Genomic DNA, 143,446 nt, shown 5'->3' with positions numbered 1-143,446 from the left:
AAACTCTTCTTCACGTTGAAAAGGAACGCTTCGTCGCTGGCCTCAACATCTCGTGGTCGAAATTACTGTGAGCGTTGGTTCAAATTTCATGAAAAGTCCTTCACTTCGAAAAAGAATGCTTCACATTTGGTCGCACCGTTTCGCGGACCAAATCACTGTTAAGCATTGGTTCAAATTTGATGAAAAGTCTTCTTCACGTTGAAAAGAAACGCTTCGTCGCTGGCCTCAACATCTCGTGGTCGAAATTACTGTGAGCGTTGGTTCAAATTTCATGAAAAGTCCTTCACTTCGAAAAAGAACGCTTCACCTTTGGTCTCACCGTTTTGCGGACCAAATCACTGTAAGCATTGGTTCAAATTTGATGAAAAGTCTTCTTCACGTTGAAACGGAACGCTTCGTCCCCGGCCTCAATGTTTCGCGGACCAAATCACTGTAAGCGTTTGTTCAAATTTCTTGAAAAACCTCCTTCGTGTAGAAAAAGAACGCTTCATCGCTGGCCTCAACGTCTCGCGGTCGAAATTACTGTAAGGGTTGGTTCAAATTTCATAAAAAGTCCTTCACTTCGAAAAAGAACGCTTCGCCTCTGGTCTCAGCGTTTCGCGGACCAAATCTGTAATCCCTGGTTCAAATTTCATGAAAAGTCTCGTTCACGTTGAAAAGGAACGCTTCGCCGCCGGCCTCAACGTTTCGCGGTCCATATTAGTTTAGGCGCTGGTTAAAATTTCATGAAAAGTCCTTCACGTCGAAAGAAACGCTTCGCTTCCAGCCTCAACGCCTCGTGGAAAAAATCACTGTAACCGTTGGTTCAAATTTCATTGAAATACGATTCTGATGTGGCCTGTGTGCTACCACGGCCGCCGTAGTGATGTGCTTTTACGCGAGAGCGTATACAGCTTGTTTGGTCGAAAAGCCCTCGGCATAGTAGTTAGAACCCCGCGTCGGAAATAATCGAGGGCTGCGTGAAAAAAAATCGTATCATGGTAATTTATTGTTCTAGTGACTGATGACTGCTGTGTGATAGGTGATGGCGAGTTGATGAAATTGTAATAAAGAAATGAAATAAATGCGAAAAACAGGGGTTCAAAAGTAAAATCGCTGAGAATTAAAAGCAACTACTTGATGTTGCTAATTAAGGAAATTTAGAGCGAGTCATTGATAAAATATATGAAACAATTGAAAGAATGAAAAATGAGTTCAAAGGTATGCTCAGAATGGTAAGCATAAGAGAGCGTTGTTGAAATTGTAAGCCTAACCCACTATGTATTCTGCCTGCTGTCCTTTATTTCCGCTGCCCCAGCTCAGGTGCTTCAGTATCGATGGCAGATGCCGGGGCTAGCAAAAATCTTTTCCTTCCTTTTTACCATTATTTTTAATAAAACCACTACCACCACCACCTTTTCATTTCCAACCGCCGCGGTGGCTCAGTGATTAGGGCGCTCGACTACTGATCCGCTGCGTCACGGAATCGCGACGAGTGATGTGTGTGACGGATGCGGTGCAGTGGAAACACTAGAACACCTGCTCCTTCGCTGTGCCGCGTTCGCCGATGCTCGTCGCGATATGCTCGCGGCCTATAGGGCGCAATGCATACTACCAGTAGAGTGTACTATAATGTTCTAGTACACTCTACTACCAGACTCCATCAAGACGCTATTGTGGCCGCAGGGCAGTGCGCGCACTCCTGAGCGAACTTTGGTGAGCCTCTGTACATTCCTCGAACACACGGGCTTGACGTAGCGTCTGTTCTCCGTCAGGTAGTTACACGCAGTGACCGAACGCTCCGCGAGTTCTGCCTTGAACGATTAGTAACTGGACGCCGCACTCCAGTTTTAACCATCACAGTGCTGTGCGCGTGTGTGATTTAATTCCTCTAAAATGAACTAATCACGCGCACAACCTGGACACATTTCTTATTGTTCAAAAAGTTTGTACATATTACTTCTCCCCCTATCCTCTCTTCCTGTCCCCTCACCTCTTTCATTTCATTCCTCCATTCTGCCTGCTATCCTTTATTTCCGCAGCCCCAGCTCAGGTGCTTCAGTATCGATGGCAGATGCCGTGGCTAGAAAAAATCTTTCCCTTCCTTTTTACTATTATTTTTAATAAAACCACTACCACCACCACTACTGATCCGGAGTTCCCGGGTTCAAACCCGACCGCGGCGGCAGCGTTTTTATGGAGGAAAAACGCTAAGGCGCCCGTGTGCTGTGCGATGTCAGAGCCCGTTAAAGATCCCCAGGTGGTCTAAATTATACCGGAGTCCTCCACTACGGCACCTCTTCCTTTTTTCATTCACTTCCTCCTTTATCCCTTCTCTTATATTCAGCCGCCGCGGTGGCTGAGTGGTTATGGCGCTCGGCTGCCGGCCCGAAATACGCGGGTTCGATCCCGGCCGCGGTGGTCGAATTTCGATGAAGGCGAAATTATAGAGGCCCGTGTACTGTGCGATGTCAGTGCACGCTAAAGAACCCCAGGTGGTCGAAATTTCCGGGGCCCTTCACAACGGCGTCTCTCATAGCCTGAGTCGCTTTGGGACGTTAAACCCCTATAAACCCATAAAAAAACCTTCTCCTAAGGCGCGGTTCAGGTGTCCGCCGATATGTGAGACAGATACTGCGCCATTTCCTTTCCCCAAAAACCAATATCCATTTTCAGTTTTTGTTAATTTTTCATCTGCATAGAAATGCGGCTGCCGCGGCCGCGTTCGTACGCGGGTATTCCCGCTCTCTAGCTGAGCGCCCAACCATTCAGCCATCGAGCATCACACATGGAGATCTTAGAATGTGTTCAAAAAATTTTTTTTCAACCCATTCGAACATCTCCATGTTGCATGACGGCGTCTAATGCTGAGACGCCATACAGGTGGCGTTGGAGAGTGCGCGTGCTGGACCTTAGAGCACGTGCTGCTGCCTCCTGTGCCGTAATTCGTCAACACTAGACTGTCTCCGCCAATGAAAGGCTGCCCCGTGGATTGCAAAGAGAATTCGCTGTGCCAGGTTGAGGTTGGCCGCACTTCGTTAGTTTCTGGAAGAGTTCGACCTCAGTGCACATGACTTGCAAACGTGAGATCACAGGGATTTATCTACGGAACAGACGGCGTCAGTGTTAGTGTTCCTGCCGAAGAATACGTCGTTAACCAGCTTCCCGAGGTGAGTACCCGCCACTGTGGCTTTGTATTTTCGGCGTTCGGCGCATGAGTCAGGCTCCCGGAAACGAACCTCGAATGCGGCGAGCTAGCTTTCGCGATTGATCTCTAGCCAACGCTGCTTCGTGTCGCTCTCGGTCGTAAGGATCGCTAGAAGGAGCCCTGCGCCTCCAGTGCACCGTAGAAGACATGAAGCCAGAACTGGGGCAAGTCTTCGACTGAGCTTTGGAGGCGCCGGGCTCCTTCTAGCGATCCCTGCGGTGCGCAGCGCGTTCGCTTTGTCGGTGGACTCCTCAAGCGCACCACGAACGCTCACGAAAAGCTTGATAACTGTTTCAGTCGGCGTTCGTGGAGTTATTCGGGCGTGCACAAAGTGAACCCGCCATGCACCTTTTCTATGGCGAGCCTCAATTTAGAGGTGAAATCTAAGCCTCATTTGGCCGTCAGCTTTGCATGCGAAAAGTGGAGCTTTCTGGTTCGAAAATCTCGTGAGCAACGCTTTATAAGCGCATGCGATGAACAGCCTTAAGGGTACGACGCGATAGCGTACATGGTGGGTTAGGCTTACAATTTCAACAACGCTCTCTTATGCTTACCATTCTGAGCATACCTTTGAACTCATTTTTCATTCTTTCAATTGTTTCATATATTTTATCAATGACTCGCTCTAAATTTCCTTAATTAGCAACATCATGTAGTTGTTTTAATTCTCAGCGATTTTACTTTTGAACCCCTCTTTTTCGCATTTTTTTTCCTTTCTTTATTACAATTTCATCAACTCGCCATCACCTATCACGCAGCAGTCATCAGTCACTAGAACAATAAGATACCCTAATACGATTTTTTTCCACGCAGCCCTCGATTATTTCCGACACGGGGTTCTAAATACTATGCCGAGGGCATTTCGACCAAACGAGCTGCATACGCTCTCGCGTAAAAGCACATCACTACGGCGGCCGTGGTAGCGCACAGGCCACATCAGAATCGTATTTCAATGAAATTTGAACCAACGGTTACAGTGATTTTTTCCGCAAGGCGTGGAGGCGGGAAGCGAAGCGTTTCTTTCGACGTGAAGGACTTTTCATGAAATTTGAACCAGCGCCTAAACTAATATGGACCGCGAAACGTTGAGGCCGGCGGCGAAGCGTTCCTTTTCAACGTGAACGAGACTTTTCATGAAATCTGAACCAGGGATTACAGATTTGGTCCGCGAAACGCTGAGACCAGAGGCGAAGCGTTTTTTTTCGAAGTGAAGGACTTTTTATGAAATTTGAACCAACGCTCACAGTAATTTCGACCGCGAGACGTTGAGGCCAGCGACGAAGCTTTCCTTTTCCACGTGAAGGAGACTTTTCAAGAAATTTGAAACCACGGTTACAGTGATTTGGTCCCCGAGACGTTGAGGCCGGTGGCGAAGCTTTCCTATTCGACGTGAAGGGGAACCTCAGGGCGTGAGCACGTGGAGGCGATTTACCGGCGTCGTTGTGTGGCCCACACTCTGTGACGAGGCGTCCCCCAAACTGTCGCACTAGTGCTTTGCTGATAGCGTTTCAATATGCGTGAGGTCGAGCGCTGAACTGCTAGTCGGAAGTTCCGCTAGCCATTGGTCGGGCCTCGAGCCTTCAATTAGCACATGCAATGGTGCCAATGGGAGCGGGTGTCTATGGGTGTCAATGACGTGGGTGTCTAGGGCGGGCGACTATGTTATCGCTTTGTCCCATGTAATCAGCGAATAAGTGTCCCCCTTTTGGGGGCAAGATTTCTCAGCAGGAAGAACTCAGCAGCTGGAATAGAATTTTGCACAAAAGGGTTTTACAGGGAAATCCAAGTCTTCACAATAGAGTAGTCAAGGGCTTCCAACCATACTGCACTTTGCCACTGGATTAACGAAAAGAAAAGTACACGGGCATGTAAATTGGTTAGTTGTAAACGGCTTAGGATGGGGTTTGCTGCTCGCCCGTCGCTGTGGCCGAATAGTTAGCGCCCTCCGCTACTGAGCCAGAGTATCCGGTTTCGAACACTACCGCGACAGCCGCGTTTCGGCTCAGGTGAAACGCAAAAGGCTCTCGTGTGCTGTGCGATGCCAATCCATGTTAAAGATCTCCTGGTGGTCGAAATTATCCCGGAGTCTCCATCTATTACACCTCTTTTTTTCTTCTATGAAAGCTGTAACACCCCATCCGTAGGTTTTTCGCCGAGTACGCGGGTTTGACATCGAACCCACCTTGAACCACTTGGCAGCTATGACTTCACTACCCGCCGCCGCAGAAACCGAGCGCGTGTTTGTTTCTATAGGCCATCGGCGTCCATTGTGTTCGTGGGCGTCGGCAACGTTCTAGACTCCTATGATTTTGAGAAAAGGAAGGGCGTGTATCTGGCCCCTTGGGTCGGTGGACGCCTCAAACGCGCTTTGATGTACCTGGCGGTGGTGAGAGAGATGTAGGCTTCATGCATTAGCGCTGACAACTTTGTATCACACAGGCGGCACTGCACGAATAGGCCGCAGCGTTCATTGGGTGACGAAACTTTCGCGGTCAACCTTTAATTTAACTGCCACCTACCAGTGTGGCAGGGTGAACACGCTGCCTATCCAGTGTGCGGAGCGCACTCAAGGTAACAGACGCCACGCCACGTCTACTTGCCCGATACACCACAGATTTCGTTCTCTAACCAGGTTCAGCAGTACAGCCACAGCTAAGTTTCTTCTTTCGCTCCCACCTCCCTTTTTTCGTTGACAGCGCCGTTGAGGTGTCTACCAAGAAGAAAACCAGCTACTGCTCCATATGCTCTTCAAAATTCGCAAAATGTCTCTTATTTCCGTCTGTATATTTCTCTCCCACTTTCCGCCCTTCTCTCACGGCGCGGATGACGTGTCCACTGGGAAGTAAGACATTTACTGCGTCTTCCATTTTCTCAAAACCAATAATCAGGTTCGAAGGCGACCACGGCGGCCGGGTTTCGATGGAAGCGAAACTGTGCGCTGTCCATTGTCAGTGCACGTTAAAGATCCCCAGGCAGTCGAAATTATTCCGAAACCCTCCACTACGGCACCTATTTCTTCCTTCTCTTTGTCCCGACCTGCCGTGGTGGCTCAATGGTTAGCGCGCTCGGCTACATATCTGGAGTTCCCAGGTTCCAACCCGACCACGGTTGCTGCGTTTTTATGGAGGCAAAACGTTAAGGCGCCAATGTGCTGTGCGATGTCAGTGCACGTTAAAGATCCCCAGGTGGTCGAAATTATTCCGGAGCCCTCCCCTTCGGCACCTCTTTCTTCTTTTCTTTCACTCCCTACTTTATCCATTCTCTTGCGGCGCGGTTCAGGTGTCCAACGATATATCAGACAGATAGAGCGCCATTTCTTTTCCCCAAAAAACCAATTCTTATTTTTATTTGCTCAAATGTTTAGCTCGAACTGTCGGTTCTACGGCGAAAAAGCCGCTTTAGACCCATAATTTGCTACTGTAGAGCGCATCCCCCACAGCACATCCCCCACCCCCCGGTCTCATGACTGCTCCTTTATTTGACGCGTGGCTTTCAGCAAAGGCCAGCGATGCCCGAGATACTCAAGTCAAGGCCGTCGAATGGGACTATACCGCCCGAGACCTGTAGGTTCTATACGTCACCTACCTGACCAACGCTCTACTCTTTCGGCCAATGAAGCTTTTAGTCACTCACTCGTGGTTTGGAACATGCCTATGCGGAATGATTTGGTGTGCGCATAGAACTGCCGTATGGTTTTCGCCTCGTGGGGCACTGCGATGGCTGAACTGATGTGCTTAGTTGGGATTCAAGAAGGTGGATGGTAGAAGCTGTGGGCAGGCGGTAGCGCCTGCTTTAAATAGGGAATTCTGTTCAGCTTTGCAGCTTGCTAAACAACCTTAACATGCTCAGCTGCTCCTTGTTCTAGCTCTTCGACAGTCTTGCGGACGATGTTTACAATACATTCCTTACTGAATCAGTAGGCTTCATCGGAGCGAAGCACTTTTTACAGAGAAGTTTGTTATTGGTTTGGTGCAGCGATATAGCCCTGCATTTTATCTTGAACCTCCAGCGCCAGCCATATGGTCATAACTACTTCGTGAACAGGTCAGCCCAATCATGGGATTATATCTTTTATTTAAAATTTATTGCCATCTGCGAACCGTAGCAAGTACCAAAGAAAAGGACATGGTCGTCTCCACGATTATGAGAGGAAGGATAGGGAGGAGAGAGAGGGCGACAGGCGGCAGGCGGAGGAATGCGAAACCAGAAGGTGTCCACCAAGCCAGAATGCAGCGCTATATATGGCTAAACCAAAGCTAAAACTGCCTTCGCTCATTGGCGTGCTTATTGGAGCTTAGCTCTGTCTTAATTGCACGCTGGAAAGATACATGGGCAGCGCAAATTCCGGCGTGGTCATTGCGGCGTGTCTCCTCGCTGCAGGCTGCGTGTTTCTTCGAGAAGAGACGTGTTTCCTCGGCGTTGAGAACCGACCTGTCCAGAGCATCAAAGGCGAAGAAACTATACGGCGTCCGGCCGTAGCGTGGAAGCAGGTGCCACCGTTCCATCGAAAGTGGCGGCCATCACGCTTGACCCCGTAAGTTCGATTGAGCTGTTATGTGAGATAATTGAAAGCTTTGTAAAGCCATGAGAGGCTTTCTGCAGAGCACAGAATGAACGGCCTCTAGCATGGCTCCACTGTAGAGTTTGCAGCCTGGTTGCAAAACCTAGTCGAGCTATGCTAGACGCAGTTCTTGTAGTGGACTACTGTCTGCAAAATGTACAGTGTAGTAAGACTCAAACATTGAGGGCTCATCCAGGGGACCCGGACTCAGTCTCCGGGCGCTCTCTGGAGCGGAATCATAGAGCCGAACAGCTTTCGGGGAGGTGAAACGCAAAAGCGCGTCAGTGTGCTGTGCAATGTCAGCGCGCGTTAAAGATACTCAGTTAGTCGAAATTATTCCGGAGCCCTACATGGCATCATTTTCTTCCCTTCTTCTTTCACTCCATCATAGATTCCTTGGCTTACAGCGCTGTTCAGTTGTCCACCAAGGCGTGACAGATACTGCGCCATTTCCTTTAATCATATGCCGAATTTAATTATTGCAAATTTTTCTCTTCTTTCTGCTGGTGCCTAATTGAAGAAAAATGAAATGTGGCGTCATGTGGCGCGAGGTGCCCGTTTCTTGTCTAAATGTTCTTTGAAGAGAAGTTAGTCATCTCGAGGCTTGTTCTTTTAGTACGCCGGCGCGCTTTGCATTGCGAGAGTAGACTTGACTCATGTGAGCAACCCCCTCCCGTCATCAGAAACATGTGGCCGGATCGGGACACGCACATGACATCGTCGCCCCTGCTGCAGCCATGGAGTCCCGGCGCCCTCACCACCACGTAGCTTAAAGCGCTAATGAGGTGTCCACTCTCTCACTAGTGAGGTGTCCACCCACCCGGGGAGCCAGTTAGGTGTCTTTCCTTTCCTCAAAATAAATAGAGTCGGAGGCAATTAACCTGGTTTCAAGAAAAGGAAAGGCTCATAACTTCCTCAATTTGTAGACGCACGCGACCGCCTACTCACAGCGCGACTGAGTTGTCCAGTGACCCAGGGAGCCAGTTACACTTGTTTCCGCATTTACATGTAAGAAATGCGTAGGTGTCCCCATGAAAATGAAAATTGTTTTTTGGGGAAAAGAATTGCCGCAGTGTCTGTCTCACATATCGGCGGACACCTGAACCGCGCCGTAAGGTCAGGAATAAAGGAGGGACTAGAGAAGAAAGGAAGAGGTGCCGTAGTGGAGGGCTCCGAAATAAGTTCGACCACCTGGGGATCTTTAATGTGCACTGACATCGAGCAGCGCATAGGAGCCTTTGCGTTTCGCCTCCATCCAAACGCGGCCGCTGTGGTCGGGTTCGAACCTGGGTACACCGTGTCAGTACCGAGCGCCGTAAACACTGATCCACCTCGGCGGGTCCTGAGTACTACGCGTCGTGGGCTTTGAGGCGTGCCGGCCGTCCATATTAAGGGTGCGCACGTAGTGCCGCAGAGCGTTTCGCATTGCTCGGTCGCGTCTAAACGTTTCCATCCAAGAAATTGTGCCGCGTGGCCTGCTGAAAAGCCTGCAGCCAAGAGGGGCGAGACGCGCCATGCGCATTGGCCGTATGAGAGGACTCGCTGTCGAATCGAGACGCTGACCACTCTAAGTTGAGGACATCAGTTCACTAGCATTGTTACATCGCGTACCTCGCAGTACAGTAACAATTCTTCCGGGTGGGCAGCTTCAGCGTCACTAAAAATACCACGTTTCTCGGCTAAAAAATGAGAGCGGTGCAGAGGTGAATTCGAGCCATAAGTAACAGGATCTGTGCAGTGTGCCGCGTGTGTTTATTCAGTACTGGTCTGCCTGTTGTGTGGACACAAGGGACAGGTTATCTGCTGCTTGGTAGCCCTTGAACATGATGATGAGTGTTGATTTTCGTTCTGCCCATCCACTCGTTTATATATTTTAAGAAGCACGTTTATCGCCTTAAGACTGTCCCCGCACAGCGATTATTTTGAGGGAATTTTAGCGGGTCTGGTACCACAACATCTCCATGCAATATCAGTAAACTCTTTAAAAGCCGCGTGCTGTGTCGTAGATCATAATTTCTCTCTTCAGGAGAGCAAAGCCGCAGTAACAGTGCGACTCCTCAGTGCACACTTCATCGAGGGAGAAAGGATGTTGGCAGTGAAAAAGAGATGCGACTTGGAAGACGTAATGAAATGCTTCGGATTAAGTTCACTCCCCCCCCCCCCCGTGGTGGCTCGGTGATTAGTGCGCTCAGCTAAGCGCCGTTGTGAAACGCTTGCGATTAATGGTTAGCGTTCCGATTAATGGTTCTGTTAATGAATGGCGCTTCCACCAACCCTTCGAACTTAGGCCCCGCATGCAAAGTGCGCAGGACATTGACTGTGCGCTGCGCCTTCCTTGAGAGAATGTTGCAAAGGATCTGTGTTGGAAAGTTTCCAGTCGATCACAGTGCCGCAACACACACGCTCATGAGCGGAGGTCGGAGCTTATAATACCAGCTTTGAGCTTGCGTGTACCGTGCTTCTGCGCAATTTAAACAGTCGGGAGCACCAAAAGAACGCCATGAGTCGGCCTCGCGTCTTTGTAGAACGGGGTCACAGTTTGGTCGCCTTTGTGCAAATAGACTCCTAAGGAATCTAAAGTGGCGTTCGACAGCAGTTTTTTTTTTGTTCTGCTGTGCAAAGATCATAGCGTCCAAAAATCGTAGGTCTCAGGGTGATCTCCACCGCGTCTTCGTTTTCAGGTGGATTCCTTGGCTGGAAGAAACGCGTTTACACCGCGTCCAACTTGATTGCAATCGTTGCACCCAAGGCGGCACCAATACGCCAAGCCTTAGCAAGAAAGCCGTTATCACTGCAGAATCGCGGAGGCTTACCCTGTCGCCAAGCCACGAAGTGAAAGCAGGTCCGACAGCAGAATCGAAGAAGGTTGCCTGGTCGCCAAGCCGTGACATGAAAGCAGATGGGGTCAGCCGCAGGCGCACACCTCCTAAGCCGGAAGAAGCAGGCATGGCCCCTTCAACAGGTAAGTTGAATTGGGAGACTTGCATGTTTAAGGGAACTTGGGGAATTACCTCACAGGTTAGGTGCAGCAAGAATTCTCTAGTAACCGAGAGACCTCTGAGTGCTCGTTTCGCTATTGTTGAAGCAAACGTTAACCTCACAGCACAGTCAGTGTTACGTTGTCCGCAGCAGAACCAGACGGTAGGTTGGCTGCACAGGATACCGGGAAGCTCTCTCGGGAAATGAAAGATCTGGTTAAGGATAATTAACCACATCAACGTTATTAGATTGTATTCCGCAGCAACCGTGTACGCTTTTGGAAAGGTTACAAACTGGTAGGAACTATGGCAATGCTACTTGTAGACTAGTCTGTGAACATCGAAGTGGATGCTGATCGCTATTCGACCAGACTTTATCTTGAAAGACGCGGCGCCGCGGAAGCAGACTCAATGGTCACTTCCAGGTACAGTCTTATACAGCTGAAGACAGAAACGGCAAATGCTCCTCAATGGACGCCCTCTAGCCGACAGCATCGACCACCTGTAATGTCGTGGTTTTAATCTCCTTGCTCCTGCTTGCGTGGCATCTCAAGGCGGCTGGTAGCTGCAAGGAGACTAAGCAAGGGTTAACCGCATTAACCACGACATCAATACAGTGGGCTTACAGGGCCTCCTTTCATGGAGATACGTCGCTTCGTTCTTGAGTTGCGAGCTACTATGTCGCTGCTCAGGCTTGCTCGACCAACGTCTTCAGTCTTGCTGTGCACTCTCATTTCTGCCTTTTGCAAATGCTTGCACACTGCAACCTAGCCGAGCAGCGTTGTAGATTCTGACAGGGACCCTTTTAAACCATGTCTCGGTACCCAGCTGCACTGTTCCCCAGTCGACTTGCGACTGGCAACTGGGTTTTTTAGTCAGCAGTTACTATTTTTGAGATTTTAAGACGAACATTTCTGGTTATAAGTCTTCTAGGTGCCGTTAAGGATTCGGTGCTAGTTAAAACTATTCCGGGGACAACCACTACGGTGTCCTTGATGGGCCATGTGTACCGATAGAGGCGTCGTAGCGGAGCGCTCCGGATATATCTCGAAATACGACATACGACCATCTGGAGCTCTTTAATTTGCACCGACACCGCATACCGCACGGGCGTCTTTTTATTTTAAAGCGAAAGCTTCACTGGCCCCGAACTTGCGATTTTGACGTGGCCGTGCTCCAACGAGGCACATAAAGTCACAGCGCGCGCCTCACCGCGGATATTTCTCTCTCTCTCGCTCCCTAGTCAATATTGCACATGCGCCACTAATTGCACCGAGCCATAAGTGTTCCGCCGCTGTCTTTCCTCAAAATGCAACTTTCAATTTTCAGTTTTGCCTTTCTCCTTACACTCCCTCCTTTATCCCTTTCTTTAGGGCGCGGTTCAAATGTCCACCGAAATATGTGAGACGGTTACTGTCCTTCGCGCGCTCGCCGCGCCATCTGGCACGATGGCACACCGCGCGGCTCGTCGCCGCCGCTGTTTGGTATGACATCACACCGCGTTCGGGCATATTCTCACAGCCGGCCTCCTCTACGCCGTGGCGGCGACGGAGCCGAAAACCGCGGCAGCAATGGAGCGGCGCGGTGTTCTAATCTAAGCAAAAGTTCCCACGACGTCCAAGCACCTGTTGAATCGATCCCACACATGATGTTATTAGTACTGAGGGGTCCAAATAAAAGCATCTGCTCTACTTTTTTTGGACCCTAGTTAGGAAACGACCCCAACAACTGAATCATGAAAGTGGATACTCTCCTGCCATATGCCGCTATTCTGATAGGGTGTGGACAACATAATTTAGATCAGCAACATTTCACTCTCTGTATTTCAACAGCGGCACTTCTTCCATCGAACCGAAAAAATAGAACACCACTCCATGGATGCTTTCATACGACCGCACCTCTCTATAGGAAAGTGGTTAACTGGCAGGTGATACAGCACTGCATTTCAGCTAGATCTTGCGTTCTCTGGGCACTTTTGTCTCCGACAGAACATACAGGACCACAGCTGCTAGAACTGCATGGGTGGAGTACAAAACTCATTGATGGCCAGATTCTCCACCACACCATTGGCCAATGCCAGCTGGGTCCCTCACGTACTGACATTTTACCCATGAATCGGGCATCAATAGCAGCTGACAACTTAAACCATTCTCCTATTCAATGTGAACCAGAACATAACCTTTCTTTGAATTAGTTTCATTGAGTCAATTAAAATTGTCCACACTCCCAACACTGTTGGCATCACATAAAAACTTTAAAGGGACTAGAAACCCAAATATTAAGTCAGCATAGATTATTAGTAGGTCAATGTTCCAAAAAATGTCAGTCAAAATTCACCAGCGTAGAGATTTTTCTTAATGAAATAAAAAGTAGAAACAGCATACAGTTTTATTGCTACTGGTGACGATGTGGATGATAACATTGCAATGAACAAACCACTGGCTGAGCTTTGTAGATTGAAAAAAAAAAGACAAGTATACAGATTGACAAAACTAGTATTTCTCGACCGAGGTTTGCATATTAAAACGTAAAGCGTAAAGGCATAACAAACAAAGAACAACACTCCTTCAGTGTAGTCACAAGGGTTGTAGTCTTGGGCCTTATCCCTGCATGGTTAGAGAATGATTCCAATAGTTACATGTTTCTTTCCGGTAAAGCCATTACAGAACAAGTGTAGAGGTGTGCGAACACCGAATAGTACCTCTTGAATCGAATATCGAATAGTAACAAATTTACTCAAACATGTGCTGAAGTGCTTGTAATTTATAAGTTCTCATGCAAAAAAAGCCGCTGCTGCACGTGATCCAGCAACAGGTTTTCTTGCCTGGACGTGGCAATGTTGCCAGCTGTAGCAAACAGTTTTTCACTTGGAACTTGCGTTGCTGATATTGCCAGGTATTTCATGGCCATTCTGTACAGACCTTAAAAGTTCTGCTTGCCTGTTTTCCTCCAGTACGTAAAAGGGTCTTCATCCTTGCTGCAAACTGGCTCTCGAAGATGCCGCTGAAGTTCATCAATGTTGCCTGGTTCACGGTTGTCTCTCTTGCCAGATGACATTGCAAGTTTGTCAATATTGTCCCATATGCTGGCACTGCACTGCTTTTGTGCTGTAGATGTTGAGGGCTCCGCACAGTCAGTGGGTGGTGGGATTGGCGAGCTCTGCAGCTCAGTCCTTATCGTTCCAGAAGCCTTGTTTCTTGTAAAGCTTCAGTACAGAAGATGTTTTTGAATCATGGGCCGCATGCCGTTGCCATGATGTACTCTTTTTGCTCATTGTGGTTAGGAGATCTTGCCTTCACAGTTTTTTGTATTTTTTGCGAACAGTGACGTGTCTTCATCCGCTGCAGTAAAACCGTTCAGCACTATGTGCGTTCCGTATTTCTGCCCACTCATGTCTTTTGTTCTGATGCAATTGGCTCAAGGACCTTGACCAGTCCAGCCACTGTTTTCCATTCCTGTGGTGTCAGGTTTGATACCACTGTCTCCGACGTAGCGTGTTCAAGGCAAACTGCTTCTTTAAGCCGAAGGAGACGTGATAGCATGTCATGCTCGCTATTCCGCCTCGTGTCTACATTCTGGACGAGCTCCAGGAGGGGTAGCTCCATCCGCTGCTGGCAGTCCTTTAGTCTTGCTGCAGCTTGGGCACTGTGCTTGTAAGACCCTACTATTGCACGGCCTTTTTTAAGAATGGCTGGTACTCCTGCAGTTTCTTCATTGGCATACTTGTTGACCAACTGCAATGTATGGCCCGAACACTGCACTGAAAGTCCCGGAGAGCTGCGCGGAAATTTGGAGCATTGTCAGACACAACAAAAATAGCTACCTCTTCCAGTGGCAGATCCTATTCACTCGTCGTTGCTTCCAGGAGAGCTAAGATGTGGCTTGGAGTGTGACTGTCAATCACGTGCGGGCCAACAGTTTTGACAACAGTTACCAGAAGTCAACTATCGATTACAGGACGCGCACGCAATGAACAGGAAGGGCTAGTGGGACCCTGACTGCCGCACAATACTTCAGGCAATCTGCAGGTGTCGTCACTGTCGCTTGTGGATAACAAATAAAGCAGTTTCAGTTAAAACAAATGGTCATCGAACGTATTTCTGGATAAAGTGATTTAAAATTAAGTATTCAATAAATCAGAGAAAATATGGACAGTTAGCAAGAAGCACCTATGCTGTGATGGCAACCTGGCTACCAAGTGTTTCCCAGGCATATGATGGCATCGGCACTTCTTACAATGTTGCCACACTGCGTAAACCAGCAAGGATACAACCGGTAGAAAATTGAGATTATTTAAGATATCTAAAGCACAGCTTGCATTTTATGTAGGGGTGCGCGAATGCAGTCGAGCCCACTTATAACTGCTGGAGTTATAACGAACACTCGTTTATTACGAACAAAGGCAGACTTACTATCAAATTATGTATTAGGGCAATGGCGTTGCATCTGAGATACAGTGAACAAGTGTGGCTGCACAACTCAGCTACAGCGATTGAGGAGGCACTGTGAACTCGGTCCTGAAGTAGAAAACCTCAGTTTCTCTCTGGAGCAGAGAGCGACGAGCACCTCAAAGTGCGCATGACAACACCTGCCCTATTTCTAAAGAAAGAGCGCAACCCCCGGAAAGCAAAAATAAAAGAATAAATTACGGTCTGTATGGAGCGCCAACAATGCTTTTCGCAAGATGCGGCCATCGAAAACGCATGGTTTCAAAGAGGGTGATGAAAAGTGCAGTAAGCTTTGAGTTACCGTCCTTGAATGCCTGAGCATGGAAGAGAGCGACCAGCGGACACCATGTGTCTTTGCGGAGAGTAGCAAGGCTGCAGTGCTTTAAAATCTACATACTCGTGCGACGACTGGGCAATGCATGAGAGTTTAATCAATGAGTACGCCACTAAACATAAATTTGCGACTTGTTTGCCGAGTGGCTTGTAAAAAAAATTTGAGTATCCCGTTCGTTCTCGACAACCGTCGGTGCGCACCATGTGCTACCTTTTCTGACTGTGCCAACCACATTTTTCTGCCAACAAACACGACGAGCCAGACGTGCCTCTTGACATTGGCGTAATTCACATGCTCCAGGTGTTTTGTCGGAGCCCCGACTCCTGTGCATACTAAGAGCAATGATCGCAATTGACTGATAAGGTGCCGAAGTCTCAGTCCGGGTGACTCTGTTCCCCACCATGGAATAAGTTCGCATGGATAGAACTGCCTGCAGCGTGCATCAGGAGTTGTTTCCGTAAGGCAGACATTGTGATGCAAAAAATGACGGAGGACGCTGTCGAACACCCACAATATGGAGCGCATGCTTATTTTTGGCAACGCGTCTTTAATACGCAGCTAGCCCAGCCTGATGTCGCCTGGGATGAATTTGCTTTGAAACGGACTATTAGTGTGGTCATAGTTCACATTTTTCCTAAGGCCACCTCTGTATGAAATTTCCGGCCAAATACCTTGTCCCATTCCATTCTGTCCCGTTTCTTTAGCGCTGTGTTTCTTCCTAATGTTCGTTCACCAACTCGCCCTACAATACACCTTAATACTTTTTTGCAACTTTGGAATATTATGTTTAATGAATGTTATTCAGTTTTATTGTAAACATTATTACCTAGTAGTACATGTTTTTGCAGCTGATTAAAGCTTTTATATTCCTCATTAATGCCACATAGAGGTTTTTAAAGTAAAAAATTATGCGGTTTGGGTTCAAAGAAACGAAATAAAGAACACAAAACTTCCCACTGGCAATTTGTTCATGCATGATACGAGAGTAAAAATCATATACATTGTTTGTAAAAAAAGTTTGAGCAGAAAAAGGAGATAATTTTTCTAAATTTTTTACAGGCTGTTTTGCACTAGTTAGCAAAATTGAAAGGACTATCACAAGACAGGAAAATTTTTTCCAAGCGGATATTAAGAGAAATTGCTTTGGACAGTTCAGTAAAATGCTACAGATTTTGTGTGAAAAAGCAGAGAGGGTCGAGCGCAAACTCTGCTGCATTTGGCATGGAATGACCCAAATACTGGTGAAGTAGCATAGGAACCTGACACTGAGACTTTTGTTCTCTTGTCAGCTCTGCTAGGATGCTTTGAACTAGTCTATGCAACAGGTTCTATGCAACACGGGGAATGCAAACAACCATTGGCCATTTTCGTGTGGTTGAGCTGTTTTTGGTCTTTTTTTCTTAACCTTGGAATAGGCTCCCATATCTTTCTAAAGAAAAAAACGCAGCCATTGGTCGAACATTATTTTATGCGATGAAAGGCAAATAATTGGCTCTCCTTTCTTAGTTTGGAGGCCGTTTTTCGGAACAGGTTAATTCGCCCATTCTACTATATGAATACAGAGGTCATCTTGGCACCTTTGCGTGTCGCAAGTGTGGTGATTAATTAACTGAAACCCAATGATTGTCCAGTAAGACTTCTGTAGTATAATGTGGGTCCTTACTAGTATGTATTCTCTCATGTGTTGTATGAAATGTGCTTCATGTTGTCCGAGCAGTTTGGCCACAAGGCGTCTGCTACTGGAGCCACAGCACTTGATGCTGGTGGCCCTTATTCCCCTGGCGCCCTGGGAGCAGACGGGGGCCCAAGCCTGTTGTGCAGGCTCTGCAACGTGGCCGATCATCGTCTCTACAAGATTGTTAAATGGTGAAAGAGCCTGCCTCTTTTCACGGATATCCAGGTGGGGGTCTTTACTGTTTCTCATGAGCAGATTATTTTTGCAATTACTAAAATTTTCTGAGGAGCCAGCGATGGCGTAGAGGTAGAGCGGCCGCCTCGCGTGCAAGAGGACCGGGGCTCTAATTCTGGTGCCGCACAATTCTCCACCGGGTTTAAAAAAAAACGTGTGTCGATGGAATTGCATAACGAGGCCTGGGGTGCGGCCTGATCTCGGTGACCAGAACCGATAACGCACTCCCTCAACAGAACAGGACTCCGCCACCCTGGTGTAGTACTTGGCCACAACCTTCTACGAACAAACCAATTAATCCTCGGCCCTCAGTTCCCAGCGGCTGCGGAGCAACTGACCGCGGCGACGGTCAGACCTGTTACGCAGCGGAGGGTGCTAAGAATTTCTGGCTCCGGAAAGGCCACCATTGGAATCTGAACCTGGCAAAGTTTTACATTTGAACTTTATCTAGTGAGGCAAGCCTAGCAGCGTTGTTCGAGGAGCTAGAGGGAATTAAATGGGATGTGATAGGACTTAGCGAAGCTAGGAGGACAGGTGAGGCGTATACAGTACTAAAGGACGGACACATACTGTGCTATCGCGGATTAGAGGATAGATAAGAACCAGGTGCTGGATTCCTCATTAATCAAGATACAGCTGGCAGCATAGAGGAGTTCTGTAGTATTAACGAGAGGGTAGCAGCTTTTGCAATTATGCTGAATAAGAGGTACAAGCTGAAAGTGGTGCAGGCCTACGCGCCTGCATCCAGCCATGATGACCACACCGTTGAAAGTTTCTATGTGGACGTAGAATCGGCAGTGAATAAAGTAAAATTACAGTACACTGTACTGATTGCCGACTTCAATGCGAAGGTGGGCAAGAAGCAGGCTGACGACCACGCTATAGTTGACTATGGTCTAGGTTCTAGTAATATCAGGGGAGAGTTATTAGTCGAATTCGCCGATAAATATAATTTACGGATCATGAATGCTTTCTCTCGCAAACGAGAAAAGAGGAAATGGACCGGGAAGAGCCCCAGTGTTGAGGCTTAAAAAGAAATCGACTTCATACTGTGCGCTATACCTGGCATCGTTCAGGATGTGGCCGTCCTCGGAAAGATGCGCTGTAGCAACCGCAGAATGGTAAGGTCCCGAATTAGCTTATACTTGAAGAGGGAACGGAAGAAGCTAGTGATGAAAACCTTCATTAACAAGTTAGCCGTAGGAGGGAAAGTACAGGAATTTAGGAAAGCGTTGCAGAATAGATATTCGGCTTTAACTGAGGAAGGCGATCGTGATGTTCATACAATGGACGATAATCTGACAGCCATCATTACGGAGTGCGCAGTAGAATTAGGCGGTAGGACAATTCGACAGAATACCAAAAAGCTATCTCAGGTGATGAAAGATCCGATTAAGAAACACCAAAGCATAAGAGAGTCTAACCCTACCGACAGAATAGAAGGGATAGAGCTATCGAAGTTAATAAATAAGCGCAAGGAAACCGACATAAGGAAGTTTAATATGGAGAGAATCGAGCACGCTCTAAAGAACGGAGGTAGCCTAAATGCGGTGAAGAGGAAACTAGGCATAGGTAAAAACCAGATGTATGCGTTGAAATACAAGCAGGGCAATGTCATTAGCAATATGGATAAGATAGCCAACGTAGCCGAAGGGTTCTACACTAACCTGTACAGTAGCCAATGTAATCAGAGTGTTAATGAGAAAGACAGTAGTACACAGCAGTGCGTCATCCCGAAAGTAACGTAAGAGGAAGTAAAGAAAGCCTTAGGAGCAATACAAAGGGGAAAAGCAGCTGGGGAGGATCAGGTAACAGCAGATCTGTCTAAGGATGGAGGGGACATCGTGCTAGAAAAACTAGCCACCCTGTATACGCAATGCCTTATGACCTCGACTGTACCAGAAGCTTGGAAGAATGCAAACATTATCTTAATTCATAAGAAGGGAGACGCCAAGGACTTGAAAAATTACAGGCCGATCAGCTTACTAGCCGTTGCCTAGAAAGTATTTACTAAGGTAATCGCTAACAGAGTGAGGGCCACGTTAGACTTTAATCAACCAAATGATCAGGCAGGCTTTTGTAAAGGATATTCCACAGTAGATCATATTCACACTATCAGTCAGGTGATAGAGAAATGCGCAGAATATAACCAACCTCTATATATAGCCTTCATTGATTGCGAGAAAGCATTCGACTCAGTGGAAACCTCAGCAGTCATACAGGCATTGCGTAATCAAGGGGTAGAAGAGCCTTATGTCAAAATTCTGGAGGATATATATAGCAACTGCACAGCAAATATATTCCTCCATAAAGTCAGCAATAAATTCTAATAAGGAAGGGCGTCCGGCAAGGGGACACGAACTCGCCATTGCTATTCACCGCCTGTTTACAGGAGGTATTCCTAGGCATGAATTGGGAACAGTTGGGAATAAGAGTAAATGGCGATTACCTAAATAATCTGTGGTTCGCTGATGGCATTGCCTTGCTGAGTCACTCAGGAGGTGAACTGCAAATCATGATCAATGAGTTAGACAGGGAGAGCAGAACGCTGGGTCTAAAATTTAACTTCCAGAGAACCAAGGTAATGTTCAAAAGTCTAGCAAGGGAACAGCAGCCCACAATTGGCAGCGAGGGCGCCATCGCCGCGGCATTGCAAATACTTGGGAGTGCGCCGACAAAGCACACCCTCCCCCGGAAGGGACTGGGTGCCCGGGGGGGGGGGGGGGGGGGTGAGGGTAGGAATATGAAGCAGGCTGCAGCGCAGCAACAGGCGACAGGTTGCATAAACACCTGCGCTTTGTGTCGACCACATGCATACCTTTCCCCTTCTTCCCAGCGGGAAGGCTTTCTTCACATAAATTCTCGGGATGGCGCTTTTCGCCTGTTTCTCGTTTTGATGCGTAGAAAGCAGATTATGCGGTTTCTAGCGAAAGCAGCCTTTGTATTAAAGTGCACATACCATATAAACGCCATATAAGGCTCAGCTTGAATATCGTCAGGACATAGCTTGAGCGAATCACGCGTTATTCTTGTGCAAAACATATAAACCACTTAGCAAACAAGTGTTCCTCCTCATTTTAAGATGAAATTATTCCTTTTCACCCAATTTTTCTGTAAGAAGGCTGACTTGTAAAGTGCTTGTATTAACAGACTATGGATTTCTAACAGCAAAGAGAAAACTCTCACAGAAAACAGATCGCTTATAACGAAGAAAAGAGAAGAAAGCAAATACGAGTGTCTCCATCATCGGTCGATTTCGCAAGCAAAATGCAGGCGTCGATATCGAACTTCAAACTCTGATCCCGGAGGGCAGGCTCCACCGCCATTCACTTGAAACAGCGGGAACCGGTCGTTCTCGGTGTAGATGTCAAGAATTTGAAACTAATGGGGGCAAAATCTGTAATTTGGCCGCTATTTCTTTTCTTGGCCTTGTTGTCCGATATATAAACGCGAGGAGATTGAAGCCTAAATTCGTCACTTACTGTGGGACTGCCAAGCACTCAAGCCTACAACGATCTGGCACCTGAAGGTAGCGGGTCTTTCACCAAGCAACCCTGCTTCATATATTTCCAGGACGCAGAGACCATACCATCGCTCTCTACTGGACTTTATCAAATCAGCTAGCCTTTTTCATAATTTAATCATTACTAAATCGTTCATCACACCTTCGCCCATCACTGATGCCCTTAGACAATTAATCTGGCTTTAAAAATTCAGTTTTCTCAGCTGTGAATATCGGCTTTGTTGCCTGGCCTACTTTAACGTACGTAGAAAGAGCCAGAGATTCACTTTATACTGAAAACAGTAATTCAGTGGATTTGTCTTCGGTGTCCCCTTTAGAGTTTTAACGTTTACGGCAAATGTATTTAACATTTCTGAACGTTAAACTTTTATCCACCCAAAATGTCCCGTTCCCCCTTCCCCAGTGTGGATTTGCAGGCCACGGTCACCGCGCCGCAGGCCGACCTCTCAACCTCTCTCTAAGGACCACTGCCTGAAGCTGAAACAGATTTTTTCCGCAGATTACTCTTTACTGAAGAGCGTTAGAGCGCATGAAATAGATTAAGAAGATAGTTTAACGCACGCTAATACTGCCGCATAAGAATATGAGCACTGAAGAGACATTAGTCACGAACAGGACAGAGCCTACCTTTTGTAACCTAGCCAAGCAATTACATGTTTTGATATAATTTCTTCTGTATCATTATTGTGACTTATAAATCTGAAAGGAGCGCGTTGCCAGGAATTTTATGCCGGGTTCATAGCGTTGTTTCAGCCTTTGAGGAAGGGTCAGAAATAAAACCAAATCGAAACAGAACCATTAAATCCTTATGACCCATGGCTCGTGTGGGCAAAGCGACCTGCGCGCCGACGGACCGTTATTTTCCGAGCGAATAATTTAGGACGAATGATCTGAAGGCTCGTTGCACACGCCGCCATTTTCTTTAACCAACTATACGAGACTTTCTCTTTTATTTGCAGCGTTGTCTCGTTCCTAAAAGAGAGTTGCGTTTCCACTGCCTCCCGCGACTTAAGCACGTCAAGACTGGAAAACTAGCGACTGCACCTTCAACGACCGCTGCGAGAAAGCAGGTGGACGTGGTGATAACCGGACTATTACGTTCAGCCGCCACACTGAGGATTACCGGTAAGCATGGGATCAAGTTTCGGCGCAAAGCCTGCCTTTGCTCTAAGCCACTAAATCGCAGCCGATGCCATTAAAGTGAAATCCCGTTAATGCTAACGTGATTAACGGAAACTTAAGGGTTAGCGTTGTTGATAACCTCTGTATTTGAATCTTGAATAATTCGACGCCTTCGTCTGTTTCTCTCTAGCTTCGGATATTAGCCTTGAGACTGTACCACAAAAATAGAGACAATCTAATGCTGCGGGCTCCATCCCGTTGCTGCAGCTCGCTCTTAGAGGAAAATGAGATTTTAAATTTGTAGCTAGTCGAAAGTTCCTTGTAGCAGGAATTTGGCAAAGCCGGCTGGCTATAAATTATAGATGACTTTCAGAGCTGTTAGCATAACGATGATACACATTGGAATAGCCATGCGGTGGGATCCTTATACGTATCCTGGGCGCCACTGCAGCTATGTTGCACAGCAAGTGCTGCAAACAACCTCCGCCTCTAACGGTGGCGCCATTGTTTCGAGTTCCAAACAATAAGTTCGAATTTGAATTCGTTTTTTCTCTCTCATCTCGTGGCAGTCCGCTATCAGCTGCCTTGAAAGCACGCCGGTGCAGGCGCCTTGAGATCAAGAAGTATTTTGCAAATTTGTACATCGTGAATTCCGAGGTCCAAATTCGCGAGTTCTAAGCAGGGAGTTCAGCCCATAGGTGTATTTTTCTTTGTAATTCTTAGGATGCCGAGCCTTCTGTGACTTCCTGTTTGGGAGTCTTCTGAATACACGTGGTAGCCGACCTTGAAAAGATCCTTGTGTTTCCTCCAAATAGAACGCAGTAACCCCAAGGCTACGCAGCATAAGGCAGCAGGACCTGTGCAAATCCGGCCCTTACTCCACGCTGTCGGCTATGGTTACCTCGGGGTCCGGTTGGAACACCCTCCCACTGCAGAGCCCCCGGCAGCTTACATTAAACCGGAACTCTGCACTCTGGCTTCTGTCATCCATACCATATCGTATACCATACGATACCATAGCACGTCATACCGCATCATACCATACTTCTTTCCCACCTGGCATTATACACGCCCCTTCATTCTCTTTTCTACCTGTTATGAATTTTCTTCATCCTCTTCCATGACACGTGACTCATGACTTTCTCCTACGTCTGTAGACGAGTACCTTGTGGAGCTCGCACTTCTGGAAAGCCTCGCAAGTTCGGGAACATTTCGCATTGGTTCAGCTCGCGTTTAGTTTAATGCATTTCCGCTTTCTTACTTTGTGCTCGGGACAACGCAGTCTGCCTCGTGCATTCTATATGCCTGGGTGTCCTGGGCCGGAACCGTGGCCAAACGTTTTGAGGTGGCATTTATACTGGCACAAAAAGTTGGGGCCGTCGAACTGCTTGATACAGGGCAGTCACGCGTCTGATTTTTCACCCATCACCCGCGTTGGACGCAGGGCGCGTTCGGCGTGCCTCGGCGATCGACGGGCGTTGGAAAAACTACTTTACGTGATCTATTGGTAAAACTAGCTTCATTTAAGATGGCTCTATGGCCTACTGCTATGAAGAGGTGTAGGCTATGGCGTCATGGCCACTGTTATGCCGGCAACAATAAATCTTGTTAAGAATCTCTCCTTTTTCCAAAACCCATAGGGTCTAGGGACCATACCCATAACGCACAACGGTTTTCTTTGCATGTCTTATGTGCAAAAGTGAGTCCTGGTGATAACCTGCTTCCGGCGGTCTCTGTCGTAGGAGCAGTCAGATGGGGCACTGCACGGAGGCAGCGAAGCATAATGCGCCAGCGTCAGCGTCAGCATAAACTACTATTCTTTGAATGGAATTATTATTGTTTTTCTGCGGCCAAATGGTAAAGCTTCGCGTAATAAACCCGTTGACAAGTATTTGGTGCTCTTGCAAGTAATATTGAGCAAGGTGTATTCCAGGACGGAACTGGCATGAAAAGAATTTGTGACAGTACACATTCAATACACGCAGTGGAATAATCGTACGGCCAGCTGTACAGCGCAGATTCCAGTGTGATTAGTGCGATATGTCTACCTGTCACAGGTGTTGTCACATCCCAAAAGAAGAGGCTTGGCATTTTCCGCATATTCGCAGTCTTCCTCCTTATGGGCAGACAGGGCGAGGCAGCCGCAGCATCAATGCTGGAGAGCAGCTTTCCGTCCATGTTGGCCGCCCAGTCACCAAGCCGTATCCTGGAAGCAGGCAAATCACCGACGTGGCTGTCCAGTGTGGTCGACGGTCTGGGTGAGTGAGCATGGCCTCGTGTGTTTGGTCTGAGTGCAATGAGCTGCACAGTTGGCAGTTGTATGTAATGCAACTTCAGCAGAAGAAACAGGGGCTGAAAGAAGGGAACATTGAGGGTGTGCTTTTCTTATATCCTACTCGCCGCTACGGCTTATATTATATGACGTTCGCTGCAGATCTCGAGTTCATGGTTTTGTTGCCATCTCCGAAAGCCAGATGGAGACGCTTGTTCAGTAGGGCACATTGATTCAGGCACCCAAAACAGGTTTCTAAAGAAAACGCGCAGTGACCCCACGTCTTACTGGCCTGATAAAATAAAAAGCGGTAATATCACTAAAGACGTCTGGCTTCAAGGCTGTCTGGAACTTAAAATGGCCGCGGTGGTGTTCTACGAAGGTGTTCGCCGTGCAGAAGCGAAGGAAAGCAAGTATCAGCCATGGTGACTCATTCAGTCGGCCGCTGATCCCGATGATGCGGTATCAAATGCAAGCCGCGGTTCGGTGAAGGTGATGCGTATAAAACTGCCGTGCGCTCTGCGATGCCAGTGCAGGAAGAACACAAGGCAGTCGAATCTAATCCGGAGTCATCCGCTGCACCATCTATTTTTCCCTTCTTTTTTTCTATCCCTCCTCCATACCGTCCGTCACGGTGCAGTTCAGGTGTCTACCGAGTGCGATGCCGTTACTGCTTCCTTAATTTCGGCATCGCCAAATATTTGTTACTGTCGCAGTGGCCGTATTTCGATGCAGGCGAAACACAGAAGGCACCCGTTTGGTTTGCGATTTCATTGCACGTTAAAGATCCTCAGGCAGGCGAAACCTAAGCACCACAGGTATTCGGCTGAGTATTGGAAATGACTGGTTTCACTCTGGTCCTACGTTGGACTGGCCTTTGCCAATATATTTCCAATATTGGGCCGATCAGTTGTGCTGCCGGGGAATTATTCGTAAACAAAGACAGGAAGAGTTTGAACGGACACGGAAGTTCCACAGGACTGGCAGTGTTCACGACAGGAATTTGTACTAAAAGAGCAAAGTAAATGTTTCATTTGGTTTTGACTCAATAGCAATAACGCACCATGAGGCCAAAATGCTTCGGCGGTCTTATAATTCTCCAACTAGATGGAGGGCACACACCTCATCAGACGGAAGCATTCTCTTTGACTGGAGTGGAGTGACGTCAAAAATCCGGAGGTCAAGCTACATCTGGTAAAAGCATCAAAAGCCGCCAACATATAATGGCGTTTTGCGCCATCTCTTTGCTATGGCGTCGCTTGTGGCGTCATCCTTTACTTCACCACGCTTTCGCACGTCGCACATTGGTTTAAGCGAGTTAAGCCCCAGCTAATTTTTTTTCGACCTGCTATATGAGGCATCCTTGTATTCTTGCCAGGCCTGCTTGCTCGAGCAGAATCCTGCGTTTCCTTTCCTGTCACGGGAAAAGTTCACAGTGCCTGCAGGACCTCACCCAACGTCCGAAGCCCCGAGGCCGAAGCGTGGAAGCCGGTGGTGCGTGGCCAGCCTCCGGAATTATTGGATTGCGTGCCTCGGTGAGTCACGATATGCCTCGGTTCATAGTTAGCTTTAACGGTAAAGTGCCGAACTACTGCGGTAGAATCTGAATACTAATTCCCGTAATTCGAATTGGCGTTTTACACGAAGTCACATTTTGGCATTACCAGTTTTGATGGAAGAGGAAAGTGCAACTGTGGATATTTCGCGGGTCGTTATTGAGTTCACTTCCCCTTGTCGGCCAATCAGATAATGCGTCCTGTCATATAGTTGAGCATCCGCATCGTGTGCAGACGCTTCAGGTGTTCCTGTTACGTAATCGTCGGGAACCGGGTTACTGATACGAACAACTCCGTCCGTCCAAGGGCAGAAACACCTAAAACAGTCCTCACGCGATGTCAAATTTCAGTCAGATATACTGAACAGTGATGTCGCTCCCCGTGAATGAACTTAACGCTTTGTCACGCTGTGTACTACACAGTTTTGTACGAAGTGATCTTGGATTTGTTTCTGAGAGTTGGCTGCACTAAGCAGTGATTTGTTTCAGATCAATTTTGCATCAGTCATCTTCGCAAATGAGATGGATTTTGTCTTATAGGGAACGCAGCGAATGAAAACTTCGGGCCTTCTTAACCACATTCTTAAAGGAGAAGTGCATTCCAAAGTGAGAATCACGCGCACACAAGTAACGCACAAGTACTTGCTTTTGGGAGGTAAGACGCCTAAATGCGGGAAATGATTCATGTCCGTTTATACTGTCCATTTCTGGAAACGCATCATCATACTTGATTATCAAAATTTTACGAATAACCTGGGAGGGCGGGTCGAGACTGATCCTTCGTGCCACCCGCAAAGTTCTCGTGTGCGTAAAGAAATTCACGGTTCGGTTTGTTTGTTACCTGAACGAAACAATTCTAAGGATGATTACGATATTCAATGCGAAATTTGAGCGCAGCTCTGTCGGTGTTTCGATTTTGCAGTGTATTCATAGGAGAGAGAGAGAAAAAAACTTTATTTGGGTGCTTTCAAGAGCTTGGCCTCTCGAGGCCTCCGTCGTCTTCACTGCGCTGGCGACTTGAGGCCTCTTCTTAAGCAAGGTTGGGCCCCTATTCCAGAGGTCCACTAAGCCTAGCTACCTCACTTGCGTGCTGCACTGAAGCCCTTTGGGCCGTGAGCTCGCAGCTGGTGAGCCGACTCACCCATTGCTCCGCACTCGGGTTATTGTGTTGGCGGAATGTTTGGTTGCGTTTACATTCCCATGTGATGTGGTAGAGTGTGGGTGTGGCCCCGCACCAGGGGCAGGTATCTCTGTACTGCGTCGGGTAGATTTTGTTTAGGATGTATAAATTTGGGAAGGAGTTTGCTTGCAGTCTGCGCGAAAACGCTGCTTCCTCTTTCGTCAGGGCTTTATGCGGTGGGGGGTATTTAGATCTCGTCCCCCTGTGTAGGTTTAGGATGTCTGTATATCCTCTCTCACACTCGTGTGGGTGATACTCCGGTGCATGCGACTGCCCCCTGACTTAAGGATCATAGTGTTTAATTCGGCGTGCTCAGCAAACGTGAAGAATAAATCCAAACATCCGAGGATGTATCCTTGCCTTAGAAGGATGTTTCCCTTCCGGAAACATCTCTTTTATGACACAAGATACGCCTTCTACCACATGAATTTTGCACTACTATTGCGGTTTACAGCTACCTTTGCTCCATCAAAGAATTTTATATACAACGCTCTCCGACTCAACCGTAAGCTTTAACCCAACTCTCACCCTAGTCTTTCTGAGCGAGAAAATCACATCCTTCGACAGATACAACTCAACACACTTGTCACGACTGCACGACTTTACCTGTACAAATTCCGTCGCGATCCTTCATATACCAACTGTCCTGCCCCTTATGCCAACCTCGCCTACTGTTTATTCTCCTACCCGGTTTCTCTGCAATCGTATTTCTTTCGCACCCCCTTACACGCACTGTCGGGAGCTGGCTGGACTGGCTTGAAGCTGAAGGTGAACACGAACAGCGTTTTCTTGTGCAGCAGGCCATCGTCGTCTTAGGCGTCTAAGTGTTGTGCCTAAATAAAGTCTCACATTACTGCCGCTACTATCGTATACCATTTCGTCCTCCTTTACGGGTGATGTCCCTATGACATACCACTTCACCGCGTCCTCTATTACTCAGATGGCACTGAAATCTTAATGATCATTGACAGTTTCTGTTTTTTTTCAGGGACATGCCTGGAGCACTCGGCTTATGCTCGATTACCAAGGAGGCACTTGATCAGGTAAGCCTGGCTTCCCTGTTCGTCCAAGGTGCGGCTGTCCAAGAAGTTCTCGAGACACTAATCTAAAGAAAACGATCAATTTTCTGCCTGCTTAGAGACGGGGCCACGTATTTAGGTATGCAAGGTGCAGTTGACGGCGGGGCAGTGCAGACTATCTCCTTTGGTTTGCGGCAGCATGTTTAGGCTGAAAAGGAATTAATTGCATTTCCGAAACATTTTGACCCACACGTGTCCCATTCCACAAAGGTGTGTCAGCCGATGGAGAACCCGACTAGGACGTGCTGGTTGGTTGCCCCTCATTTGTGCTGGAGGCTGTGAGGCGGTTATGGCTGCTGTTCCGTGTCCAGTAGCTACGTCGATAGTCGGGGTTTCCCACGGGGGCCTACCTTGCAGTGAGTTGCGAATCCCCAGGAGGACTGTCAGGGCACTCTCCGTGGCCATGTGAGTGGGCTGCGGCCCACAATGCCCCTTGTCAGTGTATGGTAGCAGGTGTGGAGGGGTGTTTGAATGGGTACTGGCCGACGTGGTTTCAAAGGCCGACCAAAATGTCCAAAACGACTATGCCGCATGCACTCCCTTTTGGTGAAAAGAGCGCGGCACCCAGCCGCTGCGTGTTTGTTTCCGATATCGAAGTGGGGTCTTCGAGGGGGCTTCCAGCCAGACAAACGAAGTCTGGGCTGTGGAGAATATGCAACCGACTCGCATTCCATGTCAAAGAGTCAAAGAGTTTATTCAGGCAACGTGTGGTACATTTGCCTAGGGCGCAGACCAAAAGGCAAATGGATGCCTGACAAAGAGTCTGTGCCCTTCTTGCTCCCAATCGAGAGCACAAGACATTCAGCGTATAAAATAAACACTAAACGAGAAATTACAGAGTGGATTGGTTAACATTGAAACTTGAGTTACTTCATATTGAACATTTATGTACAACAGTAGGGCAAAAACTGCGAGAAACGACAGAATAAAAAAAAAAATAGTGGTCATGCCTGCAGTGACAACAGATACATAGTGATGCTATTTTTGAAAGCTTTCAATGATTGACTTTCCTGGATAATGCTTACAGCAGGATGGTGATCATTTAAAAAACTGGATTTGTACGTATTTTTTCCTTATTATAACATATGTTTTGGGTGTTGTAGGATTGTGTTTTCGTTAGATACTGATGACAAAAAGCGGTTGGGGATGTCGCGGATGAACACCATGAAAAGCTTCCTGCCTGTGTGCAAATACTTGGGACTGCGCCGAAGCTACCCCCTCCCCCCCCCCCTCACAGGGGATTCAGGCGGCAGCACGGCAACAGGGGGCAGCTTGCTGGAACAGCAGCACCTTGGTCGCACCCACTTCCATCACACCCCCCCCCCCCCTCAGCGACCGGTAAGGCTGACCATACTGTAGCCAGTTAGTTGCCTGTCAGCGATAGTTTGGTTAACCAGCTTGCTACTCAAGACAATTCACCAGCTTTGCGATGTACGCGAACATGGTAATATTACGCTGCAAAACCCGTATTTTCATCCCGGAAGGCCTATTTTCGAACATTTTTGAAAGTATTTCGTGGTCGTGTGTGTGTGCATGTTTCTCCCTTCCGCCCTGTGTTAATCTGCGCAAAGTTTTCGTGAATATGTTGCTACACCAACAGGCCCAACATTTTGCTCTACGAATCTTCCCGGAAACACGTGGCATTAATATCAACACTGGCGGAATTGAATACATTTTCAACAAGAAGGAAAACTGGAGGAGTAAAACCCTGCACATACATTGGCTACGCGAACAGAAGCATGACAATCAATTACCAAGAACCCTGTGGTGGTTTTGCATTTGTTGAAGCCCCTGTCAGCCCAACCACTCTTCTTAAGATGCGATTTAATGCCTACCAACAAGGTACATTAGTCTAAACTGCCTCAAGTATTCCACACAAAAGGCTTTAACGAAGTCAATAATATATCCCCTCAATATCGCTTTAGAATTTACGCACACAAAGCAAGAAGCGTAAGAACTAATTATTGAAAACAGGATCTTACTTATCAAGCAATAAAGTTGCGTTGCCCTCACGAGCGCTATTTTGACCTTACGCTGCCATTTAAGCCACTCGAATTACAGTATACACGTCTTAATGGCCATTGAACATTTTATACATACAACAGACACTCATATGTATTATCAGACCTCATAACTTTGTTGTCAGGTTTCTTCCATGTTAACTATTTCAAATTATTTCCACTTCGAGATTTCCGACCAGTTTTCTGACCAGTGCGTTGTCGCGATCATGTTTGTTTCAAAGCGTAAGTTGTATTAATCTACAGCCTGCACTGAGTATTGGCATGTGTCGACGTTTTATCTCTTAAGTTGAATATATTGCCGCCAGGTGTCCCCGGGCGGCGCCTTGAAATATTGAAGTTGAATATTAAGGTTGAAAAGTTTCCCCTGCTATTAATTTTCAAGGTGAGACAAGGTCTCGACAGATTCATGTCTTTTATTATTTATTTATATACAGAATACCTGCATCGCCTCCAAGGCATTATCGCATTCCATTTTTTAAAATTAAAATGAAGTGTACTGAATTGAACTACCTATTCATTTTGTGGCATTCTCATTTGACGTCCTCTCAATGCAGCCGGTCTTGGAGTAAAGATTGTCATCCCAGCCGGTCTTGGAGTAGACACTCGAGTTTCCACTTATTCCTGCGGAGAAAGCACCCACAGGTCGGTTCCGCCCCCGAAGCCGCAACGCGGAAGCAGGAGGAGCCATCGGTGCTGATTGCGCCGCAACTGAGGGCTGAGCCCTCCGGTTAGTCCCGAGTACTTGGCTCATGGTATCAATCGTCCCTGCGCCAGTAAAGCAGCAATTCATTAATTCGTATGCCAAAACCAAGTGTATTGAGGAAGCTCCCTTAACGCGAACCCCGCTCAGTTCGAATTTTAAGTCCCTTTCGAGAACGAATGACCGAGATTCGACTATAATGGAATCTTGTTAGCGTGAAATCGGTTGTTTCGAATTGGCACTTTCATTTTCTCAACACCAAGTGTACTGAGAATGCTCCCCTTAATTCAGACTCGGCGCAGTTGTAATACTCTAAAGCAAAAGCCTTTAATTGCTCATAATCGCGGTGACCGTGCGTCCGGTCAGGTGACCTCCTCGCGGTGACCGTCCGTCCGTTACATCGCCACCTAGGTCACGTTACCTAGGTCAGGTGGCGCCACAATCGCGCAAGATTCTCTTTTCCTCTACCCTGAAATGAATGCAAGCGCGTCAAATTTAAATCAGTGCAATATAATCAATATAGACCCAAAATAATCCTAGTATATAGTACCACTATAGTCCCAATATAATCTGTCCCTGCTCCCCAGGAACAACCAAGGCGGCTTCAGCGTTAGCGAGAAAGCAGGTGGCCGTGGCGTGGACACCCTCTGCCCCACCAGTGACTTCAAGGCGTCACTGTCCCCTTCTGGTCGGGTGAGCCTGCGGATAATTTTTGTGATGATGGGAAGGGTTGGGGTACTTGGCACACCATTTTATCTCTCTCCTGTACAATCTATGTCCCTGATCCCCAGGAACATCGTAGGCGGCGGAAACCTTAGCGAAAAAGCAGGTCGCCGCGGCGTGGACACCCTCTGCCCGACCGGCGGCCTAAAGGCGTCACTGTCACCTTGTGGTCGGGTGAGCCTGTGGATACTTTTTGTGTTGAATGGAGGGATTGAGGTAGTTGGCACACAATTTTATATGTCTCCTATATACTCTATGTCCCCATTCCCTAGGAAAATCCTAGGCGGCAGCAGCCTTAAGAAGAAAGCAGGTGGCCTCGGTCTGGACACCCTCTGCCCGACCGGCGGCCTAAAGGCGCCACTGTCTTCTTCTGGTCGGGTGAGCCTGTGGATACTTTTTCTTATGAAGGGAAGGGTTGGGGTAGTTGGTACCCCATTTTTTCTGTCCCCTATATAATCTATGTTCCTGTTACCCAGGAACATCCTAGGCGGCGGCAGCCTTAGCGAGATAGCAGGTGGGCACGGCGTGGGTACCCTCTGCCCGATCTCCAATAAGATTTCATGTTTGCTCAAGTAGCGCACCACGTCTCTGCCGGACTAACCTCTGTGCAGATTAGAATGCAATCCACGCTTCGGTGGCGCCATTACATGTACTATATTTCGTTCTTCCTCAGATTTTCTGAAATATGTCTAATTCAGACACCACATTGGCTCCAACAAGGTTTTTCGGAAGTCCGCCTACAACTGCAGGTAAATTACATGCGTAAATTACCGATAAACTACATGTCTGTGTGCGTGGGCGTGCATGTATACGTGGACAAGGCGTAGTTGACATCACTGGTGTAAAAACGAGGCAGCTGTGAGATAACGTGACATTGCCTTGGCCTGCAAAAAATACAACGCAGTGCAAATTCTTCGTGCCAACAGCACGCCGCAGTTGCATTTAAAGCTGAAAGTACCTAGCCTGGAACAAAGTTTCTGCTGCGTTCTGTAATCTGCTGTGTTGCTACTGACGATTCAGGAAGTGTGGTAGTTTATAGTTTAAACAAAAGTAAAGCAAAACGCAAGAGAAATGTGTGTGTAGACCACTGAGACTGCTATCTACTTGAGATTTTTGGTGGCAGTAAGCGAATAACATTCCAACTAAACATAGCCGTAACTTAGGTTGTGAGAGAAATTGACACTTGCATTCAACATCTGTAAGCTTTAAGTGTAGCTTCGATGCGGCGGTAGATGCAATATCGGCGACAATTACAAAATATTCTTCGGCGCTGTTAAGCGGCACCCCGTCAAGGCGGGAGCAAAGAAAACTGTCCGGGCAGAAATCTTCTAACGCGTGAGAATATTTGCCAAACACGTTATCCTCTCACCAAAGATATGGGGCTCAAGTCAGTGAGAAGAGTGCGTCGCATATGCTGAATGAACGCCTAGCTATAAAAGAGTAAAGAGCGCTTTTGATTTGAAGTCGAGCCGAAAAAAGGAGATATATCCGCATAAGACATGTGATTCAGGATGTTGTTACTCTTCCTTCGCGATCTTTTTTATTTACATCGGGAATTTTGTGTTTGCCGTTTGGGCTCTCCTGAACAACCATCTTTCTAACGTTTTAATGTGTACGTTTGCCACTGCAGCATTACTGCAAAGAAAATGAACTTCCTATTTTCTACTCAGGTCTTTGATTATTTACGATCAATAGGATTTTGTATATCAGGTCCAATGTGCTTTCTGTCACAGGCTTTTTCGAGTAATGATAGTGTATATAATAGACACGGATGTAAGTCCCGCGAATGCTTTTAATGGCTCAGCGGCCTATACTAAATACCAGCCGATACGAAGAGGGAGTGCTTTTCATTTCTCCAGACAAAGGTCTAGCCACGGATACATCTCACAATAAAAAAAAGCACGTAGAAGGGTTAATTAAAAATGTGCAGTGAGTATACAGTCTGGCATGTCTGACAAAATATATGAAAAACTTCATGGACCCAATACATAGAGATGCAAGGCAGACTTCTAGGGAAGCTGATGGTGCCAGCCGAAGACGGCGGAGCATATACGAAAAAAGCTGACCATTATATCTAAAAATCTTGTTTTAATGCCGATATTGCTCAATACATAGCGTTTCCAAGCAGTGCAAGATAACACTGCCCTTGTCAAGCCTGCTCGAGGTAGAAATACCGAAGTTCTATGCCCCTGTACGAAACCAAGATCGTCCCATGCATAAAAGCGTCTTTGTAAGTAGGTCTCTTGCGAGAAACGGGTGTCTCCGTTACGGCGCCAACGCTTAGGGTTGTCCATGTTCCGCCAGGAGGCACCATTTTCTTTCCTGGCTTCATGTCGGGGCAGGAAGCTCCTAAATTCCTGTCCAAACCAAGGCTTCTATGCCTGGCCAAGAAGCCGAAACTGCGGCAATTAGAAATAATATAGGCGGAGTTTTATATGGCTCTGACTGAAAATGGTACGGTTGTCAACGCCATAATCGGCTAAAAAGATAATCGAGGCATGATGAAGGAATCTGAAAATATTTAGGCTGTCATATGGATGTTTTCATTGCAGGTGTCGTCGTCGAGAAGAAATTAGCGTTTCCGCTGTAGCTATGCACAGCGAGCCAACAGCCGGAAATTCGTTCAAGCCGCAGCGTGAATGCAGGTGGGGCCGGCGAACATCTTGCCGACTAAACAAGAACCATCAGGCTGCAAATGGGAAGCAGGTGCCGGCCGCTCCTGAGAACGTCCGAGCAGGCCTCTAGGTAATTTGAGCGACGAGTTGTACGCACGACCTCTTCTAAGGTTGGGTGCACCGAGGAGACCCGGAAGGTATCAGTGTTCTGTCACGGCATGGCAAATTCTCTGACCTTTCACGTGGCAATATTCTTTGGTGATGGCCCTTGCCGTGCGAGTAATATATGAGTACATGTTTCAGTATATGCGTGGCCCCGACCGAATGCACATGACATTTCGCCGCATCATTCGTCTATCTGATATATACATGAGACTTGCATTCATTCCAGCATGCTCTGCTTCGAGAGGAAAGTCGTGCGCTTCCAATACCTCATCGGGGGAATAACACGCAGTTCCTGGACGTGAGGCTCCACCTCCAGCGACCGCAGCGAGGAAGCGGGTGGCGCTTTGGACGACGCCACACGGACGACATCGGGCGGCCGCTACGCTGGGAACCATCGGTAGGCATGGGTTCAATGGCCTTCCCGTAGCCTGTGTAGCCTCTCTACCCCACTAAAACAGAGCCGCTACCACTAGGGCAGGATCTCGTTATTCGCTTAATTCGAATTCGAGTTGATTCGAACTGCACGTTTGGTTTGCGAGTATCTCCTGTTTTGGTGCCCCTTCGTAATTCGAATACCTTTACCTTAGACTTAGACCAATACCTTTCCCTTAGGCCACCGCGGTGGCTGAGTGGTTATGGCGCTCGGCTGCTGGCCCGAAAGACGCGGGTTCAATCCCTGGCGCGGCGGTCGAATTTCGATGGAGGTGAAATTCTACGGGCCCGTGTACTGTGCGATGTCAGTGCACGTTAAAGAACCCCAGGCGGTCGAAATTTCCGGAGCCATAAACTACTTGATTTAGAGAAAACCTAGCGCAAAAACATGCAACCACAAAGACAGAACAGACGAGACACAAGCGCTATTTTTTTTAACTCACAACTGGCTTTTTATTGAAGAAGGAAGCAGTTTATATACGGTGAAGCTTCAAGGGGAGAGAAGGGTGACAAGGAGGAGAAGGTGAACAAAGGGAACATCGCTTCGCAAAAAACAGGCAGGCAGCCAAAAGGCATACAAGAAAAAGAAAACGTTACGTGATAACTGAATCTAAAAATTGATACTCTGAATCAAAGAGAGATAAAGAAGGGGTACTGATGCACCTACTGCCATATTTCTTGATGTAGAAAGCCTCCAGACTAACACGCGCCGTCTTATCTGTGCCCTTGCCAAGAATCTTCGTCTCATTCAAAATCGTCTCGCACCCGTCGCAGCTCATTACGTGTGCAACCAACTGCGGCGTCTTTCATAGCCTCAGTCGCTTTGGGACGTGAAACCCGCATAGACCAAACCAAACCGAATGATGGACATTCTAGTGTGCTCCAAAAGAGAAAAAAAAACTACAGAACGGCTGCCACTACGTAACGCGAGATTCAGCGAGAGTCTGCTTACGCGACTGCTACTACTACAATACGCCGCTAAGCCAAGTGAGTTGGTCTTTAATAGCAGTCGCTGTATAACTATTTGCAACCTGTATTTGCAAGGTTCGATCCCGTGGCTTCACGCAACTGTTATGAGCAAATGCTTTTCTATGCAGAAATATGGGAAGCGATATGTAATTCTTGCAAAAACGGAGCCCGCGAGAAACGAAGACAATTCTAACCCTGTATTTGGCGCATGAAAGCGCCGCTTAAGGTAGATTCACACGACGGACCATTGCCAGAGGAGAAATGGGACATCACGTAACAACTGGACCGCAGTCTCATATTGCGTAGCCTGAATTCAGGTTTATGGGAAATAAAACGGAACAACGAGGCACATACATGAGTACCTTTTAAAACTTGATGCGCCAAATGTACACAACCCTCTCGTTGAAACTTAAGCGTACCACTCCGCTACATCATGTATGATATGGAAATAGTAGAATCGATGAGTCAGAATTTGTTGTGTACGGAATGATAAAAATTCAGTGCGTAAAGGGGTCACTATCTCTGACTCAGCCTCCGGCTGCTTGGTACATGAAGACAGTGTATACGACAATCCCGCCTAGAATGGTGGATGATGGCGTTAAAATAAATCCCGGTGCCCGGAACTACTGTGGGCAGGTATTCTGGGGAATAGGTTATATCATTTATACCTTTCCCATGCTTGGCCAGGCATCGCTCCCTTGATGCGAGGACAGGAGTTCAGGATCATTTGTTCGAAAAGTGTAACGCCAACGCCAATGAACAGAATGAACGCGGACAGCCTATACTAATAATTATAGAAACAGGCGAGCGCTCGGTTTCTGGGCTGGCGGGTGAGTGATGTCATAGCTGTCACGTGGTCTCTCCTCGGTTCAGTCAAAGTCGCGCACACCGCGCACATGGCGAAGAAGCTGCATAGGGAAGTAGTAAAGCTTTTGCTTCAAAAATAGTAATAAGGTTGTGCAAACGTTTTATGTATTCATGTCACATGTAGACATTTTTTTAACAGCTAAGATTAGCAGTTTGCCCTTCTTATTGATCGAGTTACCCGCTTTTCCAGCTTTCTTTTTTATTGTTCTCGACTAGCCTTTGAGTAAGTACCAAATTTGTACTGCACATTTTTATCCACGTCATAAAGGCAGTGACTGCCATTCGTGCAACAGCGATCGGTACAGGTCCTAGGAAGCGTTTTTGAAATATCACTACGTTGTGCCTCGAGACAGACCAGATCTCTTAATCAGTGTCGACTTGGATAAAATAGAACAACCAGCAAAAGTGTGTCCGTCACATCAGAAGCACTAGCATGCAAATGTATGTTTGAAATGTACTGCACAAAACAAGACATCGGAAATGTTTATCGCTGTCATTTCTGGGCTTTCTTATCTGATATGTGTCAGCATTACAAACAACTCTGTTACTACGTGCAGCGCTTTAGCGCGTAGGATTCGTGATAGTCGCAAGCTGAATCTAAGGATTTGCCAAACTCTTGTGTCCCCTCCTTTTCTCTTTGCGCGGCGATAGATCATTCCACTTCTAGGATGTTCATTTCGTCGCGCAGGTAAGCGGCGCTGGCGGATTCCGGCCTAACCTCTTCAACGACGTCAAACCACTCAGAGCATCCGAGACGGAGGAGCTCCTCGTCATAAGGGAAAGCTGCTCCAGGATAACACAGCCCGGTTGGTTCGAGACTTCGGGGCTTTCGCACTGGCCAACGAGCGATAACCTCTAGGCTCGCACACTACGAACAGCCCTGGTGACCCACAAAGGAAGATACGTCTGCCAGTGGCCGTCACAGAAATGCGCGTACGGTATATAATTAGTTGTCGAGCCCTCGCATGGATGTCCACCGACATATGCGAGACAGTTATACGCCATATCCTTTCCTCAAACCTGGTTCGGGTGTCCACCTACATATGTGAGACAGTTACTGCTCCATTTCCTTCCTCAAATTTGTTGAGGCAGTGGCATACATTGTGGGGAGGAGGAGGAGGGATTTTTCACTCACGGCTGACGCTGACGACCCCGGCTTTTCTGCGACGCGACGCGAGCTGTCGCGTTAAAACTTTAATGCGTCGCTTGTCCACATATAAATAAGAAGGCGAGACATCAGCGTCTTATTTTATTCCGAACGACTTGATCTCCGCGCAGAGCTGACGCTGGAAAAAGCGGTTGGTTGCTGTACTCGGATGCAACTCAAGAATGAAGCGGCCAGTGCCCCTCAAAGGAGCCCTTCCAGCCAGTGGCGTCGATCAATCCTCCCCCTTGAATGATTCTCTACCTCTCCCTGTTAACATGTGCCCTTGAACCCGTTAGCGGGAAATCCCAGGGGGCGGCATATGAATGGAGGATAATTACGGCTTCAGAATGAGAATCTGTCTTTATTTGTTAATATTTTACATACGTGCAGTATATCAAACAGAAGGAGATCCCGAAGTTAAAGAGTGTTAATAGGATTAACCGCGACTTCAAGAAAATGGGCCGGCGCCATTGGCTGGAGGGCCTCCTTTGAAGGGCATCTGTCCCTTCGATCTTAAATTCTTGCTGGCTAATGCAATACCACAATCCCCCCCCTCCCCACCTCGCTCTCTGCTTATGATAAACGAAAACGGAGTGCCTACCATTATGAGCGCCCATCTATGTCACTGCAAATTCTTCATCGCAAAAACGTCAACGCATGCGTTTACTGCTCGCTCCGTGCGAGGTACCTGTATTTTTGGCTATGTGGGTCTTAGGTACGTTTCTAACTGATAACTGCTCATTTGTCCTTTTTCTTCAGACACATGGAAGGCGGTTCCCGCCGGCCAGCCGTAGCACGGAAGCAGGAAGGTTTTTTGCGCACTGCCACCACAGCAGCATGCTTCAGGCAGTCACTGCCTCCTATCTGTCTGGTAAGCCTGTGGTTTCTCGATAAATAGAAGCGAAGGTGTGGGGTAGTCGGTAGTTATTCGTCTGCCTCCTGTCGCGTAAGACAAAACCATAAGAATAAATTTGTTGGTGCTTCCGTGCTGTCTTGCTCGTTTGCGGCCACCCATTTCTGCAACAAGGCTTGTTAAAGAGTGTCTACTCGTCCTGTAATCTCCGTGTTACGCATTAGCAACGCTTCATATGCTCCCTGGTTTGACTGAGCTCGTGAGTCGCGACGGATTCCCATTTTTCTAATCACGAGCGAGAAGCAAGAAAAGGAGGGTCACAAGTTTCCTCATTCGCCCATACTTAGTCTCATAAGTACTTTGATTTGGGCTAGTTGGTTCATATCTTGAAAGAAGTTAGGACGGCGCTAAAACGACAAAGACAAAGAGGCACGAACACAACAGGACGGGCGCCAACTTGCAACTGAAGTTTAATGCACCAAACCCCTACATTTTATGCATCAACTGAGCCGTATCACAACAAGCTTATCACACAACAAAACGCAATTTCTTCAATAGTAAGAACATCGGAAGTAGGCGCTACTTTTACAGACCAGAGACGCCTTCTGCACTATCCACTTGATAACAGCATTATTCTTACTTTATAAGTCCCCAGATTAAATGATTGCGTAACCCACATGAAAGCAATTGATCATCCAAATGATACACACACGCTTGGGCAAGGCAACCAGCGCGCAAACTCAACAATCGTGATTTAACACAAAGAGTGAAAATGAAAGAATGACCAACAACAAACGCGGAAAATTTGGTGGACATGAAAACTTGAACCTTCGGGGAAACCTCCCAGCGTCAATGTACTATAATTATCGTCAAAAATTTAAAACCTTTGAGAAAACCTCCCAGCGTCAAAGTGCTACAATATTGGTTTCTACACAAACGTCTTTTCGGTCGATAAAACACATCGATGAAAAACAATGTATGCAGAAAACTTGCAAACGTTGAAACCTAAAGACAGCCTTCGAGAAACACCACCTCAGCGTCACTAATTGAAATGGACGGCCTACTAACGCATGCGCTTCCCGCTTTCTTAATAAAAAATGCCTCCACAACTTCTCGCTCAAATCTGTCTTTACCGCTCTTCAAAAAAGTTGTTTTGCTCAGATCCGGACTACACCCCTTGCACGTCTTGCAGTGATCTGCAAGGAAACGTCCATGATGTTGGCGCACATTTCGCAAGTGTTCACTGGCACGTTCATTAAAACATCGACCGGTTTGCCCTATGTAAACTAAACCGCAGCTTAGAGGAATCTGATATACAACTTGTGATGTGCATTTCGTGAACAGTTTTTGATGTTTAATAGGGCAAACCGGTCGTTTCTTATCCGGTTTTGACATTGTGCAAATCTTTGACAACTTTCATGGGGCCGAGAACACAACCTGCACCTGATGTTTGCTTGCGACTTTTTTTATACCATGGGACCCCTTATGCATGTACGGAATCACAGGGACCAATTTTTTTGCTTCCGGAAGTTTCTCATCACAAGGCCGCTTGAATTTCTGGATTAACATTTCAGAAACAGCCAAAATCAAATGGGGCGGGTAACCCGCTTCGTGCAACCTCTGAATTTGGGCGCCAAAGCTCATAGACATCGTGTGATGGCACGACTTTCATAAGCAGTTTACAGTGCAGTTGACAATGCGGCAATGGCTGAGCCAATGGGCATGGTGCGCGCTCCATTAATATTTTCCTCCGTGCCTGACTGCTCCGAATGGTGGCTCTATCTCTAAGGAGGAATGAGTAAATTATTCAACTCCTCTGTCTTCGTAGTAAGTGACCCCTGTTTTCTCTTAAGTTTCCTTTTTTAAGCTAAAGCTTCACTACGATAGGTAAAGCCGATTTCGCCGTGTGTTGCACCGCCTGTCACCAGCTATAAAACCGGCTGGAACAAAGCACCACCTATAATGAGTCACCGGCTACAAGAAAATACCACTGATTGCTTCACGTGACCATGACGTGTTTTTCTGCTCCATACCTCAGGCACACATAATACCCATCTGAAGTAAAAAAAAAACAAGAATACATGACTAGCTCTAGCTTGCTTCGAACGCATATTATCTCGGTCTATAGGAAGGTGCTCGCATATTATCTTTGTCTATAAGCAAGTGCTCATATGACATCCGCGACGCTATGGTAAAGCGCACATCTTGAGAGATATCTAGCTGGGCTCCGTCGATGACCCTGGTAGTCAACGTTATTGCTACTTCTCCCCCGCCTAAACGGAGAACGAACTGTGGCAAGGCCCCTTGTGGATCTGAACAAACGAAGATCGCGCCGAACCATAGTAATGTCTCTATAAGCGACGCTCTCCTGAGGGTTATGGTGGCTGTATCCCCATGCGGGCGCTTCCGTATAGGTTTGACCTTTTTCCGCCGGGAGACGACATTTTGTTTTCTGAGGACATCGAAGGCTTTAAATACGGACAGGAAGCTTCTACGTTTCTGCCGAAAACAAAGCATCTATGCCTGGCCAGGCACCCGAAAGTGCAGTATTTATTGGCGGCGTTTTATCTGCGTCTGTCTGAAAATGGTACAGTTGTCAACCCAATAATCGGCTACGCAGATTGTCGAGGCATAATAACTGAATCTGAAAACATCTAGAGCATCATATGAATATTTTCATTGCAGATGTCATCGAGAAGAAACTTGCGTTTCCGTTGTGGCCTGGAACTACCGGAAACCCGTTCAAGCCGCAGAGTGAAAGCGGGAGAAGCCAAACAGCAGGCTTCGCTGCCACGACAAGAACCCTGAGGCTGCAACTGCGAAGCAGGTGCTGCTCCCGGACAAATTCTTGCCGAGACATTAGGTAATTTGAGCAACCTGTTTTACGCACGCTCTCTTATAATATTGGGTGCACCGAGGAGATACCGTATGTTTGGGTGTTCTGTGACGGCGATGGCAGATTCTTTGACCTTTGACGTGGTAATATTTGAGGTTAAGCTTTGGTGAATAGCGCGTTACATGTGGTCAGTACTGCAAAGTGTCATGCGGACTCCAGTTCCTTGTTATGCGTCATGCAAGGCAGTGAGAGATTTTTTTGACGGCGGCCATGATTTATGAGGATCGGTAAGTAGAGAAGAAAGCACGCCATCTATGTTGATGTGAAGGAAGTGCGTCGGTAGACAGCAGCTCATAGTGGGGAACACAGAAGTAGGATACACAGGAGCAGCGGCCCTTACGCACCTCTATGCAATCTGCAGGTGCGAACTTGTTACACAATCGCCCACGTGGCGTCGGTCCGTCCGGGCACTAAGCGTTGCACAGTACTGTCTCCCACCGCTGCTCCTCCCTCGCCAATGCGACTTTTTGCACACAGCGTACTTTCCCCGTTTCGCTGTCCTCCTTGCAGACATAGCCACATCGACACACCACACCTCGTCATTGCAGCGAAACGAAATGCTAGGGGACGCGGTCCTGGCAGACTCCTTATGTACTTAGCGGAGGCTTGCGCGGTGTATTAATATTTTGTGACACTTTGTGACACTTTTGAACCCGCTTTTTCTAGTTCTTTTCATTTCTTCATTTCCTTAATTAAAAAAGATTTCCTTAACTCATCATTGCCTGTCGCACTCGAATCAATCGTCAATCACTAGAACCACAAATTATCATGATACATTTTTTTTACACAGCTCCCAATTATTTCTGACAGACGGTGCGTGTCAGAAAACCCATATGCTACCTCGCAAAAAAAGTTAAACTCCTTCCTCAGGCCGGGAAATCGAACCCAGAACTTTGAGGTCGCTAGGAGGGAACGCCAGACATTGGACAAAAATCCGCATGGTCGATTGCCGAACTAAGGTGAACCTAGTATATGTGTTGCCTTATGAGTGTTTCTAATCAGTAGGTGTGTCATTACAAAGAAGGAAAACATTTTTTAAATAAAGAAAATAAAGTCAACTACGAATGCTCCGCATTCAAAACCGGTAAATAGCCTGAAGTGCCCTCCGTAATTTATATCTTGACCCTTGCATCTTGAGGCAACATCGGCTTGCGCACAACGTGACCTCCAAGATGAGCGCCTCTTGCCGAGGAAGCAATCTCAGGGGACATGTTTCGGTCTGTGCGCGGTCCTGACTAGCGAACTTTACACTCTGGCATGAATGGTTACCTTTTGTGTTTTCCTTGAAGTTTTAGGGACCGTTATAAAATATTCAGATTAATTTGACTTTCCCACAAGGTGGTTTGGTGTTCGTGATATGGCCAATAAAGTACCTGTCTAGCTTTCCAAGCTTACAGAGGCGTAGTTTGCAGCTTCGGGCTCTGAAATTCGAGAACCGTTATTACTACTTTTCTGATGAGAAGCATCAGCCATTTATGGTTTAATTCGAATGTTTTTCAAGGTCCAACGGACTTCTAATTGGTCAAAGTTCTATTGTGTTTGGTATGCTCGTGGACTGTGCAGTTTAACTTCTGCATTCGACACTATATTTTGTTTGCAGGAACTTTCTTAAAAATCTGTCACTCCCTAGCGTTTGCTTTCCTTCCCATTCTTATTTATTTACTTTTTTTCCTCAGATTCGCTGGGAGGTAGTAGCCACACGGTAACGATCGCTCGTATTAGTCCGGCAATCGGCAACCGTGAGGAGACCCTGGACACACTGTGCTACGCCGACCGGGCTAAGGTGGCCAAGAACAAGCCGGAGGCGAACATCGATCAACCCAGGCAGAAATCGCGAAACTCCGCCAGCAGGTGAGCTCCTCTTTGCAATGCAAGTATAAGTCACAGTACAGCAATCAGGATCCGTGGTACTTTGATGGTATTGCATCGATGGCCACTCAGTACCTTTGCAATTACCATATTTGCAGGAACGTAACGAGAGTTTTTTTCCTTAGTCCGTCGGTTTGGGAACACATCTTGTGTTATATTCAAAACCAAGATACGAACATAGTGTTTTTTTTTCGGCTACTTCTATGACAGCTACAGCGAGCTTCGCCACTTGATTCGCGAACTGCTAGAAGACAGCTTAACTTGGGGTGTCTATTGGTGTGCATGGGCAAAGGCGAACGTGGCTCGGCCCGATGAAAAAGAGAAGGCACTGGAAGAGACGAGTGCCGTAGAGAGAAGAAAAAATGGGCACTGGGAGCAGACAGCATGAAGCGTGAAGCAGCGGTGGCTATGCAGCGATGGCGGCTGCTACTGCATGAGTGTCTGCATGCATCAACGTGTCGAAGGCCTTGCTGCATTCCTTGTGTCGCACGCATTACTGCGTGATATGTTGTTTGGCCAATAATATTAAGACACTTGTTGCTTTCCTATTTTTGTGTGCCGTTTCCATTTTTGCAGAGCCCTCGGCTGTTGCTGTTTTGAACAGGCTGAGGTCGAGTTATATAGTTAGGCCTGGATTTAACGAAGTTGGTCGAATCAGCAGTTTACTTTGTGACACTGAAATTTCGCTGAATATAAATTCGTATTTAGAGTGCCAACAATCCTTCAGAGCATGTTGTAAATTCCTCACGGAGAAAAAAGTCATTTGTGGTGAAAATGGTCCTTTCTTTCTGCTCTTCCTTCGCCTTCAACAACAGGTTTACCCGTCGCTCGTATGCCCGATAGGATTGCATGTGGTCATGTTGTGAGCTCGCGAGCCACCTCAGCAGGTCTTCCACGCTGAGCATTTGACAGATGACGGAGACCACTAGACTGTCTTGGGTTTCACTTTGCTGTCGTCATCCTCATGTGATTGCTCGAGAACTGCCGAATCGACACATTCCGCCGCCACCATGCCAGCTGCCCCAATCCCTCCTTTTTTTTGGCGTACTTTATTTTGGGACTTGTGCTGTAATTTATTGTAGCAGACTTACACTATAAAGCCAGTCACTATTAATTTAATTTGATTGGATTTTTTAGCGGTCACGCATGTGTATACTCTTTTATGCATGCGCGTTAAGAAAGAAAGGGCAGAGTTGAAAATTTGGGAGGTTTCTCGTAGAAAGCCTAATATTCAAGATTGAGAGTGCCTGCCTTAAATAATTCAAAATATTCACATTGCAATTACTCAGTGTACTGTGCGATGTCAGTGCTCGTTAAAGGTCCCCAGGTGGTCCAAATGATTCCGGAGCCCTCCACTATGGCACCTCTTTCTCCCTTCTTTCATTCCCTCCTCTATCCCTTTCCTTGTGGTGCACTTCGCGTGTCCACTGAGATATGTGAGACACTTGCTGCACCATTTCCTATCCTGAAAACCAATTTTAATTTTTAATTACTTCGCCTTTCCTTCCGCCCCGCGGCGACCAAGGCCTGTCAGCAGATGAAGAGGATCACCGCCGCCGTGCACAAGCTCACCGCTCGAGGCCAAGGCATCTCCCAGCAAGCCGCGCTGCGTCTATACAATGCCGCAGCTTTGGGGGCGGTGCTGTATGCGCTGCCGCTCGTCACGGTGCGCAAGCCGTGCTAGAAAAAACTCGAGCTTCAGCACCGCAAGTCCCTGCGCGTGTGCCTAGGCCTGCCCAAAAACTCGCAGTGCGCCGCAACGTTGGCCGAGGCAGGGGCGTGGCCTCTTGAGCTCCAAGCAGCGCGCAGGGCATTGAATCACATCGACCAGCTTCACCGCGCACCGGACGGCGGCTCGCTGCTGCAGCGTATGCGCTCGCACCCGCGCTCACGAATTGGCGCGGCGCTGCTCGAGTATAAGCAATTGACACAAGGCCAACCCCCCTACGCCTCCTGTGCGCCATGGCCTGCTGCCTCGGAGGTACAGCGAGAGATAGTCGGCATTGCGGGAAAGCGGAGCACACTACTCTGTGCTGTGCCGCACCTGGCCAGAGCCGTCATACACTAGGAGCTCCAGGACCATCTCCTCGTGTACACCGACGGCTCAGTGGCCCGCGACAGCTGCTCCCTTGCTGCGGCGGCCACCATCCCCGCCCTGCAACTGCACAGCCAGCAACACGCAGCCTTCCTGGGCTCCTCCACCACGGCGGAGTTGATGGGGATCCGGCTAGGGCTGGACCTGCTGCTCACCCTCGGCCCTCCGCCGCCCAGGAGTGCTCTGCTGTGCGACTCCCGCGCCGCCCTCAGCCGCCTGCAATCTAACGGCCGCGGTACCCCACTAGTGCGGGAAATTCGCTCGCGCATCGAGCGCCTGGCGCAGAGAGGTTGTGCCGTGCGTGCACAGTGGGTGCCCGGTCACTGCGGCATCGCCGGCAACAAAGAAGCTGACGACCTCGCGACCGCTGCACACCAACTACCTGCCAGCGATCTGCCCCTTGCGCTGGAGGACGTGCGTGCGGCCATCCACGACCACCTCCGAAAGCAGCACCCCGACCCACGCATCGCGGGAGGTGAGCGCATCGACAGTGTCACCGGCTGTCGCGCACTTACAAGGTCACAACGTGCAATGATCCTCCGCGCGCGCATTGGCTGCGTGTGGCCTGGGGAACGACGGGTGCGTCACGGAATCGCGACGAGTGATGTGTGTGACGGATGCGCTGCAGTGGAAACAATAGAACACCTGCTCCTTCGGTGTGCCGCGTTCGCCGATGCTCGTCGCCATATGCTCGCGGCCTATTGGGCGCAATGCATACTACCAGACTCCGTCAAGACGCTATTGTGGCCGCAGGGCAGTGCGCGCACTCGTGAGTGAACTTTGGTGAGCCGCTGTGCATTCATCGAACACACGGGCTTCACGTCCCGTCTGTTCTCCGTCAGGTAGTTACACGCAGTGACCGAACGCTCCGCGGGTTCTACCTTGAAGGATTAATAACTGGACGCCCCACTCCAGTTGTAACCATCACAGTGCTGTGCGCGTGTGTGATTTAATTCCTCTAAATGAACTAATCACGCGCACAACCTGGACACATTTCTTATTGTGTAAATAGTTTGTACATATTACTTCTCCCCCTATCCTCTCTTCCTGTCCCCTCACCTCTCTCATTTCATTTCTCCATTCTGCCTGCTATTCTTAATTTCCGCTGCCCCAGCTCAGGTGCTTCAGTATCGATGGCAGATGCCGGGGCTAGCAAGAAATCTTTTCCTTCCTTTTTACTATTATTTTTAATAAAACCACTACCACCACCACCATTTTCAATTACTACTACTCACTTTATATTCACTTCAAAGAATATTCGCACAAGCCTAATTGTAACAATCTCGCAAAGGGCTCAGCCACCTAGCAGTGTACCTAGGGGTTGGACATTTCGTTTTAAGCCGAAATAAAACGATTGGTGTGGCCTGATTTCAGTTTTTCAAATTCAGTTTCAACATAATTCTGAATTCTTGGCATCCAAGGCACAGATAGCTGCTGTTGAATGCAAGTGCACTCAGTCAAAGCTGAAATTAAGTAAGCAGGAAGCCAGGGGCAAGAAACGACGATGGTGTTGTTGAATAAGCAGCGCAGCTGTGTGACTTGAGGTACTGCTCTGCTAGTTTACACGCCTGTGGCGACCGGGAAGCAGCAACCTCTCACCGCATGCAGGCTAAGCACTATTTGTTCACTATCATCACCTGCTTAGAGCATGCAGGACAATGACACGGAACCGTGCACGGGCGTCATGAAAAGGTAAGCTCTGGCTACCACCAAAAATTAGGTGGCAGTTCAATAACTGCCATCAACAAAGAGACCACGTGATGCCCCGCTCTTGCGCTCAGCCCAGCGCGACAACCCAGTGTTAATAAGTCAACCTAGATCTTAGAAATTAATTTCAGCTTTCGTTTTTGTCTGGGCGCTATCATGTATAACTTGACTTACTCTTTTAATGAAGGCAGCAAACTCTTCTACAAGCACAGCCTGTGGTAATAACGTTTGCACGCTAATTAGTGGTAAATAAATTGTTCGTGATGACAAGAACACAGACTTCAATTGGCTTTTGACCACAGAGTATTGCCGCGTAACAATACCAGAAAAAGTCAGTATTTGATACTTGGAAATAATAATCGCCGAAGAAAACCGAAACCTCGGATCTGAAATAAAAACCGTTTAAAGTTCGCCAAATTTTCAAAATAAAAACCGAGAAGTCCAAGCCCTAAGTATACAATATTTACACGTATAAAATGGGACCAGTAATATAACGCAAGGGCGAAGTTTGACGCTGTGAAAATGATCGGCAGATGTACATTTCTTTTCTAGTTATTGTTCTCCCTCATCAGGATGGTCGCAGCTGCCTGCCATTTATTGTCAAAAACGCACCCCATTGATTTTCTATGGCAGTCTTAACTGCTCGGTGCAAGTGCAGAACAAACTTTCAAGCAGGTCAAACAGAACAAACGTCTAGACATGCCGTGAGTCACCGAAGTAGAGTGATATCAGGCAGGCAAAACAAGCAGCTGCGGCCGTGCGCCGGTCCATGCGATGACGTTACGCGTTAAAATAAAAAAATGACCCCAAATCGTAATGCGAATATTAGCAACAATATGCGTCATTGACAGTTCTCACCAATATTCGCGTTGAAGAGCGGGAACCAGGTGGTCATTTTTTTTATAATTCATATCTAATTACATGCGAATGAAAGCGCCTGTCATGAATAAAAAAGCAAAGGGCCACAGGCCCCAGTGTCGCAGTGTGCGGTTAAAATTGTATTTAACGCTTCGCGGAAGGCCCCTCGACTTAAAGGCAGCCATAACGGTCTAGCATCCACGTGTCTAGTGTCAAGAAAGAGAATGAAGGTTCTTCTCAGCGCCATCGTTGCACTGACTGTACCGCTGTTGTAAATTTCCTGCTAGAATCTCACCGACTGCCATGCTATAGCTTACAACATTTTATTTCTTCTCAATTATTACATTTTGGCTTAATAATTCTGTTCCATGCAGATCCTCTCTTCTTTAATATTATTATTATTATTATCACTACTAATTTTGAAGTCAAAACTTTCATCCCTTTTCTGTTCATGAGGAAGAATCCTACGGTGTGGCTTTCCCGCGTGCTTTTCATTTCAATTACCTGAATACAGGTGAATAGTCACGCGATTCTTGCCGATCCCTCAGTGTATGTGCCATCTTTTGATAGGCTAACAGTAACAACAACAACGACTGTACTGCAAAGCGCCTTTATAGGTGAGTCGAATAGAAAGACACTTCCTACAAAACGGTGGAATCGTGTTAACCCCTGGAAATGTCATATACACCGTAGGATTCCTCTTATGCTGGACGAAACGTGGACTATCCTGTGGCGTTTGCGAGATTCCGTTTGATTGACACAGATAGCCTATGCAGCAGAACGACAAATGTGATTGCCATGAGTGTAGGAAAGAACCTCTGTTCGAGCCCCGGTCTTCACTTACTGCTCAAATATGCGAACAATGATGAATTTCTCTGTTGAATAACGCCGAAGTGGTAAAATAATATTTCACGCGCCAAGAAAACTTAAACCGCTGAAACCGTTTGATGGATAATTTTTTTAGTAAATTCTGATGAAAGGATAGAGAAATGTTGGAAAACTCAATACTTGAGTCCTCCGTGTGGCTCAGTGGTTATGGCACTCGGCTGCTGACCCGAAAGACGCGGATTAGATACCGGCCGCGGCGGTCGAATTTCGATGGAGGCGCAATTCTAGAGGCCCATGTACTGCGCGATGTCAGTGCAGGTTAAAGATTTCCATGGGGTTGAAATTTCCTGAGCCCTTCACTACGGCGTTCCTCACAGCCTGAGTGGCTTTGGGATGTTACACCCCATAAACCAAAACCAAGTTTAGCCAATTTCATAATCCAGCTGCTGCTGTCGATTAGGACATAGATTGAAATTTTGCTCAAAATTCAACAAGGTTCAGCCAGATTTCTGTACAAGGCTGCTGATTTATATAAGGCACTCCCAGCCGAAGTCTCGAGGTCCGCCTCCCTCTCCCCCCCCCCCATTTCATTTTTCTTACGTTGCTCATTCTCCACATCTGTCTTCGTTCTTTTCCGTAGCGATGGCTCGGTGGGTATGGCTTTCTTCTGCAGAACCCACAAGCACGGGTTCAAATCCCAGCCGCGGAGGCCGCGTTTAGATGGAGGCGAAGAGCAAACGGCACCTGTGTGCTGGCGATGTTAGTGCGTTATTCCGCACACCTCCACTACGGCACCCGTTTCTCTCTCCCTTCTTTCACTCACTCCTACCTCCCTTCCATCTCGGCACGGTTCAGGTGTCTAACGAGAAGTTGGCAGTTACTGCGTCATAAACATCCATATATAGAGTTCCAGAAGAATAATCTATCCGTCTTTCTAGGTTCTACATTTCCCTTTAGTGTCCTTTTAACACGGAGTGATGCAAGAAAAAAGTACCCCGAAGCTTTAACTCGCCGGCCATTTTTAGGATCGCAGACAAGAGCGACGAAAACGCGGTCTAAGCAACTGCCTGCAGGCGTGCCAGACGAGACGCGCGCGTGTCTGAAACAAGATCTTGATATCACTTCATCGCAAGCCATCACCCCTGCGACGTCCGAGGATGAAGAAAAAGCGTATCGTCATGGGAAAAGCGGCGAGCACTGTCCGCGCATGAAAGATGCGGCAGCGAAATGCGTCGTCACGGCTTCGGGTCCACACGTGTGGAACCGCTCGAAGACCATCGGAACGAAGCACTGTTGAGCTATCTGCAAGATCTAATTGAAAGCCCTTGGGGGCTGCGTAGAAAAAGCTTGGTCACTTATCGCCGCTGTTACCCGAGCGACAGACATTACCTTAGAGAAGCTTCTACCAGCGTCGCTAGAGGGCGGGAGGAAGCAACGTGTTATAGCTAGCGTTAATATATATATATATATATATATATATATATATATATATATATATATATATATATATATATTGTACCCACTGACCGGGATACTTTATTGCGCAAATAGTCTGAATGGTCATTCCACAGTAAGTGCTGCTCGAAAATTTCTCCTAAAGTTTTATTGAATTTTTACGAAGTAGAGTTGAATTTTGAAATTTTAGTTGAAAACCTTCAGTAATGGTCATGTTTTTGGCTCTAAATACGACATATTTAGTCTTTTTAACCTTTAGTTTCAATAGGTTAGATTCCAGCCATGAAGAAAGTTCTTATAGCTATACATTTGCTTCTTTTTCTAATATAGCCATATTATTTCCTGAAAAGAACACATTAGTATCATCTGCGTAAATAAAAATATTATTAGTTTGCGGTATGTTCACTATGTCGTTAATATATAGAAGGAACACTATCGGCCCTAAAATAGAACCCTGTGGTTCACTAACTACCATTTCACCTGATGTTGATGATACTGCATTTATTTGTGTTAATTGAAAACGATTTTTCAAATAACTGGTTAGAAGCTCAAGAGCAAGACCTCTTACCCCGTACCGTTCCAGCTTTTGAAGAAGGATATCGTGTTTTACCGAGTCGAAGGCTTTCTTGAAATCGAGAAAAATTCCTATTGTTACTCGTCTTCTTTCTATAATATCAATTAGCTGTTCCTTTGTATTAAGCAAAACAGATTCTGTTGTTTCATTCTTTTGGAAACCATATTGCTCTTTCGAAGTAATTTCGTGTCGTGCCAGATAATTATACAGGCGATTATTTATTACATGTTCAGCAACCTTCGCAAAAGTAGAGTGAACAGAAATCGGTCTGTAGTTGTTGAGGTTGTTGGCGTCATCGCCCTTGTGAATTACAGCTACACGAGCCACTTTGTTCACGTTAAAGTTGTTCACGAGCAAGTTTGTTCACGTTTGACAGCAAATTTTCATCCTCACCTTGCTTAAGGCCATGAAGTTCTAGTTTTTGACCTCTACCATACTGCTCAAGCTCATTGACCTGCAATTTTAGGTTGATAATTTCATTTGCAAGATCAGTTGCTTCAAGGTCGCCAATAATTTTTTTGAGGGTCTGAATATCAGAATCCTGTTTTTTTTTTGGTGTGCCGGAATTTCATCATACTTATCAGACATCATTTGAACAGATGTTTCAGGACTCTCTATTGTTGTTCGCAAACCCGCCAAACCATCAACTTGCACTTTCATCTCGACCAAAACAGCCAACTTGACCTTGATGTCGGCCAGTACGCCAGTGTGTTCACAGCCTTCCTAGCCTCGAATCCACACGTGTACTGCGCAGATTATTTCAGCAGGCATAAGACCAAATTTAATATAAGCTGAACTGTCGCAACGTCCAGAACTAGATTTAGATGGTGACGAGGAAGCACGGCGCTTCTGCATAGGGCAAGACGTTTCGACGTCTGTTGTGTAGATGTCAGTGCGACAAGCACTGCTAGGAACAGAGATCTTAGCTGGGACTTGGGGTGCATTAGGAGGTGATGTTGAGCCTCCAGCACTAGCTGCACAAGCTGAAACAGATGCAGACGTGACTGGCAGAGCGGAGGATGTTGACGGTGACACATATTGAACAGCAACAAACTGAGCCAACGCCCCCAAAAAAGTGTTTAGCAATCGCTCCACCACCTTAGTAAGGGCTTTTTCTACTGTGGTCACAATCGAGGAAGTCAAGTTGGACTCAATGTTCCCAACAGAAGCGCGCACACGACTAGCATATGAGTCTTTTTTTCTGTAAAGAACAGAGTAAGCATCGGCTCTTGAGTACCACTTCTCTTTGATAATTTACAACAAGCTACGCTATTCACTATGTTTTGCGCAGTTGGCATCTTCAGCTGAGTGGGTGTTGCTGCAGAGGCAACAATGAGACTGCTCTGAGGTGCAGTTTTCAGCAGAATGACCTTCTCCACTTAAACGGCATTGGGTCTCTGACTTGCATGCTTTGCCGCTATGCCCGAACCGCCAGCAGTTGGTGCATTGAAGAGGGCGGCGTTCCAGAGTGTCCACACGGTATACAATCGAGAAAAGCAGGGCAGGGCAGGAAGAGCCAGCAAAAGTAATTACAGACTCAGTAGCAATAAACAAGCCATTTACCTCTCTACTACAGCGGTAGACTGAAAAAACCCCAACTTCTGAATCCTGAAATTCTTCTAGAGTTTCTTGCGCGTGAGCTGAAAATTTTGCACTGAAGCAAGTCTGCAACACAAGCGATGTCAGAGGGCTTGCACACAATGCCTCTACGGCCAACTGTACGCACTTTAGAGATCTGCAGATAGTGGTCTGTCAATGATATTAGCTCCTGTCGAATTAGTTTGGGGGTTTTCATTTTGATCGCACCCTCGCCGACTGGGACAAGAGCCACGGCAATTGCAGCAATGCCATTTTTTTGAAGGTCTCAAGCGGTAGGCTTTGGGCTGGCAAGCTGGCAAACCAAGCTGCGAACCCTCCACCTGGGGAGGTCAACGACATCTTTCAGAAAACGCACCCTCAGGTTCACATGAACTGCAGCTTAACCTAGGCTTTGTCCAAAAATACTCAACGTAGTACGGGCTCACCAATTATAAACATGCCGGAAATACCAGAAGAAGCAGTGTTGTTGTCCGCATTAGTTAACCTTCCTCAATAACTTTGGAGATTAGCATGTGTAACCCATGAATGCAGGAGAGCATTCGTATGTCGCAGCCAGGACAAATCTCACTCCCACTCCCTGCATTCAGCGGAATCGCGAACCCTCGCATCTTAGGATTCTTTCCAATGTCAAGTGGTTATGTACCTGATTTTCGCCTTTGGAAGGTGTTGGTTGTGTACCTGAATTTTGCCTTTGGAAGGTGTTCGCGCTTCTCTTGTGTCGACGGACGGGACTTGCAACCTTCAGTGTGGGCTGCATTCTTGCTGAGTTCCTTCCACACGATGTCGGTTATGGCGGTTACCAACCGAACCTATAGGCATCGCGTTATAAGAAGTTCGCTTTGGCGGAACCAAAAACGCAGAACAGCGAAAGATATGCAGGCTGTGTGGGGAGCTGCACGCCACACACCGGGGAAAACATTGTGCTGTGGATTATTTTGCAGTGCTGCCTGGAGTCGAATGCATTCCCTAGAATGTCAGAAATGACAATGGTGGTACAAGCCATGCTCCGGTTCTAGGGGCTAAGAAAACAGAGCTCCTGGCGCAGCCGTGTTATCTATAGACGGCACAGGAAAATACCTAACACGGCATTAAACCTGCGCAGACGGATCCTGTAGCCTGTTCTGAACATGCAAACCAAGGTAGTTCCCTCATAAATATATACATAGCGCCATGGCCACAATACCAAATGAAAAAGCTACCTCACCTACTTCTAAACAAAAATCGAGCGGGTGTTATAACTTAATACTTATGGACCAAAACACTTTTGACGTCCGCAACTCCGACATTTGAATGTGCCCTTATTCCCAGAATGAGCTGGACGCTTAAGAAACTGCTTTCAAAGTCATCGCCGCCGTTCAGAAACTGCTTTACGGCTTATTTACCTAAGCATCTTGCTTGCGAACGTGTCGCACCACTAACAGGCTCATCGGTTCACGAAGCCAACGCAAAGCCGAACTCTCAAGCATCTCAACTAAGGTCATATTTATTTTGCTTCAGGAACGTGAGTTGTGGACGGGTGGCGATGCGGACAACAGCCCGAAGATGCACCGAAGACTAACACTTCGAGAGCAATCGTCCACACAAGTAACTTCGCAAAGGGTGCTTGAATTGATCGGACCACAGACGATTAGCCAGGTTGACAAAGGCAGGGCTGTCAAAGGTGCATCGTCGGCGAGACGCCAGGATTCCGCAGCGAGGCTAGGTGGCGTGGCCTCTCCTGTACCCCACTTTGTGGAGACGGAAGTCTGTTCTCGAAGACTGCGGCACAACATGCGAACGAAAAGACGCACAACAGAGCATTAAGATTGCGTTGATAGAACTTTTTTAATGAGAAAACACACTAGGGGGCGTTTCTTGTTAATCTGCACCCTGAACAACCGCCACAATATAGTCACCATAAGCCAACCGCTTACGCGGTAAAAAAAAAGGATTACTCGCTGCATTTCAACTAAATTTAATAGTAAGAGTAAAATAAAGGCTGATGGGACCATATGAAAACACGTTTTCATGCGTTTTCACGCCATTGGTCGTGTGACGCGCGCATTACGGACTCATGAAACAAGAAGTACAGTCTTTGCCAAATGTAACCAGGCTGCATGGTTTGCTTCTCCCTTATAAAATTGAGCCGCCAGCTCTTTCCTAAAAACCAAATTGTATTGGTAGGTGAGAAAAAGGTTTCTCCTTACATCACAAAGATTTACAATTGCATGGGTGCGATGACTGTTCCGCTATAAAAATGTGAAGCAAACCGGGCAGACCGGTTACTTTTGGCGAAGGGTTTACCATGGTTTATGATAGCTGCTTCCTAGCTGAGGTATATTCTAAAGACAGCGTAAAAGGGCCGTTGTTTCCTTGCGCCTTTTTTTTCTTTTTCGCGCCGTCTTCAGAATCAGCCGTATACCATGAAACGAATGAGCTGCAGAAATGTCCACATTCAAGGGAGATCTTGTGGCCAAGGACTGCTCTATTTGTTCAACTGGCTTCCAGCATAACTGTGAACCGAGCAAATTCGAGGCTTTCTTAGAGAATGTCATGCCCAAGAGCCAGTTTTGTTTTTGTTTCCGGGGTGCTAAGTATCGCCGCCGCCTCAGTTGCGTCGCTAGCCGCGTGACAGTGACGCAATCCCTGCCAAACAACGCACTCTTCGACAAACTGAAGGGCCCTGGCGCTACCGTGAAGGCGAAGCTTAGGGACGAGCAAAGAAGCGGTCATTACCCAATGCAGGGATGGCAACGTCACGGTCGCTGCCACTACCTGCTTCCATGTTGCGGTCCCGTTGAAGTGCCTCTTTTTTAAGTTCCGGAGGATGGCACCAGGCGACTCCGAACCTGCAACGATAATGCGTGTACAGAGAGGTTCATAGAAGGATGGCACGGCATGCTTTAACCACGCACGTTCAAATATGAGTTACCGTACAAGCATTTCCTAACGTAGTCCGAGTTATTGACAGAGAGTACGAATCAAGCGGCGGGCAATAAATGAGTCTCATGCTACCGAAAAGATAACAACCTGAATATAGCCATGGTTAGCAATACAGTCATTTTTACCATGAACGAACACTGAACGCAACCCTCCCATGCAAATATTATTTTAGACAGTTTGTGGTCTTTCCATATTATTTTGTCAATATAGTCTATAGACTTTCTATCGACAAATCCTTTAGACTTGTCTACAAACAATATCAATGCTACAGACGGCCTACAGAGAATCTAGATTTATGCCGTAATTTGTTACTGGACTCTTGTGTGTAGACAATCTACTGGCTACCAATGGACAAAAGAAAAAAGCTGTAAAAAGGCAATAGAGCCCACAAGAAGTCTATTGAAAGTCTATATACAATTTCTGTAAGAGCCGTGGCCTTAAATTTAATGAAATTTCGGGCAGACGGAAGACGGTTAATATTCCTCATAGAAAAATCAGGCAGAAACGGAGCCAGCGGCAGAAAAGACAATAATTTAAAAATAATAATTTTGTGCCCTAACAGCGCACCTACTCCTGTAGGAACCAGATTGCGCGCCCATTCTTCTGCCTTGTGGCCCTAATTAACTCTGTGGCCCTCGATGTTCCGGGTGTGGTCCTGTCGATGGTTAACAGGTGCACGCTCTAACTTAGTTTTCGATTACACGGCGTGACATCAGCGTAGTTTACGTGGGAATTGCACAGTTCTGACCGAGCGGGGGGTGCGGGGGTTCGCTATTTCTCAAGTGACGTTTCAAGGAATATGAGACTTTAGGAGGCCGGGCAGTTGTTATTCCGTATTTCTGATGCCATGAATAAAGGCGTTATTATAATCATCATCATTGCAAAGTACAAAGTTTTCATTGTAGTACAGCCGACTTTACTGACCAGTGGGAAACCGAAGATTGACTGGAATTATGCGCGGCCTATTTTCAATACACTAGAAGTTTACGAGGTTAATTAGCGTCAGTTCGAATAAACCGGAAGTTACAATTAAGCTGGTTAGTATTTTGGAGCCTGGAATATCGAGCTTCAATTCGAACTTCTGGTTTCTTAGAGTTGACGCTTTTGTCTAGTCAATTTAGATTGCGAATTGTGGAGGATCGACGTTATAGCTGTTTGTTTCGAGTTTGTTGCGTTCCAAGAGTATGACGCTGTGTGTTCGTCTGTCGTGGGGTCTACTGTGTACTTCCAAAGGATCATAGCTGTGGCGGTGGTGGGGGCTAGTGCCTCAGCGGAAAGTGCCGCCATGCTTCCAACAGTGAACCGAGACCCATTAGGACTTACCGGTGCGCCCCACGGGAAAGTGTCGAAGCACCGTTGTTCGCACCACCTGCTTCCATATTGTGGCCACACAGTCCGAAACTGGTGTTGCGTCCCTCTAGGTGTGCCTCTTCTTTCCGGGGGAAGAAGTGGACTGAAATCAGACCAGCTGTAATTAATCAAAATTTTGATCTTGGATCGATAAATACACAGAACGGATCTGAAAACAAATAACGGAGAACAAATTCTAAAACACAAAACACCTGAGCATTTGAACAATAGTAGGAATCTCATTACAATAACTCTACGGCTCCCATCAGTAGCTGCATTTAAGGGTGCTCTGACCGAAACAATGCTTCTTTGTGTTTAATGAGTGTACTGTTTTTTTGACCGAGTGAATGTTGAGTTTATAATATCCCCTTTTCTAACGCACATCTTGGTGGTCTCATTTTTTTTTCGTTTTGTGCATTATGTGATGTGAAGTTATGTCTTTTTGTCGGGAGGTAATACACAGATACCGTCAGTGGTATGAATTGTTTTGTTTTGCTTGCTGCTTTATGTGCTTGCTTCGTTCTTATTTTTTTTTTACTGTGCGAGTAGAAATTGAATTACTTTCTTTAAGTTTTCTGTAGCGCTGTTTCTTCGCTGACAGTTTGTGTGGTGTCCCGGACTCAGTCGGGCGCGAGGAAGTATTAGTTTTTTGTTTTAGGAAAATAACAACAAATTAATAGACAAGACTTCTCCCCAAGAAAGGACGTCCGACTGGAGTGAGAGGATGCCTAGTAAAGGGTAAATAAAAAAGAATGATAATAAGTGTAACGTCCGCTCCACCCATGCCGCAGGCAAGCTGATAATGTTTCCCAAGAATGATCCATCGGCGATTGCCGGTCATCACGAAGGTCATGGTGAGCACAACAGTGAGAAAAGTCAAGGACCGAGATGATAACAAAACAAGTCTATTCTATTCTATTTTTCTATTGCGTCTCTGGCTCAATCAGCGCCGAGACCACGTTAGAGATTTCCTGTTCCCGTTGCTCTAGCTTCGCAATCTGCCATCATCCTGCAATCATAATCCTGCCATCATAATGAGGGCCATGAGAAGATAGATGATGATGATGATCAGAGTCATCATTTGGCGAATTCGGGCGCGAAGGAACATATCTGTGCTGCGCGCGTCATCTCGACTGGCCTAGGAAGCTGCGTTATCCACAGTGCGGCAAACTGGTCGTGAGAGGAACTATAGACGAACGAGGCCTCCCCTGACCCTCTCTTCCATGTCCCATGCTTATGAGGAGAGCAGCGGGGACACGAAAGGGTCGAGACTCGCGAGTTGTGTCAATCCAGGCGGAAAAGAATCGTCCTCATTGCGTTGCACGGAGATTACAGAAGACGAGCAGAAACTCATTAAAACGCCGCACCGCAAAAATTCGTCAGCGGAATTCAGCAAGACTCCGCGGAAGAGCCACCGATTCATTGTTACGGTTCGGTATTGCGCGGTAGGAGGCGTATGAATGGAGTATATACCAACTACCCGAAACCTTCGCTTCATTTTACCGATAAAGGCACGCTCAGGCTTACCAGAGCAGCTGAATATGGTGACTGCTCCAAGCATGGTCGTGTGGTGGGCGCGCGCACGCATTGGAGCGACCTGCTTCCATGCTATGGCCGGCCGGCCGCAGCCACATTTGATGTTCCTGGAGAACAAGGACAAGGATAAGCCACAAACCCACGTACTCGTACAGCAATAGCACATATCTCGCCCAAAGTGAGCAGTGAGTACATGCTTTGGCGGATTTGTAACCTGAAGAACTTTGCAGCGGAACCATTGGGCGGCCATAGTGCACCCGTTCTGTTTTTATTGGTCATCAGAAGGGATGGGATGATGGTAAGAATCGCGGCACTGCTATTAACTGTTTTTTGCAGCGTAAGCTCTGCTTGGAGATCGAGTCGATCGTTTGAAAATGAGTCCGTGATACCCTCAGCTCGAATTTTATCTGCATGTGGCCACGCGACGTACCATGCCCTATACACGGGCTTTTGACGCCATTACATAACGTGGCCTCTTTAATAGCTATCGCCGGAACTCATGTCTTCGCGTCAATGTTGCTACGCCTGGCCAAACACAGGAAAGATTGATTACTTGTCACCCAGTCTCCAGCCCAGAATCACTGCCTCTTGCAGTTTCAGACATCAGGCTGCATATTCAGGCCAAAATCCGCCGTTGGTGAGGGCGGGACTGCATCGTGCTATGTCCTCGAAGACTATGCATTCAGACACCAAGACAGACTTGCCTCCTCACGAGGCAAGGGCCAGGATAAGAATTAAGGAGGGCGCTTGGGATTACTTACGTGCTCTGAATGAGAAGCATTCTATTTTATTTTCATTTCTCTCCTTTTATTTTTTCCTTCTTTCCAACGACACACCTACTAATTATCAAACAGACCTTAAGGCAACACGCATAATATGTTCACCTTTCTTCGCCTAGAGGCTAATGGGATCTATGGCCCATCAGTTGCGTTCTCGCCTACCGCCAGAATTTCAATTTGCTGCCACTAAAATTTTAACAATCCGCAAGGCATTGCTGAGTACTTAATGGGTCTGCCGGGACATCGTCTTCCCGCATGTTGTTTTGCGGCAAATGAATAGGGGTGGCGTGTCGATGTGGCTATGTCTGCAAGAAGGATAGCGAAAGGGGAAAGTGTGAACACAACCACGAAGGCGAGTGAAGCGCAGCGAGAGGGACAGTACAGCGCACCGTTGAGTGGTCCGACCTGCCCCACGTAGACTAGGCGTTTGTGTAGCAAAATTGCACCTGCCGATTGCATAGGGGTGCGTCAGAGTCGGTGCTCCCGTCTTATCTTACTTACGTGGCCCCCACTATAAGTTGCTGTCTACCTACTCACTTCCACGACACGAACATAGATATCGCGCTTTCTCTCCTGTTTACGTACTCCGATAGGAAATGTTTACCGCGAATGAAATTCTCTCTGCCTTGGCGTGAGAATTGGCGGGCGCTTGACTCATGGAAGCACTGGCCACACGTAATGCGCTATTCACCAAAGCTTGGCCTAAAAAAGGACCGCGTGAAAGGTCGAAGAACACCCATGCTTACCGAAGAGTTCCGGCATAAAGCCCCTTGCTCAAATTGTTAATGGGCTTTAGTCGGGCGTCGTCGGGAGCGCCATCTGCTTCGAAGTTGCACCCTCAGGGTTTCTGAAGAGACGACGGAGCCTGCTCGTGCGACCCCTCGATGTGCGGGGCACAGCGGAAACGGCAATTTCTTCTCGACGAAACCTGCAATGTAAAGATAGATATGAGAGTCAGAATGTTTTCTGATCCTTTATTATGCCTTGATTATCTGCTTAGCGGATTATGGCGTCAACAACTATACCATTTTAAGACAGACACAAATAAAACGCCGCCTATATTGTTTCTAAATACTGCACTTTCGGCTGCCTGGCCAGGCATAGAAGTGTTGTTCTCGCCAGAAATTTAGAAGCTTCCTATCCACACATGAAGCCTATAATGTCGTCGTGAAAAAAAAGGGAGGACGCTTAAGCTTAGTCTTTAAGAATGAGACGCGACAGCGTATTGCAGCGTTGCCAAGGAGTGCACGGTACACCATCGCCCGTTCGGCGCGACGCATGGCCCGTCGGACGATTTAAGGAAAGGATGCCTGTCTCACATATCTCGGTGGACACCCGACTCGGACCGTAAGGGAAGGAAAATTCAATGAAAAATTAATGTGGATTAGCTCAGCTAATCCAGGGCATACAGAGCGAAAGATATCGGCGTTCATTGCGTTCATTGGCATTGGCGTTGACAATGTTCTAGACGGCGATAGCTTTGAGCAAAGGAAGGGCGCATAACTGGCTCCCTGGATATGTAGACGCCTCATTCGTGCTTTGATTCGTGATGAGAGAAAGATGTGGAATGAATGAATTAGCGTTGAGTGAGAAAAGGCGGCGGAGTCGGCGGCCGTCGGTGGCGGCCACCTGCGCCGTGCGTGACGTCACTCGTGCTCCTACATAAGCCGGCTCGCGTGAAGAGCGGTGTTGACTAACGTAGTGAAGCTTTTCGCTTCAAAATGGTTTTAAGGATAGGAGATGACGCCTGTCTCACAATTCTCTCTGGACAACCGTACCGCGCCGCGCCGTAAGGGAAAGAAAACCTATCCCCTTACGGCGCGGTTCAGGTGTCCACCGAGATTCGCCATTTTTCGCTCACGGCCAACGCCGCCGACACCGGCATTTCTGCGACATGAGTTCCATTACGCTGTCGCGTTAAAATGTCGCCTCCCGACGGAAAAAGAACAACCCTAAACGGCAGCGCCCGCACGGGGACACACCCACCGCAGCCCTCACGAGAGGGTCGCTTATAAAGGCATTACCATGGCTGGGGGCGTTCTTCGATTGTTCAGAACAACAAAGGGCCTTGACACAGTTCGTTCTCCTTTTGGGGAGGGGGAGAAGTAGCAATAACGTTGATTGCTAGTGACACCGAAGGATCCCAGGTACGTATCTCTCAAAACGTGCACTTTACAGCAGCGTCGGGGAAGTTATATGAGCACCCGCCTATATAGACAGAGATAGTACGTGTTCTATGCAAGCTGGAGCTAGCCCTGTATTCTTGTTTGTTTTATAGATGAAGATAACGTGTCCCTGTGCCATGGCGCAGAGAAACACGTCATGATCACGTGAAGCAATCAATGGTGTTTCATTACAGCCGGTAAGTCATTACAGCCGGTGCTTGGTTACAGCCGGTTTTATAGCAGGCGAGAGGCGGAGCGGTAGCAGAGGGAGCATGAACTCCGCATGAACGACCCCTGGAACTCTTGGTAGGTGAAGCCATGCACACACACACACACAGATACGCAGAGTCCGACGCCACAGTTTTCGCCGTCATGGTTCTTCTAATGCTGTCGCAGTAGAAAGAAAACTTAAGAGATACGAAGGGCCACTTAATGCGAAAACAAGAGCTGCTGAACAGTTTTATCTTTCCTCCCCAGAGATGGAGCCACCATCCGGAAAATTGAGGCACGGAGGAACATATTTATGAAGCGCGCGCCATTCCCATTGGCTCAGGTTGCTGCGTTATCTATAGTGTGCTGCAAACTGCTGATGAGATTAAGTATGAACAAACGGGGCTTCCTCTCACCCTCTTTTTGCACCGGGCTTCTGTGGAGGAATGCGGGGATCTGTCGCAACTCATGAGCTTGGTCAAACCAGGGAGCATATGAAGCGTCCTCAGTGCGTTGCACGAAAATACAGGACGAGTAGAAACTCTTTAACATGCCATGTTGCAGAAATGGGTGACCGCAAACGAGCAAGACAGTAATAGAAGTACCACGAATTCGTTCTTATGGTTTTAGTTTTATGCTACAGGAGGCAGATGAATGAAGTACCAATTACCCCACACCTTCGCTTCTATTTATCGAGAAACCACAGGCTTACCAGACAGATAGGAGGCGGTGACTGCCTGAATCATGCTGGTGTGGTGGCAGTGCGCAAAGGACCTTTTTTGCTTCCGTGCTACGGCCGGCCGGCGGGAACCGCCTTCCATGTGTCTGAAGAAAATGACAAGTGAGCAGTTAGCAGTTGCAAACGTACCTACGACCTGCATAACAAAAACATATATGTCCCTCGCCGGGAGCGAGCAGTAAACACTTGCGTTGAGGATTTTGCGCCTGAAGCAGAAAGCGGGGCGAGGCGGGAGGGGGGGGGGGGGGGGCGAACATTCTGGTAATGCAAGATCGAAGGGGCAGATGCCTTTCAAATATGGCCCTCCAGCCAATGGTGTCGGCTAATTTTCATGAAGTCGCGGTTAATCCGATTAAGCCGTAATTATCCGCCATTCATCTGCCGCCCCCTGGGATTCCCCGCTAACGGATTCAAGGGCACATGTCAAGAGGAAGAGGTAGAGAATCATTCAAGGGGAGGATCAACCGACGTCATTGGCTAGAGGGGCTCCTTTGAGGGGCATTGGCCGCTTCATTCTTGAGTTGCATCCGGGTATAGCTACCAACCGTTTTTACAGCGTCAGCTCTGCGCGGAGATCAAGACGTTCGCAAGAAAATAAGACTATGATGACTCGCCTTCTTATATGTATGTGGACAAGCGACGCACTAAGTTTTAACGCGACAAGGTGAAGGAGCTCATGTCGCAGAAAAGCCGGGGTCATCGGCGTCGGCCGTGAGCGAAAAATCCCCTTCCTCCCCGTGTGCGGAACACCGACACCTCGACTCCCACGGCCTCAGAGGGCACGGCACGCGCCTGAAGGACAGCATGGCTGAAAAGCTTCTGCTCGTTTTGCAGGTCGTATCGTGGTTTTCGGATGCAGTGATCGCGTTGTATCCGTAGGCCACTGTATTGTATGTACATATTTATTTTTGTATCTGGCTGCTTATTTTTGTATGAAATTGTTATGTGTAACATCCCTCCCTGTAATGACCCTCAACTGAGGGTGGACAGTATTCCTAAATAAATTAATAAAAACTCCCTCCTCCTCACAATGCACGCCGCTTCCCCAACAAAACTGAAAAAGGAAATGGCGCAGTAACTGTCTCACATATATAGGTGGACACCAGAACCAGTTTTGAAAAAAGGAAATGGCGTCGTAACTCTCTCGCATATATCGGTGGACACCCTTGCGAGGGCTAATTATACCGTCTGGCGGCACTTGTGTGACGGTCAGCTAGGCCACTAGCTGACGTACCTGAGTACCTTTCTTTGTCGGTTGCCTTGGCTGTTCGTAGCGTGCGAGTCTAGTGGACATCGCTGGTCGTCCAGCGCGAAAGCCCCGAAGTCTCGAACAGACCGGGCTGAGTTACCCTGGAGCAGCTTTCCCTTATAACGAGGAGCTCCTCCGTCTCGGATGCGCTGAATTGCTTCACGTCGTTGAAGAGGTTGGGCCGGACTCTACCAGCGCCGCTCACCTGCGAGACGACGAAATGAACATCCTACAAGTGGAATGATCTTTCGCCGCGCAAAGAGAAAAGGAGGGGACACAAGAGTTTGGCAAATCCTTATATTCAGCTTGCAACTATCACGAATCCCACGCGGGATTGTTGTATACACTTTCCTCATGTACCAAGCAGTCGGAGATAGCGACCCCTTTATACAGTGAATTTTTTATCATTCCGTAATCAAAGAATTCTGACTCAATAAATCTACTACTGGCGTATCATACATGATGTGGCGGAGTGGTATGCTTAAGCGTTAACGAGACGGTTGTATACAATTGGCGCATTAAGTTTAAGAGGCGGGCATGTACGCGCTGCGTTGTTTCATTTTATTTCTCATAAATGTGCATTCACGCTACGCACTATGAGACCAGTTGTCACGTGATGTCCCATTTATCCTCTGGCAATGGTCCGTCGTGTAAATCTACCTTAAGCGGTGCTGCCATGTGTGAAAAAATCGTATAATTATAATTTGTTGTTCTAGTGATTGACGATTGATTGGTGTGCGAAATGCAATGATGAGTTAATAAAATGTTTGTAATGAACGAAATGAAGAAAGGAAAAGATCTAGAAAAATGGGGTTCAAATGTGTGAAGATGTTAAGAAATAAAAAGCCAATGCTTGATTATGCTACTTACGAAAATTGAGAGTGTGTAATTGATCAACTGATTAATTGAAACAACTTAAAAAGGCTGAAGCGTTGCATAAGGAAGAGATGACGCAGGAAACCGCGTCATCTATCCACTCAACTCATAAGCGCAGCATAGGAGTCCTGAAGAGGGCAAATACGGGCTGGTTGGTACATGTTTTACGAATTGGAAAAACAGCGCAATCAAAGACGAGACACAAGAGAAGCACAAAACACCAGCGCTGTGTTTTTTGCTTCTCTTGTGTCTCGTCTTTGATTGCGCTGTTTTTCCAATTCGTAAAACATAGGAGTCCTCCGCCGCTTTTTCTTACACTGTGAAGGGGATGAATTTTTCTGCATCAAAGAAAGCCTGGCCGAGGACGTGGTAGATGGCACTCGGATTTGGCATTGGCGCTGGAAAAATGCTGGCACTGGTGCAACTTGAGCTCGGAGGCAACCACCCTGCCGCCGCAGCGAAAGCTGCGCATGATGATAAAACCCTGCTGCTATTCCAATTCGCTTTTCCCGCAGTCATGGCGCAAGACTTGTGGGTGCTGAATCCTAACGGGTGCAGTACTCTCTGTGATGTGATTCGGAGCCTCAATACAGACCCAGTATGTCTGAGTGACCCCACTTGCGACTTTCGCATGCCACAAAGTTAACATAGGTGTGACCGTAATCGCCTGCACAAAATACACTTGGACTTTTCTTTCGCACAAAGAATTTTTTTTCATAAACTACGCGGACCCAGCGAACATCTTGAACACTTGGTTTGCCACCGCCTGAATTTTAATACGCACCGCAACCCTCCGCTAAGTACTTAAGGAGTCTTCCAGGACCGCGTTCCGTAGCATTTCAAAGCCGCATTGGAGAGGGAGGAGCAGCGGTGGGAGGCAGTACGGCGCAACGCTTAGTGCAGGACGGACCGACGCGCGCTGGGCGTTTGTGTGGCAAATTCGCACCTGTAGATTACATAGGGCTGCGTAAGGGCCGGTGATCCTGTGTATCTTACTTCTGTGTTCCCCACTATGAGCCGCTGTCTACCTACCCACTTCCTTCACATCAACATAGATGGTGCGCTTTATTCTATACTTGCGTGCCCTCATAGGTCATGGCAGCCGTGACTAAAATTCTCACTGGCTTACGCGACGCAAAACAAGGGATTGGCGGGCGCACGAAACTTGAATACTGGCCGCACGCATCGCGGTATTCATCAAAGCTTCGCCTGAAATATTAGCACGTGAAAGGTCGAAAAATTTGCCATCGCCGTCACAGAACAATCAGACCTACCGGGTCTCCTAGGTGCACACTATCTTAGAAGAGGCCATACGTAAATCCCGTTGCTCAAATTACCTAGAGGCCTAATCGAACGTCGTCAGGAGCGAAACCTGCTTACCAGTTGCAGCCTGCGGGCTCCTGCTCATGCAGCGAAGCCTACAGGGCAGCTCCACCTGCTTTCACTCTGCGGGTTGAAGGGGTTCGTTCCCATGCTGTCCGGGCCACAGCGGAAACGAAAGTTTCTTATCGATGAAATCTGCAATGAAAACAGTCATATGAGTTTCGAGACATTTTAAGATTCGTTTATTATGCCTCGATGATGTGCTTAGGCGATTATGGCATTGACAACTGTATCATTTTCAGACAGGCCTAAATAAAACGCCGCCTATAAATGCAGCAGTTCCGGTTTTATGGCCTGGCATAGAAGCTTTGTTTTCGGCCGAAACTTAGAAGCTTCATGCTCTGACCGGAAAACCTACGATGTCTTCATGAAACGAAATGCCGTCTCCAGGCGGAAAAAAGACAACCCTAAACGGAAGCGCCCGCACCGGGACACACCTGCCGCAACTCTGACTAGAGCGTCGCTTTTAAAGGCATTGACACTAAGCGAGTGGCTTGCTGCCCGTTCGTTCGGCGCGGAAGCTGTGCTGGCGTTCGTGGCATCGGGTTTGTCGAGAACGATGTGCCGACGAACTACGACTGCAACTTGAGTCCCGCGCGTTTCGGCAAGGCGCCTGGCAGCGCTTCTACGCGGTTTGCTGCTCCGCGCGTCCGTTTCACCGTACGTAGCAGAGCGATTTGTCTAATGGTCAAGGCGCCGCGCCGAACAGGTGATTGCGTTCCGTAGACTCTGGCAGTGCTGCAACAGGCTGTCGCGTTCCACTCATAAAGGAGAAGCTTAAGCGTCCTGCATTTTTTTACAGGTGACTTTGATGCCGCTACATAACATAGCTTTTGCCGAAGTCCTGTCCTCGCACCAATGGTGCGTCGCCTTGCCAAGCACGGGAAACACATTCTCCGGAATACTTGCGCACCGTAGTTTCAGGCACCAGGCGGCATTTTAACGCCATCGTCAAATGTTTTAGACGGCGTTGATGTGTACACTGTCCTCATGCACCAAGCAGCCGGAGGCTGAGTCTGACATAGCGACCCGTTTTTTTAGGCAGTGAATTTTTTAGCATTCCTTACACAATGAATTTTGACTCATCGAGTCTACTGCCGTACCATACCTGATGTAGCGGAGTGGTAGGATTAAGCTTAAACGAGGCGGTTTTATACAATTTGTGCATCAAGTTTAAGATGCGGGCATATATGTGATGCGTTGTTCTATTTCACATAAATGTGCATTTACACTACGCACTATGAGACTATGGTCCAGGTGTGACGTAATGTCCAATTTCTCCTCTGCTAATGGTCCACCTTGTGAATCTAACTTAAGCGGCGCTTGCATGCGCCAAAGAGAGGGTTAGAATTTTCTTCGTTCCTCATGGGCTTCGTTTTTGGAAGAACTACATCTTCCTTCACATATTCCTGCCAAGAGTAGAAGCTGGGGCGAGTAGGTAACGGCGATCAACGGTATGTGAGTGTAGCGCAAATCGGGACAAGGGACGAAGAAAAACAAACACAACACAGTCCATAACTTCCGACTGAGAGAAACCTAGGTAAGACGAACGTGATCCGTGCGTTGACGCGCCTGGGAACAATAATGAAAATCAAGTGAACTAGGAACTACGGACATGCACGAAGCAGTGATTCTTTAAGAAGGTCAGCTCTTTTTTGGACAGGGAGATAGACGGCTTGCTTACACATGTATCTTCCAAGGCAGCGATACGAGCTGCTTTATTAATTTCACGAGTTAAATGGTCCCGGTGTCTGGCAATGATCGAGCACTTATCCGAAAATGGCACACAAACACGCTCCTTATAGAGCAAAACCAGATTACTGCCAGTAAACGTTCTCAATTCGTTTTTTGTTTACGAAGTCTCTCATTCAAGCATACACCAGACTGACCAACATACCGCTTACCACGAGAGAGTGGGATGTCAAACAAAGCATTCAGTAGATTTAAACGAATTTTTCCTGTGATTAATGGTGCACTGCAGCTTAAGGGGTCGTTTATCAGCGGAAAGGGTTTTTTTGGACAGCGCAGTTGGTTTTCCGGGAGCGGAAAAAAATCCACGCGAACATTAGCTTTTGTTCCAATATTGTTGATATTGTGGCAGAGGCATTTAATGTAGGGAATGACGGCAATTTCGCCGTTCTTTCTTTCTGAAGGCACGGACGGTAGTTGGTTTTCCTGGCGCTTCTTCTTCAGTATGCCTTCAGCGACAGAAACACAAATATCAGATGGGTAGCCTGCTTCGTGCAACCTTGCGAGTTGTTCATGAATGCTCTGCCTGATGAGGGGGGAAAATGACTTTTCCAGAGCATTCTTCAAGCACAAGTCAATTATGCTTCTTTTTGCGAGTTTAGAATTGGAATGTGTCGGGGACTAGAGGTTTGCTAGCGCGAGTTGAATAGCTCCAACACACGTGCTTGTCCAGGAATTTAAACCGGATATCAAGGAAGCGGATCTCGCAGTCAGTTGGTATTTATTCAGTCAATAGCAGCGGTTACGTAAGTAACCTTATTAGCTAAAATACCGGATGCAACCTGCTCCAAGCGCGATGGCGTACACGCAATCCAAAAAAGGAAATCGTCAACGGAACGAAAGATCCTGACAACATGTGGGCTGGCAAGTCTCTCGTGGAGGCTCCTGTCAAGATGTGTCAGAAACAGCTCACTAAGTACAGGGGCCAGACAAGACCAAATGCATATTCCTTGTTTTTGAATGTGTGCAGCGCTTTTCCAGATTATGAAAGTAGAGCGGAGATAAAAGTTTAACAATTATGAAACAACTTCCGACGTACAAAATTGATTCATTCTGAAATAAAACAGTGGCGAAACGATGGATGTAATCTTAGACTATGGTAAGCAGGCTATGGTGGCGCAAGGAGGCGCCTATGTTTCTGTTAGTGGGAAGTTATCGCCTGTGTTGTGTGTGTGTGTTTCTTTTTCTCTCGTCCCGTTTTTCGCTACACTTACATGCCGTGGTTATGCATAGAATTGCATTTGCTCATAACAGCTGCGTGCAACAACGGGATTGAACCAACGATATCAGATTGGAAATGCTGTGTTACAGCGATCGCTATTAAAGGCCCGTTCACTTGACATAGCGGCGTACAGTTGTAGTAGTCGCGTAAGCAGACTGTGGCTGAATCTCACGTTACATAGTGGTAACGTGTCTGTATTTTTTATCTTTCGGAGCATACTAAAATATACATCATTCGAAGTCTAAGGTAAAGGACTTGGAATAACGAAGAGCTCCAAAATAGGGGATACTGACAAAACCAAACCTGCAGCTCGAATCAACTGGAACTCGGATTAATAGAATTAACGGGATTGCACCCTACTGCTAGCGGCTCTGTTTTAGTGGGATAGAGAGGTTACGCAGGGCCACGTGCAGGTCGTTGAAGCCATGCCTACCAGTAATACCCGATGCAGCGGCCGCCTGGAAGATGTGTGGCGTCGTCCAAAGCGCCACCTGCTTTCTCGCTGTGGTCGCTGGAGGTTTCAGCCTCTTCCAGCCTCTGCGTGTTCTTCAGGCGTAAGGTACTGGAGACGCCAGATGTCCTTGCAGACTGTGAACCATGCAGGAATGAAAGGAAGTCTCATATAGCAGATAGATGAATGATGCTGCGAAATGTAAAGTTCGCTTGTCAGGAGCGCGCACAGACCGAAATATGTCCCCTGAGATTGCTTTCTCGGCAAGAGGCGCTCATCTCAGAGTCACGTTGTGCGCAAGGCGGTGTTGCCTCAAGAGGCACAGGCAAAGATAGAAATTACGGAGAGCACATCAGACCATTTACGTTGTTGAAAGCGAAACATTCGTTGTTAACTTTATTTCTCTTTTTACAAAATGTTTTCCTTTTTTCTAATGACACACCTACTCATTAGCAAAACACTCGTAAGGTAACACATATACTAGATTAATCTTCGTTTGCCAATTAGCAATGCGAATTTTTTTGCTATTGGTGGCGTTCCCTCTTGGGAACCTTAAATTTCTGGGTTCAATTCCGCGCCCTTTGAAAAAATTTAATTTTTTCTTTGCCAAGTAGCATGGGTTTGCCGAGACGCGGTCCGTGTCGAAAATAATCGGGGACTGTGTAAAAACTCGTGTCATGATAATTTGTTGTTCGATTGATTGCAATGACGAGTTAATGAAATCCTTTTAATGAATTAGGGAAATGAAGAAAGGAAAAAAAATTGTAAAAAGAGGGTGCAAAAGTGTAAAAATGCTCAGGATGAAACGCCAATGCTTGATGATGGCAATTAAGAAAAGTGAGAGCGTGTAACTGAGCCATTCATTAATTGAAAGTGATAAACCTAAAGAGTCGCATAAGCATCAGATGATGCACCAAGAGGCGTACGATAGCACGTCAACTCATATGCGCAGCAGAAGAGCCCTCCACAGACACTGCAAAGGGGATGAATTTTTCTGCAGCGGAGAATGCTTGGCCGAGCACGTGATATGTGGCGCTAGGATTTGGGATTAGTACTGGCAATATGCTCATGGTGGTGTAACGTGGCTTCGCAGGGCACGACCACTCTGACGCCGCTGTGAAAGCGGCGCATGGTGATAAAACCGTGATGCTACCCATTCCTTTTCCTCGTAGTGATGGCGCTAGACTCATGGCTGCTGAATTCTAACGGGAGCAACGCTTTCTGTGGTTTGACCCGCAGCGTCAACACAGAGCCAGTACTTCGTACTGATTGCGCTTGGAAGTTTCGCATGCTATAAAGTTTACAAAGGCGTGACCGTAATCGCCTGCACCTGATTCATTTCGACGTTTCTTATACAAAAAACTTTCTTTACTAAATTCGTGGATCCAGCAGCCCTCTGTGCCCCAGATCTCGAAGACTTGGTCTGGCACCGCCAGAATTTTAGTTCCCACCGCAAGCCATTGCTAAGTGCTTAAGGAGTCTGCCAGGACCGCAGCCCCTAGCATTTCGTTTCGCTGCAATGGCGAGGTGGGAAAGTGTGCAGTGTGCACAAAGACGAAGTGGCGAATGAGGAGCAACGGTGGGAGGCAGTATGACACAAAGCTTAGTGCCCGAATGGTCCGACGCCACCTGGCCGTTTGTGTAGCAAATTCGCACCTGCAGATTGCATAGGGGTGCGTAAGGGCCGCTGCTCCTGTGTATCTTACTTCTGTGTTCCCCACTATGAGCTGCTGTCTACCGACCCACTTCCTTCACATCAACATAGATGGCGCGCTTTCTTCTCGACTTACGGGCCTTGATACCTCATGGCAGCTGTGACTAAAATTCTCACTGCTTTGCACGACGCAAAACAAGGGATTGGCGGGCGCACGAAACTTGAATACTGGCCGCACGCATCGCGGTATTCATCAAAGCTTCGCCTGAAATATTACCACGTCAAAGGTCGACGAATTTGCCATCGCCGTCACAGAACAATCAGACCTACCGGGTCTCCTCGGTGCACACTATCATAGAAGAGGCCATACGTAAATCCCGTTGCTCAAATTACCTAGAGGCCTAATCGAACGTCGTCAGGAGCGAAACCTGCTTACCAGTTGCAGCCTGCGGGTCCCTGCTCACGCAGCGAAGCCTGCTAGTTGGCTGCACCTGCTTTCACGCTGCGGCTTCAATGAATCTCCGGCCATTCCCGTGCTGTGCATGGCCACACCGGAAGCGCAACTTTCTTCTCAATGACATCTGCAATGAAAACATTCATATGAGACCTTGGACAATTTAAGATTCTTTGATTATGCCTCGATGATCTGCTTAGCCGATTATGGCGTTAACAACTGTACCATTTTCAGACAGACCCAAATGAAACGCCGCCGACGTTACTTCTAAATGCTGCAGTTTCGGTTTTCTGGCTTGGCATTGAAGCTTTGTTTTTGGCCGAATTATAGAAGCTTCCAGTCCATACTGTACGCTTACGATGTCCTCGTGAAACAAAATGTCGTCTCGAGGCGGAAAAAGGTCAACCCTAAACGAAAGTGCCCGCAGGGGGACACACCTACCGCAACTCTCAACGAGTGCGTCGCTTTTAAAGGCATTGCCATGGTTGGGGGCAATCTTCGCATGTGCAGATCTACAACAGGGCTCATCAGAGTTGGTTTCTGGTTTTGTCGTTGGAGAACTAGCAATAACGTTGACTGCAAGGGCCACCGACGGTGCTCACGTACGTATCGCTCATAAAAGTTGACTTTACCGCCGCGTCGGGGAAGTCATATGAGCCCCTGCCTATAGACAAAGAGATAATACGGGTTCGGAGCAAGCTGTAAGTCGCCCTGTATTCTTGTTTTTTTACTTCAGATGGAAAAAACGTGTCCCTGTGCCATGGATATTACGTACCATGGCGAGAGAAACCCGTCAGGATCACGTGAAGGAATCAGTTGGATTTCAGTATAGCTGGCGAGTCATTACAGCCGGTGCTTGGTTCTAACCGGTCATAAAGCAGGTGACGGGCGGAGCAGCACACGGCGAATTCGGCTTTACCTTGCGTAGTGAGGATTTCGCTGAATAAAGGAAACTTAAAAGGAAACAGGGGCCACTTACTGCGAAGACAGAGCAGCTGACTAGTTTACTCATTCCCTCCCAGAGATGGAGCCACTATCCAGAGAATTCAGGCGCGGATGAACATATGGAGCGCGCACCATCCCCATTGGCTCAGCCATTGCCGCATTATCAACAGTGCTGCAAACTGCTTATGAGATGAAGTATAGACGAACAAGGCCGACTCTCACCATCCTTTTCTTGTTCCTCGCATCTGAAGAGAAAAGTGGCGATCCGTCGCGACTCACGAGCTCGGTCAAGCCAGGGAGCATATGAAGCGTCCTCAGTGCGTTGCACGGAGATTACAGGACGAGTAGAAACTCTTTAACATGCCATGTTGCAGAAATGTCTGCCCGTAAACGAGCAAGACAGCATTGAAGCGCCACCAGTTCGTTCTTATGGTTTCGTCTCACGCGACAGGAGGCAGATTAATGATGTACGAACTACCCCAAACCTTCGCTTTGTTTAGCCTAGAAAGGCACACACCGGCTTACCAGACAGGAGGCGGCGATGACTCCAAGGATGCTGGGAAGGGTGGTCCGCGCACCGACTGCTGCCGCCGGCCGCAACCGCCTTCCATGCGTGAAAGAACAAGTACAAGTGACAGCTACCAGCTACAAAGGCGCCTACGACCCGCATAGCAAAAACATATATGTATCTCGCCGAAAGTAAGCGCTGAACACATGCGTTGCGAATTTCTGCCCTGGAAGAATTTTTTAAGCGGCACGATTGGGCAGCCATAATGATTGCGGTTGTGTTGAAGTTGGACATAAGGAGAAAGCAAGGGTATGGGGGGGGGTATCCTGTAATGCTTTTATTGCTGTAGTAATGTAAGACTTCAGATCGGTAAGGCAGATACCCCTAAAGAGAGACCGTCCAGAGAACGGCGTCGGCCAATTTTCACAAAGCCGCGGTTAATCCGAATAAGCTGTAATTATCCGCCTTTCTTCTGCCACCCTATGGGATTTCACGTTGACGGGTCCAAGGGCACATGTCAAGAGGGAGAGGTGGAGAATCATTAAAGGGTGAGGATTGGTCGACGTCATTGGCTGGAGGAGCTCCTTTGAAGGGCATTGGCCGCTTCATTCTTGAGTTGCATCCGGGTATAGCTACCAACCGTTTTTACAGCGTCACCTCTGAGTGGAGATCAAGTCGTTCGCAAGAAAATAAATCGCCGATAACTCGCGTTCGTATTTATATGTGGACAAGCGACAACCTGTACATTAAAAATGACCTTGATGCCGCTACATAACATAGCTATTGCCGAAGTCCTGTCCTCGCAGCAAAGGTGCGACGCCTGGCCAAGCACGGGAAAGCTTTAAAGGGTATAACCCAATCCCCAGAATACTTGCGTACCGTAGTTTCAGGCTCCAGGCTGCATTTTAGCGCCATCATCAGCCGTTTTAGGCGCGATTGATGTATGCACTGTCTTCATGTACCAAGCAGCCGGAGGCAGGGTCAGACATAGCGACCCCTTTATGCAGTGAATTCTTTAGCATTCCTTACACAATGAATTTTGACTAATCGAATCTACTATTGCCGTATCATACATAATGTAGCGGAAGTGGTAGGATTAAGTTTAAACCAGGTGGTTTTCTACAGTGTGTGTAGGAAGTTTATGAGGCATGCATATATGTGCGGTGTTCTTCTGTTTTATTGCCCATAAATGTGCGTTCACACTACGCACTATTGGACTGTGTCCCAGGCGTAAGGTAATGCCTCTCTTCCACTCTGCCAATGGTCCACAGTGTGAGTCCACCTTGAGCGCCGCTCTCATGCGCCAAACACAGGGTTAGAAGTTTCTTCGGTTCTCACAGGCTGCACATTCCAAGAATTGCATTTCTACATAGAAATACATTTGCTCGCAAGAGCTGCGTTCAGCAACGGGATCGAACCCAAGACATCAGACTGGAAATGGGGTTTTACAGTGATCGCTATTAAAGGTCCGTTCATTCGGCTTAGCAGCGTATAGTAGTAGTAGTTTAGTAGTTGAGTATCAGGCTGCCGCTGAATCTCGCGTTACGTAGTGGTAACCTTTCTGTATGTTTTTTTCTTTAGAAGCATACTAGAATGTCGATCATTCGAAGTGCAAGCTAAAAGTTTAGCTTAGATTTTGAATTATGAACAGCTCAAAAACAGGGAATACAGACAAAACCAATCCTGCAGTTCGGATAAATTCGAATTCGAATTAAGCGAATTGACGACATTCCGCCCTAGTGGTAGCGGCTCTGTTTTAGTGGGGTTGAGAGGCTTCACAGGCTACGGGAAGACTATTGAACCCATGCCTACCGATGGTTCCCAGCTCAGCGGCCACCCGATGCCGTCCGTGTGACGTCGTCCAAAGCGCCACCCGCTTCCTCGCTGCGGTCGCTGGAGGTGGAGCCTCACGTCCTGGCACTGCGTGTTATTCCCATGATCAGTTATTGGAAGCGCAGGACTTCTTTGGGAAGCAGACCATGCTGGAATGAATGCAAGTCTCATATATATATAGAGCAGATAGACGAATGATGCTGTGAAATGTCATGTGCGTTCGGTAGGGGCCACGCATATACCGAAACATGTACTCAGATATTACTCGCACTGCAAGGGCCATCACCAAATAATATTGCCACGTGAAAGGTCGGAGAATTTGCCATCCTGTGAAGAACACTGAGACCTGCCGGGTCACCTCGGTGCACCCAAGCTTAGAAGAGGTCGTGCGTACAACCCGTCGCGCAATTTACCTTGAGGCCTGCTCGGACGTTCTCACGAGCGGCCGGCACCTGCTTCCCATTTGCAGCCGGGTGGTTCTTGTTGAGGCGACAAGCTGCTCGTCGGCCCCACCTGCATTCACGCTGCGGCTTGAACGAATGTCCGGCTGTTGGCTCGCTGTGCATAGCCACAGAGGAAACCCAAATTTCTTTTCGACGACTCCTGCAATGAAAACATTCATATTACAGCCGATTATAACATTGACAACTCTACCATTTTAGAGCAAAATAAAACACGGCCAATATTATTTCTAAATGCCGTAGTTACGGCTGCCTGACCGCTGGCATAGAAGCCTTGGTTTGGCCAGAAATTAGGATCTTCCTGCCCGGACATGAAGCCACGAAGGAAAATGGTGCCATGATGTTATGAAAAAAATAGCGCCTTTCGGCGGAACATGGACAGCGCTAAGCGTGGGCGCCGTAGCGGAGACACCCGCAATCCTCTCAAGAGGCCCGCTTACAAAGACGTTATCATGCATGGGACGATCTCCGTTTAGTTCAGATGCACAGAAGTTCGGAAGCCCTACCTCGATCAGGCTTGGCAAGGGCAGTGTTCCCCTGCACTGTCTGGAAACGACATGCGTTGAGCAACATCGTCATTAGCAACAAGTTTTTTAAATATAATGGTCAGCTTTGTCCGAATACGCTCCGCGTGCGTTTGGTCGCCTTTTGACGCAACATCGGCAAGTACCCATCCTGACACCCCTCCACACCTGTCACCATACCCTGACAACGGGCATCGTGGGCAGCAGCCCGCTCACATGGCCGCGGAGAGTGCTCTCACAGTCCTCCTAGGGATTCGCAACCCCCTACAGGGTAGGCTCCGCGGGAAACCCCGACTATCGACGTAGCTACTGGACACGAAACAGCAGCCATAACCGCCTCACAGTCTCCAGCACAAATAGGGGACAACCAGCACGTGTCAGTCGGATTCACCCTCAGCCGACACACCGTTGTGGAATGGGACACGTGTGGGACAAAATGTTTCGTAAAAACAATTAATTCCTTTAAAGCCTAAACATGCAGCCACAAACCGAAGGGGGTGGCCTTCACTGCCTCCCCCATCAACATCACAGTGCATCCCTAAATGCTTGGCCCTGTCTCTAGGCAGCCAGAAAAATTATCGTTTTTCTTTAGTGTCTCGAAAACATCTGTGGAAAACAGCACGTTGGACTAAGAAGAAAACCAGGCTTACCTGACTAAGTGCCTCCTTGGTGCTCATAAGCCGAGTGCTCCAGGCATGTCCCTGCCCAAATCCACCCTGACAAAGGAAAAAGAGCATGTGAATGATCTTCAAGATGTCACTGCCATCTGAGTAACCATAAACGTGGTTAAGTGGTAAGTCATAGCGACATCACCCATAAAGGAGGACGAAGTAGTATACTACAGTAGTAGTAGTAATGCGAGACTTTATTGAGGTAAAACCCTTGGACGCCTAAGGCCCGTTTCATATGTATACTGCCAAATTTGTCTAAGCGACGCGGCGAATTCGGTGCCGCCACTGACGCTGCAATGTGATCTCCGCTGAGTCATTTCATATGCAACGCAGAACCTGCGACTTCGTTCGGTTGTGACAACCGGGTTGCTAATGTCTGCTTGCCCAACCTGTGAATATACGCGGCAGTAATGCTACACGGAATGTGTTTTATCAAAGTAAACAGTTCTAAATTATTCGAGAAGTACATGACGGCCAAAGCCAAGCCTAGCCAAAGCTGGCAAAAGCCAAGCCTGACGGGGAGCCAAGCAGTGGATGCATTGTATTGGTCAGTCGCAGAGCGAACATACCGACGCTGCGAATGAATTCCAACCGGACGGAAATCGTTCGCAGGCCGTCTGCGGCAAGGCCGGTGGCCCTCTCCAGCCGCCGCAGATGGAATGAATTCGAAATGTCGGAAAGTGAAATTCGCAGCATCTGAAACGGGCCTAAGGCAGCGATGGCGTACTGCACAAGAAGGCGGTGTTCGTGATCATCTACAGCTTCAAGCTAGTCCAGCCAGGTCCCGATAGTACACGGGAGGGGGTACGAAAGAATTCCTATTGCAGAGAAACCGGGCAGGAGAATAAACAGTAAGAGAGGTTGGCATAAGGGGCAGGGCAGTTGGGAGATAAAACATCGTGACGGAATTTGTACAGGTAAAGTCGTGCAGGCGTGACAAGTGTGTTGAGCTGTATCTGTCGAAGGACGTGAGCCTCGCGCTCAGAAAGGGTAGGGTGAGGGTCGGGTAGAGTTTACGGTCGAGGCGGAGAGCGTTGTAATACTCTTCGATGGTGGCACGAAGAAACAGTCTCTACCAGCCCTCCGAAGGCCTTATTTGTAAAATTTGGATAAATGAAGTATGAAGATGCGTTTTAAGAAATGGGTAGTGTAAACTGATATGAATCATTCCTCGCATTTCGGCGTCTTACCTCCCAAAAGCAAGTACTTGTGCGTTACTTGTGTGCGCGTGATTGTCACTCTGGAATTTATAACTTCACCTTTAAGAATTTGATTAGGCAGACCCCAAGTTTTAGTTCCCTACGAAACACAAAATACCAGCTCATTTCCGAGATGACGGGTGGAAAATTTAATAATAATAATAATAATACTAATAATAATAATAATCAGCCTTACTACACCCACTGCAGGGCAAAGGTCGCTCTCATGTCTTTCCAATTAACCCTCTCCTTTGCCAACTGCATCCATCCTTTGCCTGCAAACTTCTTAATCACATCTGCCCATCTAACCTTCTGCGCCACCCCTGCTACGCTTACTTTCTCTTGGAATCCACTCCATCACCCAGAAGGACCAGCGGTTATCTTGCCTTCGCATTACATGCCCTGCCCAAGCCCGTATCTTCTTGATTTCGACTAGGATGTCAATAATCCGCGTTTCTTCCTCATCCGCTCTGCTCGCTTCCGGTCTCGTAACGTTGCTTACCCCTATCAATTTTCTTTCCATGGCTCGCTGCGTTGTCCTCAACTTAAGCTGAACTCACTTCGTTAGCCTCTACGTTTCTGACCCGTAGGTGACTACCGGTAGGATACAGCTGTTGTACACTTTTATCATGAGGGAAATTGGTGAACTGCCACTCATGATCTGAAAGAACCTGCCATATGCGCTCCACCCCATTCTTATCCTTCTAGTTATTTCACTCTCATGATCCAGATCAGCTGTCATTACCTGCCCTGAGTAGACGTATTCCTTCACAACTTCCAGGCTCTCGCTGTCAATTGTGAACTGCTGTTCCCTTGCTAGATTGTTGAACATTACCTTGGTTTTCTGCATGTTGATTTTTAGACCCAGCGTTTTGCTCTGCCTGTCTTACTCATTGATCATGATTTGCAGTTCACCTCCTGAGTGACTCAGCAAGGCAATGTCATCAGGGAATCACAGATTATTTAGGTATTCTCAATTTACTCTTATTCCCAACTGTTCCCAATTCATGCCTCGGAATACCTCCTGTAAATAGGCGGTGAATAGCATTGACGAGATCGTGTCTCCTTGACTGACGCCCTTCCTTATTTATATTTTATTGCTGATTTTATAGACTTTATTTTGACATACGGCTCTTCTACCCCTGATTAACCAATGCCTCTGTGACTGCTGATGTTTCCACTGAGTCGAATGCTTTCTCATAATCAATGAAGGCTATATATAGAGGTTGTTTATATTCTGCACATTTCTCTATCCCCTGAATGATAGTGTGAATATGATCTATTGTGGAATATCCTTTACGAAAGCCTGCCTGATCATTTGGTTGATTAAATTATAAGGTTGCCTTGACTGTATTAGCGATTACCTTAGTAAATACCTTGTAGGCCACGGATAGTCAGCTGATCGGTCTGTAATTTTTCAAGTAGTTAGCGTCCCATTTCTTATGAACTAAGATAATGTTTGCGTTCTTCCAAGCTTCTGGTATAGTCGAGGTCATAAGGCATTGCGTATACAGGGTGGCTAGTTTTTCTGACACGATCTCCTCTCCGCTCAAGAGAACTGCTGTTACCTTATCCTCCCCAGCTGCTTTTCCCTTTCCATTGCTCCGAAGGCTTTCTTTACTTCATCTTTCGTTACTGGCGGGATGACGCATTGCTGTGCACTACTGTCTTTCTCATTAAAACTGATTACATTGGCTACTGTAAAGGTTTATGTAGAACTCTTCGGCTACGTTAATTATCTTATCCATATTGCTAATGACATTGCCCTGCTTGTCTCTTAACGCATACATCTGGTTTTTACCTATGCCTAGTTTCCTCTTCACCGCTTTTAGGCTACCTCCGTTCTTTAGAGCGTGCTCGATTCTCTCCATATTAAACTTCCTTATGTCGGCTACCTTGCGCTTATTTATTAACTTCGATAGCTCTATCCCTTCTATTCTGTCGGTAGGGTTAGACTCTCTCACGCTTTGGCGTTTCTTAATCAGATCTTTCGTCACCTGAGATAGCTTTTCGGTATCTCGATGAAGTTTCCTACCGCCTAATTCTACTGCGCACTCCGTAATGATGGCTGTTGGATTATCGTTCATTGTATGAACATCACGATCGTCTTCCTCAGTTAAAGCCGAATATCTGTTTTGCACCGCTTTCCTAAATTCCTGTAATTTCCCTCTTACAGCTAACTTGTTAATGAACTTTTTCATCACTAGCTTCTTCCGTTCCCTCTTCATGTCTAAGCTAATTTGAGACCTTGCCATTCTGCGGTTGCTACAGTGCATCTTTCCGAGGACGGCCACATCCTGAACGATGCCAGGTATAACGCATAGTATGAAGTTGATTTCATTTTTAGTCTCACCACTGGCGCTCTTCCAGGTCCACTTCCTGTTTTTTCGTTTGGGGAAGAAGGTATACTTCATGATCCGTGAGTTATTTTTATCTGCGAATTCGACTAAACTCTCCCCTGCTATTTCCTAACCTATCCCACAGTCACCTACAGCGTGGTCGTCAGTCTGCTTCTTGCCCACCTTCGCATTGAAGTCGCCTATCAGTACAGTGTACTGTGATTTTGCTTTATTCATTGCCGATTCCATGTCCTCATAGAAACTTTCAACGGTCTGGTCATCATGGCTGGATGTAGGCGCGTAGGCCTGCACCACTTTCAGCTTGTACGTCTTATTCAACCTAATTACAATAGCTGCTACCCTCTCGTTAATACTACAGAGCTCATCTGCGCTGCCAGCTATATCTTGATTAATGAGAAATTCAACACCTAGTTCTCGTCTATCCTCTAACCTATGGTAGCACAGAATGTGGCCGTCCTTTAATTAGTCCTATATACGCCTTACCTGTCTTCCTAACTTCGCTAAGCCCTATCACATCCCATTTAATTCCAGTTAGCTGCTCGAACAGCACTGCTAGGCTAGCCTCACTAGATAAAGTTCTAGTGTTAAACTATGACAGGTTCAGATTCCAATAGCGGCCTGTCCGGAGCCAGAAATTCTTAGCACCCTGCGCTGCGTCACACGTCTGACCGCCGCCGTGGTCAGTTGCTCCGCAGCCGCTGGGGACTGAGGACCGAGGGTTAATTGGTTTGTTCATAGAAGGTTTTGGCCAAGTACTACACTACGGTGGCCAAGTCCTGTACTGGTGAGGGTGTGTGTTATTGGTTCTGGTCACCGAGATCAGGCCGCACACCAGGTCTCGTTATGCAATTTCATCGACACGCGTTTTTTTTTAAACCCGGTGGAGAATTATGCGGCACCAGGATTAGAGCCCCAATCCTCTTGCACACGAGGCGGCCGCTCTACCTCTACGTCATCGCTGGCTCCTCAGGAAATTTATGAAATTGCAAAAATAATGTGCGCATGCGATTCTATCCAAATGCGAAAATCATGGTGGCTGCATGGAAGCTTCAACATTGAAAACTTCTATGAGAGCAGTGATCTAGAAACAATAATGACCCCCACCTGGATATCCCCGAAGAGAGGCAGGCTCTTGCACCATCTAACAATTTTGTAGAGACGATGATCGGCCATGTTGCAGATGCTGCTCAACAGGCTTGGGCCCCCGTCTGCTCCCAGGGCACCAGGGGAACAAGGGCCACCAGCATCAAGTGCTGTGGCTCCAGTAGCAGAAGCCTTGTGGCCAAACTGTTCGGACAACATGAAGCACATTTCATACAACACATGAGAGAATGCATACTAGTAAGCACCCACATTAATTAAAATATACTACAGAAGTCTTTCAGGACATTCCATGGGTTTCATTTAATACCTCACCACACTTGTGACACGCATAGGTGCCAGGATGATCCCTGTAAATCATGTAAGAATGGGTGCATAAACCTGTTCACAAAAACTGCCTTCAAACTAAGAAAGGAGAACCAATTATTTGCCTTTCATCTCATAAAATAAAGTTCAACCAATGGCTGCATTTTTTCTTCAAAATATATGGGAGCCGATTCCAAGGTTAAGAAAAAAAAAGACCAAAAACAGCACAACCATACGCAAATGGCCAATGGTTGTGAGCATTCCGCGTTTTGCATAGAACCTGACTGACTTGTTCAAAGCATCCTAGCAGAGCTGACAAGTGAACAAAAGTCTCAGTGTCAGGTCCCTATGCTACTTCACCAGCATTTGGGTCATTTCATGCCAGGTGCAGCAGAGTTTGCGCTCGACCCTCTAAAATTTAGCGTTTTGACAAGCAACTGTCATTAAAGCTGTGGTACGAACTTAGGGATATAACGAACGGACGCCGCGAGACGCTGATGTTCGTTATAAGCGGGCTGGACTGTAAAATGAATGAACCATGCATGACGGTCACATTGTTTAAGCGTGCTTGACTCTACGTTTAAATGCTTGATTTTTGTAAACTGTGAACAGAATCCACATAATGGTCCAACTTATAACGTTACTAGGCTTTATAGACACTCAGGGAGTTATGTACCAACAAAAAGTGGCACAATCAGTCAAATTACTGCTTGCTTACTAGCACCAGTTTCGAAATTCCAAGAGCACTTCTTCCCACTTGGAACGCCAAAGACATGCAACACCAAACTTCGGCCACCGCTGGCGAACCACCTAAGGAACTAACAGTACGCTTTTCACAGCACGTTTTTGGCGGAAAGCGGGAAGCGAACAAGTTTCGGCAGCGCTTTGCAGCCTTCTATCAAATGTAAGTTTGACACGGCCATGGAGTTGTCGCAGCGTCGAAGGCAAGAAATCACGAAGCGGGTTGCTCGGATGCTGGCACTCGACCTGCAGCCCAACGATTTTGGTGAAAGGCGAGGGTTCAACGAGTTAATGCATGATGTGGAGCCACTGTACAAGGTTCCCTCTCGGACAACGTTTTCAAGAACAATCATCCCCGGTCTGAACAGGGTCACTGGAATAGCTGTCAAGCGCCGAATTCACGCCGACCTGCAGGAAGGCATAGTCTTTGTCGTTCACCAGTGACATGTGAATGTCGAGGTCAAACCAGAGCTACATTAGTCTCACGTGCCATTACTTGACCTCGAACTTTGAAATCCGGGCGTTCACGTTGGGAAACCAGCCCGTGATTGACAGTCACACCCAATGCAACTTTTTAGCTCACCTGGAAGCAACGACGAGTGAATAGGATCTGCCACTGCATGAGGTACCTATTTTTGTTGTTTCTGACAATGCTCGAAATTTCCGCGCAGCTCTCCAGGACTTTCAGTGCAGTGTTTGGGCCATACATTGCAGTTGGCCATCAAGGATGCCAAGGAAGGAACTGCAGGAGTGCCCACCATTTTTAAGAAATACTGTGCAATAGTAGGCCAATAAAACCACAGTGCCCAAGCTGCAGCAAGACTAAACGACTGCCAGCAGCGGATGGAGCTACGCCTCCTGGAGCTCGTCCAGAATGTACACCCGGTGGAATAGCGAGCATGACATGCTGTCCCATCTCCTTCAGCTTAAAAAGCAGTTTGCCTTGAACTTCCTACGTCGGAGACAGTGGTATCCAACCTTACACCATAGGGATGGAAAAGGGTGGCCAGACTGGTCAAGGTCCTTGAGCCAATTGCATCAGCAACAAAAGACCTGAGTGGGCAGAAATACGGAACGCACATGGTGCTGACGGACTGTACTGCAGCGGATGATGACACGTCACTGTTCGCAAAAAAATTTACATAAAAAGTGGGAAGGCAAGACCTCCTAACCACAGCGAGCAAAAAGAGTACGTCATGGCAACGGCATGTGACCCATGATTCAAAAACATCTTCTTTACGGAAGCTTTACAAGAAACAAGGCTTCTGGAACATTAAGGACTGAGCTGCAAGGCTCGCCAATCCGACCACCCACAGACTGTGCTGAGCCCTCAGCATCTACAGCACAAAAGCAGTGCAGTGCCAGCATATGGGACAATATTTACAAACTTGCAATGCCATCTGGGAGGAGAGACAACTGTGAACCAGGCAACATTGATGAACTTCAGCGGCATCTTCGAGAGCCAGTTTGCAGCAGGGATGAAGACCCTTTTGTGTACTCGAGGAAAACAGGCAAGCATAACTTTTCAAGTCTGTTCAGAATGGCCATGAAATACCTGGCTATACCAGCAACGCAAGTTCCAAGTGAAAAACTGTTTTCTACAGCTGACAACATTGCCACGTCCAGGCTAGAAAAGCTGTTACCGGATCACGTGCAGCGGCTGCTTTTTTGCATGACAACTTATAAATTACAAGCACTTCAGCACATGTTTGAATAAATTTGTTAATATACGATATCCGATTCGAGAGTTACAATTCGGTATTCGCGCTCCTCTACACTTGTTCTGTAATAGTTGTACCGGAAAGAAACATGTAACTATTGGAATCGTTCTCTAACCATGCATGGATAAGGCCTAAGACTAGAACCCTTGAGACTACACTGGAGGAGTCTTGTTCTTTGTTTGTTATGCCTTTTACGCTTTACGTCGTAATATGCAAACCTAGGTCAAGAAATACTGGTTTTGTCATCCTGTACTTGTTTTTTTTTTCAATCTACAAAGCTCAGCCAGTGGTTTGTTCATTGCAATGTTATCATAATCATCGTCACCAGTAGCAAAATAAGTGTATGCTGTTTCTACTATTTCTTTAATTAAAAAAACAAAAATCTCTGTGCTGGTGAAATTTGAATGTGACATTTTTTGGAACATTGACCTACTAATAATCTATGCTGACTTAATATTTGGGTTTCTAGTCCCTTTATAGTTTTTATGTGATGCCAACACTGTTGGGAGTGTGGACCATCTTAATTGACTCAATGAAACTAATTCAAAGAAAGGTTATGTTCCGGTTCACATTGAATAGGAGAATGGTTTAAGTTGTCAGCTGCTAATGATGCCCGATTCATGGCTAAAATGTCAGTACGTGAGGGACTCAGCTGGCATTGGGTTATGGTGTGGTGGAGAGTCTGGCCATCAATGAGTTTTATGCTCCACACATGAAACTCTGGCAGCTGTGGTCCTGTATGTTCTGTCAGAGACAAAAGTGCCCAGAACACAATATATCTAGCTGCAAAGCAATGCTATATCACGTGCCAGTTCACCACTTTCTTATAAAGAGGTAAGGCCGTATGAAAGTGTTCGTGGAGTGGTGTTCTATTTTTTTTGTTTCGATGGAAGAAGTGCTGCTGTTGAAATACAGAGAGCGAAATGTTGCTGATCTAAATTGTGTTGTCAACACCCTATAAGAATAGCGGCATATGGCAGGAGAGTATCCACCTTCATGATTCAGTTGTTGGGGTCGTTTCCTAACTACGGTCCAAAAAAAGTAGAGCAGATGCTTTTATATGGACCCCTCAGTACTTATAACATCATGTGTGGGATCGATTCAGCAGGCGCTTGGACGTCCTGGGAACTTTTGCTTAGATTAGAACACCGCGCCGCTCCATTGCTGCCGTGGTTTTCGGCTCCGTCGCCGCCGAGCCGTAGAGGAAGCCGGCTGTGAGAATGTGGCCGAACGCGGTATGACGTCGGTGGCGGCGGCGAGCAGCGCGGTGTGCCCTCATGCCGGATGGCACGGTGAGCGCGCGAAGCACAGCAAACGTCTCACATATTTCGGTGGACACTTGAACCGCGCCGTACAGGAAGGGATAAAGGAGGGAGTGTAAGGAGAAAGACAAAAATGAAAATTGAAAGCTGCATTTTGAGGAAAGACATGGCGCTACGCAGCGGCGGAGCACCGCTGCACCTGTGGCTCGGTGCTATTAGTGGCACATGCGCAATATGGACTAGGGAGCGGGAGAGAGAGAAATATCCTCGGTGAGGCGCGCGTTGTTGCCTCGTCGGAGCACCGCCACGACAAAATCGCAAGTTCGCGGCCAGTGAAGCTTTCGCTTTAAAATAAGAAGACGCCCGTGTGCTGTGTGGTGTCGGTGCAAATTAAAGAGCTCCAGGTGGTTCTATGTCGTATTTCGAGATATATCCGGAGCGCTCCGCTACGACGCCTCTCTCGGTACACATGGCCTATGAAGGACACCGTAGTGGTGGCCCCCGGAATAATATTAACTATCAGCGAATCATTAACGGCACCTAGAAGACTTATAACCAGAAATTTTCGTCTTAAGCGCTCCAAAACAGTAACCGCTGGCTAAAAACTCCAGTTGGCAGTCGCAAGTCGACTGGGGAACAGTGCATCTTGTCACCGAGACATGGTTTAAAAGGGTCCCTGTCAGAATCTACAATGCTGCTCGGCTAGGTTGCAGTGTGCAAGCATTTGCAAAAGGCAGAAATGAGAGTGCACAGCAAGACTGAAGACGTTGGTCGAGCAAGCCTGAGCAGCGACATAGTAGCTCGCAACTCAAGAACGAAGCGACGTATCTCCATGAAAGGAGGCCCTGTAAGCCCACTCTATTGATGTCGTGGTTAATGCGGTTAACCCTTGCTTAGTCTCCTTGCAGCTACCAGCCGCCTTGAGATGCCACGCAAGCAGGAGCAAGATTAAAACCACGACATTACAGGTGGTCGATGCTGTCGGCTAGAGGGCCTCCATTGAGGAGCATTTGCCGTTTCTGTCTTCAGCTGTATAAGACTGTACCTGGAAGTGACCATTGAGTCTGCTTGCGCGGCGCCGCGTCACACAAGATAAACTCTGTTCGAATAACGATCAGCATCCACTTCGATGTTCACAGACTAGTCTACAAGTAGCATTGCCATAGTTCCTAGCGTACACGGTTGCTGCGGAATACAATCTAATAACGTTGATGTGGTTAATTATCCTTAACCAGACCTTTCATTCCTGAGAGAGCTTGCCGGTATTCTCTGCAGCGATCCTATCGTCTGGTTCTGCTGCGGACTACGCAACACTAGCTGTACTGTGAGGTTAACGTTTGCTTCAACAATAGCGAAACGAGCGCTTAGAGGTCTGTCGGTTACTAGAGAATTCTTGCTGCACCTAACCTGTGAGGTGATTCCACAAGTTCCCTTAAACATGCACCTTATCTCACCCAAGTCTCCCAATTCAACTTACCTGTTGAAGGGGTCATGCCTGCTTCTTCCGGCATAGGAGGTGTGCGCCTGCGGCTGACTCCATCTGCTTTCACGTCACGGCTTGGCGACCAGGCAACCCTTTTCGATTCTGCAGTCGGACCTGCTTTCACATCATGGCTTGGCGACAGGGTAACCCTCCGCGATTCTGCAGTGAGACCGGCTTTCTTGCTAAGGCTTGGCGTATTGGTGCCGCCTTCGGTGCAACGGTTGCAATCAAGTTGGACGCGGTGTAAGCGCGTTTCTTCCAGCCAAGAAATCCACCTGAAAACAAAGACGCGGTGGAGATCACCCTGAGACCTACGATTTTTGGACGCTATGATCTTTGCATGGCGGAACCAAAAAAAAAAAACTGCTGTCGAACGCCACTTTAGATTATTTAGGAGTCTATTTGCACAAAGGCGACCAAACTGTGACCCCGTTCTACAAAGACGCGAGGCCGACTCATGGCGTTCTTTTGGTGCTCGCGACTGTTGAAATTGCGCAGAAGCACGGTACACGCAAGCTCAAAGCTAGTATTATAAGCTCCGACCTCCGCTCATGAGCGTGTGTGTTGCGGCACTGTGATCGACTGGGAACTTTCCAACACAGATCCTTTGCAACATTCTCTCAAGGAAGGCGCAGCTCACAGTCAATGTCCTGCGCACTTTGCATCCAGGGCCTAAGTTCGAAGGGTTGGTGGAAGCGCCATTCATTAACCAGAACCATTAATCGCAAGCGTTTCACAACGGCGCTTAGCTGACCGCACTAATCACCGAGCCACAGTGGGGGGGGGGGGGGGGGGTGAAATTAATCCGAAACATTTCATGACGCCGCCCAAGTCGCATCTCTTTTTCACTGCCAACCTGCTTTCTCCCTCGATGAAGTGTGCACTGAGAAGTCACACTGTTACTGCTGCTTTGCTCTCCTGAAGAGACAAATTATGATCTACGACACAGAACGCGGCTCTTAAAGAGTTTATTGATATTGCATGGAGATGTTGTGGTGCCAGACCTGCTACAATTCCTTCAAAATAATCGCTGCGTGGGGACAGCCTTAAGGCGATAAACGCACTTCTTAAAATACATAAACGACTGGATAGGCAGAACGAAAATCAACACTCATCATCATATTCAAGGGCTACTAAGCAGCAGCGAACCTGTCCCATGTGTCCACAGAACAACAGGCAGACCAGTACTGAATAAGCAGATGCGCACACCACAGATCCTGTTACTTATGGCTCGAACTGACCGCTCCTCCGCTCTCATTTTTTAGCCGAGAAACGTGGTATTTTTAGTGACGCTGAAGCTGCCTACCCAGAAGAATTGTTACTGTACTGTGAGGTACGCGATGTAACAAGGCCAGTGAACTGGTGTCCTCAACTTAGAGTGGTCAGCGTCTCGATTCAACAGCGAGTCCTCTCATAAGCCAATGCGCATGGCGCGTTTCGCCCCTCTTGACTGCAGGCTTTTCCGCAGGCCACGCGGCACAATTTCTTGGAAGGAAACGTTTAGACGCGACCGAGCAATGCGAAACGCTCTGCGGCACTACGTGCGCACCCTTATTATGGACGGCACGCCTCAAAGCCCGCGACGCGTAGTACTCAGGACCCGCCGAGGTGGATCAGTGTTTACGGCGCTCGGCTACTGATACAGAGTACCCAGGTTCGAACCCGACCACAGCGGCCGCGTTTCGATGGCGGCGAAACGCAAAGGCTCCTGTGCGCTGCGCGATGTCAGTGCACATTAAAGATCCCCAGGTGGTCGAACTTATTTCGGAGCCCTCCACTACGGCACCCCTTCCTTCATTTCTTCTCTAGTCCCTCCTTTATTCCTTACCTTACGGCGCGGTTCAGGTGTCCGCCGATATGTGACAGATACGGTGCCAATTCTTTTCCCCCCAAACCAATTTTCATTGTCATGGTGGCACGTACGCATTTCTTACATGTAAATGCGGGAACAAGTGTAACTCGCTCCCTGGATCAATTGACACCTCAGTCGCGCCGTGAGTTGGTGGTCGCGTGCGTCTACAAATTGAGCTAGTTATGAACCTTTCCTTTTCTCGAAATCAGCTTAATTGCCTCAGACTATTTATTTTGAGGAAAGGAAAGACACCCAACTGGCTACCAGGGTGGGTGGACACCTCATTAGTGCGAGGGTGGACACCTCATTAGTGGGAAAGTGGACACCTCATTAGCGCTTTAAGCTACGTGGTGGCGAGGGCGCCGGGACTCCATGGCAGCAGGAGGGGTGACGATGTTATCTGCGTGTCGCGTTTCGGCCACAAGTTTCTGATGACAGGAGGGGGTTGCTCACATGAGTCAAGTCTACTCTCGCAATGCAAAGTGCGCCGGCGTACTAAAAGAACAAGCCTCGAGATGACTAATTTCTCTTCAAAGAGTATTTAAACAGGAAACGGGTAACCTCGCGCCAGATGACGCATTTATTTTCTCGTCAAGAAGGCACCAACAGAATGAAGATAAAAAAATTGTAATAATTAAATTCGGCATATGATTAAAGGAAATGACGCAGTATCTCTCACGTCTCGGTGGACAACTGAACAGCACTGTAAGCCAAGGAATAAATGATGGAGTGAAAGAAGAAGGGAACAAAGTGGTGCCGTGTAGGGCTCCGGAATAACTTGGACTATCTGGGGATCTTTAACGCGTGCTGACATTGCACAGCACACTGACGCGTTCTTGCGTTTCGCCTCCCCGAAAGCTGTTCGGCTCTAACATTCCGCTCCAGAGAGCGCCCGGAGACTGAGTCCGGGTCCCCTGGATGAGCCCTCAATGTTTGAGTCTTACTACACTGTACATTTTGCAGACAGTAGTCCACTACAAGAACTGCGTCTAGCATAGCTCGACTAGGTTTTGCAACCAGGCTGCAAACTCTACAGTGGAGCCATGCTAGAGGCCGTTCATTCTGTGCTCTGCAGAAAGCCTCTCATGGCTTTACAAAGCTTTCAATTATCTGACATAACAGCACAATCGAACTTACTGGGTCAAGGGTGATGGCCGCCACTTTCGATGGAACGGTGGCACCTGCTTTCACGCTAGGACCGGACGACGTTTAGTTTCGCCTTTGATGCTCTGGACAGGTCGGTTCTCGACGCCGAGAAAACACGTCTCTTCTCGAAGAAAGACGCAGCCTGCAGCGAGGAGACACGCCGCAATGACCACGCCGGAATTTGCGCTGCCCAAGTATCTTTCCAGCGTGCAATTAAAAGAGAGCTAAGCTCCAATAAGCACGCAAATGAGCGAAGGCAGTTTTAGCTTTGGTTTAGCCATATATAGCGCTGCATACTGGCGTGGTGGACACCTTCTGGTTTCGCATTCCTCCGCTCGCCGCCTGTCAGAATCTCTCTCCTCCCTATCCTCCCTCTCATAATCGTGGAGAGGACCATGTCCTTCTCTTCGGCACTTGCCACGGTTCGCAGATGGCAATAAATTTTAAATGAAATATATAATCCCATGATTGGGCTGACCTGTACACCATATGACCATATGGCTGGCGTTGCAGGTTCAAGATAAAACGCAGGACTATATCGCTGCACCAAACCAATAACAAACTTCTCTGTCAAAAGTGCTTCGCTCCGGTGAAGCCTACTGACGCAGTAAGGAATGTAGTGTAAACATCATCCGCAAGACTGTCGAAGAGCTAAAACAAGGAGCAACTGAGCATGCTAACGCTCTTTAGCAAGCTGCAAAACTGAAAAGAATTCTCTATTTAAGCAGGCGCTACCGCCTGCCCACAGCTTCAACCATCCAGGTTCTTGAATCCCAACTAAGCACATCAGTTCACCCATCGCAGTGCCCCACGAGGCGACAACCATACGGCAGTTCTATGCGCACCCCAAATCATTCCGCATAGGCATGTTCCAAACCACGAGTGAGTGAGTAAAAGCTTCATTGGTCGAAAGAGTAGAGCGTTGGTCAGGTAGGTGACGTATAGAACCTACAGGTCTCGGGCGGTATAGTTCCATTAAACGGCCTTGAGTTGAGTATATCGGGCATCGCTGGCCTTTGCTGAAAGCCACTCGTCAGGTAAGGGAGCAGTCATGAGACCGGGGGCTGGAAGATGTGCTGTGGAGGATGCGCTCTACAGTCCCAAATTATGTGGTCCAAAGTGGCTTTTCGCCGTAGAACCGACAGTTCGAGCTAAACATTTCAGCAAATAAAAATGAAAATTGGTTTTTGGGGAAAAGAAATGGCGCTGTATCTGTCTCATAAATCGTTGGACATCTGAACCGCGCCGTAAGGGAAGGGATAAAGGAGGGAGTGAAAGAAGAAAGGAAGAAAGAGGTGCCGAAGTGGAGGGCTCCGGAATAATTTCGACCGCCTGGGGATCTTTAACGTGCGCTGACATCGCACAGCACATAGGCGCCTTAACGTTTTCCCTCCGTAAAAACGCAGCCACCGTGATCGGGTTGGAACCTGGGAACTCCGGATCAGTAGCCAAGCGCCCCAACCATTGAGCCACCGTGGCAGGTCGGGACAAAGAGAAGGAAGAAATAGGTGCCGTAGTGGAGGGTTTCGGAATAATTTCGACTGCCTGGGGATTTTTAACGTGCACTGACAATGGACAGCGCACAGTTTCGCTTCCATCGAAACCCGGCCGCCGTGGTCGGCTTCGAACCTGATTATTGGTTTTGAGAAAATGGAAGACGCAGTAAATGCCTTATTTCCCAGTGGACACGTCATCCGCGCCGTGAGGGAAGAGCGGAAAGTGGGAGAGAAAAATAGAGGGAAATAAGAGACATTTTGCGAATTTTGAAGAGCATATGGAGCAGTAGCTGGTTTTCTTCTTGGTAGACACCTCAACGGCGCTGTCAACGAAAAAAGGCAGGTGGGAGCGAAAGAAGAAACTTAGCTGTGGCTTTACTGCTGAACCTGGTTAGAGAACGAAATCTGTGGTGTATCGGGCAAGTAGATGCGGCTTGGCGTCTGTTACCTTGAGTGCGCTCCGCACACTGGATAGGCAGCGTGTTCACCCTGCCACACTGGTAGGTGGCAGTTAAATTAATGGTTGACCGCGTAAGTTTCTTCACCCAATGAACTCTGTGGCATATTCCTGCAGTGCCGCCTGTGTGCTACAACGTTGTAAGCGCTAATGCATGAAGCCTACATCCCTCTCACCACCGCCAAGTACAACAAAGCGCGTTTGAGGCGTCCACTGACCCAAGGGGCAAGATACACGCCCTTTCCTTCCTAAAAACAATAGGAGTCTAGAACGTTGCCGACGCCCACGAACACAATGAACGCCGACGGCCTATAGAAAGAAACGAGCGCTCGGTTTCGGCGGAGGCGGGTAGTGACGTCATAGCTGCCAAGTGGTTCAAGGTAGGTTCGAAGTCGAACCCGCGTACACGACAAAAAAGCTACGGATGGGGAGTGTTACAGCTTTCATAGAGGGACAAAAAGTGGTATAATAGATGAAGGCTCCGGAATAATTTCGACCACCTGGAGATCTTTAACATGCATTAGCGTCGCACATCACACGAGAGCCTTTTGCGTTTCACCTGAGCCGAAACGCGGCTGTCGCGGTCGTGTTCGAAACGGGATACTCTGGCTCAGTAGCGGAGGGCGCTAACTATTCGGCCACAGCGACGGGCGAGCAGCAAACCACATCCTAAGCCGATTACAACTAACTAATTTGCATGCCCGTGTACTTTGCTTTTCGTTACTCTAGTGGCAAAGCGCAGTATGGTTGGGAGCCCTTGACTACTCTATTGTGAAGACTTGGATTTCCCTGTAAAACCCTTTTGTGCAAAATTCTATTCCAGCTGCTGAGTTCTTCCTGCTAAGAAATCTTGCCCCCAAAAGGGCGACACTTATTCGCTGATTACATGGGACAAAGCGATAACATAGTCGCCCGCCCTAGACACCCACGCCATTGACAGCCATAGACACCCGCTCCCATTGGCACCATTGCATGTGCTAATTGAAGGCTCGAGGCCCGACAAATGGCTAGCGGAACTTCCGACTAGCAGTTCAGCGCTCGATCTCACGCAAATTGAAAAGCTATCAGCAAAGCACTAGTGCAACAATTTGGGGGACGCCTCGTCACTGAGTGTGGGCCACACAACGACGCCGGGAAATCGTCTACACGTGCTCACGCCCTGAGGTTCCCCTTCACGTCGAATAGGAAAGCTTCGCCACCGGCCTCAACGTCTCGGGGACCAAATCACTGTAACCGTGGTTTCAAATTTCTTGAAAAGTCTCCTTCACGTGGAAAAGTAACGCTTCGTCGCTGGCCTTAACGTCTCGTGGTCGAAATTTCTGTGAGCGTTGGTTCAAATTTCATGAAAATTCCTTCACTTCGAAAAAGAACGCTTCACCTTTGGTCTCATCGTTTCGCGGACCAAATCACTGTAAGCATTGGTTCAAATTTGATGAAAAGTCTTCTTCACGTTGAAAAGGAACGCTTCGTCGCTGGCCTCAACATCTCCTGGTCGAAATTACTGTGAGCGTTGGTTCAAATTTCATGAAAAGTCCTTCACTTCAAAAAAGAACGCTTCACCTTTGGTCTCACCGTTTCGCGGACCAAATCACTGTTAAGCACTGGTTCAAGTTTGATGAAAAGTCTTCTTCACGTTGAAAAGAAACGCTTCGTCGCTGGCCTCAACATCTCGTGGTCGAAATTACTGTGAGCGTTGGTTCAAATTTCATGAAAAGTCCTTCACTTCGAAAAAGAACGCTTCACCTTTGGTCTCACCGTTTCGCGGACCAAATCACTGTAAGCATTGGTTCAAATTTGATGAAAAGTCTTCTTCCCGTTGAAAAGGAACGCTTCGTCCCCGGCCTCAATGTTTCGCGGACCAAATCACTGTAAGCGTTTGTTCAAATTTCTTGAAAAACCTCCTTCGTTTAGAAAAGAAACGCTTCATCGCTGGCATCAACGTCTCGCGGTCGAAATTACTGTAAGGGTTGGTTCAAATTTCATAAAAAGTCCTTCACTTCGAAAAAGAACGCTTCGCCTCTGGTCTCAGCGTTTCGCGGACCATATCTGTAATCCCTGGTTCAGATTTCATGCAAAGTCTCGTTCACGTTGAAAAGGAACGCTTCGCCGCCGGCCTCAACGTTTTGCGGTCCATATTAGTTTAGGCGCTGGTTCAAATTTCATGAAAAGTCCTTCACGTCGAAAGAAACGATTCGCTTCCAGCCTCAACGCCTCGCGGAAAAAATCACTGTAACCGTTGGTTCAAATTTCATTGAAATACGATTCTGATGTGGCCTGTGCGCTACCACGGCCGCCGTAGGGATGTGCTTTTACGCGAGAGCGTATACAGCTCGTTTGGTCGAAAAGCCCTCGGCATAGTAGTTAGAACCCCGCGTCGGAAATAATCGAGGGCTGCGCGAAAAAAAATCGTATCATGGTAATTTATTGTTCTAGTGACTGATGACTGCTGTGTGATAGGTGATGGCAAGTTGATGAAATTGTAATAAAGAAATGAAAAAAAAATGCGAAAAAGAGGGGTTCAAAAGTAAAATCGCTGAGAATTAAAAGCAACTACTTGATGTTGCTAATTAAGGAACTTTAGAGCGAGTCATTGATAAACTATATGAAACAATTGAAAGAATGAAAAATGAGTTCAAAGGTATGCTCAGAATGGTAAGCATAAGAGCGTTGTTGAAATTGTAAGCCTAACCCACTATGTACGCTATCGCGTCGTACCCTTAAGGCTGTTCGTCGCATGCGCTTATAAAGCGTTGCTCACGAGATTTTCGAACCAGAATGCTCCACTTTTCGCATGCAAAGCTGACGGCCAAATGAGGCTTAGATTTCACCTCTAAATTGAGGCTCGCCATAGAAAAGGTGCATGGCGGGTTCACTTTGTCTGTGCACGCCCGCATAACTCCACGAACGCCGACTGAAACAATTATCAAGCTTTTTCTGAGCGTTCGTGGTGCGCTTGAGGAGTCCACCGACAAAGCGAACGCGCTGCGCACCGCAGGGATCGCTAGAAGGAGCCCGGCGCCTCCAAAGCTCAGTCGAAGACTTGCCCCGGTTCTGGCTCCATGTCTTCGGCGGTGCACTGGAGGCGCAGGGCTGCTTCTGGCGATCCTTACGACCGAGAGCGTCACGAAGCAGCGTTGGCTAGAGATAAATCGCGAAAGCTGGCTTGCCGGATTCGAGGTTCGTTTCCGGGAGCCTGACTCATGCGCCGAACGCCGAAAATACAAAGCCACAGTGGCGGGTACTCACCTCGGGAAGCTGGTTAACGACGTATTCTTCGGCAGGAACACTAACACTGACGCCGTCTGTTCCGTAGATAAATCCCTGTGATCTCACGTTTGCAAGTCATGTGCACTGAGGTCGAACTCTTCCAGAAACTAACGAAGTGCGGCCAACCTCAACCTGGCACAGCGAATTCTCTTTGCAATCCACGGGGCAGCCTTTCATTGGCGGAGACAGTCTAGTGTTGACGAATCACGGCACAGGAGGCAGCAGCACGTGTTCTAAGGTCCAGCACGCGCACTCTCCAACGCCACCTGTATGGCGTCTCAGCATTAGACGCCGACATGCAACATGGAGATGTTCTAATGTGTTGAAAAAAATTTTTTTCAACACATTCGAACATCTCCACGTCGGCGTCTGATGCTCAGATGCCATACACGTCTCGATGGCTGAAAGGTTATGCACTCAGCTAGTGAGCGGGGAAAACCCGCGTACGAACGCCGCCGCGGCCGCCTTATTTCTATGCAGATCAAAAATTAAAGAAAGTGATGAAAATTGGTTTTTGGGCAAAAGGAAATGGCGTACAGGTACTGTGCCATTTCCTTTCCCCAAAAACCAATTTTCAATTCCAATTTTTTTATGGGCCATCGGCGTTCATTGTCGGCGTTTATTTAGGGGACAGAAATACCGCATAACCGGCTCCCAAGGTCAGAGGGAACCTCAGCTGCTCTTGAAGTACGTGGCCTGGCGAGATATGTGGGCTTCATATATTAGCGTTGACAGCATTGTGGAAGAGACGCGCCACTGCAGCGATAGGCCGCAGCGTTATTTGGGCGACCAGCCTCTCGCGGTCAAACATTAATTTACTGCCAGGGTGGCAGGGTGAAAGCGCTGCCTACCAGCCTGCGGAACGCACTCACGTTACAGGCGCCAAGCCGCGCCTAGTCGCCCGATATACCACAGCTTTCGCTCTCTAACCAGGTTCAGTGGCTGTAAAATCGCAGCTAATTTTAAGGAGAAAGCCTTTATAGGCTTACGGCTCGCCAGCGATGATGTCGCACTATAGCTGTCAATGTAACTTGTTTGCGCTGTCCACCGAGAATTAGATCTGAGAGCTACTGCCTACCCGCCGCGGTGGCTCAGCGGTTAGGGCGCTCGGCTACTGATCCGGAGTTCCCGGGTTCGAACCCGACCACGGCGGCTGCGTTTTTATGGAGGCAAAACGCTAAGGCGCCCGTGTGCTGTGCGATGTCAGTGCACGTTAAAGATCCCCAGGTGGTCGAATTTATTCCTGAGCCCACCACTAGCACCTCTTTGTACCTTTCTACTTTCACTCCCTCCTTTATCCTTTCCCTTACGCCGCGGTTCAGGTGTCAAACGGTATATGAGACGGATACTGCGCCATTTCCTTTCCCCAAAAGCCAATTATTATTATCATTATTAGCTGCTTCCTCCTTTTTCAAAAACCTTTCTTTTCCACAGAACACTCGTTTTCGCATTCCTCCACGTAAGCAGAGGAATGTCCTCACAGTTAATAATAATTAGTCAATTAGTAATTAATAATTCATACTAGTTGTTGGCGCAGTACGTCGTAACTAGGAACTCAGTATACAATAATGCACTGCGAATGCAGAAGGCGCCAGCAAACAGTGCACAGTGCACCTCCTCTTCAGCCTACTTTACATGCGTGTGAAACCATTTAATGGCGCCACCATCATTCGAGAGACGTGTACGCCAGGAAATCTGGCCAGACGCGTCCTGAATGCCGATCTGGAAGGATGTCGCTATTGATCCGGAGTTGCTGGTTTCGAACACGACCGCGGCGGCCTTCGTTTTTATGGAGGCAAAACGATAAGGCGCCCGTGTGCTGTGCGATGTCAGTGCACGTTAACGATCCCCAGGTGGTCGAATATATTCCGGAGCCCTACACTACGGCACCTCTTTGTTCCTTTCTTCTTTCACTCCCTCCCTTATCCCTTCCCATACGGCGCGGCTCAGGTGTCCGCCGATATGTGAGACAGATACTGCGCCATTTCCTTTCCCTAAAAACCAATTATTGTTATTGTTATTGTTATTACTATTATTAAAGATGCTGCCTAAACGCTCTCTTGTGTCTCCGACAACCAAGCGTGCGCGCGCTAATGAACGTCAGCGAAAGCGTCGGGAAGCGATCAGTTGTGTAGTATTTAATCACCATCTTAACCACACATAAGCGATACAAGCAGCAACATTACGCGAAAGGTTTCTCGTCTCACCGCACTATAGGTCAACAAAGTGCCCCATCCCCCCTTAATTTTTTGAAAATTTGTTTTGAGGAAAGGAAGTGACGCCGTAACCTTCTTACATACCTCGGTGGAAACCCGCTTACTCGATTGTGCGCGCAGGAGAGACGTTCCAATACGAACGTATGGGAACGTACTACATTCCAATAAGAAAAGGTTCAATTTAAGTTAAAAAAAAACAATAACCAATGAGTGTTCAGCGTGCGCAATCCAAGTTAATTTTGCGCGACTGTGAAGGATTCTGTGAGCCGAAAGCAAAGGCTCCTGCATGTGTGGTGTGGTCCGGACTCAATGTTCACGCTGGTGTAAAGGCACCTGCGTGGGCGCAACCTTCACTCCATTGCATTCTGGGAACCCGGTTTTGAGTAGAAACCTAAGTGTATTCACAAGTATAATAAAACTACAGCTGAAGCGTATTTAATCATAATAATAATTGGTTTTGGGGGAAAGAGAATGGCGCAGTATCTGTCTCATAAATCGTTGGACACCTGAACCGCGCCGTAAGGGAAGGGATAAAGGAGGGAGTGAAAGAAGAAAGAGGTGCCGTAGTGGAGGGCTCCGTAATAATTTCGACCACCTGCGGATCATTAAAGTGCACTGACATCGCACATCACACGGGCGCCTTAGAGTTTTTCCTCCATAAAAACGCAGCCGCCGCGGTAGGTTTCGCACCCGGGAACTCTGGATGAGTAGCCGAGCGCGCTAACCACTGAGCCACCGCGGCGGGTGAAGCGTATTTCACATACCAGCATTATAGGTGAGCAACTGAACGTTGTTCTCCAACTGATGGCGGAAGGTTCTTAATAGGCTGTCAGCAGGGGACGCGTCTGGTCTTCTGGCGGCCATCCCAGGTTTCGTAGGCTCTGCGGTGGATATTCCTTAATGGCTGGCTGGGACTGAGCTGGGGCCGGTTGGCAGCGAACTCTTGCCACATAGAGAAACCAGCCCTCCAATACGCTAAGGCGCCCGTGTGCTGTGCGATGTCTGTGCACGTTAGATCCGCAGGTGGTCGAAATTATTCGAGAGCCCTTCAATATGGCACCTCTTTCTTCCTTTCTTCTTTCATTCCCTCCTTTATCCGTTCCCTTACGACGAGGTTCAGATGTCAAACGATGTGCGAGACAGATACTGCGCCATTTCCTTTCCTCAAAAACGAGTTATTATTATTATTATTATTTATACGACACCTCTTTCTTTGTTCGCTTAGTCCCTCCTTTATCCCTTCCCTTAAGGCGCGGTTTAGGTGCTGGCCGAGGTGCGAGACAGATACTGCGCGATTTCCTTTCCTCAAAAACGAGTTATTATTATTATTATTTATACGACACCTCTTTCTTTGTTCGTTTAGTCCCTTCTTTATCCCTTCCCTTAATGCGCGGTTTAGGTGCTGGCCGAGGTGCGAGACAGATACTGCGCCATTTCCTTTCCTCAAAAACGAGTTATTGTTATTATTATTTATACGACACCTCTTTCTTTGTTCGCTTAGTCCCTCCTTTATCCCTTCCCTTAATGCGCGGTTTAGGTGCTGGCCGAGGTGCGAGACATACTGCGCAATTGCCTTTCCCCAAAAACCAATTTTAAGTTTTTCATTTCCAACCGCCGCGGTGGCTCAGTGGTTAGGGCGCTCGACTACTGATCCGCTGCGTCACGGAATCGCGACGAGTGATGTGTGTGACGGATGTGGTGCAGTGGAAACACTAGAACACCTGCTCCTTCGCTGTGCCGCGTTCGCCGATGCTCGTCGCGATATGCTCGCGGCCTATAGGGCGCAAGGCATACTACCAGACTCCATCAAGACGCTATTGTGGCCGCAGGGCAGTGCGCGCACTCGTGAGCGAACTTTGGTGAGCCTCTGTGCATTCCTCGAACACACGGGCTTGAAGTCCCGTCTGTTCTCCGTCAGGTAGTTACACGCAGTGACCGAACGCTCCGCGAGTTCTGCCTTGAACGATTAATAACTGGACGCCGCACTCCAGTTTTAACCATCACAGTGCTGTGCGCGTGTGTGATTTAATTCCTCTAAAATGAACTAATCACGCGTACAACCTGGACACATTTCTTATTGTTTAAATAGTTTGTACATATTACTTCTCCCCCTATCCTCTCTTCCTGTCCCCTCACCTCTTTCATTTCATTCCTCCATTCTGCCTGCTATCCTTTATTTCCGCTGCCCCAGCATAGGTGCTTCAGTATCGATGGCAGATGCCGGGCCTAGAAAAAATCTTTTCCTTCCTTTTTACTATTATTTTTAATAAAACGACTACCACCACCACTACTGATCCGGAGTTCCCGGGTTCAAACCCGACCGCGGCGGCAGCGTTTTTATGGAGGAAAAACGCTAAGGCGCCCGTGTGCTGTGCGATGTCAGAGCCCGTTAAAGATCCCCAGGTGGTCTAAATTATACCGGAGTCCTCCACTACGGCACCTCTTCCTTTTTTCATTCACTTCCTCCTTTATCCCTTCTCTTATATTCAGCCGCCGCGGTGGCTGAGTGGTTATGGCGCTCGGCTGCCGGCCCGAAATACGCGGGTTCGATCCCGGCCGCGGCGGTCGAATTTCGATGAAGGCGAAATTCTAGAGGCCCGTGTACTGTGCGATGTCAGTGCACGCTAAAGAACCCCAGGTGGTCGAAATCTCCGGGGCCCTTCACTACGGCGTCCCTCATAGCCTGAGTCGCTTTGGGACTTTAAACCCCTATAAACCCATAAAAAAACCTTCTCTTACGGCGCGGTTCAGGTGTCCGCCGATATGTGAGACAGATACTGCGCCATTTCCTTTCCCCAAAAACCAATATCCATTTTCAGTTTTTGTTAATTTTTCATCTGCATAGAAATGCGGCTGCCGCGGCCGCGTTCGTACGCGGGTATTCCCGCTCTCTAGCTGAGCGCCCAACCATTCAGCCATCGAGCCATCACACATGGAGATGTTAGAATGTGTTCAAAAATTTTTTTCAACACATTCGAACATCTCCATGTTGCATGTCGGCGTCTAATGCTGAGACGCCATACAGGTGGCGTTGGAGAGTGCGCGTGCGGGACCTTAGAGCACGTGCTGCTGCCTCCTGTGCCGTGATTCGTCAACACTAGACTGTCTCCGCCAATGAAAGGCTGCCCCGTGGATTGCAAAGAGAATTCGCTGTGCCAGGTTGAGGTTGGCCGCACTTCGTTAGTTTCTGGAAGAGTTCGACCTCAGTGCACATGACTTGCAAACATGAGATCACAGGGATTTATCTACGGAACAGACGGCGTCAGTGTTAGTGTTCCTGCCGAAGAATACGTCGTTAACCAGCTTCCCGAGGTGAGTACCCGCCACTGTGGCTTTGTATTTTCGGCGTTCGGCGCATGAGTCAGGCTCCCGGAAACGAACCTCGAATCCGGCGAGCCAGCTATCGCGATTTATCTCTAGCCAACGCTGCTTCGTGACGCTCTCGGTCGTAAGGATCGCCAGAAGCAGCCCTGCGCCTCCAGTGCACCGCCGAAGACATGGAGCCAGAACCGGGGCAAGTCTTCGACTGAGCTTTGGAGGCGCCGGGCTCCTTCTAGCGATCCCTGCGGTGCGCAGCGCGTTCGCTTTGTCGGTGGACTCCTCAAGCGCACCACGAACGCTCACAAACAGCTTGATAACTGTTTCAGTCGGCGTTCGTGGAGTTATTCGGGCGTGCACAAAGTGAACCCGCCATGCACCTTTTCTATGGCGAGCCTCAATTTAGAGGTGAAATCTAAGCCTCATTCGGCCGTCAGCTTTGCATGCGAAAAGTGGAGCTTTCTGGTTCGAAAATCTCGTGAGCAACGCTTTATAAGCGCATGCGATGAACAGCCTTAAGGGTACGACGCGATAGCGTACATAGTGGGTTAGGCTTACAATTTCAACAACGCTCTCTTATGCTTACCATTCTGAGCATACCTTTGAACTCATTTTTCATTCTTTCAATTGTTTCATATATTTTATCAATGACTCGCTCTAAATTTCCTTAATTAGCAACATCAAGTAGTTGCTTTTAATTCTCAGCGATTTTACTTTTGAACCCCTCTTTTTCGCATTTATTTCATTTCTTTATTACAATTTCATCAACTCGCCATCACCTATCACACAGCAGTCATCAGTCACTAGAACAATAAATTACCATGATACGATTTTTTTCCACGCAGCCCTCGATTATTTCCGACACGGGGTTCTAACTACTATGCCGAGGGCATTTCTACCAAACGAGCTGTATACGCTCTCGCGTAAAAGCACATCACTACGGCGGCCGTGGTAGCGCACAGGCCACATCAGAATCGTATTTCAATGAAATTTGAACCAACGGTTACAGTGATTTTTTCCGCGAGGCGTTGAGGCTGGAAGCGAAGCGTTTCTTTCGACGTGAAGGACTTTTCATGAAATTTGAACCAGCGCCTAAACTAATATGGACCGCGAAACGTTGAGGCCGGCGGCGAAGCGTTCCTTTTCAACGTGAACGTGACTTTTCATGAAATCTGAACCAGGGATTACAGATTTGGTCCGCGAAACGCTGAGACCAGAGGCGAAGCGTTTTTTTTCGAAGTGAAGGGCTTTTTATGAAATTTGAACCAACGCTCACAGTAATTTCGACCTCGAGACGTTGAGGCCAGCGACGAAGCGTTCCTTTTCCACGTGAAGGAGACTTTTCAAGAAATTTGAAACCACGGTTACAGTGATTTGGTCCCCGAGACGTTGAGGCCGGTGGCGAAGCTTTCCTATTCGACGTGAAGGGAACCCTCAGGGCGTGAGCACGTGGAGGCGATTTCCCGGCGTCGTTGTGTGGCCCACACTCTGTGACGAGGCGTCCCCCAAACTGTCGCACTAGTGCTTTGCTGATAGCGTTTCAATATGCGTGAGGTCGAGCGCTGAACTGCTAGTCGGAAGTTCCGCTAGCCATTGGTCGGGCCTCGAGCCTTCAATTAGCACATGCATTGGAGCCAATGGGAGCGGGTGTCTATGGGTGTCAATGGCGTGGGTGTCTAGGGCGGGCGACTATGTTATCGCTTTGTCCCATGTAATCAGCGAATAAGTGTCCCCCTTTTGGGGGCAAGATTTCTTAGCAGGCAGAACTCAGCAGCTGGAATAAAATTTTGCACAAAAGGGTTTTACAGGGAAATGCAAGTCTTCACAATAGAGTAGTCAAGGGCTTCCAACCATACTGCACTTTGCCACTGGATTAACGAAAAGAAAAGTACACGGGCATGTAAATTGGTTAGTTGTAAACGGCTTAGGATGGGGTTTGCTGCTCGCCCGTCGCTGTGGCCGAATAGTTAGCGCCCTCCGCTACTGAGCCAGAGTATCCGGTTTCGAACACTACCGCGACAGCCGCGTTTCGGCTCAGGTGAAACGCAAAAGGCTCTCGTGTGCTGTGCGATGCCAATGCATGTTAAAGATCTCCAGGTGGTCGAAATTATCCCGGAGCCTTCATCTATTACACCTCTTTTTTTCTTCAATGAAAGCTGTAACACCCCATCCGTAGCTTTTTAGCCGCGTACGCGGGTTTGACATCGAACCCACCTTGAACCACCTGGCAGCTATGACGTCACTACCCGCCGCCGCCGAAACCGAGCGCGCGTATGTTTCTATAGGCCGTCGGCGTTCGTTGTGTTCGTGGGCGTCGGCAACGTTCTAGACTCCTATGATTTTGAGGAAAGAAAGGGCGTATATCTTGCTCCTTGGGTCGGTGGACGTCTCAAACGCGCTTTGATGTACCTGGCGGTGGTGAGAGAGATGTAGGCTTCATGCATTAGCGCTGACAACGTTGTAGCATACTGGCGGCACTGCACGAATAGGCCGCAGCGTTCATTGGGTGACGAGACTCTCGCAGTACACCTTTAATTTAACTTCCACCTACCAGTGTGGCAGGGCGAACACGCTGCCTATCCAGTGTGCGGAGCGCACTCAAGGTAACAGACGCCAAGCCGCGTCTACTTGCCCGATACACCACAGATTTCGCTCTCTAACCAGGTTCAGCAGTAAAGTCACAGCTAAAATTCTTCTTCCGCTCCCACCTCCCTTTTTTCGTTGACAGCGCAGTGGAGGTGTCTACCAAGAAGAAAACCAGCTACTGCTCCATATGCTTTTCAAAATTCGCAAAATGTCTCTTATTTCTCTCTGTATTTTTCTCTCCCACTTTCCGCCCTTCCCTCACGGCGTGGATGACGTATCCACTGGGAAGTCGGACATTTACTGCGCCTTCCATTTCTCAAAACCAATAATCAGGTTCGAAGCAGACCACGGCGGCCGGGTTTCGATGGAAGCGAAACCGTGCGCTGTCCATTGTCAGTGCACGTTAAAGATCCCCAGGCGGTCGAAATTATTCCGGAACCCTCCATTACGGCACCTATTTCTTCCTTCTCTTTGTCCCGACCAGCCGCGGTGGCTCAATGGTTAGGGTGCTCGGCAACTGATCCGGAGTTCCCAGGTTCCAACCCGACCACGGTCGCTGTTTTTATGGAGGCAAAACGTTAAGGCGTCTATGTGCAGTGTGATGTCAGTGCATGTTAAAGATCCCCAGGTGGTCGAAATTATTCCGAAGCCCTCCACTTCGGCACGTCTTCCTTCTTATCTTCTTTTACTCCCTCCTTTATCCCTTCCCTTACTGCGCTGTTCAGATGTCCAACGATTTATGAGACAGATACAGCGTCATTTCTTTTCCCCAAAAACCAATTTTCAATTTTATTTGCTGAAATGTTTAGCTCGAACTGTCGGTTCTACGGCGAAAAAGCCACTGGACCACATAACACGGGACTGTAGAGCGCATCCTCCACAGCACATCTTCCACCCCCCGCTCTCATGACTGCTCCCTTATTTGACGCGTGGCTTTCAGCAAAGGCCAGCGATGCCCGAGATACTCAAATCAAGGCCGTGGAATGGGACTATACCGCCCGAGACCCCTAACCAACGCTCTACTCTTTCGACCAATGAAGCTTTTACTCACTCACTCGTGGTTTGGAACATGCCTATGCGGAATGATTTGGGGTACGCATAGAACTGCCGTATAGTTTTCGCCTCGTGGGGCACTGCGATGGGTGAACTGATGTGCTTAGTTGGGATTCAAGAAGGTGGATGGTAGAAGCTGTGGGCAGGCGGTAGCGCCTGCTTTAAATAGGAATTCTGTTCAGCTTTGCAGCTTGCTAAACAACGTTAACATGCTCAGTTGCTCCTTGTTTTAGCTCCTCGACAGTCTTGCGGACGATGTTTACACTGCATTCCTTACTGCATCAGTAGGCTTCATCGGAGCGAAGCACTTTTTACAGAGAAGTATGTTATTGGTTTGGTGAAGCGATATAGCCCTGCATTTTATCTTGAACCTGCAGCGCCTGCCATATGGTCATAACTACTTGGTGAACAGGTCAGCCCAATCATGGGATTATATATTTTATTTAAAATTTATTGCCATCTGCGAACCGTAGCAAGTACCAAAGAGAAGGACATGGTCCTCTCCACGATTATGAGAGGAAGGATAGGGAGGAGAGAGAGGGTGACAGGCGGCGAGCGGAGGAATGCGAAACCAGAAGGTGTCCACCACGCCAGAATGCAGCGCTATATATGGCTAAACCAAAGCTAAAACTGCCTTCGCTCATTGGCGTGCTTATTGGAGCTTAGCTCTCTTTTAATTGCACGGTGGAAAGATACTTCGTCAACGCAGATTCCGGCGTGATCATTGCGGCGTGTCTCCTCGCTGCAGGCTGCGTCTTTCTTCGAGAAGAGACGTGTTTCCTCGGCGTCGAGAACCGACCTGTCCAGAGCATCAAAGGCGAAACTATACGGCGTCCGGCCGTAGCGTGAAAGCAGGTGCCACCGTTCCATCGAAAGTGGCGGCCATCACGCTTGACTCCGTAAGTTCGATTGTGCTGTTATGTGAGATAATTGAAAGCTTTGTAAAGCCATGAGAGGCTTTCTGTAGAGCACAGCAAGAACTGCCTGTAGCATGGCTCCACTGTAGAGTTTGCAGCCTGGTTGCAAAACCTAGTCGAGCTTTGCTAGACGCAGTTATTGTAGTGGACTACTGTCTGCAAAATCTACAGTGTAGTAAGACAAACTTTGAGGGCTCATACAGGGAACCCGGACTCAGTCTCCGGGCACCCTCTGGAGCGGAATCATAGAGCCGAACAGCTTTCGGGGAGGCGAAACGCAAAAGGGCGTCAGTGTGCTTTGCAATGTCAGCGCGCGTAAAAGATCCCCAGATAGTCGAAATTATTCCGGAGCCCTACATGGCACCATTTTCTTCCCTTCTTCTTTCACTCTATCATTGATTCCTTGGCTTACAGCGCTGTTCAGTTGTCCACCTAGGCGTGAGAGATACTGCGCCATTTCATTTAATCATATGCCGAATTTAATTATTACAAATTTTTCTCTTCTTTCTGCTGCTGCCTAATTGAATAATTGAAGAAAAATGAAATGTGGCGTCATGTGGCACCACCGCCGCGGTGGCTCAGTGGTTAGGGCGCTCGACTACTGATCCGGAGTTCCCGGGTTCGAACCCGACCGCGGCGGCTGCGTTTTTATGGAGGAAACACGCTAAGGCGCCCGTGTGCTGTGCGATGTCAGTGCACGTTAAAGATCCCCAGTTGGTCGAAATTATTCCGGAGCCCTCCACTACGGCACCTCTTCTTCCTTTCTTCTTTCACTCCCTCCTTTATCCCTTCCCTTACGGCGCGGTTCAGGTGTCCAACGATATGAGACAGATACTGCGCATTTCATTTCCCCCAAAACCAATTATTATTATTATTATTATATCATGTGGCACGAGGTGCCCGTTTCTTCTCTAAATGCTCTTTGAAGAGAAGTTAGTCATCTCGAGGCTTGTTGTTTTAGTACGCCGGCGCACTTTGCATTGCGAGAGTAGACTTGACTCATGTGAGCAACCCCCACCCGTCATCAGAAACATGTGGCCGGATCGGGACACGCACATGACATCGTCGCCCCTCCTGCAGCCATGGAGTCCCGGCGCCCTCACCACTACATAGATTAAAGCGCTAATGAGGTGTCCACTCTCTCACTAATGAGGTGTCCACCCACCCGGGGAGCCAGTTAGGTGTCTTTCCTTTCCTCAAAATAGAGTCGGATGCAATTAAGCTGGTTTCGAGAAAAGGAAAGGCTCATAACTGCCTCAATTTGTAGACGCACGCGACCGCCTACTCACAGCGCGACTGAGTTGTCCATTGACCCAGGGAGCCAGTTACACTTGTTTCCGCATTTACATGTAAGAAATGCGTAGGTGTCCCCATGAAAATGAAAATTGGTTTTTGGGGAAAAGAATTGCCGCAGTGTCTGTCTCACATATCGACGGACACCTGAACCGCGCCCACGGTGTAAGAGTAGGTTAGGTGAGCGAACGGCGCGGGTGAGTCGCAACGTAGAAGGGAGATCGGAGCATTCTGCTTACACGGCGGTCAACAGAGGGCGCTACCGACTGTTCCCCCAGATCTCCCGCTTTCGCGCTTCGCGCCGCTCGATTGTTTTTGTCTGCTTCGGCTTGTTCCTGCTTTCACGCGCGCGTTTAGTGAAATCGAACTCTCAGATCGACTTGTTCTATGCGGCAGTGCGATGGTGAAGTGCTTCGTGCCATTTTGTGAAGCGGCTAAAATCGTGTAAAGAGAAGTACTCTCTTTTCATGCTGCCCCAGGATGACGCAAGGCGCGAAGCGTGGCGGCGAGCTATACCTCGCATGGACCGTGTACCACAAAGAACAGATAGTGTTTACGAAAGGCATTTTGCTCCCCTCTTTGTCTTGAAGACGTGGTCAGCTGAAGTTGATCGCCACGTGTTAATGTCCGGCAAGAGAAGAGCAGGCCTTACAAAAGGCTCCATTCCATCTATCTTCGAATGGGCGCCGAGCTACCTTTCAAAACGGATCAAGAGCTCTCGCAAGACAGCGAAGCGACTATCTCGTCCCGCAGCCTCTTCTTCAGCCTCTAAAAAGAGCAGCACCCAGTCGGATCAGGATTTCTCGCCGGCACGACTCAACCTGTGGCCTCTGCCGATGAAAGCGACTGCGTTGCGTAGTCCTGCGAGACCTTGCCGTTTTAAACACTCCTCAACGAAGCGGGCAGCATTTGCTTACCTCAGCATTCGAGGGCAGCACATCGCACCGACGTGGAAGGGGTGAGAGACATTGTGTTTATTGATGCACAGGTAATACACAGGGAAAGAGACGGTTCTTCAGTAATTTTCAATAGAAAGACTTTGCATGTGAAGAGTTACCTCACAGTTGTGTGTGCATGTCATTGGCAGGCCAATTGATTGTGCTGCTGTTGGTGTAAATTCGTTTGTCACGTCGCCATCTGATATCAAAGTCATGCTCGAAACCATTGATAGCATTAGCGTGTGCCGGGGAGGGCCGAGTTTAAACGACTTCCCGAGTGTGCAATCGGAGTCTGCTTTTGTAGACTCCCAGAACAGCTGGAGACGCCACAAGTGCATACTACTATTGCCTGGTGGAGCCATATGTCATCACTGCAGTGGTCTCTCGCTGATACCTTGAGGTTGCACGCCGACCGCCAAGCTGCGAGAGCGAAAGAGGAGCGACCATGGAAACGCATCAGGCTTTCCGTGCAGCCTTCCCAGCAGGAAAAGCTCAGAGCTTTGCGCCGGGCATAATCAGCGCTCCAGCAGTCATGAGTGCCACTCATTAAGCGCAACAAACTTTATCAAGCAGATACAGGACACCAGGACACACCTAACAAATTTGCAGGAGGAAGACGTCAAAGATAAACTCCAGGCACTGGATATGCCAAGCGCAGCTGCTTTTGTTAGAGGAATGCATTTCAGCTGCTAAGAGCACAACAAAAAGAAACCGGTGATACACAGATGACTGGATTATCTTGTGTCTCCTTCTACACATACGCAGTCCGGCTAAATACTCTTTTTGCGAAGCAATGACATTTTGCCTTTGCCATGTGTTAGTACTGTAAGGAAGTACATAAGCATGGTGGGCTTGAAATGTGCACGGTTTCGATGAAAACTTCTTCCTAGCCTTGAAGCTGAAAGTCTCCAAGAAAACTCCTTTTCATCGCCGAGGAATGCTGATAATGGATGAAATTCAAGTGAGGAAAGAAATGGCTGTAAACTCAAAAACGATGACCTACGCTGGTTTCATTGATCATGGGGAGAGAGAAAATCAAAGCAGTGAGCTGGCGGATCATGGTCTTGTTTTTGCTTTTTCTTCTCTCGGAGAAAATTACTTACAGCCGGTGGCTGTGTGTGCATCGAAAGGGTCAACAAAGGGAACGCTCCTTGCTCAGCTCTTGATCCAGTGTATTGTACATTTAGAGAAATCCGGCTTGTTTGTCGACGGATGTGGAAACAGCTCGGCATCAGCGGCACACGGGGACAAATGGTAAGCTGCTTCGAACACCTAATGGAGGTACACGGTTTTTCCGATGCAACCTATCTCTAAGTGTGTTAAGAACCGTCTGCACGACAAGCAAGTTCTCAAAAAAGATGATGGCCACTTTATTAGATGGTCATTCTACGACGCTGTGTTTGTTGCCGACAGCAAGAACACTGGTGCTCTTCGAGTCTGTCCCAAGCTTACTTACAACCTTGTAAACTCGTCGAACATACTGAAGATGAAGGTAAAGCTGGCCACACAACTTTTCAGCAATTCTGTTGCCAAAATAATTATGTATTATGCATGCAAAGGTGCGCCAAGGTTGGCTGATGAGGAACCGACAGCTAAATTTACACTTTTTTTGAACTACCTGTTCGGCGCTCTAAACCGCCGGTACCCTGCAGAGGAAATTCGACTAGGAAGCAGAGATTTCACTACTCTCCAATCTGCATCTGAATGGCTCGACAAATAGGAACAACAGGTTGTAAAAGGTGACATTCCAACAGACCTCTTTTTAACTCCGTTGACTGCCGAAGGTTTGCGCGTGACGCTGAGATCTGTCCAACAACTTTCTGCCTACCTTCTAAAAGACTGCGGTTTCAAGTACGTGTTATCGGCCAAAATGAACCAGAACCCCATCGATTGCATTTTCGGAATAATCAGACAGGCGGGAGGTCAAAATGAACATCCGACCTTTCCCACATTCTTGCAGTTATACCGCATGCTAAGCATGCATTCTTCGTTAAAACCTCCGCAGTTTAGAAACTGTGCAGCGCCTGATAACAGTAAAGCTGCCGTTGCTACTCTGAAGGATTTAAGGGAGATATATCAGAGTTCAGATATGCAGTGCCCAAATATACTGCAAGAATTGAAGCAGAAGCTTGATGAGCTGATCGAAGAAGGCAGCTGGGAATGTGGGGACATATTTGAGCTAAACGACTGCGACGCAGACCTTGTATACTGCATTGTATACTACGTCACTGGCTTTGTCTCAAGAAAACTCGCAAATGAGGCCTCCTGTACGATTTCCAAGGAGAACGCTTGGGAGAACAAAAGGGAACGCAAACGTGCCTGTTGCCGACCTGGTGAATTTAAAAACGAGAGGCAAGCTGAAGCACCCGAATATGCATCTTTTTGATCTTTCCAGATATTGAGAGCAGAAGCTTGAAAAGTGTGCGAGGGACAGGCATGCGTTCGTAAGACAATTGATGCTGTTCTGGAAAAGTTCCAGTTTCATTATTCATGCAGTCTTCGCAAAGAAGACATGCTTGCGAAACTGATCCAATATTACGTGCGCTTGCGTATGCGTCAATACTGCAGGCAGTTGAAAAGTCACAAAGACAAAAAGAGCCAGGACTTGCGAAAATTCTCAGAAGTTCTGTGAGCCCGCGGTTCGAAGCGACTGCATGAGAGCTGAAATTTGCTTCGCGGTGCCATATTTTTCCTCACTTTATTCCCCCACATTAACCACTTGTTTCCGGACTTGTGCTTCTGTCAGAATTGTTACATAAATTTCTAAGAGCTTTGACTTTCATGCAGTGAAGCGGCTTCATGATCTTTTCGGAGCTAGTATGGATATAATTCATGTTATAATTTCACGCTAACATCCGAGGCGGTGCGCCTGTGTATATTTTCGGTATTGGTATGGGTCTTTTCCTTGAACAGGGTAATGTACGGCAATATCTAATAACTGGCAGAGTTAGTACGAAGCCTGCAATGCGAAATAAAAGGCAGTGTTTTATTAAACGCATATGCATGCCACCAAAGACACGTCGACTAGGCCCTCGTAAGCTGTTGCTTATACTGATTTCGACAGTTTGCTTAACTCAGGTGAAATGTTTTTGTGTCAATAAAGGGTAATTTACATCCCCAAAGTAAAATAATAAAAGAGGAAACATTTAGGCCAGTTAACCACGCAGTTCAAGAAAACACAGGCCCAACGCACCGTTTAGAGCTCGCGCCGATGAGGCTCGGTCGCTCGCGGAGCGGGGATAAGTTGGTCGCGCCATCTGTCACCGGCCTCCAAAAGTAGAATGTTATGACAGGGCGCTGGGCGCGGGCGTTCTCTCACCTAAACTACTCTTACACCGTGACCGCGCCGTAAGGTAAGGAATAAAGGAGGGACTAGAGAAGAAAGGAAGAGGTGCCGTAGTAGAGGGCTCCGAAATAAGTTCGACCACCTGGGGATCTTTAATGTGCACTGACATCGCGCAGCGCACAGGAGCCTTTGCGTTTCGCCTCCATCGAAACGCGGCCGCTGTGGTCGGGTTCGAACCTGGGTACACCGTGTCAGTAGCCGAGCGCCGTAAACACTGATCACCTAGGCGGGTCCTGAGTACTACGCGTCGCGGGCTTTGAGGCGTGCCGGCCGTCCATATTAAGGGTGCGCACGTAGTGCCGCAGAGCGTTTCGCATTGCTCGGTCGCGTCTAAACGTTTCCTTCCAAGAAATTGTGCCGCGTGGCCTGCGGAATAGCCTGCAGCCAAGAGGGGCGAGACGCGCCATGCGCATTGGCCGTATGAGAGGACTCGCTGTCAAATCGAGACGCTGACTACTCTAAGTTGAGGACACCAGTTCACTAGCATGGTTACATCGCGTACCTCGCAGTACAGTAACAATTCTTCCGGGTGGGCAGCTTCAGCGTCACTAAAAATACCACGTTTCTCGGCTAAAAAATGAGAGCGGAGGAGCGGTCAGTTCGAGCCATAAGTAACAGGATCTGTGCAGTGTGCCGCGTCTGCTTATTCAGTACTGGTCTGCCTGTGGGAGTGAAGACACATGGGACAGGTTCTCTGCTGCTTGGTAGCCATTGAATATAATGATGAGTGTTGATTTTCGTTCTGCCCATCCACTCGTTTATATATTTTAAGAAGCACGTTTATCGCCTTAAGGCTGTCCCCGCACAGCGATTATTTTGAAGAAATTGTAGCAGGTCTGGTACCACAACATCTCCATGCAATATCAACAAACTCTTTAACAGCCGCGTGCTATGTCGTAGATCATAATTTCTCTCTTCAGGAGAGCAAAGCCGCAGTAACAGTGTGACTTCTCAGTGCACACTTCATCGAGGGAGAAAGAATGTTGGCAGTGAAAAACAGATGCGACTTGGGCGGCGTAATGAAATGTTTCGGATTAATTGCACCCCCCCCCCCCTGTGGCTCGGTGATTAGTGCGTTCAGCTAAGCGCCGTTGTGAAACACTTGCGATTAATGGTTATCGTTCCGATTAATGGTTCTGGTTAAGGAATGGCGCTTCCACCAACCCTTAGAACTTAGGCCCTGGATGCAAAGTGCGCAGGACATGTTTGACTGTGCGCTGCGCCTTCCTTGAGAGAATGTTGCAAAGGATCTGTGTTCGAAAGTTCCCAGTCGATCACAGTGCCGCAACACACACGCTCATGAGCGGAGGTCAGAGCTTATAATACTAGCTTTGAGCGTGTGTGTACCGTGATTCTGCGCAATTTCAACAGTCGGGAGCACCAAAAGAACGCCATGAGTCGGCCTCGCGTCTTTGTAGAACGGGGTCACAGTTTGGTCGCCTTTGTGCATATAGACTCCTAAATAATCTAAAGTGGCGTTCGACAGCAGTTTTTTTTTTTTGTTCCGCCATGCAAAGATGATAGCGTCCAAAAATCGTAGGTCTCAGGGTGATCTCCACCGCGTCTTCGTTTTCAGGCGGATTCCTTGGCTGGAAGAAACGCGCTTACACCGCGTCCAACTTGATTGCAATCGTTGCACCCAAGGCGGCACCAATACGCCAAGCCTTAGCAAGAAAGCCGGTCTCACTGCAGAATCGCGGAGGGTTACCCTGTCGCCAAGCCATGATGTGAAAGCAGGTCCGACTGCAGAATCGAAATGGTTGCCTGGTCGCCAAGCCGTGACGTGAAAGCAGATGGAGTCAGCCGCAGGCGCACACCTCCTAAGCCGGAAGAAGCAGGCATGACCCCTTCAACAGGTAAGTTGAATTGGGAGACTTGGGTGAGATAAGGTGCATGTTTAAGGGAACTTGTGGAATCACCTCACAGGTTAGGTGCAGCAAGAATTCTCTAGTAACCGACAGACCTCTAAGCGCTCGTTTCGCTATTGTTGAAGCAAACGTTAACCTCACAGTACAGCTAGTGTTACGTAGTTCACAGCAGAACCAGACGATAGGATGGCTGCACAGAATACCGGCAAGCTCTCTCAGGAATGAAAGGTCTGGTTAAGGATAAGTTACCACATCAACGTTATTAGATTGTATTCCGCAGCTACTGTGTACCCTTACGGAAAGGTTACAAACTGGTAGGAACTATGGCAATGCTACTTGTAGACTAGTCTGTGAACATCGAAGTGGGTGCTGATCGTTATTCGAACAGAGTTTATCTTTTGTGACGCGGCGCCGTGGAAGCAGACTCAATGGTCACTTCCAGGTACAGTTTTATACAGTTGAAGACAGAAACGGCAAATGCCCTCAACGGGCAAATGGAGGCCCTCCAGCCAACAGCATCGACCGCCTGTCACGTTGTGGTTTTAATCTCCTTGCACATTCAAGCGTGGCATCTCAAGGCGGCTGGTAGCTGCAAGGAGACTAAGCAAGGATTAACCGCATTAACCACGACATCAATACAGTGGGCTTAGAGGGCCTCCTTTCATGGAGATACGTCGCTTCGTTCTTGAGTTGCGAGCTACTATGTCGTTGCTCAGGCTTGCTCGACCAACGTCTTCAGTCTTGCTGTGCACTCTCATTTCTGCCTTTTGCAAATGCTTGCACACTGCAACCTAGCCGAGCAGCGTTGTAGATTCTGACAGGGACCCTTTTAAACCATGTCTCAGTGCCAAGCTGCACTGTTCCCCAGTCGACTTGCGACTGCCAACTGGGTTTTTTAGTCAGCAGTTACTATTTTTGAGCTTTTAAGACGAACATTTCTGGTTATAAGTCTTCTAGGTGCCGTTAAGGATTCGGTGCTAGTTAAAACTATTCCGGGGACCACCACAACGGTGTCCTTGATGGGCCATGTGTACCGAAAGAGGCGTCGTAGCGGAGCGCTCCGGATATATCTCGAAATACGACATACGACCACCTGGAGCTCTTTAATTTGCACCGACACCGCACAGCGCACGGGCGTCTTTTTATTTTAAAGCGAAAGCTTCACTGGCCCCGAACTTGCGATTTTGACGTGGCCGTGCTCCAACGAGGCACATAAAGTCACAGCGCGCGCCTCACCGCAGATATTTCTCTCTCTCTCGCTACCTAGTCAATATTGCACATGCGCCACTAACTGCACCGAGCCACAAGTGTTCCGCCGCTGCGCAGCGCCGTGTCTTTCCTCAAAATGCAACTTTCAATTTTCAGTTATGCCTTTCTCCTTACACTCCCTCCTTTATCCCTTTCTTTAGGGCGCGGTTCAAATGTCCACCGAAATATGTGAGACGGTTATTGTCCTTCGCGCGCTCGCCGCGCCATCTGGCATGACGGCACACCGCGCGGCTCGTCGCCGCCGCCGTTTGGTATGACATCACACCGCGTTCGGGCATATTCTCACAGCCGGCCTCCTCTACGCCGTGGCGGCGACGGAGGCGAAAACCGCGGCAGCAATGGAGCGGCGCGGGGTTCTAATCTAAGCAAAAGTTCCCAGGACGTCCAAGCACCTGTTGAATCGATCCCACACATGATGTTATTAGTACTGAGGGGTCCATATAAAAGCATCTGCTCTACTTTTTTTGGACCCTAGTTAAGAAACGACCCCAACAACTGAATCATGAAAGTGGGTACTCTCCTGCCGTATGCCACTATTCTGATAGGGTGTTGACAACACAATTTAGATCAGCAACATTTAACTCTCTGTATTTCAACAGCAGCACTTCTTCCATCGAACCGAAAAAATTGAACACCTCTCCATGGATGCTTTCATACGACCGCACCTCTCTATAGGGAAGTGGTTAACTGGCAGGTGATATAGCACTGCATTTCAGCTAGATCTTGCGTTCTCTGGGCACTTTTGTCTCCGACAGAACATACAGGACCACAGCTGCTAGAGCTGCATGGGTGGAGAACAAAACTCATTGATGGCCAGATTCTCCACCACACCATTGGCCAATGCCAGCTGGGTCCCTCACGTACTGACATTTTACCCATGAATCGGGCATCAATAGCAGCTGACAACTTAAACCATTCACCTATTCAATGTGAACCAGAACATAACCTTTCTTTGAATTAGTTTCATTGAGTCAATTAAGATGGTCCACACTCCCAACAGTGTTGGCATCACATAAAAACTTTAAAGGGACTAGAAACCCAAATATTAAGTCAGCATAGATTATTAGTAGGTCAATGTTCCAAAAAATGTCAGTCAAATTTCCCCAGCGTAAAGATTTTTCTTAATGAATGAAATAGTAGAAACAGCATACAGTTTTATTGCTACTGGTGACGATGTTGATGATAACATTGCAATGAACAAACCACTGGCTGAGCTTTGTAGATTGAAAAAAAACGACAAGTATACAGATTGACAAAACTAGTATTTCTCGACCGAGGTTTGCATATTAAAATTTAAAGCGTAAAAGGCATAACAAACAAAGAACAAGACTCCTCCAGTGTAGTCACAAGGGTTGTAGTCTTGGGCCTTATCCCTGCATGGTTAGAGAATGATTCCAATAGTTACATGTTTCTTTCCGATAAAGCCATTACAGAACAAGTGTAGAGGTGTGCGAATACCGAATAGTACCTCTTGAATCGAATATCGAATAGTAAATAATTTACTCAAACATGTGCTGAAGTGCTTGTAATTTATAAGTTCTCATGCAAAAAAAAGCCGCTGCTGCACGTGATCCGGCAACAGGTTTTCTTGCCTGGACGTGGCAATGTTGCCAGCTGTACAAAACAGTTTTTCACTTGGAACTTGCGTTGCTGATATTGCCAGGTATTTCTGGCCATTCTGTACAGCTGACCTTAAAATTTCTGCTTGCCTGTTTTCCTCCAGTACGTAAAAGGGTCTTCATCCTTGCTGCAAACTGGCTCTCGAAGATGCCGCTGAAGTTCATCAATGTTGCCTGGTTCACGGTTGTATCTCTTCCCAGATGACATTGCAAGTTTGTCAATATTGTCCCATATGCTGGCACTGCACTGCTTTTGTGGTGTAGATGTTGAGGGCTCCGCACAGTCAGTGGGTGGTGGGATTGGCGAGCTCTGCAGCTCAGTCCTTATCGTTCCAGAAGCCTTGTTTCTTGTAAAGCTTCAGTACAGAAGTTGTTTTTGAATCATGGGCCGCATGCTGTTGCCATGATGTACTCTTTTTGCTCATTGTGGGTAGGAGATCTTGCCTTCACAGTTTTTTGTACTTTTTTGCGAACAGTGACTTGTCTTCATCTGCTGCAGTACAGTCGTTCAGCACTATGTGCGTTCCGTATTTCTGCCCACTCATGTCTTTTGTTCTGATGCAATTGGCTCAAGGACCTTGACCAGTCCAGCCACTGTTTTCCATTCCTGTGGTGTCAGGTTGGATACCACTGTCTCCGACGTAGCGTGTTCAAGGCAGACTGCTTCTTTAAGCTGAAGGAGACGTGATAGCATCTCATGCTCGCTATTCCGCCTCGTGTCTACATTCTGGACGAGCTCCAGGAGGGGTAGCTCCATCCGCTGCTGGCAGTCCTTTAGTCTTGCTGCAGCTTGGGCACTGTGCTTGTAAGAGCCTACTATTGCACGGCCTTTTTTAAGAATGGCTGGTACTCCTGCAGTTTCTTCATTGGCATACTTGATGACCAACTGCAATGTATGGCCCGAACACTGCACTGAAAGTCCCGGAGAGCTGCGCGGAAATTTGGAGCATTGTCAGACACAACAAAAATAGCTACCTCTTCCAGTGGCAGATCCTATTCACTCGTCGTTGCTTCCAGGAGAGCTAAGATGTGGCATGGAGTGTGACTGTCAATCACGTGCGGGCCAACAGTTTTGACAACAGTTACCAGAAGTCAACTATCGATTACAGGACGCGCACGCAATGAGCAGGAAGTGCTAGTGGGACCCTGACTGCCGCACAATACTTCAGGCAATCTGCAGGTGTCGTCACTGTCGCTTGTGGATAACAAATAAAGTAGTTTCAGTTAAAACAAATGGTCACCGAACGTATTTCTGGATAAAGTGATTTAAAATTATGTATTCAATAAATCAGAGAAAATATGGACAGTTAGCAAGAAGCACCTATGCTGTGATGGCAACCTGGCTACCAAGTGTTTCCCAGGCATATGATGGCATCGGCACTTCTTACAATGTTGCCACACTGCGTAAACGAGCAAGGATACAACCGGTACAAAATTGAGATTATTTAAGATATCTAAAGCACAGCTTGCATTTTATGTAGGGGTGCGCGAATGCAGTCGAGCCCACTTATAACTGCTGGAGTTATAACGAACACTCGTTTATTACGAACAAAGGCAGACCTACTATCAAATCATGTATTAGGGCAATGGCGTTGCATCTCAGATACAGTGAACAAGTGTGGCTGCACAACTCAGCTACAGCGATTGAGGAGGCACTGTGAACTCGGTCCTGAAGTAGAAAACCTCAGTTTCTCTTTGGAGCACAGAGCGACGAGCACCTCAAAGTCCGCATGACAACACCTGCCCTATTTCTAAAGAAAGAGCGCAACCCCCGGAAAGCAAAAATAAAAGAATAAATTACGGTCTGTATGGAGCGCCAATAATGCTTTTCTTAAGATGCGACCATTGAAAACGCATGGTTTCAAAGAGGGTGATGAAAAGTGCAGTAAGCTTTGAGTTACCGTCTTTGAATGGCTGAGCATGGAAGAGAGTGACCAGCGGACACCATGTGTCTTTGCGGAGAGTAGCAAGGCTGCAGTGCTTTAAAATCTACATACTCGTGCGACGACTGGGCAATGCATGAGAGTTTAATCAATGAGTACGCCACTAAACATAAATTTGCGACTTGTTTGCCGAGTGGCTTGTAAAAAAAATTTGAGTATCCCTTTCGTTCTCGACAACCGTCGGTGCGCACCATGTGCTACCTTTTCTGACTGTGGCAACCACATTTTTCTGCCAACAAACACGACGAGCCAGACGTGCCTCTTGACATTGGCGTAATTCACATGCTCCAGGTGTTTTGTCGGAGCCCCGACTCCTGTGCATACTAAGAGCAATGATCGCAATTGACTGATAAGGTGCCGAAGTCTCTGTCCGGGTGACTCTGTTCCCCACCATGGAAAAAGTTCGCGTGGATAGAACTGCCTGCAGCGTGCATCAGGAGTTGTTTCCGTAAGGCAGACATTGTGATGCAAAAAATGACGGAGGACGCTGTCGAACACCCACAATATGGAGCGCGTGCTTATTTTTGGCAACGCGTCTTTAATACGCAGCTAGCCCAGCCTGATGTCGCCTGGGATGAATTTGCTTTGAAACGGACTATTAGTGTGGTCATAGTTCGCATTTTTCCTAAGGCCACCTCTGTATGAAATTTCCGGCCAAATACCTTGTCCCATTCCATACTGTCCCGTTTCTTTAGCGCTGTGTTTCTTCCTAATGTTCGTTCACCAACTCGCCCTACAATGCACCTTAATACATTTTTGCAACTTTGGAATATTATGTTTAATGAATGTTATTCAGTTTTATTGTAAGCATTATTACCAAGTAGTACATGTTTTTGCAGATGATTAAAGCTTTTATATTCCTCATTAATGCCACATAGAGGTTTTTAAAGTAAGAAATTATGCGCTTAGGGTTCAAAGAAACGAAATAAAGAACACAAAACTTCCTACTGGCAATTTGTTCATGCATGATACGAGAGTAAAAATCATATACATTGTTTATAAAAAACGTTTGAGCGGAAAAAGGAGATAATTTTTCTAAATTTTTTACAGGCTGTTTTGCACTAGTTAGCAAAATTGAAAGGACTATCACAAGACAGGAAAATTTTTTCCAAGCGGATATTAAGGGAAATTGCTTTGGACAGTTCAGTAAAATGCTACAGATTTTGTGTGAAAAAGCAGAGAGGGTCGAGCGCAAACTCTGCAGCATCTGGCAGGCATGGAATGACCCAAATACTGGTGAAGTAGCATAGGAACCTGACACTGAGACTTTTGTTCTCTTTTCAGCTCTGCTAGGATGCTTTGAACTAGTCAGACAGGTTCTATGCAACACGGGGAATGCACACAGCCATTGGCCATTTTCGTGTGGTTGAGCTGTTTTTGGTCTTTTTTTCTTAACCTTGAAATAGGCTCCCATATCTTGCAAAAGAAAAAAATGCAGCCATTGGTCGAACATTATTTTATATGATTAAAGGCAAATAATTGGCTCTCCTTTCTTAGTTTGGAGGCCGTTTTTCGGAACAGGTTTATTCGCTCATTCTACTATATGAATTACAGAGGTCATCTTGGCACCTTTGCGTGTCGCAAGTGTGGTGATTAATTAACTGAAACGCAATGATTGTCCATTAAGACTTCTGTAGTATAATGTGGGTCCTTACTAGTATGTATTCTCTCATGTGTTGTATGAAATGTGCTTCATGTTGTCCGAGCAGTTTGGCCACAAGGCGTCTGCTACTGGAGCCACAGCACTTGATGCTGGTGGCCCTTATTCCCCTGGCGCCCTGGGAGCAGACGGGGGCCCAAGCCTGTTGTGCAAGCTCTGCAACGTGGCCGATCATCGTCTCTACAAGATTGTTAAATGGTGAAAGAGCCTGCCTCTTTTCAGGGATATCCAGGTGGGGTCTTTACTGTTTCTCATGAGCACATTATTTTTGCAATTACATAAATTTTCTGAGGAGCCAGCGATGGCGTAGAGGTAGAGCGGCCGCCTCGCGTGCAAGAGGACCGGGGCTCTAATCCAGGTGCCGCACAATTCTCCACCGGGTTTAAAAAAAAAACGTGTGTCGATGGAATTGCATAACGAGGCCTGGGGTGCGGCCTGATCTCGGTGACCAGAACCGATAACGCACTCCCTCAACAGAACAGGACTCCGCCACCCTGGTGTAGTACTTTGCCACAACCTTCTACGAACAAACCAATTAACCCTCGGCCCTTAGTTTCCAGCGGCTGCGGAGCAACTGACCGCGGTGACGGTCAGACCTGTTACGCAGCGGAGGGTGCTAAGAATTTCTGGCTCCGGAAAGGCCACCATTGGAATCTGAACTTGGCAACGTTTTACGTTAGAACTTTATCTAGTGAGGCAAGCCTAGCAGCGTTGTTCGAGGAGCTAGCGGGAACTAAATGGGATGTGATAGGACTTAGCGAAGCTAGGAGGACAGGTGAGGCGTATACAGTACTAAAGGACGGACATATACTGTGCTATCGCGGATTAGAGGATAGATAAGAACCAGGTGCTGGATTCCTCATTAATCAAGATACAGCTGGCAGCATAGAGGAGTTCTGTAGTATTAACGAGAGGGTAGCAGCTATTGCAATTAGGCTGAATAAGAGGTACAAGCTGAAAGTGGTGCAGGCCTACGCGCCTGCATCCAGCCATGATGACCAGACCGTTGAAAGTTTCTATGAGGACGTAGAATCGGCAGTGAATAAAGTAAAATCACAGTACACTGTACTGATTGCCGACTTCAATGCGAAGGTGGGCAAGAAGCAGGCTGACGACCACGCGATAGTTGACTATGGTCTAGGTTCTAGTAATATCAGGGGAGAGTTATTAGTCGAATTCGCCGATAAAAATAATTTACGGATCATGAATGCTTTCTCTCGCAAACGAGAAGAGAGGAAATGGAACGGGAAGAGCCCCAATGTTGAGGCTTAAAAAGAAATCGACTTCATACTGTGCGCTATACCTGGCATCGTTCAGGATGTGGCCGTCCTCGGAAAGATGCGCTGTAGCAACCGCAGAATGGTAAGGTCTCGAATTAGCTTATACGTGAAGAGGGAACGGAAGAAGCTAGTGATGAAAAACTTCATTAACAAGTTAGCCGTAGGAGGGAAAGTACAGGAATTTAGGAAAGCGTTGCAGAATAGATATTCGGCTTTAACTGAGGAAGGCGATCGTGATGTTCATACAATGAACGATAATCTGACAGCCATCATTACGGAGTGCGCAGTATAATTAGGCGGTAGGACAATTCGACAGAATACCAAAAAGCTATCTCAGGTGATGAAAGATCCGATTAAGAAACACCAAAGCATGAGAGAGTCTAACCCTACCGTTAGAATAGAAGGGATAGAGCTATCGAAGTTAATAAATAAGCGCAAGGAAACCGACATAAGGAAGTTTAATATGGAGAAAATAGAGCACGCTCTAAAGAACGGAGGTAGCCTAAATGCGGTGAAGAGGAAACTAGGCATAGGTAAAAACCAGATGTATGCGTTGAGAGACAAGCAGGGCAATGTCATTAGCAATATGGATAAGATAGCCAACGTAGCCGAAGGGTTCTACACTAACCTGTACAGTAGCCAATGTAATCAGAGTGTTAATGAGAAAGACAGTAGTACACAGCAGTGGGTCATCTCGAAAGTAACGTAAGAGGAAGTAAAGAAAGCCTTAGGAGCAATGCAAAGGGGAAAAGCAGCTGTGGAGGATCAGGTAACAGCAGTTCTCTTGAAGGACGGAGGGGAGATCGTGCTCGAAAAACTAGCCACCCTGCATACGCAATGCCTTATGACCTCGACTGTATGGGAAGCTTGGAAAAATGCAAACATTATCCTAATTCATAAGAAGGGAGACGCCAAGGACTTGAAAAATTACAGACCGATCAGCTTACTATCCGTTGTCGACAAAGTATTTAGTAAGGTAATCGCTAATAGAGTCAGGGCTACCTTAGACTTTAATCAAGCGAATGATCACACAGGCTTTCGTAAAGGATATTCCACAGTAGATCATATTCACACTATCAGTCAGGTGATAGAGAAATGCGCAGACTATAACCAACCTCTATATATAGCCTTCATTGATTGCGAGAAAGCATTCGACTCAGTGGAAACCTCAGCAGTCATACAGGCATTGCGTAATCAAGGGGTAGAAGAGCCTTATGTCAAAATTCTGGAGGATATATATAGCAACTGCACAGCAAATATATTCCTCCATAAAGTCAGCAATAAATTCTAATAAGGAAGGGCGTCCGGCAAGGGGACACGAACTCGCCATTGCTATTCACCGCCTGTTTACAGGAGGTATTCCTAGGCATGAATTGGGAACAGTTGGGAATAAAAGTAAATGGAGATTACCTAAATAATCTCTGGTTCGCTGATGGCATTGCCTTGCTGAGTCACTCAGGAGGTGAACTGCAAATCATGATCAATGAGTTAGACAGGGAGAGCAGAACGCTGGGTCTAAAATTTAACATCCAGAGAACCAAGGTAATGTTCAAAAGTCGAGCAAGGGAACAGCAGTTCACAATTGGCAGCGAGGGCGCCCTCGCCGCGGCATTGCAAATACTTGGGAGTGCGCCGACAAAGCACACCCTCCCCCGGAAGGGACTGGGTGCTCCCGGAGGGGGGGGGGGGGGGGGGTGAGGGTAGGAATATGAAGCAGGCTGCAGCGCAGCAACAGGCGACAGGTTGCATAAACACCTGCGCTTTGTGTCAACCACATGCATACCATTCCCCTTCTTCCCAGCGGGAAGGCTTTCTTCACATAAATTCTCGGGATGGCGCTTTTCGCCTGTTTCTCGTTTTGATGCGTAGAAAGCAGATTATGCGGTTTCTAGCGAAAGCAGCCTTTGTATTAAAGTGCACATACCATATAAACGCTATATAAGGCTCAGCTTGAATCTCGTCAGGACATAGCTTGAGCGAATCACGCGTTATTCTTGTGCAAAACATATAAACCACTTAGCAAACAAGTGTTCCTCCTCATTTTAAGATGAAATTATTCCTTTCACCCAATTTTTCTGTAAGAAGGCTCACTTGTAAAGTGCTTGTATTAACAGACTATGGAATTCTAACAGCAAAGAGAAAACTCTCACAGAAAACAGATCGCTTATAACGAAGAAAAGAGAAGAAAGCAAATACGAGTGTCTCCATCATCGGCCGATTTCGCAAGCAAAATGCAGGCGTCGATATCGAACTTCAAACGCTGATCCCGCAGGGCAGGCTGCACCGCCATTCACTTGAAACGGCGCGAACCGGTCGTTCTCGGTGTAGACGTCAAGAATTTGAAACTAATGGCGGCAAAATTTGTAATTTGGCCGCTATTTCTTTTCTTGGCCTTGTTGTCCGATATATAAACGCGAGGAGATTGAAGCCTACATTCGTCACTTACTGTGGGACTGCCAAGCACTCAAGCCTACAACGATCCGGCACCTGAAGGTAGCGGGTCTTTCACCAAGCAACCCTGCTTCATATATTTCCAGGACGCAGAGACCGTACCATCGCTCTCTACTGGACTTTATCAAATCAGCTAGCCTTTTTCATTAATTTAATCATTACTAAATCGTTCATCACACCTTCCCACATCACTGATGCCCTTAGACAATAAATCTGGCTTTAAAATATCAGTTTTCTCAGCTGTGAATATGGGCTTTGTTGCCTGGCATACTTTAACGTACGTAGAAAGTGCCAGAGATTCACTTTATACTGAAAACAGTAATTCAGTGGATTTGTCTTCGGTGTCCCCTTTAGAGTTTTAACGTTTACGGCAAATGTATTTAACATTTCTGAAAGTTAAACTTTTATCCACCCAAAATGTCCCGTTCCCCCTTCCCCAGTGTGGATTAGCAGGCCACGGTCACCGCGCCGCAGGCCGACCACTCAACCTTTTCTTTATTTAAATTGTTTGTCTCTCTCTCTAAGGACCACTGCCTGAAGCTGAAACAGATTTTTTCCGCAGATTACTCTTTACTGAAGAGCGTTAGAGCGCATGAAATAGATTAAGAAGATAGTCCAACGCACGCTAATACTGCCGCATAAGAATATGAGTACCGAAGAGACATTAGTCACGAACAGGACAGAGCCTACCTTTTGTAACCTAGCCAAGCAATTACATGTTTTGATATAATTTCTTCTGTATCATTATTGTGACTTATAAATCTGAAAGAAGCGCGTTGCCAGGAATTTTATGCCGGGTTCATAGCGTTGTTTCAGCCTTTGACGAAGGGTCAGAAATAAAACCAAATCGAAACAGAACCATTAAATCCTTATGACCCATGGCTCGTGTGGGCAAAGCGACCTCCGCGCCGACGGACCGTTATTTTCCGAGCGAATAATTTCGGGCGAATGATCTGAAGGCTCGTTGCACACGCCGCCATTTTCTTTAACCAACTATACGAGACTTTCTCTTTTATTTGCAGCGTTGTCTCGTTCCTAAAAGAGAGTTGCGTTTCCACTGCCTCCCGCGACTTAAGCACGTCAAGACTGGAAAACTAGCGACTGCACCTTCAACGACCGCAGCGAGAAAGCAGCTGGACGTGGTGATAACCGGACTATTACGTTCAGCCGCCACACTGAGGATTACCGGTAGGCATGGGATCAAGTTTCGGCGCAATGCCTGCCTTTGCTCTGCGCCACTAAATCGCAGCCGTTGACATTAAAGTGAAATCCCGTTAATGCTAACGTGATTAACGGAAACTTAAGGTTTAGCGTTGTTGATAACCTGTGTATTCGAATCTTGCATAATTCGACGCCTTCGTCTGTTTCTCTCCAGCTTCGGATATTAGCCTTGAGACTGTACCACAGAAATAGAGACAATCTAATGTTACGGGTTTGATCCCGTTGCTGCAGCTCGCTCTGAGATGAAAATGAGATTTTAAATTTGTAGCGAGTCGAAAGTGCCTAGTTGCTGGAACTTGGCAAAGCCGGCAATAAATTATAGCAGACTTTCAGAGCTGTTAGCAGAACGATTATATACATTGGAATAGCAATGCGGTGGGATTAGAGTACGTATCGCGGGCGCCACTGCAGCTATGTTGCATAGCAAGAGCTGCAAACAACCTCCGCATTTAACGGTGGCACCAATGTTTCGAGTTCCAAAGATTAAAATGGAATTTGAATTCATTTTTTCTCTCTCATCTCGTGGCAGTCCGCTATCAGCTGCCTTGAAAGCACGCCGGTGCAGGCGCCTTGAGATCAAGAAGTATTTTGCAGATTTGTACGTCGTGAATTCCGAGGTCGAAATTCGCGAGTTCTAAGCAGGAAGTTCAGCCCATAGGTGTATTTTTCTTTGTGGTTCTTATGGATACCGAGCCTTCTGTGACATCCTGTTTGGGAGTCTTCTGAATACACGTAGTAGCCGACCTTGGAAAGATCCTTGTGTTTCCTCCAAATAGAACGCAGTAACCCAAGGCTACGCAGCATAAGGCAGCAGGGCCTGTGCAAATCCGGCCCTTACTCCACGCAGTCGGCTATGGTTACCTCGGGGTCCGGTTGGAACACCCTCCCACTGCAGAGCCCCCGGCAGCTTACATTAAACTGGAACTCTCCACTCTGGCTTCTGTTATCCATACCATATCGCATGATACCATACGATACCATAGCACGTCATACCGCATCATACCATACTTCTTTCCCACCTGGAATTATACACGTCCCTTCATTCTCTTTTCTACCTGTTATGAATTTTCTTCGTCCTCTTCCATGACACATGACTCATGACTTTCTCCTACGTCTGTAGAAGAGTACCTTGTGGAGCTCGCACTTCTGGAAAGCCTCGCAAGTTCGGGAACATTTCGCATTGGTTCAGCTCGCGTTTAGTTTAATGCTTTTCCGTTTTCTTACTTTGTGCTCGGGACAACGCAGTCTGCCTCGTGCATTCTATATGCCTGGGTGTCCTGGGCCGGAACCGTGGCCAAACGTTTCGTGGTGGCATTTATACTGGCACAAAAATTTGAAGCCGTCGAAGCGCTTGATACAGGGCAGTCACGCGTCTCTGATTTTTCACCCATCACCCGCGTTGGACGCAGGGCGCGTTCGGCGTGCCTCGGCGATCGACGGGCGTTGGAAGAACTCCTTTACGTGATCGATTGGCAAAACTAGCCTCATTTAATATGGCTCTATTGCCTACTGCTATGAAGAGGTGTAGGCTATGGTGTCATGGCCACTGTTATGCCGACAACAATAAATCTTGTTAAGAGTCTCTCCTTCTTTTTCCTAAACCCATAGTGTCTAGGGTCCATACCCATAACGCACTGCGGTTTTCTTTGCATGTCTTATGTGCAAGAGTGAGTCTTGGTGATAGCCTACTTCCGGCGGTCTCAGTCGCAGGAACAGTCAGTTGGGGCACTGCACGGCGGCAGTAAAGCATAATGCGCCAGCTTTAGCATAAACAAACACTATTCTTTGAATGGAATTAATATTGTTTTTCTGCGGCCAAATGGTAAAGCTTCGCGTAATAAACCCGTCGACCAGTATTTAGTGCTCTTGCAAGTAATATTGAGCAAGGTGTATTCCAGGACGGAACTGGCATGAAAAGAATTTGTGACAGTACACATTCAATACCCGCAGTGGAATAATCGTACGGCCAGCTGTACAGCGCAGATTCCAGTGTGATTTGTGCGATATGTCTACCTGTCACAGGTGTTGCCACATCCCAAAAGAAGAGACCTGGCATTTTCTGCATATTCGCAGTCTTCCTCCTTATGGGCAGACAGGGCGAGGCAGCCGCAGCATCAAAGCTGGTGAGCAGCTTTCCGTCCAATTTGGCCGCCCAGTCACCAAGCCGTATCCTGGAAGCAGGCAAATCACCGACGTGGCTGTCCAGTGTGGTCGACGGTCTGGGTGAGTGAGCATGGCCTCGTGTGTTTGGTCTGAGTGCAATGAGCTGCACAGTTGGCAGTTGTATGTAATGCAACTTCAGCAGAAGAAACAGGGGCTGAAAGAAGGGAACATTGAGGGTGTGCTTTTCTTATATCCTACTCGCCGCTACGGCTTATATTATATGACGTTCACTGCAGATCTCGAGTTCATGGTTTTGTTGCCATCTCCGAAAGCCAGATGGAGACGCTTGTTCAGTAGGGCACATTGATTCAGGCACCCAAAACAGGTTTCTAAAGAAAACGCGCAGTGACCCCACGTCTTACTGGCCTGATGTAATAAAAAGCGTTAATATCACTAAAGACGTCTGGCTTCAAGGCTGTCTGGAACTTAAAATGGCCGCGGTGGTGTTCTACGAAGGTGTTCGCCGTGCAGAAGCGAAGGAAAGCAAGTATCAGCCATGGTGACTCATTCAGTCGGCCGCTGAGCCCGATGATGCGGTATCAAATGCAAGCCGCGGTTCGGTGAAGGTGATGCGTATAAAACTGCCGTGCGCTCTGCGATGCCAGTGCAGGAAGAACACAAGGCAGTCGAATCTAATCCAGTGTCATCCGCTGCACCATCTATTTTTCCCTTTTTTTTTTCTATCCCTCCTCCATACCGTCCGTCACGGTGCAGTTCAGGTGTCTACCGAGTGCGATGCCGTTACTGCTTCCTTAATTTCGGCATTGCCAAATATTTGTTACTGTCGCAGTGGCCGTATTTCGATGCAGGCGAAACACAGAAGGCACCCGTTTGGTTTGCGATTTCATTGCACGTTAAAGATCCTCAGGCAGGCGAAACCTAAGCACCACAGGTAATCGGCTGAGTATTGGAAATGACTGGTTTCACTCTGGTCCTACGTTGGACTGGCCTTTGCCAATATATTTCCAATATTGGGCCGATCAGTTGTGCTGCCGGCGAATTATTCGTAAACAAAGACAGGAAGAGTTTGAATGGACACGGAAGTTCCACAGGACTGGCAGTGTTCACGACAGGAATTTGTACTAAAAGAGCAAAGTAAATGTTTCATTTGGTTTTGACTCAATAGCAATAACGCACCATGAGGCCAAAATGCTTCGGCGGTCTTAAAATTCACCAACTAGATATAGGGCACACACCTCATAAGACGGAAGCATTCTCTTTGACTGGAGTGGATTGACATAAAAAATCCGGAGGTCAAGCTACATCTGGTAAAAGCATCAAAAGCCGCCAACATATAATGGCGTTTTGCGCCATCTCTTTGCTATGGCGTCGCTTGTGGCGTCATCCTTTACTTCACCACGCTTTTGCACGTTGCACATTGGTTTAAGCGAGTTAAGCCCCAGCTAATTTTTTTTCGACCTGCTATATGAGGCATCCTTTTATTCTTGCCAGGCCTGCTTGCTCGAGCAGAATCCTGCGTTTCCTTTCCTGTCACGGGAAAAGTTCACAGTGCCTGCAGGACCTCACCCAACGTCCGAAGCCCCAAGGCCGAAGCGTGGAAGCCTTTGGTGCGTGGCCAGCCTCCGGAATTATTGGATTGCGTGCCTCGGTGAGTCACGATATACCTCGGTTCATAGTTAGCTTTAACGGTAAAGTGCCGAACTACTGCGGTAGAATCTGAGTACTAATTCCCGTAATTCGAATTGGCGTTTTACACGAAGTCACTTTTTGGCATTACCAGTCTTGCTGGAAGAGGAAAGTGCAACTGTGGATATTTCGCGGGTCGTTATTGAGTTCACTTTCCCCTGTCGGCCAATCAGATAATGCGTCCTGTCATATAGTTGAGCATCCGCATCGTGTGCAGACGCTTCAGGTGTTCCTGTTACGTAATCGTCGGGAACCAGGTTACTGATACGAACAACTCCTTCCGTCCAAGGGCAGAAACACCTAAAACAGTCCTCACGCGAAGTCAGATTTCAGTCAGATATACTGAACAGTGATGTCGCTCCCCGTGAATGAACTTAACGCTTAGTCACGCTGTGTACTACACAGTTTTGTACGAAGCGATCTTGGAGTTGTTTCTGAGAGTGGGCTGCACTAAGCAGTGATTCGTTTCAGATCAATTTTGCATCCGTCATCTTCGCAAATGAGCTGGATTTTGTCTTATAGGGAACGCAGAAAACAAAAACTTCGGGCCTTCTTACCCACATTCTTAAAGGAGAAGTGCATTCCAAAGTGAGAATCGCGCGCACACAAGTAACGCACAAGTACTTGCTTTTGGGAGGTAAGACGCCTAAATGCGGGAAATGATTCATGTCCGTTTACACTGTCCATTTCTGGAAACGCATCACCATACTTGTTTATTCAAAATTTACGAATAACCTGGGAGGGCGGGTCGAGGCTGATCCTTCGTGCCACCCGCAAAGTTCTCGTGTGAGTAAAGGAATTCACGGTTCGGTTTGTTTGTTACCTGAACGAAACAATTCTAACGACGATTACGATATTCAATGCGAAATTTGAGCGCAGCTCTGTCGGTGTTTCGATTTTGCAGTGTATTCGGCGGAGAGAGAGAGAGAGAGAAAAAAACTTTATTTGGGTGCTTTCAAGAGCTTGGCGTCTCGAGGCCTCCGTCGTCTTCACTGCGCTGGCGACTTGAGGCCTCTTCTTAAGCAAGGTTGGGCCCCTATTCCAGGGCTCCACTAAGCTCAGCTACCTAACTTGCGTGCTGCACTAAAGACCTTTTGGACGTGAGCTCGCAGCTCGTGAGCCGACTCTCCCATTGCTCCGCACTCGGGTTGTTGCGTTGGCGGAATGTTTGGTTGCGTTTACATTCCCATGTGATGTGGTAGAGTGTGAGTGTGGCCCCGCGCCAGGGGCAGGTATCTCTGTACTGCGTCGGGTACATTTTGTTTAGGATGTATAAATTTGGGATGGAGTTTGCTTGCAGTCTGCGAAAAAACGTTGCTTCCTCTTTCGTCAGGGCTTTATGCGGTGGGGGTATTTAGCTCTCGTCCCCCTGTGTAGGTTTAGGATGTCTGTATATCCTCTCTCACACGCGTGTGGGCGATACTCCGGTGCATGCGACTGCCCCCCGACTTAAGGATCATAGTGTTTACATCGGCGTGCTCAGCAAACATGAAGACGAAATCCAAACATCCGAGGATGTTTCCTTGCCTTAGAAGGATGTTTCCCTTCCGGAAACATTCCGGAAACATCTCTTTTATGACACAAGATACGCCATCTACCACATGAATTTTGCACTATTATTGCGGTTTACAGCTACCTTTGCTCCATCGAAGAATGTTATATACAACGCTCTCCGACTCAACCGTAAGCTTTAACCCAACTCTCACCCTAGTCTTTCTGAGCGGGAGGCTCACATCCTTCGACAGATACAACTCGACGCACTTGTCACAACTGCACGACTTTACCTGTACAAATTCCGTCGCGATCCTTCATATAACAACTGCTCTTCCCCTTATGCCAACCTCTCCAGCTGTTTATTCTCCCGCCCGGTTTCTCTGCAATCGTATTTATTTCGAACCCCCTTACACGCACTGTCGGGAGCTGGCTGGACTGGCTTGAAGCTGAAGGTGAACACGAACAGCGTTTTCTCGTGCAGCAGGCCATCGTCGTCTTAGGGGTCTAAGTGTTGTGCCTAAATAAAGTCTCACATTAAAGTCTCACATTACTGCCACTAATATCGTATAACATTTCGCCCTCATCTACGGGTGATGTCCCTATGATATACCACTTCACCGCATTTTTGATTATCAGATGGCACTGACATCTTAATTATCATTGAAAGTTTCTATCTTTTTTTTTCTTTTTCAGGGACATGCCTGGAGCACTCGGCTTATGCTCGATTACCATGGAGGCACTTGGTCAGGTAAGCTTGGCTTCCCTGTTTGTCCAACATGCGGGTGTCCAAAAAGTTCTCGAGACACTAAAATAAAGAAAACGGTCAATTTTCTGGCTGATTAGAGACGGGGCCACGTATTTAGGGATGCAAGGTGCTGTTGACGGCGGGGCAGTGCAGACCATCCCCTTCGGTTTGTAGCTGCATGTTTAGGCTGGAAAGGAATTAATTGCTTTTCCGAAACATTTTGACCCACACGTGTCCCATTCCACAAAGGTGTGTCAGCTGATGAAAAATCCGACTAGGACGTGCTGGTTGGTGGCCCCTCATTCGTGCTGGAGGCTGTGAGGCGGTTATGGCCTCTGTTCCGTGTCCAGTAGCTACGTCGATAGTCCCACGGGGGCCTACCATGTAGTGTGTTGTGAATCCCCAGGAGGACTGTCAGGGCACTCTCCGTGGCCATGTGAGTGGGCTGCGGCCCACAATGCCCCTTGTCAGTGTATGGTAGCAGGTGTGGAGGGGTGTTTGAATGGGTACTGGCCGACGTGGCTTCAAAGGGCGACCAAAATGTCCAAAACGACTATGCCGCATGCACTCCCTTTTGGTGAAAAGAGCGCGGCACCCAGCCGCTTCGTGTTTGTTTCCGATATCGAAGTGGGGTCTTCGAGGGGGCTTCCGGCCAGACAAACGAAGTCTGGGCTGTGGAGAATTTGCAACCGACTCGCATTCCATGTCAGAGTCAAAGAGTTTATTCAGGCAACGTGTGGTACATTTGCCTAGGGCGCAGACCAAAAGGCAAATGGATGCCTGACAAAGAGTCTGTGCCCTTCTTGCTCCCAATCGAGAGCACAAGACATTCAGCATATAAAATAAACACTAAACGAGGAATTACAGAGTGGATTGGTTAACATTGAAACTTGAGTTATTTCATATTGAACATTTATGTACAACAGTAGGGCAAAAACTGCGAGAAACGACAGAATAAAAACAAAAATAGTGGTCATGCCTGCAGTGACAACAGATACATAGTGATGCTATTTTTGAAAGCTTTCAATGATTGACTTTCCTGGATAATGCTTACAGCAGGATGGTGATCATTTAAAAAAACTGGATTTGTACGTATTTTTTCCTTATTATAACATATGTTTTGGGTGTTGTAGGATTGTGTTTTCGTTAGATACTGATGACAAAAAGCGGTTGGGGATGTCGCGGATGAACACCATGAAAAGCTTCCTGCCTGTGTGCAAATACTTGGGACTGCGCCGAAGCTCCCCCGCCCCTCCCACAGGGGATTCAGGCGGCAGCACGGCAACAGGGGGCAGCTTGCTGGAACAGCAGCACCTTGGTCGCACCCACTTCCATCACCCCCCCCCCTTCCCCTCAGCGACCGGTAAGGCTGACCATACTGTAGCCAGTTAGTTGCCTGTCAGCGATAGTTTGGTTAACCAGCTTGCTACTCAAGACAATTCACCAGCTTTCCGATGTACGCCAACATGGTAATATTACGCTGCAAAACCCGTACTTTCACCCCGGAAGGCCTATTTTCGAACATTTTTGAAAATATTTCGTGGTCGTGTGTGAGTGCATGTTTCTCCCTTCCGCCCTGTGTTAATCTGCGCAAAGTTTTCGTGAATATGTCGCTACACCAACAGGCCCAACATTTTGCTCTACGTATCTTCCCGGAAACACGTGGCATTAATATCAACACTGGCGGAATTGAATACATTTTCAACAAGAAGGAAAACAGGAAGAGTAAAACCCTGCACATACGTTGGCTACGCGAACAGAAGCATGACAATCAATTACCAAGAACCCTGTGGTGGTTTTGCATTTGTTGAAGCCCCTGTCAGCCCAACCACTCTTCTTAAGATGTGATTTAATGCCTACCAACAATGTACATTAGTCTAAACTGCCTCAAGTATTCCACACAAAAGGCTTTAAAGAAGTCAATAATATATCTCCTCAATATCGCTTTAGAAATTACGCACACAAAGCAAGAAGCGTAAGAACTAATTATTGAAAACAGGATCTTACTTATCAAGCAATAAAGTTGCGTTGCCATCACGAGCGCTATTTTGACCTTACGCTGCCATTTAAGCCACTCGAATTACAGTATACACGTCTTAATGGCCACTGAACATTTTATACATACAACAGACACTCATATGTATTATCAGACCTCATAACTTTGTTGTCAGGTTTCTTCCATGTTAACTATTTCAAATTATTTCCACTTCGAGATTTCCGATCAGTTTTCTGACCAGTGCGTTGTCGCGATCATGTTTGTTTCAAAGCGTAAGTTGTATTAATCTACAGCCTGCACTGAGTATTCGCATGTGTCGACGTTTTATGTCTTAAGTTGAATATATTGCCGCCAGGTGTCCCCGGGCGGCGCCTTGAAATATTGAAGTTGAATATTAAAGTTGAAAAATTTTCCCTGCTATTAATTTTCAAAGGTGAGACAAGGCCTCGACAGATTCATGCCTTTTATTATTTATTTATTTACAGAATACCTGCATCACCTCCAAGGCATTATCGCATTCTATTTTTTTTAATTAAAATGAAGTGTACTGAATTGAACTACCTATTCATTTTGTGGCATTCTCATTTGACGTCCTCTCAATGCAGCCGGTCTTGGAGTAAAGATTGTCATCCCAGCCGGTCTTGGAGAGGAGACACGTGTTTCCACTTATTCCTGCGGAGAAAGCACCCACAGGCCGGTTCCGCCCCCGAAGCCGCAACGGGGAAGCAGGTGGAGCCATCGGTGCTGATTGTGCTGCAACTGAGGGCTGAGCCCTCCGGTTAGTCCCGAGTACTTGGCTCATGGTATCAACCGTCCCTGCGCCAGTAAAGCACCAATTCATTAATTCGTATGCCAAAACCAAGTGTATTGAGGAAGCTCCCTTAACGCGAACCCCGCTCAGTTCGAATTTTCGGTCCCTTTCGAGAACGAATGACCGAGATTCGACTATAATGGAATCGTGTTAGCGTGAAATCGGTTGTTTCGAACTTTCGGTTGTTTCGAATTGGCACTTTCATTTTCTCAACACCAAGTGTACAGAGAATGCTCTCCTTAATTCAGACTTGGCGCAGTTGTAATACTGTAAAGCAAAAGCCTTTAATGGCTCATAATCGCGGTGACCGCCCGTCCGGTCAGGTGACCTCCTCTCGGTGACCGTCCGTCCGTTACATCGCCACCTAGGTCACGTTACCTAGGTCAGGTGGCGCCACAATCGCGCAAGATTCTCTTTTCCTCTAACCTGAAGTGAATGCAAGCGCGTCAAATTTAAATTAGTGCAATATAATCAATATAGACCCAAAATAATCCCAGAATATAGTACCACTATAGTCCCAATATAATCTGTCCCTGCTCCCCAGGAACAGCCAAGGCGGCTTCAGCGTTAGCGAGAAAGCAGGTGGCCGTGGCGTGGACACCCTCTGCCCCACCAGTGACTTCAAGGCATCACTGTCCCCTTCTGGTCGGCTGAGCCTGTGGATAATTTTTGCGATGAAGGGAAGGGTTTGGGTACTTGGCACACCATTTTATCTGTCTCCTGCACAATCTATGTCCCTGATCCCCAGGAACATCGTAGGCGGCGGAAACCTTAGCGAAAAAGCAGGTCGCCGCGGCGTGGACACCCTCTGCCCGACCGGCGGCCTAAAGGCGTCACTGTCACCTTCTGGTCGGGTGAGCCTGTGGATACTTTTTGTGTTGAATGGAGGGATTGAGGTAGTTGGCACACAATTTTATATGTCTCCTATATAATCTATGTCTCCATTCCCTAGGAAACTCCTAGGCGGCAGCAGCCTTAAGAAGAAAGCAGGTGGCCTCGGTCTGGACACCCTCTGCCCGACCGGCGGCCTAAAGGCGCCACTGTCTTCTTCTGGTCGGGTGAGCCTGTGGATACTTTTTCTTATGAAGGGAAGGGTTGGGGTAGTTGGTACACCATTTTATTTGTCTCCTATATAATCTATGTTCCTGTTACCCAGGAACATCCTAGGCGGCGGCAGCCTTAGCAAGAAAGCAGGTGGGCGCGGCGTGGGTACCCTCTGCCCGATCTCCAATACGATTTCATGTTTGCTCAAGTAGCGCACCACGACTCTGCCGGACTAACCTCTGTGCAGATTAGAATGCAATCCACGCTTCGGTGGCGCCATAACATGTACTACATTTCGTTGTTCCTCAGATTTTCTGAAATATGTCTAATTCAGACACCACATTGGCTCCAACAAGGTTTTTCGGAAGTCCGCCAACAACTGCAGGTAAATTACATGCGTAAATTACAGATAAACCACATGTCTGTGTGCGTGGGCGTGCATGTATACGTGGACAAGGCGTAGTTGACATCACTGGTGTAAAAACGAGGCAGCTGTGAGATAACGTGATATTGCTTTGGCTTGCAAAAAATACAACGCAGTGCAAATTCTTCGTGCCAACAGCACGCTGCAGTTGCATTTAAAGCTGAAAGTACCTAGTCTGGAACAAAGTTTCTGCTGCGTTCTGTAATCTGCTGTGTTGCTACGGACGATTCAGGAAGTGTGGTAGTTTATAGTTTAAACAAAAGTAAAGCAAAACGCAAGAGAAATGTGTGTGTAGACCACTGAGACTGCTATCTAGGTGGCAGTAAGCGAATCACATTCCAACTAAACATAGCCGTAACTTAGGTTGTGAGAGAAATTGACACTTGCATTCAACATCTGTAAGCTTTAAGTGTAGCTTCGATGCGGCGGTAGATGCAAAATCGGCGACAATTACAAAATATTCTTCGGCGCTGTAAAGCGGCACCCCGTCAAGGCGGGAGCAAAGAGAACTGTTCGGGCAGAAATTTTCTAACGCATGAGAATATTTGCCAAACACGTTATCCTCTCACCAAAGATATGGGGCTCAAGTCAGTGAGAAGAGTGCGTCGCATATGCTGAATGAACGCCTAGCTATAAAAGAGTAAAGAGCGCTCTTGATTTGAAGTCGTGCCGAAAAAAGGAGATATATCCGCATAAGTCATGTGATTCAGGATGTTGTTACTCTTCCTTCGCGATCTTTTTTATTTACATCGGGAATTTTGTGTTTGCCGTTTGGGCTCTCCTGAACAACCATCTTCCTAACGTCTCAATGTGTACGTTTTCCACTGCAGCATTACTGCAAAGGAAATGAACTTCCTATTTTCTACTCAGGTCGTTGATTAGTTACGATCAATAGGATTTTGTATATCATGTTCAATGTGCTCCCTGTCACCGGCTTCTTCGAGTAATGATACTGTATAATAGACAGGGATGTACGTCCCCCGAATGCTTTTAATGGCTCAGCGGCCTATACTAATTACCAGCCGATACGAAGAGGGAGTGCGTTTGATTTCTCCAGACAAAGGGCTAGCTACGGATACATCTCACAATAAAAAAAAGTTCGTAGAAGGGTTAATGAAAAATGTGCAGTGAGTATACAGTCTGGCATGTCTGACAAAATATATGAAAAACTTCATGGATACAGTACATAGATATGCAAGGCAGACTTCTAGGGAAGCTGATGGTGCCCGCCAAAGACGGCGGAGCATATACGGAAAAAGCTGACCATTATATCTAAAAATCTTGTTTTAATACCGATATTGCTCAATACATCGCGTTTCCAAGCAGTGCAAGAAAACACTGCCCTTTCCAAGCCTGCTCGAGGTAGAAATTCCAAAGTTCTGAGCACCTGAACAAAACCAAGATCGTCCCATGCATGATAACTTCTTTGTGAGTTTCTTGCGAGAAACGGGTGTCTCCGTTACGGCGCTAACGCTTAGGGTTGTCCATGTTCCGCCAGGAGGCACCATTTTCTTTCCTAGCTTCATGTCGGGGCAGGAAGCTCCTAAATTCCTGTCCAAACCAAGGCTTCTATGCCTGGCCAAGCAGCCGAAACTGCGGCATTTAGAAATAATATAGGCGGAGTTTTATATGGCTCTGACTGAAAATGGCACGGTTGTCAACGCCATAATCGGCTAAAAAGATAATCGAGGCATAATGAAGGAATCTGAAAATATTTAGGCTGTCATATGGATGTTTTTATTGCAGGTGTCGTCGAGAAGAAATTTGCGTTTCCGCTGTAGCTATGCACAGCGAGCCAACGGCCGGAAATTCGTTCAAGCCGCAGCGTGAATGCAGGTGGGGCCGACGAGCAGCTTGTCGCCTCAACAAGAACCACCCGGCTGCAAATGGGAAGCAGGTGCCGGCCGCTCCTGAGAACGTCCGAGCAGGCCTCTAGGTAATTTGAGCGACGAGTTGTACGCACGACCTCTTCTAAGGTTGGGTGCACCGAGGACACCCGGCAGGTCTCAGTGTTCTTTCACGGGATGGCAAGGTCTCCGATCTTTAACATGGCAATATTCTTTGGTGATGGCCCTTGCCGTGCGAGTAATATATGAGTACATGTTTCGGTATATGCGTGGCCCCGACCGAGCGCACTTTACATTTCGCCGCATCATTCGTCTATCTGCTATATACATGAGACTTCCATTCATTCCAGTATGCTCAGCTTCGAGAGGAAAGCCCTGCGCTTCGAATACCTCATCGAGGGAAGAACACGTCGAGCCTGGACGTGAGGCTTCACTCCAGCGACAGCAGCGAGGAAGCAGGTGGCGCTTTGGACGACGCCACACCGACTACACCGGCCGGCCGCTGCGCTGAGAGCCACCGGTAGGCATGGGTTCAATGTCCTGCGCGTGGAATGTGTAACCTGTCTACCCTACTAAAACAGAGACGCTACAAAAAGGGCGGAATCTCGGTAATTCGCTTAATTCGAATTAGAGTTGATTCGAACTGCACGTTTGGTTTGCGAGTATCTCCTGTTTTGGTGCTCTTCGTAATTCGAATACCTTTACCTTAGACTTAGACCAATACCTTTCCCTTAGGCCACCGCGGTGGCTGAGTGGTTATGGCGCTCGGCTGCTGGCCCGAAAGACGCGGGTTCAATCCCTGGCGCGGCGGTCGAATTTCGATGGAGGCGATATTCTACGGGCCCGTGTACTGTGCGATGTCAGTGCACGTTAAAGAACCCCAGGCGGTCGAAATTTCCGGAGCCCTTAACTACTTGATTTAGAGAAAACCTAGCGTAAAAACATGCAACCACAAAGACAGAACAGAAGAGACCCAAGCGCTATTTTTTTTAACTCACAACTGGCGTTTTATTGAAGAAGGAAGCAGTTTATATACGGTGAAGCTTCAAGGGGAGAGAAGGGTGACAAGGAGGAGAAGGTGAACAAAGGGAACATCGCTTCGCAAAAAACAGGCAGGCAGCCAAAAGGCATACAAGAAAAAGAAAACGTTACGTGATAACTGAATCTAAAAATTGATACTCTGAATCAAAGAGAGATAAAGAAGGGGTACTGATGCACCTACTGCCATATTTCTTGATGTAGAAAGCCTCCAGACTAACACGCGCCGTCTTATCTGTGCCCTTGCCAAGAATCTTCGTCTCATTCAAAATCGTCTCGCACCCGTCGCAGCTCATTACGTGTGCAACCAACTGCGGCGTCTTTCATAGCCTCAGTCGCTTTGGGACGTGAAACCCGCATAGACCAAACCAAACCGAATGATGGACATTCTAGTGGGCTCCAAAAGAGAAAAAAAAACGAACAACAGAACGGCTGCCACTACGTAACGCGAGATTCAGCGAGAGTCTGCTTACGCGACTGCTACTACTACAATACGCCGCTGAGCCACGTGAATTGATCTTTAATAGCAGTCGCTGTATAACTGTATTTGCAACCTATATTTGCAAGGTTCGATCCCGTGGCTTCACGCAACTGTTATGAGCAAATGCTTTTCTATGCAGAAATATTGGAAGCGAGATGTAATTCTTGCAAAAACGGAGCCCGCGAGAAACGAAGACAATTATAACCCTGTATTTGGCGCATGAAAGCGCCGCTTAAGGTAGATTCACACGACGGACCATTGCCAGAGGAGAAATGGGACATCACGTAACAACTGGACCGCAGTCTCATATTGCGTAGCCTGAATTCAGGTTTATGGGAAATAAAACGGAACAACGAGGCACATACATGACTACCTTTTAAAACTTGATGCGCCAAATGTATACAACCGTCTTGTTGAAACTTAAGCGTACCACTCCGCTACATCATGTATGATACGGAAGTAGTAGATTCGATGAGTCAGAATTTGTTGTGTACGGAATGATAAAAATTCAGTGCGTAAAGGGGTCACTATCTCTGACTCAGCCTCCGGCTGCTTGGTACATGAAGACAGTGTATACGACAATCCCGCCTAGAATGGTGGATTATGGCGTTAAAATAAATCCCGGTGCCCAGAACTACTGTGCGCAGGTATTCTGGTAAATGGGTTATATCATTTATACCTTTCCCATGCTTGGCCAGGCATCGCTCCTTTGATGCGAGGACAGGAGTTCAGGATCATTTGTTCGAAAAGTGTAACGCCATCGCCAATGAACAGAATGAACGCCGACAGCCTATACTAATAATTATAGAAACAGGCGAGCGCTCGGTTTCTGGGCTGGCGGGTGAGTGATGTCATAGCTGTCACGTGGTCTCCCCTCGGTTCAGTCAAAGTCGCGCACACGGCGCACATGGCGAAGAAGCTGCATAGGGAAGTAGTAAAGCTTTTGCTTTAAAAATAGTAATAAGGTTGTACAAACGTTTTATGTATTCATGTCACATGTAAACATTTTATTACCAGCTAAGATTAGCACAGTTTGCCCTTCTTATTGATCGAGTTGCCCGCTTTTCCAGCTTTCTTTTTTCTTGTTCTCGACTAGCCTTTGAGTAAGTACCAGATTTGTACTGCACATTTTTATCTACGTCATAAAGGCAGTGACTGCCATTCGTGCAACAGCGATCGGTACAGGTCCTAGGAAGCTTTTTTGAAATATCACTACGTTGTGCCTCGAGACAGACTAGATCTCTTAATCAGTGTCGACTTGGATAATATAGAACAACCAGCAAAAGTGTGTCCGTAACATCAGAAGCACTAGCATGCAAATGTATGTTTGAAATGTACTGCACAAAACAAGACATCGGAAATGTTTATCGCTGTCATTTCTGCGCTTTCTTATCTGATATGTGTCACCATTACAAACAACTTTGTTACTACGTGCAGCACTTTAGCCCGTGGGATTCGTGATAGTCGCAAGCTGAATCTAAGGATTTGCCAAACTCTTGTGTCCCGTCCTTTTCTCTTTGCGCGGCGAAAGATCATTCCACTTGTATGTTCATTTCGTCGTCTCGCAGGTAAGCGGCGCTGGTGGAGTCCGGCCTAACCTCTTCAACGACGTCAAGCCACTCAGCGCATCCGAGACGGAGGAGCTCCTCGTCATAAGGGAAAGCTGCTCCAGGATAACGCAGCCCGGTTGGTTCGAGACTTCGGGGCTTTCGCACTGGCCAACGAGCGATAACCACTAGGCTCGTACACTACGAACAGCCCTGGCGACCCACAAAGGAAGGTACGTCTGCCAGTGGCCGTCACAGAAGTGCGGGTACGGTATAATTAGTTCTCGTGGACCCTTCGCATGGGTGTCCACCGATATATGCGAGACAGTTATACGCCATATCCTTTCCTCAAACCTGGTTCGGGTGTCCACCTACATGTGTGAGACAGTTACAGCTCCATTTCCTTCTTCAATTTTGTTGGGGCAGTGGGGTACATTGTGGAAAGGAGGAGGAGGAGGAATTTTTCGCTCACGGCCGACGCCGACACCCCGGCTTTTCTGCTTTTCTGCGACGCGAGCTCTTAAAATGCATCGCTTGTCCACATATAAATAAGAAGGCGAGACATCAGCATCTTATTTTATTGCGAACGACTTGATCTCCGCGCAGAGCTGACGCTGTAAAAAGCGGTTGGTTGCTGTACTCGGATGCAACTCAAGAATAAGGCGGCCAGTGCCCCTCAAAGGAGCCCTTCCAGCCAGTGGCATCGATCAATCCTCCCCCTTGAATGATTCTCTACCTCTCCCTCTTAACATGTGCCCTTGAACCCGTTAGCGGGAAATCCTAGGGGGCGGCATATGAATGGAGGATAATTACAGCTTCACAATGAGAATCTGTCTTTATTTGTTAATATTTTACATACGTGCAGTATATCAAACAGAAGGAGGTCCCGAAGTTAAAGAGTGTTAATCGGATTAACCGCGACTTCATGAAAATGGGCCGGCGCCATTAGCTGGAGGGCCTCCTTTGAAGGGCATCTGTCCCTTCGATCTTAAATTGTTGCTGGCTAATGCGATACCACAATCCCCCCACCTCCCCACCTCGCTCTCTGCTTATACCAAACGAAAACAGAATGCCTACCATTATGAGCGCCCAACTATGTCACTGCAAAATTCTTCCAGCGCAAAAACGTCAACGCATGTGTTTACTGCTCGCTCCCGGCGAGGTACATATATGTTTTTGCTATGTGGATCGTAGGTACGTTTGTAACTGATAACTGGCTCACTTGTCCTTTTTCTTCAGACACATGGAAGGCGGTTCCCGCCGGCCAGCCGTAGCACGGAAGCAGGAAGGTTCTTTGCGCATGCCCACCACACCAGCATGCTTCAGGCAGTCACTGCCTTCTATCTGTCTGGTAAGCGTGTGGTTTCTCGATAAATAGAAGCGAAGGTGTGGGGTAGTTGCTAGTTCATTCATCTGCCTGCTGTCGCGTAAGACGAAACCATAAGAATAATTGTTTTGGTGCTTCCGTGCTGTCTTCCTCGTTTGCGGTCACCCATTTCTGCAACAAGGCTTGTTAAAGAGTGTCTACTCGTCCTGTAATCTCCGTGTTACGCATTAGCAACGCTTCATATGCTCCCTGGTTTGACTGAGCTCGTGAGTCGCAAGGGATTCCCATTTTTCTAATCACGAGCGAGAAGCAAGAAAAGGAGGGTCAAAAGTTTCCTCATTCGCCCATACTTAGTCTCATAAGCAGTTTGCAGTGCAGTTGATAATGCGGCAACGGCTGAGCCAATGGGCATGGTGCGCGCTCCATTAATATTTTCCTCCGTACCTGAATGCTCCTGAATGCTCCGAATGGTGGCTCTATCTCTAAGGAGGAATGAGTAAATTATTCAACTCCTCTGTCTTCGTAGTAAGTGACCCCTGTTTTCTCTTAAGTTTCCTTTTTTAAGCTAAAGCTTCACTACGCTAGGTAAAGCCGATTTCGCTGCCGTGTGTTGCACCGCCTGTCACCAGCTATAAAACCGGCTTGAACAAAGCACCGGCTATAATGAGTCACCGGCTACAAGAAAATACCACTGATTGCTTCACGTGACCATTACGTGTTTTTCTGCTCCATAGCCCAGGAACACATATTACCCATCTGAAGTAAAAAAAAACAAGAATACATGACTAGCTACAGCTTGCTTCGAACGCATATTATCTTTGTCTATAAGCAAGTGCTCATATGACATCCGCGACGCTATGGTAAAGTGCACTTCTTGAGAGATATCTAGCTGGGCTCCGTCGATAACCCTGGTAATCAACGTTATTGCTACTTCACCCCCGCCTAAACGGAGAACGAACTGTGGCAAGGCCCCTTGTGGATCTGAACAAACGAAGATCGCGCCGAACCAGAGTAATGTCTCTATAAGCGACGCTTTCCTGGGGGTTATGGTGGCTGTATCCCCATGCGGGCGCTTCCGTATAGGTTAATTGACCTTTTTCCGCCGGGAGACGAAATTTTGTTTTCTGAGCACATCGAAGGCTTTAAATACGGACAGGAAGCTTCTACGTTTCTGCCGAAAACAAAGCTTCTATGCCTGGCCAGGCACCCGAAAGTGCAGTATTTATTGGCGGCGTTTTATCTGCGTCTGTCTGAAAATGGTACAGTTGTTAACCCCATAATCGGCTATGCAGATTGTCGAGTCATAATAATTGAATCTGAACACATCTAGAGCATCATATGACAATTTTCATTGCAGATGTTATCGAGAAGAAACTTGCGTTTCCGTTGTGGCCCGGAACTACCGAAAACTCGTTCAAGCCGCAGAGTGAAAGCGGGAGAAGCCAAACAGCAGGCTTCGCTGCCACGTCAAGAACCCTTAGGCTACAACTGCAAAGCAGGTGCTGTTGCCGGACAAAGTCCGGCCGAGACTCTATGTAAATCGAGCAACCTGTTTTACGCACGCCCTCTTAAAAGATTGGGTGCGCCGAGGAGATACCGTATGTTTGGGTGTTCTGTGACGGCGATGGCAGATTCTTTGACCTTTGAGGTGGTAGTATTTGAGGTTAAGCTTTGGTGAATAGCGCGTTACATGTGGTCAGTACTGCAAAGTGTCACGCGTACTCCAGTTCCTTGTTTTGCGTCGTGCAAGGCAGTGAGAGTTTTATTGACGGATGCCATGACTGATGAGGACAGGTAAGTAGAGAAGAAAGCGCGCCATCTATGTTGATTTGAAGGAAGTGGGTCGGTAGACAGCGGCTCATAGTAGGGAACACAGAAGTAAGATACACAGGAGCGGCGGCCCTTACGCACCCCTATGCTATCTGCAGGTGCGAATTTGCTACACAAATGGCCAGGTGGCGTCTGTCCGTCCGGGCACTAAGCGTTGCGCTGTACTGTCTCCCACCGCTGCTCCTCCCTCGCCAATGCGACTTTTTGCACACTGCGCACTTTCCCCGTTTCGCTGTCCTCCTTGCAGACATAGCCACATCGACACACCACACCTCGTCATTGCAGCGAAACGAAATGCTAGGTGACGCGGTCCTGGCAGACTCCTTAAGTACTTAGCGGAGGCTTGCGTGGTGTATTAATGTTTTGTCGGCGGCAAACCGAGTGTTCAAGATCTTCGCGGGCACCACATTTGTGGCACTGAGGGCTGCCGGATCCCCGAAGTTTATGAAAAAAAATTTTGCGCGCAAGAAAAGTGCAAGTGAATTCGCTGCAGGTGATTGCAGTCACGCCTATGTAAGCCTCGTGGCATGCGAAAGTCGCAAGTGGGGTCAGTCAGAAGTACTGGGTCTGTATTGAGGCTCCGAATCACATCACAGAGAGCGTTGCACCTGTTAGGATTCGATTCAGCAGCCACAAGTCTGGCGCCATGACTGCGAGAAATGCGAGTTGGGATAGCAGCAGGGTTTTATCACCATGCGCCGCTTTCGCTGTGGTGGCAGCGTGGATGCCTCCGAACCCAAGTTGCACCGGTGCCAGCATTTTGCAAGCGCCAATGCTAAATGCGAGGGCCATCTATCTTGTGCTTGGCCAGGCTTTCTCTGATGCAGAAAAATTCATGCCCTTCACAGTGAAAAGCGGTGGAGGACTCCTATGCTGCGCTTATGAATTGACGCGATAGCATACGCGGTTTGCTGCGTCATGTGTTGCTTAGGCGACGCTTCAGGGTTTTTAAGTTGTTTAAGTTAATCAGTTGATCAATTACGCACTCTAAATTTTCTTAACTGGCATCATGAAGCATTGGATTTTGCTTTCTGGTCATTTTGACACTTTTGAACCCGCTTTTTCTAGTTCTTTTCATTTCTTCATTTCCTTAATTAAAAAAAATTTCCTTAACTCATCATTGCCTGTCGCACTCCAATCAATCGTCAATCACTAGAACCACAAATTATCATGATACAATTTTTTACCCAGCTCCCAATTATTTCCGACACACGGTGCGTGTCAGAAAACCCATATGCTACCTCGCAAAAAAAGTTAAACTCCTTCCTCAGGCCGGGGAATCGAACCCAGAACTTTGAGATCGCTAGGAGGGAACGCCAGCCATTGGACAAAAATCCGCATGGTCGAGTGTTTCTAATCAGTAGGTGTGTCATTACAAAGAAGGAAAACATTTTGTAAATAAAGGATATAAAGTGAACAACGGATGCTTCGCATTCAAGACCGGTAAATAGTCTGAAGTGCCCTCCGTAATTTATATCTTG

At 47.6% G+C, this 143,446-nt stretch overlaps 2 protein-coding genes and 6 long non-coding RNA genes across 11 annotated transcripts; 4 read left to right on the top strand and 4 right to left on the bottom strand.

Annotated features, from left to right (window-relative positions):
- Nucleotides 1-22,451: 22,451 nt before the first annotated feature.
- Nucleotides 22,452-31,961, top strand: LOC144108615 (uncharacterized). The gene is made up of 8 exons (XM_077641806.1): nucleotides 22,452-22,477; nucleotides 24,194-24,320; nucleotides 25,713-25,869; nucleotides 28,058-28,112; nucleotides 30,724-30,896; nucleotides 31,457-31,562; nucleotides 31,661-31,766; nucleotides 31,865-31,961. Exons 1-8 carry the CDS (start codon nucleotides 22,452-22,454, stop codon nucleotides 31,889-31,891), a joined length of 777 nt encoding a protein of 258 aa, XP_077497932.1. The 3' UTR covers nucleotides 31,892-31,961.
- A 2,646-nt stretch (nucleotides 31,962-34,607) lies between these two features.
- On the top strand, nucleotides 34,608-142,023 carry LOC144107157 (uncharacterized). Of its 2 annotated transcripts, XR_013309237.1 has the most exons (6): nucleotides 133,390-133,485; nucleotides 135,642-135,831; nucleotides 136,093-136,262; nucleotides 138,830-139,041; nucleotides 140,048-140,159; nucleotides 141,493-142,023. It is a non-coding gene; the product is annotated as an uncharacterized LOC144107157 (long non-coding RNA). The 2 variants fall into 2 exon arrangements; XR_013309238.1 differs by lacking the exons at nucleotides 133,390-133,485; nucleotides 135,642-135,831; nucleotides 136,093-136,262 and adding an exon at nucleotides 34,608-34,769.
- On the top strand, nucleotides 37,371-41,490 carry LOC144107626 (uncharacterized). Its single transcript, XR_013309334.1, has 3 exons — nucleotides 37,371-37,573; nucleotides 38,547-38,658; nucleotides 41,326-41,490. It is a non-coding gene; the product is annotated as an uncharacterized LOC144107626 (long non-coding RNA).
- Nucleotides 54,038-63,609, bottom strand: LOC144106464 (uncharacterized). 3 transcript variants are annotated; one of them, XM_077639283.1, is made up of 7 exons: nucleotides 63,457-63,609; nucleotides 62,196-62,308; nucleotides 59,855-60,036; nucleotides 58,321-58,436; nucleotides 56,767-56,911; nucleotides 55,237-55,349; nucleotides 54,038-54,279 (listed from the first exon to the last, which is right to left on the bottom strand). In XM_077639283.1, the coding sequence occupies exons 4-7, from the start codon at nucleotides 58,379-58,381 to the stop codon at nucleotides 54,176-54,178; spliced, it is 423 nt and encodes a 140-aa protein (XP_077495409.1). In that variant the 5' UTR covers nucleotides 58,382-58,436; nucleotides 59,855-60,036; nucleotides 62,196-62,308; nucleotides 63,457-63,609; the 3' UTR covers nucleotides 54,038-54,175. The 3 variants fall into 3 exon arrangements, with proteins under 3 accessions (XP_077495409.1, XP_077495407.1, XP_077495408.1); XM_077639281.1 differs by lacking the exons at nucleotides 59,855-60,036; nucleotides 62,196-62,308; nucleotides 63,457-63,609 and having other exon boundaries at nucleotides 58,321-59,835; XM_077639282.1 differs by lacking the exons at nucleotides 59,855-60,036; nucleotides 62,196-62,308; nucleotides 63,457-63,609 and having other exon boundaries at nucleotides 56,767-56,896; nucleotides 58,321-59,835.
- On the bottom strand, nucleotides 69,141-72,810 carry LOC144106657 (uncharacterized). The gene is made up of 3 exons (XR_013309086.1): nucleotides 72,731-72,810; nucleotides 71,243-71,387; nucleotides 69,141-69,289 (listed from the first exon to the last, which is right to left on the bottom strand). It is a non-coding gene; the product is annotated as an uncharacterized LOC144106657 (long non-coding RNA).
- LOC144106816 (uncharacterized) lies at nucleotides 74,556-76,237 on the bottom strand. The gene is made up of 3 exons (XR_013309122.1): nucleotides 76,182-76,237; nucleotides 74,960-75,149; nucleotides 74,556-74,633 (listed from the first exon to the last, which is right to left on the bottom strand). It is a non-coding gene; the product is annotated as an uncharacterized LOC144106816 (long non-coding RNA).
- On the bottom strand, nucleotides 86,376-94,719 carry LOC144106177 (uncharacterized). The gene is made up of 3 exons (XR_013308927.1): nucleotides 94,573-94,719; nucleotides 89,365-89,515; nucleotides 86,376-86,650 (listed from the first exon to the last, which is right to left on the bottom strand). It is a non-coding gene; the product is annotated as an uncharacterized LOC144106177 (long non-coding RNA).
- LOC144108843 (uncharacterized) lies at nucleotides 100,042-123,462 on the top strand. Its single transcript, XR_013309516.1, has 5 exons — nucleotides 100,042-100,121; nucleotides 104,515-104,665; nucleotides 111,837-112,116; nucleotides 118,669-118,851; nucleotides 123,373-123,462. It is a non-coding gene; the product is annotated as an uncharacterized LOC144108843 (long non-coding RNA).
- Nucleotides 142,024-143,446: the final 1,423 nt, after the last annotated feature.

The sequence above is a fragment of the Amblyomma americanum genome, chromosome 10 (genome assembly GCF_052857255.1).
Source record: "Amblyomma americanum isolate KBUSLIRL-KWMA chromosome 10, ASM5285725v1, whole genome shotgun sequence".
Lineage (NCBI taxonomy): Eukaryota > Metazoa > Arthropoda > Arachnida > Ixodida > Ixodidae > Amblyomma > Amblyomma americanum.
The sequence above is the reverse complement of the archived record's forward strand: the minus strand, read 5'-3'. Positions and strand labels throughout refer to the sequence as shown.

Excerpts from the sequence above, each read along its gene's own strand:
- LOC144108615 (XM_077641806.1), top strand. The coding sequence starts at position 22,452 with ATGATACACATTGGAATAGCCATGCG. Across the intron at positions 22,478-24,193 it reads CACATTGGAATAGCCATGCG|GGCGAGGCAGCCGCAGCATC; the intron begins GTGGGATCCTTA and ends ATGGGCAGACAG. Across the intron at positions 31,563-31,660 it reads CACTGTCCCCTTCTGGTCGG|GAACATCGTAGGCGGCGGAA; the intron begins GTGAGCCTGCGG and ends CCTGATCCCCAG.
- LOC144106464 (XM_077639281.1), bottom strand. The coding sequence starts at position 58,579 with ATGGCCGCCCAATGGTTCCGCTGCAAAGTTCTTCAGGTTACAAATCCG. Across the intron at positions 56,912-58,320 it reads CACCATATTCAGCTGCTCTG|CTGGTCTGATTTCAGTCCAC; the intron begins GTAAGCCTGAGC and ends GATTAATTACAG. Across the intron at positions 54,280-55,236 it reads CGTTGCCATCCCTGCATTGG|TCTTCGAGAACAGACTTCCG; the intron begins GTAATGACCGCT and ends GTTGTGCCGCAG.